General features: G+C 44.1%; 1 protein-coding gene across 2 annotated transcripts; it reads right to left on the bottom strand.

Moving 5' to 3' along the window:
* Window positions 1-4,018: 4,018 nt before the first annotated feature.
* On the bottom strand, window positions 4,019-74,835 carry CABLES1 (Cdk5 and Abl enzyme substrate 1). 2 transcript variants are annotated; one of them, XM_032123492.1, is made up of 10 exons: window positions 73,953-74,835; window positions 40,712-40,783; window positions 38,386-38,478; window positions 31,570-31,647; window positions 21,523-21,622; window positions 19,890-20,046; window positions 18,996-19,099; window positions 9,491-9,597; window positions 8,366-8,573; window positions 4,019-6,788 (listed from the first exon to the last, which is right to left on the bottom strand). In XM_032123492.1, the coding sequence occupies exons 1-10, from the start codon at window positions 74,477-74,479 to the stop codon at window positions 6,648-6,650; spliced, it is 1,587 nt and encodes a 528-aa protein (XP_031979383.1). In that variant the 5' UTR covers window positions 74,480-74,835; the 3' UTR covers window positions 4,019-6,647. The 2 variants fall into 2 exon arrangements, with proteins under 2 accessions (XP_031979383.1, XP_031979393.1); XM_032123502.1 differs by lacking the exon at window positions 73,953-74,835 and adding an exon at window positions 73,461-73,479.
* Window positions 74,836-107,013: the final 32,178 nt, after the last annotated feature.

Genomic DNA, 107,013 nt, shown 5'->3' with positions numbered 1-107,013 from the left:
GGGTGTCACGTGGACAGCTGTGGTGATGACCTCTTGCTTCCCTTCTTGTCAGTGCTGTGGGTTTCCTGCTCAAGGGAAGCTGAATGGGTACGAGTGGGTGCACAGCCAGGTCTTACCACAGCAAGCAACTAAGCAGCAGCCAATGTATCCAGGTGGGAGCCAGGCCCACCATGAGCTCTTGCCCTGCACTGAGGACAGAACCACATCTTTCCCAATTAAAAAGGACTGCATGAGGCAGTTTAACTGACAGGTGTTAATTGCTTCACAGGCTGCGCTCTCACTCACAGATGCAGGGCAATGTGAAGAAGGTGTCTGGGGTTCAGGCTTCTGGTTACGGATGTGCTGGCAAGTGGGGAGGGACTGGGGAAACAGCATGGTCTAGACCATTAATCCAACTCAGATGGTAGCAATTCAGTCATTTCTGCCTGAGTGGGATGAGAAAAAACTTTTTAAAGCTTCATAGCTACTGTTTCTTCATTAGTTTTTTATCTTTTTTAACAAAAATCCCACCCCAATACTCATGCTTCTTTGGTTGCCAACGAAAAAATACTGTGAGAAACCGCAGCCTCCCGTTGTTTTCTGGGTATTTATGATTTTGCAAACCATTCCTCCTTCCCTCATGCAGCCTGTCAGACTGTTCAGCTCTGCAATTCTTCTCAATCTATTCCTGGTGTGTTATCTTCCCTCCCCATCCAGAGTGGCTGCTTAGTTAAGAGCATGTTGAGTTGTGAAGGGCTGGGGGAGGCCGTCATGAGTGTGCTGCTTCCCCAGCCAGGGACTGCCACGAGCATTCCTTGCAAGAAGGGAGAAAACCAGCATGAAAGTCTTGTGCTTAGTGTTTGGTGAGCTTGCTCTTTTCTTAGCACTCTATAAATATGTTGCGATTTGCCACCTCACCTCCTTTTCATTTTAATTTGGATGTATGTGATGATTGGAGAAGTGCGAGATAAGGAGAAAGAGCTGAGACCCATGCACTCCCAGGGGTTCCTGATACACAAACAGATGGGAAGAGATCTAGGGACCAGAACTGGGTTCTTTTAGTCTTCTGGTGTGAGAGACTAAAAGTTGAGGCTATGCCTGTCATTTTTATGCTGCAAAACTCTGCCTTTGTCCTTTGTAAAAACTCAGCAAAGTTCAGCCCTGCGGGCAACATAAGTGCTACAGCAACAGGGGAAGAACAGGTGGCTTGAGTTAGTCTAGATGTCTCCAAACATTTCCTTGCTGGAAGGCTCCAGCCTAAAGAAAAGCTTATCTAAAGCCCAGCCCAGGACTGAAGAGAAAATCCCAATATTCCTGTCCTACATCAATGAACAGGATCCATTCCTGGTAAATCAGTCTTTGTTTTTGAACATGGGTGATTTAATACTGGTTTGCAAATAAACCCATCTGCCTCTTCATCCTTTTGCTCTCCCAGTCAACTCTCAAGTCTCCAGCTGTTGGTGAAGGGAAGCAATGGAGACGAGGGAAACTTGCCCTTTGGGTGAAAGAAGGGATAGAAGGGTAAAAAGGCTAGCTGATGGCTGCCGGTGCATTGAAAATGAGGGAAGTTTAGGTCTCACATCAGTGGTTGTGAAAACCTGACTTGTACAACTTCTTCCCCGGTAGTCACACGCACTGATGTTAAGCAAGACAACATTTCACTACACTTGGAAGCCCCTGGGAGAGGACTGGTTTTCTTGCCTCTACTTTCTCCTTTTAGTGTCTTAACTAAATTCCAGAACTTTGTTAAGGATTACTGCTAAGGAGCACCACACCCCAGAGTTCACTTAGGGGAAAGATTTCAGTTTCAAGTTGGATGAAATACTGACATGAGTTCAAAAAGTTATAAATTGGTCACCAATGAAATTTGACTGCAAACTGGAAGACTTCTTCAGGTTTGAGGAATTAAGTCCTGGAACATCTGTCTAAACAGTGTAACAGAGGCAAGGGTCCTGGCTGGCTTAAGATGGTGTTTAACAAGACTATGGAAAGGGGTGTATCACAGGCTAGATGAACGTGTAGGAAGGGCAATTTATGATAGCAGCCAGTATTTAGGTTTTGTTAAGGGGAGGATGTGATTGCTGCTCAAGTCAGGAGCAACTTCTTGGTCCACCCCAGCCTTGCTCTGAAGACGCACAGGCCATTTTCCAGGATCATAGCTCCTGCTCTTTCCCAGTACCACATAATAAGCACTGCTTCTCCTCTCTCTCTGTTGGTCCTGGTATTTGCTGCTGGGGTCTGGGCAGGGTGTATGTTTGCTGGTTTTTCCAGTGACTGAAGAGCTCTCCTCTGAGCTCACCTGGACCATCAGGTGCCAGGCTGAGGTGGGGGTCTCTGGCTGTTACAGGCTCACATGAAGTCAGTGGGAAGCACCACAGTTTAGGATTTCACAAAGGCCTTTTTGCTCTGCATACAACATTCTGCAAAAGGATGCATCTGATGGCTTTTCCCTTGTTTTTTCTCCCTCTTTGGTACAGAGTTTACAATGGGAGATGAACAAACTAAGTTCAAATCTGCTTCCCACACTCTCCTCCCTTCCCAAAGATGCAACTTGGGACAGATCAGTCTCAGCTAGTGATGTTGGCATTGTTACTCCGATTGCTCAGTCTCTCGCCTCGCTCAACTACTTTTACCTTTTTTGTGTTTTTTTATATGTTTATTGTGGGGCCCAGTGCCAAAATCCTTTAGCATCGTGGGAAGGTGCAATCATCTCTTAGCAAACCACTCCTCACTGCTTCCACAGAACTCTCAGGCTGTGAGTTCTTTATTTTAGGAGGCTGGAGCAATTAGCTTAAATTGTGCCACTTCGTATGTTACAAACTATCCCAAATAAGTCATTGCCATTTAGTAGTAAGTTTAGGAAAATGATTGCCAAGTATTTTTCTGTATATCTGTATGTTCTAGGGTCTGTGTAAATCACGCTAATGTTTTTATTGTCACAAATACGATTTAAAGTTGTGAGTCTCTGCAGTGATGGGTAAAGGGAGGGAGGCAAACCTTTCTCATAGATTAATGTGGAATGAAAATGCAAGTAAATAGGTGTGTTTGATGAGACCACCTAGACAGATGTTGGATTTAGGGGGTGTCATAGGTGTAAAAAAATATAGCTTGAATGCAAACACATGGTGGGCAATTGGGTGTGCAACACATGAATGTCCAAAACACAACTTTCCAAGCTCCAAACAGGAAGCAGCTGCTTGTGAACTACAACTGGCATGTGGGCTGGTTGTCAGTTTTACCATCACCCAGACTAAACCAAAGTAGCATATTCTGAATTCTCCTGTGAACAAGGGGTCATGAGATACAAACAGTGCTGAAGAGCCTGCCTGTGCCTCATCCTTTGGCATATCGACAGCTGAGACTCAGAGAACCTGCTTCTGGCAGTTTCAGGTGCTGCCAAAAAGAAGGGCTTAAAATCCCAAGAATCTCAAAACAATGGTCTGGGAAGGTTATGATCTTGAGCGGAGGGAAGATGTTTGAAGTGAGGGCTCTGCAGGGAGCTGAACGCCAGGAGATGGCCAGGGTCCTCTGGCAATCCCACCACTGGCTTATTAATATGCAGCTCTATGTCCCAGAGGGAGACAAAACCAAACCCCTTTTCACATACAGATGAGAGACAGAACAATTTTACATACTGTCACTGGTGGAAAAGAGTCCGTGTTTTTCAATTTTTTTACAACTTTTATTTATTTTTTTTAGAAAAGGAATAAACTCTGCATGGTAGAGTATACGGTATATAATTTCAAAACAGAACAAGTTATATGGAATGGATTATTTTCCCAAACTATTTAAAGTTGAACCTAAAATCATTTGTAAATCAACACTCATTGCCATGTAAGACAAAGGAAAACAATCAACATGTTTTTTGTTTGGTACAGATTTTCTCTACCTCTTCAGCCTGAATTTTCCCAGGGTTGGGCAGAAAAGGGGGACAGATCCTGCCCATTGTCCTAATCATAATTGTACTGACCAAGCTTTGTGCTCTGAGATCTAGCAACATATGGCTTTATATACGTTCCTAAGTGAACAGTGCAACATCATCACCACCTTAAGTGTTTATTCCACATTCAAACTGTAACTGAACATCACTCTGAACCCCTTTTCTGCCCCCAAAACAACAGCGATAACAACGAAAAGCAGAAAGTCTCCAGCAATCAGATTTCATCCCAGAAATCTGTGTAAACTGTAGGTCAGGGTTGGGTAGCAGCACAGAAGACGAAAGATGTGACAGCATGACTCAACAGCGTCTCTAAAGACTACTGTAAGACTGTCATTCTTTAGTCTGCATCTTGCAATCACAATTTGCTTTTTCCCTGCAATGCTATAAAGCAATATAAGAAAAAAATCAGACTCAAAAGCAAAAGGTAGAAGCCTACACAGAAAGGTAAAGCTTCTGCTCAGCCTTGAGTGGTCACTATTAGAAACAGATCTCTGCAATCAGAAACAAATGTTGAACGTATATACACAATTTGGGTGGAAAGGGATATGACCAAGGGTGGAAGCCCTCCTAGCTGACCCACAAACTGTTTTGGATCGTAGGTCTACACTACACCCACTGCCTTTTGGTCTGAATAAACCAGCAGGCTCTAGGTGTGCTCCAGGCTCTTGGCTCCACTGTTCCTCGGCTGTGAGGGGGCCAGGAGAAGGAGAAGGAGAAGGAGGAGGAGGGAGTAAGAGTTCTGTCAAGGGCCCCCCTCCCCTCACTTTGCAGCTGGCTGAGTGACGCAAGGGTTGCAGTGACATAGTATGTTACACTGGGAAGGTTTAAGTGCACACTTTTCTCTTTACTCCCTCCTCCCCAATCCTGCTGGAATGTATCTATATCAGTAATCAGGTAAGTATTAATAATAACTGTAAGCTAGCATAGTCACCCTCCCCCTTAGAATGGGGGGAGAGCAATAGCATCAAACAAATTCCCATTTGTCCCGACATGTAACCTTTCCAGATCCTGTATAGCAATCGTATGCAGGCTTTTTTCATACTAGAATTTAAAGGAGTCAAAGCTGGTAAAGAAACTGGATGTTTCCTGGCCTAACTGAAGGAAATAATAAAACTGATTAAAGCAAGAGCGAAAGAAAGTAAGCATTAGTGTGTCTGCATCCTCTGATATGTCCCACTTCTCTACGTTCTGCTCACAAGCCCTTTCCATACTCTGAGCAAGCACTCCCAAACTTAGAGAGGTAAGGCTTCAGCTGAAATCTCACAGTTGAGACTATTACTTATTTTGTAATTACCACAAATGTAATAACTTGACTTTAGCGGATCCATGTGGGGCACGTTGAGGGCAAGGCATGTTAAGTGAACCAGCACAAGAGAAGATTGGACAGGGGTGGAATCTCACATGATAACAGCAGTTGAACAATGTCCATCAGCACGGCATTAGCTTAGTGTGGATATAGCATCAGGAGCTTGGATAAAGCCTTTAAGCTTTCTGGGTGTCCAGTCAGAACCAGGGAAGCTGCAAGATATTTTACTGTAAAACTCCAGTACTGCAATGTCTAAAGGAACTGAATCTCAATGGGCACAGATTTTAGGTTTTGCACAGTCAATCCTAATTAAAACCCTAAAACTATAATGGCTGATGCCCCTGCTGTTGGAGCCTGAAGACACCCGTTATACTGCTGAGCCCTACTCTTTTTTTTCTTAATAAAACACTGTTTTAAGATAGAGCACAATAAATGTGCTTATTACGCACTCTAACATAGAGCACAGAAATACAACACTACAGAGTGCAAGTCTAACCATCTCCACAGTGGGAAAAGTGCGAAGGTTAAAAATATGCATGTGGCTTAACACAAGATATTTTTAAAAAACATGACATGGAAATCTTATACTAATGCTTTCATCTCTACCACAAACATGACTGAAAACTTAAGGTCAGTTGCTGATCCTTCTCTCGCAGTAGTAGTAGTGTAATCCTTTCAAAGATACAATGTTGGAAAGATCAGAGAATAAAAAAACCCAGGTGTCCAAAAATGATCCCATTTACCACTTTTCCAGTAGTTATGTTTTTCAAGAAGTAAACGTGTAAGGTCACCTTGATCTTCACCATCAGTAACTGATACACTTGGAAACAGCTAAGCCAACCACCTGGACTAAGATCAGTTCAGTGTCACACACGCACACACACACGGATACACACACAAATACCCCACATGAAAAAGTGCACTTTCAATTGCTGATACAAAAATAGATTGGCACATTCGTTTTGACACAGTGAAGATATCTTCTTTAAAAGCTTTTCCACTTTAAGAAGTCCTCTTGGAATTTGCAGCAGGTCTGTAGAAAAAGCGCTACGAGAATGCACTCAGTGGGCTTCCAGGGTTTGTGTGACGGAGAGAGGGGTGGTCATGGAGGCTGCCCTTCTATTTTCTGCCTACTTTTATAGCTGTAGTCCCTACAGGTAGGGTCAGTTGCCACCCAGTTTCAGCACATGAACTATTTACCAACAGCTTAGTATTCACCTGCTTTGAGAAAGTAATGATACATAAATCCATCAAAGCCGAGAGTCGATGCAGTGTTTCCTGTATGTAGCCAGAAAAACTGTTTTTGGGGGGAGAGAGAGCGCAAAGTGTTAGGAGTCTGATTTTGCATTTCCAGTAGTTACTGTGGCTCGGGAGAGCCAAGCGGGAACAGTCAGGAGCCCCTTCCCTGCAGGGCAGCCAGCGCTAGGAGTTCTGCACCAAGCGTCTGTAGTGCGGCATCACTTCGTGCTCGGGAAGGTGGAGAGCAAACTCCAAGGCCACCAGCACCGGGAACTCGAAGGCGATCAGCTCTCGCCTGTTCAGCCGGAACTTCTCTTCCAGTTTCTGCAACCACAGCCGAGGGGCAAAAAACAAATTAAAAAAAAAAGGAATGAGGGTTTGCCTTTCTAGTGCTTTCCACAAATGACATTATTCAAAACACGCGTGCTGCTGTCATTGAACTTCTGTCCTGATCAACTTGCACAGCCTTAGGTTTAGAAAATCAGAGCTGTGTGAACTGGATGTACCGGATCCTTACTGTGAAGATGAACTCATAAAGCTCAGCCAGCCATGCTATTTCTGACACGTTCGTCATTTCACTCATTCCACTGCCAGCAGATACATCCCACCGATCACAGTGATTACCACTGCAACAACAGGAAATTCCTGGCTTCATGCAAACATCAAAATCACTTGTGTAATGGAAGACACGCATCTTGTAATTGTCCATAAATTTCCTGCACCACTTGAAATCACTAGTTTTCCTCTCAGCATTAGACTGTGCTACAACGCCCTACCGGGGAAATGATTTTTGCCACAATTTGATCTTAACACCTCAGAGGCAGAAGGTGTCATCTGCAGTAACCACAAGAACAGTGAGTAATAGAAACTGCTATCCTCACAGGGGATGAGATGGGTTTTATAGTCGGTTTTGTGCTGTAATGTACTAAACCTCCCACATGCTCTGCTGTTTTCACTGGATTTGGATGCTACAAGTAGGCAACCAGTTGCTCAGGGATATTTCCCCCCTCATCCTCTTCTTAGGATCTCCCTGGCTTGTTACTTCTCTGCCCACTGGGTACTGCAAAGTTCAATGTGTCTTATGGATGGACCGATGTTTCAAGATAGCAAGAGAGGCCAGATCTTCCAATTCCCACTTGGCCGATTTTTTTGGTGGTTATTCAGAGGGCTTTCTAACAAACTGACTGCCAACCCAGCTCTGTGACTGTGGGAGGAGGGCATGAGGCCCATCCTGCCCCCCATCCATGATCCCATGTTTATTCCACGGAGTGAGCTGGTTGTAGCCACATACCCAGATACCAACCTAACCTTCTGCAGCATTAAATCAGATTGGTACCTCGGTGCTTGCAGGGGATTATCTCCTAACACTCCCCCATGTTACCTCTTCCATATGGAGTGGCTGGAGGACCAAACCCCTTACTCCACAAAAAACATCCAGAGTGAGGTGTTCTAATGGGAACACCTCCTTAGGTTTTCTTGCCTAAACACTGAACTTGATAAAAGAAATCCAAATGTCTATTGGACTCCATTTGAAATTAGTATCTATACTTAATTCTCAAAGGAGAATCCTTACTGGAACTCTTGACAACATAATTAAAAGAAAATTAGTTTCCTGAGGGTTCACCTTTTACCTTGTATTGACAGAATGATGGTCAGATACATCTCAAACCTCTCAGTATCTGACACCAGGGCCTTCTATCCCATCAAAAAAGCTTCCCATGCCTCTGGAGTAACACTGATCACTACTACTTCCACCACAGAAATGTGTAACAAAAAAAGATATTTAGCTGGTTGTACATCTGGAAGCCTGAAGGAGAGCATGTCCATTGACAAACAGGCTTGCACAGACCACACACTGGCACTTTATGTAGATGGAACACCGGAAACCTATGGATACGTACATCTATAAGATGCTTCACTTCATGTTTTCTGAGGTCACTGCCAATTTTGGCTGCTAAAAGAACACAAGCTCCAGCACAAAGCTTTCTATTCTGCTTGTTCAGCTTCCCCTTGAGAGCGAGCTTCTCAAAGTAGACAAAGGCCATGGCCACTGTGGGCTCTTCAAAACCACATTCTTCTTGAGCGAGCTTGCGCATTTCTCTCTTCAAGCTGAGTAAAGAGACCAGACAAGTATGCTGTGAGATGAGTTTTAAAGCATTTCTCATTTCACCCCAAGACCCATGCTTTCAGGGATTCCTGCTTAGTCAAATGGAAGGGAAAACATAATTTACTGGGCAGATATCTTTGTGCTGTTTTGGAGGCACATTTCAGAGCACATATTTACATCACCCTTCCCCCCCACTGCCCCCAACAGACAGTTGTGTCAAGCTATAAAAGCAACCAAAAAGGCTCTGACATTTCTAGCAACAATATTTCATCAGAGGTCCTGTGCTGCATACCGTTTGTTTAGAAACAACGTTTTGATTTCTGGTGCTCTGTATGCAGCTTTTGCTGCTGGTTATGGTTGGTCAAATCCAAACTGACAGTTCTGTCCATGTACTGCAGCACTCTCTGGTTACAGAGCAGTGTGGCTCAGTGTCCTTCTGGCCACTAGGGTCAAATGAAATTATCATTACTTCAGTGGAGCAATATGTCTAGCCTGCTACACTGGAAACAGAGATGGAATATTACAACTTTGCTGTGAAGCCAACTCTTTTTTTGCTTCTGGCCAAGGCACAAAAGTCAGCACTTCTCTTTCCTCAGTCTCTTTTTAAGCTAATTGCCAAGAGCTTAGAGACTCTGTTGTGTTGTTTTTCTGGGTATTTTAATAAAGTGCATGCCCAGCTCTCATCCTCATGCCGTTAGATGCTTTGTTTGACACCTGACCAGTGTGTGTTTGCACATTCCTCTATCCTGTTTGCTCATCCCAGTAATCAAAGCAATCATCTGACTTACTCTGCACCTCTGCTGGTCACTGCTCCTGAAAGATCAATCAGTGCTGTGCTTCCCCTCATGTACAGCAGGAATTGCACTGACATGTGAGACAGCTGCATCACATCGCAGCCTTATTGAGCTTTGCAACGTACCTTCTTATTTTACTCAGGGTTAGCTTGATGTGAGGGAACTTCTCCTTAAAGGTCTCATTCATGTCCTTCTTGAGATCAGATGGCTTCACGTAGTCTATGACCGTGGTCTGTAACACATGTCAGGAGAGAATTACTCTCTTAGTTTGTAACGAAGAAGATCACTCGATTCCCAGAAGTAGGGAATGCCAAACAAGTGCCAGTCAGTCCCAATGCTTTCAGCAGACAGGAAAATTAAGTCTGAAATAAGGCATCTATTTATTTGTGACTGACAAAACAAGTGACCTGTTCAGCACAAGCTTTGAACAATACATACCTCATTAGCATCCTCCAAGTATTGTTAAGAGTGAGTTTAAACTATATGTGGCTGGATGAAACCTACCTGAGAAGTCTTGTAAAACAAAAAAAAAAAAATCGTCACAATAACTGATATGATGACCAGATTTTTGGGCATATCTCCATGTGGTTCTGAGACACATTTGTGAGTTTCTCTCAAAGTGATTCTTCAAAGAAACCACTGGTACAAACTCTTGACTGCTGCAGCACACATTTATAATAAGGTAAGTAATTAGCTTATATGGCAGGTCACCCAGTAGAGTGGAAGGCAGTTATGCTGTGCTAAGTTAGGCAGTAAGCGGACAGAAGAGTCAGGACAACATTCAAAGTGCACAGTCTTTTTCCTTTGAGCTTCCTGTTCCTTTTTGTTACAACCTAAGGAATCTCCCCAGGTTGCAGAGGGTTCTCCTGGCCAACACAGCACCTGCATCTGTGGGTGCCTCGCACTTCTCTTGTTCCCTCAGTCTTTGTTCAGGTAGCACTTTGCCCAAATCCTCTGTCACCACTCACCTGGCCAAAATCTACCAGCTCAACAACAAACCAACCTTTATCTTGGAAATGTGTCAATTCCCTTCCATGCTTTGGCAGAAGTGGACAGAAGTGGAGAAGAGCCCAGGCTTGGGCACCTGGGGGACAGCCTAGTCCCCAGGCATCCAGCTCCCTGCCAGCGTCAAGCATGTAAGAGAGCAGCAGTGCATTCTCCTGGCTTGTAAAATAATACTTCCCTTCTAATTTCTGGTTTTGATTAATTTGTATTATGGCAAAGGGCTGTTAACACCAAATACCAGGAGGTGGAAAGAGGCATGCAGAACCCTTGCTGCATGTTAAGCGTTTATAGAAGGTGGAGCTCTGCTGTAACATATCCTCATGGGAATCAAAATCATCCAAAAAGACTGACTGCATATGCTTTCAGGCTTTTTTTCAATCAAAATAATATATGGAAGGGCTTGGGAATACAAAGTGCAATGGCTCTAGAGAGAAAGCAGACAATTCCCTTTATCCAGTCATGTTGTTCTCTGTTTCCAAAATAAGCATGAAGGAGAGTAAAACACACCTAACTTTTCCTGCACTTTATTTAGGAGATACGGTACTGAATTACTAGGAATTATAGGAATTTAAAACAGAGCAGAGCATGTGTTTCCCCTGAATAGTGCCCAGCAGTATTTGAGGCAAACACACTGTAATAGAGAGGAAAACCAAGTTTTTGCCATGGGGTGTTGTTATGGTCATGCACATGTTTTAAAACATGGGCCATTCTGCAGCATCAACACCCTTCAGCCACACCTGCTGCCCTGCATGTGCATGGATGAATCTGACTGCAGGTTCAGGCACACAGTGCAGTGCCCCTGAGGTTAAAAATTCATAAGCTGCCTTGATGCTGAAGCAGGCAAAGTGCTGCCACACCTGAAGAAAAGGAAGAGAGGAAAAGACAGGGAGGAGAAGCCTTGCCCTACCCGGGATAGGTGGGAAAGCCTTCAATGGAATGTGTGGGCCTGCCTGGTTTTAACCCTGCTGAGTTTGGAAGGATGTATGCATGCACTGTGCAGCCCTTCACTGCAGCCAGCCTCTCACACGCTTTGTCTCACCTGGCACGGCTCAGCCCTCTAAAGAAGAAGAATTAAGATCTTAACAACTACTCCTTTCCTTTCTTTCCCTGGAATGTTGCAGCCTGCCTGCCTACTCCTTGGTAGTGTTGCCAAACGATCATCAGCAAGCTGGGTGCTGCTGATGTACAGATATGCTGGGATTTTTATGTGTTAAGAGGCTTCCTCTCAGTACTGCTACAAGAGGACACTAAAACAAGCCACCTCTAATTTAGACCACTGCTGTCTGCTACTCGGGGTACAGAAACATGGGTCCATGCTGCTCTTGCTTACAGAGTCAAGAGACACAAAGCACATACATCCTACTAAATGTAAAGATGATTTTAGTTACTACCAGTATTTTTTGGTTGTCTTGGGTAATCCTAGATATAGTGAGCTCAGTGTTACTGTACAAAGCTACCTGAAACCTTATTTCATATTTAACTACAAACCTAACTGCCTACTGTTTGTTCTTCATTACCACAGAGCTCTTAGTTTTATCTTAATTAACTTGCCTTGAGCTCTCTCCAGGTTATCTTCTTCCCCTGCTTGTGTGCACAACAGAAACCACTTCCCAAGAGAAGGGGAACAGCAGCGGTGGGAGGCCCTGTCCATCCTCCAGCCTGAGCTGAAGGGCTGCACAGAAGTTGTGCCAGACAGCGAGTTTCAGCTGTTTTCACCTCTAACAAGTGAGTATCAGGGTGACCGCAGCTCTGGGGGCCACTGTGCAGAGGGGGAGCGAGTCCTGGGCTCTGCCAGACAGCAGCAGCAGCCCCCTGGGATGCACCTTTCCCCACAGCTGCTCTGCAGGCACCGACTTGTTTTACCTGGGACTCCTCCAGCCTGTGGGAGCTTTGCCAGAATTCAGCTAAATTATTTTTGGAAGGAGAAAAGCTCTTTTTAAAAATTTCATTTAAAGCAAAGCACTCAGAGGCTTGAGACTAAGCAGGCAGCTTAAAACTGAGAACAGTAAAGAGGTATGGTTATTTTTAAACACAGAGATTTGTCAATTTTGTCCTGTTGATAAGAATCTCCCCTTCTCCAACTCTGAATACTGTTGCTTCCTGCGAGACAACAGTCTCTACGATATAAATCACGATAATGAAATCCAGATGAAAGCTGGTGTGTGCTGGTTTTGATTCATGTAACAGGATAACGGCAGCATGTTTGAACACACTGGCTCTAAGGCAGCTGTCTCATCTTGTCAGTGCCATGCTGGAGAGCTCAGCTAACTGCCCTTATTCTCAAGAAAAGGATTTGTGAAAGTTTTTTTTTGTTCCTTGATTTTTTTTCCTTCGTAGCTGCTGTAGAAGCCAGACTTTGAGCAATGGGATGCTGCTTGTCCAGCTGGTACCTACAGAAATGCATCCTGTGCGTGCAGGACCCTGCCCATCTGAGAGGCAGGCAGAAAAAAACCCTAAAGAATATCTGTTGAGAGGTAATTTAAAATCAATGCTGAATTAGCATCTGTTGAGTGATCAATCAGTTACCCTTTCAGATGGTTTCTGACCAGGCACCTGAGTACCCCTCCTGCTGGGGCACAGCACTCATGACACTACAAAGAAATCTTGGTCCCCAACCCTGATCCTGCCCAGGGCACCTCATGCACCCTGCAGACAGCTTGGCACTGAGCAGCAACCCTCACTACTGCCCCTGCCCACGAGTAAAGGAGCAGAGGATAGCTCTGGGGTGGTTCAGCAACCCACAAGAACCAGCTGGGATCTGGCAGGGGAAAGCTTGGACACAATGCCATCCTTCTTGGCCTGCTCCCTGCTCAGCGTTTACACTGCTCTTCTGTTTCAGGCCACCTCATTGCACTTGAATTGCCTGCATGTCCCAAATGAAGCTGCCATGTGAAGAAAAATACACGTCTGTTTGTCCAGGATAATTCTGGTATTGCCTGTGTCAGGGCTCTGATCAATACTGATGCTCCAAATTTTATGAAGGGTTTGCAAATATTTCCCTAAAAGGAGAACAGCTTTTCTCTATCTCCAAACATGCTTTCTTTTACATAATATTATTCCCTACCAGCCAGGCACTCTGTACTCCCAGAGCTGTCAGACACATGAAAAAGGCACTGGGAACTACTAAACTGTCTCTCATACTCTAATCTCCAATGTTTTTAACTTCTGTCATCCAGAACCGTCTGTCTTGTTTCTCACAGCTTATTTGCACGGAACACATTTCAGTTCAGCATTCAGCAATACTCCTTCGTGGGCTCTGTTACGTTCTCTGTATACAAATCTGTGTATGTATATTTTAGTTTGGCCATGGAAGGCACAAGACAAATGAAAGCCTTGATATATGGTAGCTGACAGATGCCTGGACAGCGTGATGAACGCTTCAGCCCAAGTCTCTACTCTGCACACTTTTTGCGTGGCTGGCAGTTTTGAACTTGGAGCTCAGCTCGTGTGTTACTCACAAGCATTTTCAAGCAGCTGCTTTCTCATAGGAAAGCTGTATATATAGTTTCATAAATATGGGAGGAGAGAGGATTCCTGAAATGGTTGGAAAGACTGACAGGATGAAATATTGTTGAAAATAAATCCTACTTTGGCATGCCACCAGTAAAAGATGATCCAGCCTTGGATGCCTCTATCTCTTAGCTTAAGAAGGATAAAATCAGAATAAAATAGGTGAATAAAATGAAAGATATATGATAGGCTCTCTTCAGCTGTTGTTACTGTGTACCCCTGACAAATCTACTCCACAGAGAGCAGATGGAAGACTGATACCTGAAACAGACTTTCAGTAGGTCACTGATAAGTTCTCAGCCACACAAGAAGTGAAAAGAAGTCAATGACTCTGCATTCTCTGACTAATGCATCCCATAAGTGACCAGCTATGTACCTATCAACTGCCAGTAACCTAATTCATATACTTATGGCTTATGATGGATATATATGGGAATTCCTGATAGTGAAGAGACTTTAAACTGTGATGGAAAATGGGAGTGATTCCGAATTATAGTTAAGATTCTAAAAAAGGAAAAGATAGACTAAAATAAGATGTTTCTGTTTTTACGAAGTTATTAACATTCAAGGACCTTAAACTGAAAGATTTTGTATTTCACAAGGCAAATAGTCTCAAAACTGCCTCTTTGAAATTAAATACATGGAAGGACATCAGTTTATTTTATAATGTTAACACTCTGGAATTATTCTCAATTAATACAGTGTGTCATTGTTACAAAATAATTGTTTGTTGGAGTCTCAGCCAAACATAGCATCAAATGTATAGAGCACAGGGTTTAAATACTATTATCTACCACTGCAATCCTCTGCTCCCTGAGACTTTTGGGTACAATGTCAGCAGCTGATAAAAAAGCAGTCTGGAGATACTTAATATACAACTACGGAAGTGGCTCGAAGAACAGGGTGACAGCACTGAAGGACACTGGCTGTAGCAGAGTCTTCCTGACCTTGGTGCTCCTCATGAAAGACAGAATGGGGGAATGAGAGACCAAATGCATTATATCATCATGCAGGGCTTTTGTTAGACCAAAGGGCCAGGGCAGCAAGCAGTTCTAATTTGAAAATCACACTGGAGGACTAATATTAAATAATGCAGCCTGGCTGTGCTCGCTGCTACAGCGGTACCTGGCAAGTGCAGGCTGGCAGACAGGCACTGTAACAGCTCTGCAGACTTTTGTGACATGCTTTTCTTATTAGTGCTGTGGAGATGTCAATTTGTTTTTATATTATTAAACCAACACAGTGACATCGTAGTTCAGTACCCAAACCTAATTCCACATGTATCCCTTGAGAACAGATGGATGGATATTACAGGGATGCAACTACAGGAGGGTCACTCAAAGTCAACGTGCTGCTGATCTGGGCTTTTCTTCTTTTGCTGTAAGTTTTGGCAGCACGCAGTGACCAGCTAACATGCTCCTGTGTTTCTGTGTTACCAACAAAAGCAGGACTGCAGGATCACCTCAAGCCTGTTGTGAATGAGTTTTCTAGTTCAGCACAGAAGGCGTTCCTGCTGGAAAGAATGCAGAGAGACCAGGGGGCATTGATGAGTCCGCACGTATGCTAGTCGACATGGGATTCGAGGAAAGAAATTAATGCTCAGTCGGGTAGATAAAGTTCCTGTTCTAGAGAGATTTAAGAATCTGCACGAATTCCTGTTTCAGCAGTATCAGCCAGGAAGACATCTGTTAAGCATGACATGATGTTTCCCTTCCCCCCCACCTCCCAGCAAGATTTTTTCCTACCTCTTACTGTTTATATTGCAGCAGAGATTGCAGACTCTCCTACAAAGACAACACAAAATGAAATAATTTCTCCAGGGCTGACCAGAGTTTAAATATAACTATTACAATTAATTGAAGCTGTAGAGTTTGTGTTGGGAAAGTATTGAAGAATACTTTCAAAATTGTCCTATGACAGGCAATTTGTGGGTATTACTTTTAGAAACGGGACAGGAAAGTGTATGCTCTTTTAAGCCTGGGACTTCCCTACAGAAAAAAAAAAAAAAGACCAAACCAAAAGCACTTCTTCCCCACAGCTATCTTCAAGGAGGAAGTTCAGCTCCTCCTTGAAAACAGCTGAGGACTTGTAGCTAACACTCCTCACCAAGAGTCAGGGTTAATTCAGCTCAGTTAAATTAAAAGACTATAAAGTCAATGACAGTGATGATAAACTTGGGTTCCACAAAAATTGAGCACATAGAGTGCCAGTTGCATGTATTTCTGAGTAAACTCCAAGCCAGACCACACATTTTGTCTGTCTTATGCCTCAGGATAAAGCCTGCAGTGTTTACTGATGCAGCATTCACACAGACCTCAACAGAGCTTTCCCAGCAGAGAAATCCTGGCCTGCAAAGCACAAGCCAGACTCATGGGAGTAATATCAGTGCATGCAGCTCTATCCCGCAGGCAGTGCCGCAGCCCAGCATCCACTCCTCTTCCACACCTTCCCCCCATTAATTGCTCTGATATCCATAAGGAGGGGTGAGGGGAGTATCTACAAGCTTGCAGCTGTCAAGCATTAATGCTAAATCCTGGCCAAGTAACGAAACTTTAATTACAAGCTGCGGCTCTCCACGCACAACAAAATGCTGGGCGCTGACATCAGAGCCGCTCTCAGCTGCTCTGGCGCTTGCGAGAGGCAGCAATTACAGCCACGTTCCGCCCAGGACCAGCGGCTGCTCCCGGCCTCTGCGGTCATTTGGCAGAGGTCTGGCACTGCTGCAGTGGCTGTGCAGAGTCAGGAAAAGACCACAGTTCTCTCGCTGGCCCCCAGACTGCAATGTGCTTTAATTGTAGTGTGCACTGATTTTTATACTGGGGGGGGGGGAGAAGATGACTTGAAATCATCAGCCTATTATGCTCCTGCTCACACTGATGTGAACTGCAGAGAGAGGGAGAGGGAATGCAGTAGAGTCAGGAAAGTCTAAAACAAATGTGAGTAAAGTCTCCTGCATAGCCAGTATGGCCTTAGATTCACCAGCTGTATGCACAAGCCCTTGCCCAAACTGCAGAACCCTATTTAACCCACAAGCTCCCAGGACACTCCAGCACTACCTTTTTTCCCTTCTTCCAGCTGAAGGAAGCACCAGCACCTTGTCACATCTTTCAGCTGAGCACTGAAGAACAACCACCCGCCCCTCAGTTTCTTGCAAAGCCATGCAGCTCCTGCATGGCATCACAGCTATGCTGCTTTGGCTGCGGGCAGGCAAAACCCCAGCTGAGAGAGACCTTGGCACCTCCCTGTGATTCCCCTCAACAAAAGAAACAGAGCACTTAATGTCCTTCAATGCTTTCTTAGATTAGTACCTGCCTACAGAAAGGGAGACGGGCGTCCCACAGACCCTCAGACAGTGCTGAAAAGGTGATATCTGGAAGGCAAATTCAGGAAAAGACCCCTCAACTGTGAAATAAGACATTATTCCAGACACAGCAGTAATTAATCCCCAGAGAAAATTAAAAAGCAGGGAGATCCCTGTCGATGCAAATATATTCTAGATAAACACTGACACTGATTTTAACAATTGTCTTTGAAGTCCATTTTTCACCTTTAGGGCATCTAGTCATACCCCTGGCAGCTCCTTTTTTTCACAATAGAAGTACAAATACAAGACTTTGAAATGCTGTGGTTAACCAGCATGTGGAGAAGAATGGCACTGAACACCCACTCCTGGGTGGAGAACTCCCTTGCGGGATGCCATCCTGGCTGCCCCTGTTTGACTCATTTAACCATGTCCACGACAACATCAAGTTACAAAGGGATCAAAGATTTCAGGTGATCCATGGGGACCTGTACTGCCTGGCAGACACTCGCAGCCTGAGGAAGGTCAGAAACAGAGCCATGACTGCTAAAGCTATGTTCCCTTTGGATGTTGGCTAATAATGTCTTTCTCCTTGAGGGAAGATAGTTCCCTGTCCAGTAACCATATCAAAACCTGACAAATATTTTCCCACACAGATGTAGCTGCTATAAAAGGTTGCCACTTTGTGGGTTGGCAGCCAAAAAATAACTTGCCAACCCTTAAAGGAAAACTGGCAGCAAGTAAGCAGAGGACATTCTGGACTTCCCATTTGAAAATCTAGCATAAACACAGCCTCAGAACTCAGTTAAGCCTCTGTGTGCAACAGACAGAACATTCCTGCTAGCATGGAGATAATCTTCAACCTACATGAAACACAGAGCTTATTTTGAAGAAGGAGCACCCAAGAGCCAAACTACCCCTGGGGTGGGGGCAGATAAGAACATACCAAGGCTGTATCTTTACATACATCAGCAGTTTCTTAAATCATGTCTTCTGTTCCAAATTAAACAAGAACATGGACAACACTTTAGACCTCAGTGTTTCAAATCCTATCATATCTTTACAGAGAAAAGAGTAGTAGAGGTCACCACTTTGGGGGAAAAAAAAAAGTAGAATCTTTTCTCTACTGCCTACTATTACTCTGGATGTATAATCCAGACAGATACATGCTCACATGTGTATGACTGCCCTGCATCTTGCAACAGTCCTGCCAAAACAGTTTTTGGAGGAACCAAAAAAAAAGGCAACAAAAGTCTGTCACCAAGGAAACATTTAGTCAGAGGACAGACCATGGAACAGTTATGTGTCTGTATCATTATGGGTTTGGATATAGTGAGAAATATACAGACTCTGCTCACAATTGCTGCAATCAAAGGAAGAACTATCCCATGGTGAAATAAATACCTGGGAAACAAAGCTGTTCAGAGAAGTGAATGATTAGCATCAAAACACAGCGTAGCTTCATGACTTCAGAAAAACCCCAGTGGGCATCCTCCTGTTTTGTAATAGATGCCAGTTTGAGGAAGTATATATTTTCCTCTAAATGCCAATGAATGGGTGCATTGTTTGAGCAAGCCTTTCATCTAAAGCATTTATGAAATACAGTGGTAATAAAAGCGTTTGCTTTTGTAATACCTCGATGAGTTTGTTTTAACATGTCTCGAGAAGTAACTGTCATTTAGAACAAAGCATTCTGAACAGCTCTTATTAGTGGATTAAAAATAATAATAGTCTTCTTAAAATATGGCCAAATGAAACCTCAACCTTCAGAATTTTGTTACCAGAATTTCTCTGTCCTACACAGAATCACTTACCATATATGAAGGAAATATTAAAACCCGCTTATGTTTGCCACATGGCCACTGGGGATCATCTAAAAGATTTGGGTCGTATTCAACAAAGTCTCCCAGGTCACTACCTATAAAACAACAGTTTAGATATAGAAGAAATGAATTAATTACATCAAGAAATCTCCGGACTTAACAGAAGTGGCAAGCGAGTTCACAGATAATGCACAATATTATCTCCATTCAAGACTTTTTAAAGACATGAAAAATTGCTCTAAATTTTGACCACTCTAAGCATTTCTATACTAAGGTGATCTGCCAAGATATAGAGGACCTACAGCTCATGAATTACCTGGTAAATGTGAATTTAGGGCTTAGAGAACTGCAGAATTATATAAAGCTCCACAATGACTTTTATTCCCAGCAACAAGTTTTCATCTGTTCAGGCAAATGTTTTGATTAATCTCATTTATCATGCCAAAATATCTTAAGCATATAGTGCTTTGGCTTATGTTTCGTGTCCGGTTTTGTAAACACAGCCCTTTCCAGCCTAACAAAGGTCACAAGTGGAATTTACACCTTCAGCTTATGACTACTGTGTTGCCACTGTAAATTTTCCATAGCAAAGGAAGGTAAGGATAAGCCTGAAGCAGGAGGAACAAACAATGCTGATGACAGGAGGAGGCACGCCGGGTGCCATCGGGGCTGTCAATACAACCAACGTGCTTGTGTATTTAACTTTCCATCCCCCACAAGCAAGCTTTCTAAGCAAATAGGGAATGAACTGTGTTCCACCCACAACACAAGACTATATTTTACTTAGTTTAAGCTAATGGGGGGCTGAAACACATCAGTCCTTTGCAATAACTGCCTACCATCAGGGTACCCAAGGATATTAAAACAAGCCACTTGAGAAGTTACCTGCATCAATGCTTCCCTGGGTGCTGTTAGCTCTTCCCAAAGAAAGGCTACGATGGCTTGCATTGCGGAATTGGGAGAAAGATGAGGTGGAATCTATCGTGTTTCTCCGAGTTCCCAGAGCATTGGTGGGAAATAGGAACTGTGTGTAAGAAACTGTCTAAAAAAAAAAAAAAAAAATGGACAGAGTTACTTTCAGCCCAGCTTGGATGCAGTGGGATGCCTTTGGTGCATTCCAACTGGAATCAAGAGAAGCCAAATTAATGGAGGATTTTCTGGATTTAGTAGTTAGGCACAGATAATAAAAACCAGTCACCTACATTTGCTTCAGTGCAGTCAGTTTATCCATGCAAAAAATGCTTTTGCAAAGGCATTAATTCTTCAGCAAAACAAACACACATACACACAACCTCTAATACACTGGATTTACCAAATCCTACTCAAGGGTCAGATTTAAAAATATGTCAGTTTGGTCAGGCTTTTTCCAGTGGGCCTTCTCTGTACCACATTTCAGCAGCTTCTTCACTGAACTAGCATCATCTGTATAGGTCCCTCAGCACACAGAGGCAAATCACTTAAACATTGCTAAACTGAAGCACTTTCTCTGCTATTTTTCTTCCTTAGGGCTTTGTCTGGCAGAGTCTTATTGATGTAATAAGTGAGCTCCAGTTCACAGCAATGGTTGTGGGGGATCATTTACTACCCCCCAACATGGACTAAGTGTGAATGAGTAACTTGTGACAAAATTATTTTTAGAGTGCAGTGATTCTCTGCTTGTACCCCTGGCCAAGAAAAAGCTATGCCTTGCTTCTTGTTGGCTTATTTTCCAAAAATAACATTGCATTGAAGGAAAAAACCGAGCCTGAGACTCTAGACTGGTTTACAAGGAGGTCAGAACAGGTATCAAATAAAAAATGTGAGCTTTCATTATTTATAGGCAGACAGATTGTCCTCAGGAATTTACAGCCTGTAGTCTGGCCTGACACCTGGTTAGGTGAGCACAACCTGTAGCAGCATTGACCCAGGGCCTTTAAATCCATATATGACAGCAAACTGAACTGTCGAAAGTAAATCAGTTTTCAGGAAGAAACATTTTCTTCCATGATCAAAACTGTCTCTCCTCTACATATTTCCTTAAAATGTATCATTTCCCTAAAGATTCATATTTGCTTATTCTATTCAAGAGAATGAACTCTTGGATTTTGAAAGACTCATCAGATTCGTGCTACTGTCTTCCTGCTCTTTGGAAAAATATATTATTAAGCAAAATGTTATTACATACAATTGAAAGCAAACAGGATTACAGCTACAACTCTCACCAGAAATTATTTTCAAGCTCCTAACAATATACCCTGCAGTGATACCTCCTACTAGAGCCAGGGGAAGGCTGTGTAATTCAGTAACGCTTTACAGACTTGGATATTGCCAGAGGCAAATTTCTTCAAGGATACAGAGTTGTCTGCATTGACAGCTTGGGCAGTCCTCATGAATTTCTGCTAAGCTTATTTACAGTTGCACATACTGTGCTTTAACTACTGGGTTACACTGCGCATTATATTTGCACTTGTTATTAGTTAAGCCATTTTTTCCCCTTACAAAATAAAATGTAAGGGAGTAGGAACTGAAGCATCCCCACCTTCCCATCTGCTCCGAGCTCCACACCTTCAAGACCAATTATGTCTTTCAGACACACTCCAGTAGAATGGCACTGGCGTCCACCATCCAGCTTCATATCCCTGAGAAGCAAAGAAGAGCAGAAAAAGCTCTTAATACATGTGCCCTGTTCACCTCCCACCACCAGTGCTGAAATAAGGTGCAGCATTAATCCAGACATGCCAATGCAAAGCACAGATCAGACAACTCTTCCTATGGGAAGCACTCGTGTTGTGCTTCCCAAAGTGTGTGTTCCAAACACTTAACAGAGAAAACCCCCACTTTGCTCATGGTTGCAGCTCATACCCCACCTACGATGCATAGCAAGGTTCCTCTTCATTGGGTACCTGTGACAGAACCTGGCACTGGGAAGGAACTGGAAGTCATATCCACTTCAGGTGAGACACACCAATCCAGCCTGAACACTTGACTGCCATGTATCTGGCCAGCAGATGTTCCCAGGCCACATACCCATGAAACAGAGGTAATTTCTCATAGAAGATTCCAGGAAGGATTCCTGCTCCTCCAAGAACACAGGAGAGTGGCAAAAGCCCAGTGACTCTGCTGCTGGAGACTGACAGGAGAAACCCAGTTCTCCCTGACCCTGGCATGGAAACTTGGGGATCTACTTTAAAAGGACTGACCCACCTGGCATCTTCCATTTGGAGATAAACGAGATGCCTGAGACAAGCAGACTGTATCCCATGCTTTAGCCTCATGATAAAATGTGAGCAAAGGTAAAAAAGACCAGGAACAAATTTGTGCTTCACTAGTGACAGCTGTACAGAACTCCATAATATTTATCTTGCAGTATTTTCCTGGCTGATTGCTGCCGAGGTCCAAGTTTGTGCTCAAAACTCTGCGTGGGAGAGATGCTGACATGGAGGCCGGGAGAGCCCCGCAGGCTCTTCACCCAGTCGCAGGGCTGGGCTATCTCCTGCTCTGACATACAACACACCCTCTTTCCTTGTCTTTCCTCTCCAACCTATCACACATTTTATTTCTCTGAAGCACTGCTATCCTGAGTCCCCAGTATGTCATGTACCTCACTGCTGGAAAAATCCAAAACATCTATCTGCTGGAAAACATACTTCAGTGACAAAGGAAAAGATTGTATCAAGTTTCTAATCCCAACAAAGTCCTCTTAGTTTCTTGATTGGAGTTCACTTAGCACAGTGTCATATTATCATTCTTGTTTCCTGATATCATGTTACTGAGGGGCTGGACAAATAATTATGTAAAAATAACCCTCTGTCAGAAGCATGGTATTAGCCTCTCTGCTCCTGCGCAGAAAGTGCTTAAGGGAGCTATTTCTCCAAGAGATAAATGCCAAATTGTAACTATTTCAGCAGGTCTTATCTATGAAACAAACACACAATTTGAGGAAGCCTCTGAACCCCAAAATGAAAACAAATATCTGAACCACCTGACACCAGAATAGTGTAGTTTCATTCTACTCAAGACCTTACAGACACAGAGCAATAAATAATGCTGTTACAACTCTAAAAACATGTCATGGAGAAATTTTTCCATGTAATTAACAGACATGGATGGATAACTCTGCCATTCCTCAAATGGAAATCCATCACGCTTTGAAGAGTCAGCACAGCAGCTTTAAAAAATAAAGGCCAGCTCTGGGGACTGGAAAGAAATCAGAGCTTTTGAAGCAGGGAGCATGGTCAGCTGGCAAGTGCAAGCACACACAGGAATGATTCCTGGACATTAGCTGAAGATCGATGGACACTAATGCCTCCATTTCCCCATCTTTTTGATGTTTCCAAAGAGGACTCTCCTTTCAGGACCTTACTGCAACACTGCAGTAATTCTCCCTGTTTTGCAAAGGCCACTTGGGGTGTTCCCCTTCTCTACATATGCTCTGTATTTCTCGATAGTATATGACTGCTTGTGTTGTAAAATGGAGTAATAAAATATTCTGTTTGGAGAGAAAACTGTCCATAAACCAGAGAATTAAACTCTCTCTCTTGAGGAAAATCAGTGCTAAACAATGTGCAGTTTCTTATGAGTGTATAAACGGAAAGGCTCACCCTGGCTTATACACATCCTCCTCTCTCTCATAAAAGATCTTGGTTAACACCTCATAAGGAATTCCTAAGCAACTTTACTGTATCCTTTTTGAGTTCCCTATCAGTATGACCTACAGCAAGCTAATAAAACTTTTGCATGACAAGCCTTTATTTATTTTCCCTCACTCCTATTAAAGACAAAGAGTTCAAGAATCCCCCAGCAAAGCTCTTGCTGGGACAGCAAGCCCAAAGGCTGCCAGCCCACTGCTGGGGGGAGTCTCAGCACAGCTGCTTCCTCCCCACAGCCCCACCATCCCAAGAACAACTAGGAAAGATCTGGGGGATGCTTTCCCTTAGCCCACTCCAAAAGGGTGAGTTGTGCCTGGGGAAGGGTCAGGATGGTTGTTTGCGTAAAGCCACTGCACCAGTGTAGCCATCCACGGCCACCAGATTCTTTAGGACACATGTCCTTGGCACGGCACCACAGCCAAGGGGCTCTGCAAGGCAGAAGCATATGGAGGACAGGCACTTCATATAAAAAACCAAATCAAGCTTTCACTGTGTTTAAGTTATTTAAATTACCAGTGGGACTCAGGAACTGCACAAACCAATATCCAGTAGTAAGCAGTGCTTAGAAAATGCAGAGTAGGAAAGACAGTCCTTGCCAAAGAGGCATTTAAATAAAGAAAACTTCCTACCTCCTCTTCCTCAGTTTTGATTTTCCTGCTTTATTTCCAAAATTGCTGTTTAAGAAACTTCAAGGAATTCAAGCAGACACCCAAAACCAAAAATGAACCATGGGAACTTAATTTTACTACCTTCACCTTATTTGAGCAGGGAAAGCTTGAGAAAATGAGAAGATCAGGGATAACATTTCCTTAGGAGGCAAAAAACTAGATTCCAGTTTCTGACAAAGTTTGGGGAGCTACCCTGGTTTACATCAATGTCAAGCTCTAGTATTCTATTAATGGATACCATTTCTGGAAGGCTGAGCAGCGTTAGAAACTACCCTCAAAACAAAATGTATTGTCTTAGTTACCCATGACTGCAGAATGTTGAGGAATAAATCTGGTCCAAGTAGACAGGCTCACAAGCTGCAGACTGAGATGCAGACTGAAATGCAGACTGAAATGCAGAGCTCCAGGAAGGAGCCTGAGAAGGGAGGCCGTGAACTGCCAGCCTTTGGGATAACAGAGGGCGGGGAGGTGGGTAACACCAGCCAGGTGAATGGACACTGGGAAACACAGCGACATAACAAAGGAGATAAAGGCCATGAGCCAGTGAGGTGGATGGACACAGAGAGCAGGGGGGCAGGAGCCAAAGACTCAGGAGGATGAGGAGACTTCTGGGAGACTGTGAGGGTGTAAAAGCCCAGGGGCTCCTTGGCTGGGGATCCTCCTCAGAGGCACCAGCTTGAGCTGGTTCTGTGTTACTGCACCGTGAGTAAGCGGCTGTATGGAATGAGACATCTGAGTCTTTGCCATGGGAAACCTGGGGTTGAACTGGTGAGGAAATCTGGTCTGAATGGGGTGTGTGAGGAGTCAAGTGGGAACCCATCGGGACACTGGGGCCTCCTGCTGTGAAGGGGTTTCAGTCCCAGCAGTGAAAATCTCTGGCCTTGGGAGTGAGACCAGCAGCCTCCTGAGCAGCCAGACTGGATAGTTTCCTTAGCAAGAAAAAAATGACAGTTTCTCCATCTAACAGAGTTCACAGATTTTCTTGGAACCATACCAGGTAACATGGGATCCCAGATTTGTTGTCAGATGGTGAAAAGTTTTACTGAGCAGATAGATAAGGATCCAAACAAGCAATCTCATCCTGTCTTTTACTAGCCAGGCCAGGATTAAGAGAGTATAAATTGGATGCTGTTACCTTCGGAAGTATAACACTTCTTTAATGAACCAAATGTTATGCTTTGACGTGATCTACAAAGTCTCATGCAACACTCCTGCTGGGCACTTGCTCTTTAAATGACAGCAACAGTTGAGCACTCTAACCTGTGAATAATTTAGGAGTCCATGAAATATTAAACAGACTTCTAGATACATGAAAAAGCCTTCTGCTTATTGCAAAAACGAATCTGATAATTATTGTTTAGAGATGTCAGCCTTCTGTGCCTATATTTTATGCTTAGCTATTCCTGACTGTTAAGATTTATTCTAAAAGCAAAAGAGGTTCATGAGACATCAAGAAAAGATGCCGTTCTCACCCATCAGTGTAAATAATTCCTACTTATCATCTCTGTTTAAGAAGACAAGGACAATGACAGCTCTGGAAAAGCCGCACTGCCAGTCAGTCCAGCAGCAGATCTCCCACTGCCTGAGGCTGCCTGCTATAATTGATCAAGAGCTTTCAGATCCTAATGCCATTAGTGTTGCTAGAACAACTCCAGCTGCAATTTACAGGGAGAAGGAGCAAAAAAACTCCTGGAAAGATGGCTCTAATGGGCCAGCCTCCTTTTTCTCTCTCCAAAGATACTTAGCTGTCAGCATGCCAGCTCTTTTCCTGATGTTTTGCCCAACAGAGAGTTAAAGTTCAAAATTTAAACTTATTAGCTTTTGGAGATTTATTGGTTAATTTCAACCTAAGGGAACAGGGCAACTCACAAGAATGAGCAATGGTGGCTCTATAAAATTCATACATGAAATGATTAGTTTTGAAATGTCCTGTTGTGAGAAAAAAAGCCTCAGATTTGTGCCTTTCTGTAAAGCTAGTATGTGCTTGGTTTCATTTTTTGTTCAATTTGCGAGAAGCAGGGAAAATGGGCGATGGTAAAGAAAAGCAGAGATATTTCAGTTTCCCTGTCACAGGCTAAAAAGAGAGAGTTGTTCTTCCCCAGGCCTACAGAATGATAAATGCTCAGGAAAAGCACTCAAGATTGATGACTTAATCAAAACTGCCTCGCATACAAAATCTGTTGGGGAAGAACAGCAAGGATGTAACAGAGTATCCTGCTTTGCTGTCTGCTTATTGCTACTATCCATATGGCAATTTAGATGCTCTAATTTCTCCTGTAAATATTGCCCCATTTTCTACACTCACTAACCTGCCAAATAACTGACTGCAGCACGACAACCTCACATGAGTCCTTCTTCTCGCCTCATTTTGCATATGACTTTCTTACCCAGTTTAAACACTAAATATGAACAAAGACTGCAGAGTTCAGGTAAAGAAGGCTGTTCGGAATGCCAGGGCTATGGACTAACAGATCATTTTGGTTAGGTATTATCTGGGGTGATGGTATTGAAAACCTCTTGCTCCTGGCATCATTGAACACATTATTGTTCCGGTCAGCATTTAGTTAAATTCCAAGTTAAATTCAGCAGTGATTTATCTTTAGAAACTGGATGAAGCTGGTTTAGTAGCATTTCTGAGAAGGACACACATTCTTTTTATCTAATGACTTGCTGCTTTACCTCAGAAGAACGGTCTGTTTCTTGGGCTTCAATCCATTTGATTACTCATACTGCATTATTTCCTTTAGCTGGAGGCAAGTTTCGTCAGATGAATACCTGTATTTTTGTCAAGACAGGAATATTCAGCAGCTATGCCTGCTGCAGGTAACTTTCTAACCACATAATGAATTCAGTGCCACGAAGAATAAAAGATGAGATGAACTGGCCATTTTTAAAAGGATGTGCACTATCTGATGCTCTGAGTTTTCTGTCCTGTAGCTCATCACCTCCAGCCCTGCTGTCAGGCAGTCACTTGCAAGCCCAGGTCTGAATGTTCCATGTAAGACTAACCAGGCTGCAGTGCTGCATTTGTGTCACACCGCCAGCTCTCCTCCTCCCCCAGATTCTCCAGATTAATCTTCTGGACAGGACTTCACAGGAACTTGAAAGCTCTTAAAAGAGTTCTTACAACATCACAAAATATATAATCAGAATAGGTACGATTTCAATCTGTGAATGCTTTTGCCATTGATAAAAACAAGCCTAAAAAGTCCCTTTTCCAAAACACGTTTTGAAATCATGGAGCATAACGGTGTGTGCCAAAGATAAAAAACAACCCACACAACAGAACTATAAACCCAACTAACCACAATAGCTTTTATTCTTGGGGAGAAAAACAACACGGTACCTTCTTCCTCCTTTATTATACCTCTAACAGTGACAGACATACACCACCATTGTCCTTTTTTGAAATGGCTTAGGCTATACTAATGAGGACTGGATTGTTCTCACTTGGCTGCAAGCATATGCAGAGCATTTTTGCAGGCCACCGTGTCCTGCTGGCCACATGGAGCAACTTTGATGTCTGTGGGCACTGCCAGAGTTGTTTCCTTGGAAGCTGATGGAGAAGTGGTGCCTAGAAAAGCTTCAAGAGCTGGCAAGCAATGGAGAACAGATTCCCTCCTCCCCTGCCCAGGATATCTGCTTTTTCCAGGGTAAGCAGAGTTGAACCTGGTTCTTCTCCATCCTGGCTGGGGCTACACGGTGGGTCCACAGAGTGCCCTTGCACACACCATGCTGGGGAATGGGGCGGGCAGAAATCTGCAGGAACATTCCTGAAGACTGTGGCTGTAATGGTTCCTCTTTGGGGACTCAAGTGTCCAGAGCATGACCTGCCTAATGGCTAAAAGGATAATATCTGCTGTGTCTCATCCCCGTCTCCTGTCTCAAAGGCCTGAAATCCAATTCATCTCAAACCATCTGGAGCCCATCTCCAAGTGAGTAATTCCTTCAAGTCTTATTTAATCCATGGCTTCACTCTTTGGTTTGCCATGACACAAATCCCCTCTGAGGGCCCAGAGCAGGTCAGCATGTGGGTTTATATGCCTGTGCTGAGGGTGTGTGTCGTAGGACAGCTACGTGCTGTAGACCTGAGGCGTGTTCCCCTGCCCTGGAAGTGGAACAGTATCAAGGCTCAACTTTGCTTGCTGTGAGCTTCCACAGTGACAACCAACCTCTGACAGAGGTGTGTGCCACAGCAGCATCAGGGGATGCACAGGGTGCACCTCAGATAAAAATGGGAGGTCAACACCTCCAATTTTCTGCCCATCCATAGAATTAGATGGGGATTAATGCTTATCTGTGGCAAGGAAGATATGAAGTGGATACTGAGGAAGTTTCAACACTGTTCACAAAGTCGATCTTACCTCTTTCAGAATATTATATTTAAAGAAGAAAGAGGAACCCTTTATCCATTAAGGTTTCCAATACATTGAAAAAAGAGACAACTGCACAAACCAAACCTGCAGTACTAGCACTTGCCTGAACCTGTGCATCACACTATGACTTTGTATGTCATAAAGTGTTATGGTTTGACCAATACATAAAGACATCATCAAAGCCAAACACTCAGACAATCTTTCTCTGTGTCTGTTAAATTAAGAACAGAGGCAATAACACTGTTACAAGTCTTTTCACAGGTACAAGACAACCTGCATCACTCCCCTTAGCCACCACTAAACCCTGCCTAGGGTCTGATGACTTTGGGTTGTAACATCAAGAGAAACTGCGGGCCAAGGAATGCCAACAGGCAAGATACTCAGCACCTCCTTCAGCTCCTGACTTGCAATGTAGCTTTCTTTACATTGTTTTCACCCGGCTACGTCTGCTCTCACACTTGCTCTGCTGGTCTAGACAGAGGAAGAAAAGTAAGCAATTAGGAAACTTATTCCAGGGGCACCTCAAACTTATTTTCCTCATGTACTTGTATGGCTCTCCTCCCTGCAATGCCCAGACCTCCATTTGTATTGGTACAACCACTTAAAAACATGGTTTGGAGGTTTTTGAAGAGGGTTCTTGCTGTTGTAGTTTGACCTCTGTATGGAGGGCAGGCAGGCGAGGGCCACAGTTCTACAGTACACTGCTTGCACCTCATTGGTGAGGAGTGTGCTGCCCCATCCACACAGGACAGGTACATAGAGTTGTGACTTCAGAAAGTGCCTTTTACCATGTTTTTATAATGGATCTGCTCCTGCAGACTGTATCTACGAGCATTGGTAGAGTACAGCTCTTCTGTACTGCCTACAGTACAACATGGGCTGGCAGCTTCCACAAAACAGCTGTGCCTGGAGATTTCCTCACTGGCCACAGTGCCTGTGAGTTGGAGCAGAGGTGAAGAAGCAGCAGCAGCCCCACTGTGTGCTCCTCTCACATAGAACAGTTCCTCCTGCCTGCTCATCCATCCTACTCTCCCACTCCTGCCGGGGCTTTCTCCAGTCAAATTTCAGATGTGCCCATGGCTCCCTGCAATGACCTGCTTCTTTTCATTAACTATTCAGCAATGTTTGCAGAACACAAACCAGTTGGGATGTCTTGCCTGGGGACAGACATTAGCAATCCAGAGATCCAGAGAAAACAAAGCTAAAGGATGCTGTCACTACAGTACTTCATAAGAGTATCCAGTGTCTCTCCCCACTCCTATTTCAACATCCAAAATGTGCAAGTAAGCAAGCATTGTGCAGCCTGAACAGAGTGGCCACAGTTTATGCTATACTGCCTCATCTGTTCTTTGCACCAGCTGTTCCTGGAAGGAGGTGCCACTGAATTGTTTCTCTCTTCCTCTGATGCTCTGGAAGAAAGACAGAGGGCATTTTTAAAAAATCTTGGCCTTTTAGCAGAGGGAACAGGGTTGGATTGTTGTGTATTGGCTATTGCTACCTTCTCATCCCATGCCCTTCTTGCTGTGCAAGCACAATACAAGACATGACATGCTGAAATAATATTTAGTTTTGCAGCTGGGCTCATTACTGGTGTAATTTAGAAGGTATAACCAGTCATCAGAATTTCAAAATAATTCAATTTTCAATAAAGAGGCAATTTCCACAGGATGATGACCATAAAAGAATGACAGTATACTCAAGAACAAAGAACAAATCTGCCAGTCTGACAAGGATTTCCCTGATGTGTCATCACAGTTTAATTAAAATTTACTGTAAGAGAGCAGACCAAGTCAACCCTCCAACAAAGGTGCTTCCTCCTTTCCTTTGGGCAATAAAAATAATCTCCCTTTGTTTTAAATTACTGGTGCAGAAAGAGATTGCGACAAATCATTCTCCAGAACTAAATAGATGGCTGAAAAGTATGAGCCAAATTCATCTTTTATACAGTTGATAGATTTGACTCTAGATGATTTGTGGCTCTTTCAAACCCACCTCAGTGTATCAATTGGCTATTTCCCACGAATTTTGTGCTCTGCAGTCACTAAGTCAGCCACAAGGACTTCTCAGGTCTCTGGCAAGTGGCCGTGGTGGCCACGCTTTTCCCCCCTGTCCCAGGGTCACAGAGCAGCTGCCCACCAGCACTGCCCGCCCCAACCTTGCACTGCACCTCTAAAGGCACCCAGCTGACCATCAGAGCCTGTGAGGCCATGTCTTCCAGCCAAAGCCAGTTTCTTCCACTTCTGTGGTTTCACTGAAAGAGCTAAAAGCTTCCTCAGTCTTTGGAGAACTACTTCATTCCGAAGGAACTTTTCTATCAGAGCTACAGTGTCTCAGCATGTCAAGGGATGCAAAGCAGAGCTGCAGGGACAGCTATGAACCTGTAAAATACTATGGCCAAAATAATGTCTTCACTGACTGAACAATCTGACCAGTGACTAAAAGTATTAAATTAAAAAGTATTCTGTTTAAATCCAAATATTTCTTTATAGCTCTAAAAATCTAGATACAGTAGCACCATGTTTGCATGGGAGAATGAGAAAGCTAAGATGGCTTATACAATTAAAGTTGTGCTGTCTAGGGTCTTTGTTTTGTCAAAGATGAGTGAAGTCAGAAGAAACAATAAAAACAGTGCATTTTTCAAGAACATTGATTTCATGGGGATAGTTTTCTCCAGCGTAATAATCAAAGACACCACAACACATATATATAAAGTGGGGACTGAGAGCTGTAGTTTTAACCTGGTAATGGTCCACGAGACAAATACACCTAAGAGCATTTATCTCTTCTCAGAGCAGACATGTAAAAAGCATTAGCCTCCATCATGCTGGTGTCTGTTATCAGGTCTACATGCAGGCCCAGAAAGACTATGCAGTACACGTATAAATATACATACCCGACTTGGGTACAGTCTCGATATGGCAGCACTGAAAATATGCTACAGAAGGATCTTCTGCTGCTGATAAGGACTATTCTAAAATATAAAAGAAAATAAAAGACATCAAAGACTAACATTGAAAAATCCCACCACAATAATCAAAGCAAACAGATGTTACCATTGAGGAATTTGCAATCATAAAACTTCCATAATGGACAATTTCTCCATCCTCTTCCACATCTCACAGACATTGTGCTACGGAGCCTTTACAGAAGTGCTAAAGCCTGTGCCGCAGCAAATCAGCAGTGAACGAGTAGTGGGGTCCCATTCCCTCTAAGGGCTTTCTAGGAAGACTATCTTGAATATGTGACTTGGAATCCAGGATAGGTGCTTTCTTAGGGAAAGGAGTTCCCCCAGAGAGGCATAGGATCATTCTGTCAACTCACTATAATGGCTGAAATTCAACAGACAAATCCAGCAGCAATCCAGGTGATACACACTCTGGCTGCTGGTTGTGACCTCTCTCTGCTAAACCAAAGGACTCCCTTGATAGTCAGCTTTTTGTTCCTGAAATAGGCTTCATCCATCAATCAGGTTTGCGATTATCCTAAGTTTTCAGATCCTTTCACTGTTTTCAAGCTTCCTCCTTGAGTCTTCTCCAGTTTTTCCACATCACCTTTCTTGTCTCCAGACATTATCCCTGACCTCAGCAGTTGCACATCTTCCAGTCTTACCTTTAAGATCAGTGTCTAGCCGTGACACCCTGCCACCCTCTGTGCTCTATAATCACACTAGACCTCTTGGTTATGATGTTGCATTGACACTCAGGCATAACTGATCCCACAGTTCCCTGCCATTTGTCCTCCAGCACTACACGTGTCTTGGTCACTGTCAGGGCTGAATCCCTCCTCCTCTAAGCATGGCTTGCCCTTATTCCTCATAGACAGTTAGCTCAAGATTTGGCTATATGAAAGCATACATTATCTACCTGCAGGAGAGCTTATCTCAGAATCCAGGACACTCTTAGAGCAAATGCCTTGCATTTCTAACCAGTCTCCAAATCTCTGCAACATCTGCAAAGTCACTGTGTGATACTGTCCTGGTTTCAGCTTGGATAGAGTAGATTTTCTTTAAATCCAATAGCTTGGAGTAGCCCACCTGTTACACAGCCACACTGTTGCCTTCAGCCATTGAGCTCTGACATTTCATTAAGGAGCATCAAAACCACCCTGAAGTCAAGACCCACATTCCATAAAACAGAGCGGAATGCCAGCAGCTACACTACTAAAGTTTTGGGAGATGAAGACTTGCAAGAAGCCAAGAGAAGTTTGACCAAGCAGTAAGATATAAAATGCCAATAAGTAACTGCTTACAAATATACCCTTCTTCCTTGTTACCTTCAGGACACCAAGAATTGTACAGTTGTACAACTGACCCTTCTTCCCTTTAAAGGCCAACAGGCTGCACCATGTCAAATTCCTCTAAGACACAGTGGCAGCAATTTGTGCTGTTTCCTGATCTGATTAGTGTTAGAATTCACTGATACCTTACCTTTCTAAAAATCTCCACTTGTGGTGAAAATGCTAGGACCTACTGCTACATTGGTTGTCAGGGCTATTGCACTTCCTTGCTCCGCTCTCCAACGTTGACTTTTCTGACATTGTGTCCCACAGACCTGTATGCGAGGATTTAACCTGAATTTTTTATCCATTGTCCTACACTGGTCAAAGCTGGACAACAAACCCTAGCAAGCACTTTTGCTCTTTGCTGTCCAAAAACCATCACACGCACCTATGAATCTCCCACCAGTTACGCTGCTATTAGAACACTGTCTCCTTAAGGGACCAGCTTAGTCATCGTTCTTGGAAAAGGTTTAGCTCCCCAAGAGAGCTGCACATAATCCTTGGAAAAATGCAGAATGATCGATTTTCCTTCTCCTGGATTACTCTGCTACAGCAATCCTATTTTCTTCCTTAAAAGCCCGTTTAAAAGCAAAGAGGGATTTACCCTTTAATGAAGAAGGGTTTCTAATAATAAATGTGCATACAGCTTTAGATAGTTCTCCTGCAGCAGATGAAGTACATTTCATTGTTGTCTGAATGCTGTAATACTCTTGACCCAAGGGAAATGTCTCAGATCCTACAAGATAGTCTCATGGTGTGGCAGTAAGATATAGAGCAGGCAGGAATAATTTTTCCCATTTGAGAACAGCAATCCACAAGCAAAAAAACCCCAGCATATGATTAATTTTGTGCTTGCTACTGCTTACTGCTGAATGGTTGCTACTCACAACAGCTTGCTTGTTCACTGGGAGCCTTGTTTGCTGATGTATGAAACTTGGCACAGGTTTCGAGGCTGACATCAGAAAGCATCTTTGAATTCGGAAAACCACAGTACCCACTAAGCATATTATCCCCCTCCCTCTGGTTGCTTCTGGAAATACAGCTCTTCCACCAACGCCCTACACCTCCCTAAAAATACCACTCAACTCTTAATACTTAAAAGAAAAACAAACTGGTGCTTCCATGTCCACAAGCAAAGACAACAGTAGGAAGTTACCACAGAACTGTGTGTATCAGAAGGAATCAGACAAGAAAGGAAATAAAAAGCACCAGCCCAGCCTCTATTTTTTTTCAGATTTCTTTCCCTTGGGACCCAAGTATTGCCTCTCTTTCCATAAACCGGCGGACCCTCTTTACACAAAGATCTCCCAGGCAGAGCATGAGAGGAGCTCACAGCCTCCACTGCCAGGATGCCACATAAACCTCATCTGCAAAGCTGCTGAGGGAGGGTGATGCAAAACAGCTTTAGGAGCTGGACTGGAAAGGAAGCAGGGAAATCAGTGGTCAGATCCTCATCATGGAGGGATAAAATGGCATTTTATGTATAGGCCTGATGACTTGCATGGAAGCAAAAAATTTCTGAAGGCCTACAATGGTTTGCTGGGGCAGAAAACCCAGAAGCTTGCCACAAAGCTTGCTTTGGAGAAGAAGTTGTAGTGGAAGTCCATTGCTGTTCAAAAAAAATCAAATTATTGCTTATGGGAGAAAAGTATTTTCCTGGATTTCAACTCTTCAACAAAGAGCATCTAGAATCTTGCACACCTCTGAAGGAGCTATCTCAGAAGCTGTGTGAGAGTGTTTACATGCCTTGATTCCAACTGTGCCACCTAGACATGTTTAAAACCACCTCATAAAAAGGTTTTCACTCTTTAATTCTCCCATTTCTCCGAAAAGTTGTACTAATCACTATGGTTCAGAGCAACCATTATTTTGCAAGAGAGTTTTCACAATGTGCAAAGGCTATAAAAGCTAATCTTCCAATTTCTTTATGAAGTGTATACTGCAAAAAAAACTTAATGAGCACAAAGTTCTCGACAGAATCAGTAATTTGTAAAGACTTGAAGAATAATGTCTGCTTTCCTCAGCATCTGTCTAGGGTGGATTGTGTTGCACCAAAAGGCTGCCATCAGGCAGTGTGATATACATCATATACACCATCCACAGGTGGAAGACTGTAGCCTCTTTCCTCATTCCTGATTGGTGACGTTTGACTGCCAGGGCTCCGCTGCCCTGCACACAAACAATGGATGCTGTCGGGGTAGCAGCCCTCATTTTGGAGTCTCACAAGTTCAAGGGCTGTTAGAAGGTGGCTGAGAGCAATTATGGACTGTGAGGGTGCTGCCAATCATCAGCCTCTTAGTCTGCATGTGTGTGCAATTTAAGAGAGCAGCAAAAGAGACCTTTCATGACGGTGTTTGGTGTTCCCTTAGATGTGTTTGCTAACAAAAAACTGAGAAAGCAGTGGCATGGGGGTGGGAGAGGAACGTTGTTTTACTGCTTTTTATACCTGCTCTGTACAATAACTCTAGTTGTTCCTGTCCCATTCCCAGCAGGAGTTGTTAGTTCAGATGGCTCAGGCTGCCATTTCAGTGGCTCATTTTTGCTGATCTTCTGCTTCAGTGTTTATGGAGGCTATCACCAATAAACCTGCTGAGTAAAGGGGTAAAACCACATGCTGGTGGCTACCTGTGCTAGTTTGTATGTCAGGGTTGACTCGTCTTTGTCTTCAAATTTATTTTGTGCTGTTTTACAAGACTCTTTTGCTAACACAGTCTAGGAACCCTAATTTTCTAACTCCTTTAATAAGCCACGACCTACAAATCCAAAGAAACCGGTTTAACCAGTGAACAGAACTATCAACAGGAAGCTTTTCAAGGACTCGCTGATAAGCTCCAGTCTGTGTATTTTTCTGTAGGAGCTTTTTCTCTGTGCTAAATAGATGAACTCTTACTTTAACCACAGCGGGTCCTGCCTTGCTGCAGGACTGCCAAAGGCTGGACCCAGAGCATTGTTGCTCAACACATGTCATCCCTGAGGCTTAGAGGGAAGAGCTCTCAGTGCCACAGGACAAGGAACACACCACTTTACAGGTTGAGAGATGCAAACAAGGGCAGTTACCTGAGAGAGGAGCCCTGAGCCATCACTCACACTGCAGTTTTCTTTTCTGGGACAGTCACAAGCCAGTGAAACGACTTCTGAAAGTGCTGGCTATTTTAAAGTCCAGTCATCAAATTCACCACCCAACAATATATTCAATGTAGATGTTTTCAAAATTGGGTTCCTCATCTTAAGTAAAAGACTGACATCCTGTGACAGAAGGGTCAGGGGTTTTGGAGGAAGCTCAGAGAGTCTGACTTCAGCCCAGCTCAGTGCCTGCATCCTGCACAACCATGCATGAGCCACCTGGGACAAGGTCTCAGGCATGGAAAGGAGCCCAGGAGGGTTTTCTATCCAACACCTGTGGCTCCTCTGTGTCACAGGGAACTGGGGAGAACACCAGCTTCAAAGGTTTTAAGGTACTCAGAAACACTGTTGATTCTAGGATGAATACATAAAGCAGATCCATCCGTATTTCTAGAGGTCTTTTTCATCCAGAATGCCTATTAACTTCAGTGACTGCATCCAGACCCCTGGGAAAAACAGTCTGCACTCAGATTACTTACTGCTAGACAAAGGGATGACACAAAGCGTTAACTCTGCATTTTATTTTTAGCTAGTATCATTGTGGCTCTATGGCCATAGGATGAAAACTATTTCCAAAACTGTGTCTCTTATTGTATTTATATTCTGGATAAAAATATCTTTATTATGATTGTGGAAATATTCTGGAAAACTCTGTCTGCTGATAAAGATAAGAAGCCAGTTGAATAACAGAAGCTTTCTCACTGCTGTCTTAGCAAGAAAAATACTCAGTTATATTGTCAGGCCTAATGCCTGATCTATGAATTAAGATAAAATGTTGCACATATGCTACAAATACTTTTTTGCAAAACATGGAGAAAAGAGTTTACAAATCAAATATTTATTCATTCTTTTGCAGAACTTGACTTTCTGTCAAGTTTATTTTATATGCACATCTCAGAAATTACTTGTTCTCTGTGCAATTTGTGTAATACCTTGTAAGTATAATTTGCTGAAAGAAATTCCCAGAGAATAGATCTACTTATGCACAAAATGGACTAAAATTAAAGGGCTGCTTTTCAGTGTTTGATTCCACATGTATTTGTGATAAAGACAATAACCAGCGGCTAGTCAGACAACAGTCAAGTCAATAGTTCTGTATGTGTCTGTTTGATACAAAAGCTGGGTCTAAAAGCTGTTTCTAAAATCTCTCAGGGACACCTTCTGCAACATTTATGTTGATTACTACCTTTCACTCCATTTAATTGTATGTATGAGAATAACAGTGAAGAAAATTTTTCTTGAGTCAAGTAACACCTACCAGAACTCAATTCATAAAACCTGTGGTTCAACGCAATGTTAGAATTTCTACTGATGTGGTTCCATGTTTGATGGAAATCAAAGGCTGCGGGCACAAATTGGTCCATCAGAGCATACATGGTTCTCAGCCATGGCAGCTTCATGAGAACAGGCACGTGCAAGGATCAGCTCTCACTGAGATAGTTTAGTCTACAAGCAACCTATTCAGGTGGCCTAGTTCAAACCTATTCAGGTTTGGAAGAAGAATAAAAAAAATATCATGAGGCATACAGAGAAATTGTCTTTGGAAAAATCAGAGAGGATAGGTATCTTCTTTATAAACAGGGAGGAGCTAGTTTAACTTCTGAGCTTGATACCACAAGAGAGAACCCCTTTTGCTGATGGAAACACCTTCAGCTCATGGGAACACCATGCCTTTGCAGTAAGCCAAGCCCCAGCCAATGGCTGCTGTACATGTCCCCCCAGTGCCTATGGCTGCAACCTGGGTAGTCCACATCCCAGTTCAGGGTGTGCTGCAGCCACAGGTGCACCCCTCACACATCCCCTGGAAGGCTCTCTTCCTACATCTGCCACGGAAACCAGGATCCCATGCCTCATTTTGCCATGACCATCCTCGGCTGTGCATTTACCAGCAAGCTGTATCCACTAAAAGATGCTGGAAGTATCCTTGAACCATGGCTAAACTTGGTCCAGGCAGGTTCAGCTATGTGCCCCTCTCACACTTAGAACCTGGCAACACCCTTGAAGAAATGCAACCAGATTATGCCTAGTTTACTCCAACAGCATTACAGATTTTTCTTTTATGCAGGTTATTTGTATTAAGGAGACACAGGTCTTAAAATGTGCGGGCTAGCATTTTCATTGACCGGTACTTCCCTGGGGGACGGAGCATGCACTGCAGCCTGCACCCTCAAAGATTATTTGAAAGGCCATTAGGAGATATGTGGTGAGTGGCAGTGGCTGTGCTCTTGCAGGGGGATGCCAATCCTGCCCCTTCCCTCACACCCCATGGGCTGCCTCTGCAGAAGCAGCCTTTGCATGCACACAGTACCTGCCGTTTCTGGTATCGTGTTGCCGCATGTTCTTGATAAAATGAACCTTCTTAAAGTTCTTTGGTCTGGGTGATCCTGAGAGTGTCCGACATCTGAAAAATAAATCAGTTGCAAGGGAGGGGAGGGAGAAGAAAAAAAAAATTCTCAGTTCCCTGCTGTACCGCCAAGAAGTCTACACAAAAGCAGGAAGGAAAGACGAGACAAATGATTCAAGTCACCCTGTGTTAGGAATCAGCAAGAACAATAAAGACAATAAGTCTGGAAACAGGACAGTTCAAACAAAAAAAAAAATTAAAATAATAATAAGAAAAGGCATCATCCCCCTCCCTTCATGCAAAAAAAAAAATCATAAAAAATCTCAGCGAAGTAAAACTTCCTGTAATCTGCCATGAGAGTTTAGCCCAAGCTTTCAGAAGAAAAAAAATTAAACCAAACCAAAACCGAGTAAGTATGCAATTTTTCCCACTCGCACCAACACCCACGCTTTTGTATGCTCCTCAGCTATTGATAAAGGAGCCATTGAAGGAAGTTCTTTCTTGTTTTAATTTTAGAAAGATTTAAAATCTCCTATTTGGAAGGATAATTCCTATTTGATTTTAACTCTAAAGCTTTTCACATTCCTGACAGTATACAAACCAACTAAAAATAAAATAAACTACTCCAGGAAAAAAAATACAATTCTTCAAAACATTAAGCCTTAAATCTATTTTACATCTGAATGGGCTTTATAAATTGCAGTTACAGAAAGAAATTGCCAAAGGGAGGAGAGATGAGAGCAATATCCTCCCCCCTCCCCCCGCCTTCCACCCTTCCACCCTTGCTCTTTCTAATCAGCTGAAACCACAGTGCATGTGAAAGCGTTCTCTGTCTCATCCAGAGCTGCTTCATTGCGAGGCGAGGCAGAGCTCACAGGCACTGGAGATGAGTCCAGGGCTGCAACCGCGGCTGCTGCATCCTCTGTGGCTCCTCCGGGACCAGCATCCTCTGCTGGTGCACGGGACCAGCACAGTCCCTCTGTGTTAAGCTTCCCTAACCAATTTTCCCATCCTCTCCCCTGCACAGGCAGAATTCTACAGCTTCTCAAGCACAAGAGATCGTTACGTTGGACTGAAAACACAGACCACTGTGCCAGTCCCCACTGCTGTACCCAAACACCATCGGGCTGCACGGGCACACCCCGAGAGGGGCACCCCATCACTCTGCCACTTCTGCCTTCCTCCTGCTGGTAAAGACCTTGAGATTCCCTCACTCTCTGATTGCAATTAGCCTTGTTAGCTTCTTCCCAGGAAAATACCACCAAGAGAGACATTCTACCACCAATTCTGCAAATTAGCAAGTAAAAATACTGCCTGGCAAACCATACTTTGTTTATATCTTTTACCAATTATACATGTTTGAATCACTTATGGGAACAATTCATAACATGCTGGTAAGCAAAGCATGGTAAGCTTTGTAAAAATAATCAAGACTTGGTAATAAGCCAATTGGTACAGCCTCTGCTGTTCTTTGCTTTGAGGTAGGGAGACACAGCCAATCTGCATGCTATAGGCTAAACACCAATATAAACCAGCTGAATTACAGGTCCCAAGATAAAGAGGCAGTCAAACTTAGACTGCTGTCTTGCCAAACAGCTGACCTGGAAGCATTCCATGCACTGGTCAGATTACTGACCAGCCAGTTTCTGAACTGTTAAGCAGTTGCTCCATTTTCCATCACCCCAGAGGATTGCCTAGTGACTAATTACTGTGGTCCCCAGAGAAGGAAGCTGTGGTCTCTTAGATGCAGAAATCAAACTTCACTGAAGCTGGCAATATAACAAGGATGGGGGCAGATTTATTAGTGGGGCAGCAGTCACAAACCTACTAGCCAACACACAGACAGTAATGCTGGTAACCAAAATAAGTTTGAATGTGCTGAGAGAATAAACAGTAAAAATCCATTAAAAATACTAGCCTTCAAAAACTTACTATATTAAACCATCTGTACATACTTTTTAAATGTACCACAGATGTTAGGGTACTATTGACTTGGGGCTCGTCATTCATATAGGTGACAACTACACTTTTCTATTAATCAAATTTGACATTTTAATTCCTGACATTTCATTTAAATACGGCCTTTTTGTTTAATGACCTAAAGTCAGGGAACATGCAATTCACATCAGCCACCACCTTGCAGGACGTGTGAAGTTTCAACACTTTTACTCACTATGAAGAATATCTCAATGTGAAGACCCAGCTACTTTTCAACATGAGGAGGGAGAGCAAGCCTGCCCATGCATGTGCTTTACAGACAAGAAGCCAGAGAGACAGTAAATAAAATGACCTCCGCAGTGGGGCATTTTCCTCGATGTCCTCCAGAGTTTCCAGAGAAGATCGCTGGGAGATCAGCCGACGTCTGCAGAGAAAACAGAACACAATCACTGCTGATTGGAGGGCACGAGAAAGTCCTCAGAGCTGTTATTCAGTAAAGATCACACACTGTCCTTCACTAGCCAAGCCATACCTTTGGATATTAATAAATTTTGTTCCATTCTGCTTATCTTAGTGTATTTGATTCCACCCAGAAGCAAACTTACTCCATGCAGGCTGCTACAGTAAAGCAGAAGTTGCAGCTTCGCAACAGCTCCTCCTCAGTTCATGTTTCCCTTCCTTCAAGGGTTTAACACCCATCTAACACAGTCCCACGCGTGCTGCAGTACAGCTGGCAATGCTACAAGTACAGTGCTTTGACAAAATAATGCAGACATAGATCCACAGAGACTGCCTGTCCTTCACACTGCCACAGGGGACACTTCTCTTTGCCCCTCGCACTTCCTACCAAGTAAGTGCCAATTGTTTCTCCATGATGTCCATCTCATCGCTCCTGTGCGGAGTGTCTGAAGTGAGATGAAAGATGATGGTGCCAGCAACACTGGTAATAAAATAGCAGTTTAAACAGAAGCTCTGACCATCCCTGTGAGCAGCACAGGTGAGCTAGGCTCTGTTTTAAGCCATTTTCCTATGTCTGAGTCACATCCTTCCTCCACCTTCAGAGAAATAATTATGGAAGTCTTAGCATTACATTGGCTGTTGCAGCAGGCAGGGAAGAAGCCCCCATACAGGCTTTGTTTTAGCAGCCACTGCAGCTGCACAACTTCCAAACACCCTGACAGCAACACAAAACAAGGACTGCACCCAGCCCTCCAAAAAGCACCACAAATACCATAAATGAATGTGTAAGATACAGCCCACCCGCAGGGACATAAAGAAGAATCAAGCTGCCAATCATTGAAACTACTCCGTCATCGATGGGTATCAAAACAGCTGCAACAGCCAGCAGAGCCGTGGCACTGTGCCCCAGCACCCAGCTGGCAGGAGCAATGCCAGCACCCATCAATCCCAGGGGCCATGGCTGAGGCACGGAGCACCTCACCAGTGACTTCGGAGTATGAACTTCAGTGATAAAAGTCTTCAAAGACTATCACTATTTCTTGCCCAATTCCCACTGAGCTGCCTTACTCCCTTGATCTTCAAGCAGAATTTCCAGAATGTTATGAGCACTCCTATATGCTTGGAAAGGTGCTCATTAATTTATTCCTGGGCTGTATTTTCACAGTAAATTGTCTACTCTGATGCCAGTGTTAGCAGTTTCTAATCCTTCCTGCAATTCCCTTGCCCCTCCAGTTGTGCTGCTACAACTGTTCCGGCAGCCATGCTGCAAATCTGATTACTGAAATGTTTTTCAGTTCAAAATAACCCTGAGGTTCATTGATTCCATTTGCCATTAATTCAAACATCAGATTTCTATCACTGACCCATAGACAATATATTTCAGGACAATTTGAATGTGCATGCAGCTTTTTCTCACTTAGAAAATCACAGAAAACCCCTCAAACAATTTATAGATCAACTAAGTGTGAAGCATAATCCTCTTAGATAAAATATGCAAACCTAAATCCCCTCAGGCTTTGTCTAAACTAGGATTTTTAGAAGATCTGGTGCAAGATAGGATACACCTTCAAAATGCTATGAAAAAAAAGTCTGCATTTCAGGATGTGCTGGCATAGACAAAGAAGAAGAGACCAAATATCTGTCTCCTGCACCCATGGGTGCTCCCTCAGCTCCATCCACAGTCAGAAAGGACACAGGAATGCTCTTACTGGGAGAAATCCAGATCAGGAGGAGCTCCTCCTCCACTTGCAGTTTCACTGACCCATAAGCAAAAGCTGTAGGTTCCAACTACCAGCACCACTGGCAGATGACGTGGCAGACAACAGCTGCTGGCTTTTTAATACCTCTTCATACATCATTAGCTTAATAACACAAATAAGGGCATGCTCCCATCTTGTAGTGTTACAACACCAAAAGCATACTTGGCATGTTGTTAGTCAAAGAGAGATAAACAGCGGTACAACCTTGCCACCTTCTTCATACTAAATTTATCAAATTAGTCACACTGTATTTCCTGTAGATGCCAGGTGCTTGTACAGCACCAGGCGCATATTCCAGTTGCCACTGAAACCTTTTTCCAAGAGTCTCCTTGCCCAAAGTTATGCACCATCCTCAGCCTCATTGCTGACAGTTTGTCAGACAGGGTTTGAAGATCCTACATGTGTATCTGTCATGAAGGCAGAGGCATGCGGTGGCAGGAACACACCCAACTGCATTTCACCAGCTGCTCATCCAGTTGTTGCCTGCTGGAGTCCTCTGGCTTCCCTCGCTGGTCTCAACTTTTTAAACCCGGCACTGGGGATGCCGCCTCCTGATTTTTGCTTGCTAACCTCAAATGCAACATAGGCTGGATGGGAATTGCTGCCACCTCCTCTTGGCATGAAAGACCTCACACTTGATTTTCACCAGTACTGATTTTGCAGCATTTTGGGTACCTTACATGGCAAGTGAGCCAGCACAAAGGAGTGGGGGAAGCTCTTTGTTCACCCAAACTTGGGAGAGGAACACTGATCCCTGAGCTCCCTTCTCAACTAGGGCATAATACAAGCGTGACTCTGGATAAACCCATCCATCTAGGAAGGAAGAAAGCACGCATAAAAGGTTCTGGCACAAGCAGCAGTGAGAGCAAGGATATCCAGCCCACCCCCCAACCCAGCTGAAAACTGCCACATCTTTCACCTCTCCCCAGAATCATTAGTTTTAATCACTTCAACTCCCAGCACTGTCAAAGGAGCACTGGGGAGGCAGATTTGGATCAACTCTGTTGATATCAGTTCATACTGCCCAGGAATCGCACCCTCTTCTCACTGAGGAAGCTCAGACGCAATGAAGGATGTGCAATTATTCCACTTGATCTTAAATCTTTATTTCAAGGCCTAATTAAGATGACCTAAATACCAGTATTTTATAAGCTTTCCACAGCTGGATATTATACTAGAAATGCCAACTAATGAGCCTACCTGCTGTGAACGAAGTCACATCCTGTACCACACACACGGGACAAAAAACAATTTTGGAAAAGCAAAGCTTTTGAAAGGATCTTCCAGGGAATACAAGCAAAATCAGTTTTTCATTGACTTCATTACGAATTAATCACCTCAACTGGTGCTTAGTATTTAAATTAATCATCTTTCTCTCTTCAGGCAAGCAGCCAGGTCCATACAACTCCTAAAAGGGTTTTTTTTTCAACAATTGATTAGCATGCTATAGCAGCTGGTATATGTAGACACTTGCACTGAAATAACCCAAACTGTTTTATATCACACATCACCATCATTCTGATGTAAAGCTGTGTTGATACCTATTTTGTATTTTAAAATGCTGCCTGTATCTCTGTGGAAGTTTCTTAAAAGCTGAAATGTTCTCTTCGTTTCCCCTCTCCAAAGTCAGATTAATACATGGCTCAGTTGCAAAAATAAAACAAAATACAAGGGAAAAAAAAGAAACTAAATACAAGGAAAAATAAAATAAGGCAGGTCTGTAACCAAAACAGCACATAGCCAAAGCTAGTAGACTACAAATATATTGACCATAACCACCCCATCAATCAGGGGGAAATTATCTTTGCTCTCAGTTGCTGCAAAATACTCAGCTCAGTTATGTTAAACATACAGAATCTTAAGCCACATAGACAGGAGGTGATAAAAAAAAAAAAAAAGGAGCTGCAATCAGAACATTGGATAAATTCATCCAGGAAGGAAGGAAGGCAGGAAAGAAGCCAATGATAATCCAAGAGATAAGGAAAAATAAACCCACGTGTAATGACTTTCTAGCACAGCTACAAAATCAGGAAGAAAAAGATGCATTTTAAATACCACTACTTTCTGTGAATGTTGGGGGTGTAATTTTCCCCCTGCTTCTGTTAAGACCACAAACCTGTAACAGCTGAAGCCAGCATCTAGAGTGCTGCTGGCTCCCAGAACACAAAACATGCCTTCAGGACAAGCTTCTTCACTTTGTCTGAAACAACTGCATCCCCTCAGACGCAGTGACCTGGGACACACGATTGCCAATCATCTGAACACCTGCTGGCTGCATTAACACTCATGGGAGAACTTGGGATGACATAGACATTTCAAGAGCTGAAGACTGTTGGCAGCTCCCACGTCCACTGGGCCACCTCCTCCCTTCAGGTGGGCAGGCAAAATGGGCAAGAACCACAGGGCAGAAATGTCTGTGCCATTACCTTCTGATCACAGCAGTGTTTATAATAATGTGGCTTGGAAGCATCAGAAAAGCACAGGACTGCTTGACACTTTAAAAATGTTGGATTCTTTATTTCCACTGTGCCTTCATCACAAAAGATGTATCCTGCACATAGGAACACTACCCTAGACAGGTGCAGAAGGGGAGTGGAAAGAAAGTAATCATGAAACCTGCAGTGATTGGGAATGAGATCAGGATACCTGTAAGGATACCTCAGGGCCTGCCTAGAGGTGTAAGTGAAGGCTTTCCCTCTGCCATCCATCCACCCTCGGAAAAGTGCCAGCTCCAGACTCAAAGAGGAGGTCTTGCTCAAAAGCCAACCTGTCCTTTGCAAGCATTCCCTGAGGAGCTACCAAGACATACACTGGACTTGTGGCTCCCATGGGTCAAACCAGGCAGAGCATCACTGTGATCCTCTATCGGAACAGCGACACTAGGGCTGTTTTTTTCATTTGGGCTTCATATTGCTCCTTCCAGCACCAAAATGGCTTGAACAGTAGAAGGCAAATAAGGAGAATATTCAATGAGATCTAAGATTAGGCTTCTATGTAGTAGAATGAAAAAAATACTAAAAGTAAATAAATAAATATATACATATATATGTATTTCATATATTACAATAATACGGCTACAAACATATCTTGCAGGCTACTCTGTGTTTTGAGTAAGTTATCATTTGCCATTCTTTTCCCTAACCCCTTTGGAGTTGGATTTGGGTATGAACAGAAGTGCAGATGCTGGCTGTCTCTCCGCCCCCAGGCCCAGGGGAATAGCTATGAGCAGAGTTGCCAGATGCAGGCCATGCCCTGTCCCCAGCAGCTCTGGCCCCTTTCTCACTCCAGGGAAACTTAAATGCCACTTCTCTCCAACCCCTCCTCAGCCTGCCCGCTGCACACCTCTGCCCAAACTCCCAGGCTAAGCTGTGACAATTAATGCATTCTTCTGAAATATTATACAAGACATCAGCTGTGAACGAATCCCCATTCACTTCCTGACCCCTGACTTCATGCCCCAGCATGAACCCAGATGAAAGACCCGCTAATGAGTCACCTCTCACCCTCCCTCTGAAGTTTTTGCTGGGATTCTTATGTCCCAGCTCATTTTCTTCCTATCTTTTGCCAATATTACAGGAAGACAAACACAGGAAAAACAAACCCTGAGACTATTGAAAATTATTAAGGGAAATAGAATTTCCAGGAGCTACCCAAAGTGATATAGAGCCATTTTTAATTGTGTGCTATCATAATTATGCAGCAGAGCCATTATCTGCAAAGAACATCAAACTCCATTTAAGACTTCCAAGCTGAGCAGCTTATTGCCCACAATGGGAGTTAAAAGCATCTGGCACACGCTGAAAATGGGTTATTTTGTTAATTCAGCAGCCCAACCCAAACACACAGAGAACACACCAAGAGCCCTCCATTTAGCTGTCACCTATGTGCAGGCAGGATGCCAATATAGTCTAAGACCACAGCCTGCTGCAGTGGGCTGTGAAGGAAAGTCTTTGAAGCAGAGATCCTGAGCTAGCAGGACCCTTAACAGCCTGCTTTCTTGGGATATGCACTGCAAGGAGACAGACCTTCAAATCTAGTGATAACTAGGAGAATAATGCCATGCCAAATGTCTCCTCAGTCTCCATCAACCTTTTGGGCATAAGCAGGAAGATGGACAGAAACAAAGAGATGATGGAAGAGCAATGGCATGAACACGGCTCCATGTTACACACTCCTCCTAAACCAGGGTACCTCCTGCACTCAATATTCCACCTGTATTGTCATCCAACTCCTCCTGCAAGCCTCATCCTCCCACATTATCCAAGGCAGAAGCTTTGAAATACACAGTACTTCAACTGCTGCCTCCTAACCTGTCTACACCTAACACCTCAACATGAAAAATACCTACACTGCCATCCCAAAGATAAGATGTAAGCAAGAATTAAGTAAGAATGAGGAAAGAAGTTAAGAAACATTGAAGAAAGGAAACATGACAATACTGAAGTATCCCAGTGACCTTTCACAATGCAACACAACACTCTGTTCACAAATTATGTAGCTTTACACAGGTGATCCTTCAAATAGCATACAAAATTCTAGCACAGCCCTGTCCCAATGTCCCAGAGAGATCATCTCGGTCTGGTTACATCAAATATAAAATCAAGAGTACTAGCACTGCAAAGAGACAAGGAGCTTTCACTAGAAGTTCTGAGTAGTAAGCTGTTCACTGTCGAAGTACTTGTCTAGTGTGAATGTGTATATGCAATTGTGCAGAAAAACAGAAGGTATGGTAGAAGAGGAATTTTGGACTTCTGGGCTTTTTTAGCATCTTGCACAATTCAACTTGACACACTATGAGTCTTTCTAGAAGACACGATTTCTAGAAATCTCCAGTGAAGGCAAAAAACTCCCAGGGTTTAGTCTAGGGAGAACAGAAGAGCAATCACCACGTTGTTGACTCCGGGGGACATTTCATTTTCATCTTCCCCAGTAGGATTCCCAATTCGCCAAATATGTATCTTGTTGGAAACCTAACATCATGGTTTAGTGGTGGATTTGGCAGTGCTTGTTAATGGTTGGACACAATGAACTTAAAGGTCAATCTAAAGGATTCCATGATTTAACGATGCTATCTTCCCACTGCAGGCAGCTGCCTCTGCACCCAGTCCTCATTCTGTTGGCTCGCCCAAGCCATAACAGGAGGAGCTACAGCCACGATTCAGTAAGATTAATTTAAACACAGCAGAGCTCTCCGAGATGCCGAAGTGCCAAAAGTCTAAATCCTCTATTATCTTTAACCAATGATTTACAGATTCACTGTCTTCACTTTACTGACTCTGCAGCAGTGTGATAGCTTTCAGAAGGCTTCTGTGCAGTGATTTGTTTTGAGTATGCCCAAACACTGCCACAGCTATATTTTTCAGAACTACCATTACCTTATAACCTAACACATATTATCATGGTAAGACATCAATGGGCATCAGCTTAATTAGAGACACTCAAAACTAGGAAAGAAGTAAATAACAAGATTAATCATCTGACCTTATGAAAACAAGGATGCCTGCCAAAGCAGATACAATAGCACTGTAAAGAACATACAAACTGTCCATCTTTATCTCCTTTTTTCTGCAGTAAAACCTACACCCTAACAGCCTTCATTGGATTAACATGAATCTAACAGATACTTCATCTGACAAAACTTTGTGCATTGCAAAACAATGAATATTTAGCTCTTTTCAAAAGCAGTGTTTCCCCTTAAACATCACATCCCAGGGAAATGAAGAAACATTTAAACCAAGTATCTGAGGAAACCACACACTGCCAGAGTGCAAGTCTTTAAAGTATCAAATCACGAAATGTTGTATTCCACAACACCCAAAGCCCTGTAATTAACTAAGAAACTCGCCTGCACATCAAGGCTTGATGCAGTAGATACCATAACACATGGAAACACAGACATGCACTACTAAGTCACCTGAAAAAAAGACTTTAATTCTAGCCTGCACACATAACCATGCAATTAAGACCCCAGCCCTTTCCTCTTCCATTTAAAATGTTTTTTAGGTTACCTACAGCCCAGCCTCATATCCCTGTCTCACTTCCAGATGCACATGTGCTGTCTGGGAGAACATATTTCACAATCCCACATCTTAACATTCTTAGACTTGGAAGAGAGCTGAACATACAATTAATTGCACTGCTAAAAATATACATCCTAGACACTGTGAATGGTCTCGATAGAGTTCTTGACAGAGAAAGAAAAGCCCCCTGTGTGAGCAGGGCTCAAAGAACAAACTAACAGGAGAAAGCTTAGCATGAGGCATTTCGGGCATGAGATATGAAGGCTGGCACAGGTGGTGGCAATCTGAGTGTTTACTGGTGCATACTGTGCATTTAGTTCTGGCTACACTTGCTACACATACCCTTGGGATCAGGCACTTTTCCCAGCATCCCATTACATACCCAAGAGTCAATGCCCTGCTTTCCCTGGCCATTCATTGCTGAAGACCAAGCCTATGCATATTGTTCAGAGATCAGCTATCATATTGGACAGCTTAGACCTCTAAACTTTTTGAAATCTGTGATAAGGTGAGACAGTCCAGTGCCATAATTCGAAACATTATTACATCCATAGGAATTAATGCCTTGTTGCTTGTTAGTTCATGCACAGTCAGATTCAATGTCAAAGGCCTTTGAGTACAAAAATACATATTTACTTAAAATATTGCATTTGCTTATGCTCTACTAAGAAACACATTTGCAATACAGGAGACATGTTCCAAAAACAGTACCACAAGATCCTTTATTAGGGTAAAGGTAGATCCTTACTCTCCAGCAGAACTGCTTCAATGTACCAGTGAGTTTGTGGAGCTGAGTCTTGCAGGGGGAGAGCTTGGTTCTTCCCTGCTTGTCTCACTAGGGACAGATCCTGGAGCCACTCAGCACTTTTCACTCTGGGAAAAGCAAACATAGTCCTCTTTCCCCCATCCCTGCCACCATGACTGGGCATGGCACCTCCCTGTTACTGGACACTGGGTTTCTGCTGGTAGCAGAGGGTTAGATCATTTTCTTCTCTCTCTGTTGAGGTCCCTTGCTCAGCATAGCTTACAGCAATTGGCTCATTCCCAGTTTGAGGTTACTCTCAATTTAAATGTTTTCAAAACCCAGTTTACTGCATTGTGAACATTTAGGTCTGCATGGTAGAAGACCAGCTACAGACCAAACATCATGGTTCAGCCTATCACAGGTACACAAACAAAGTCTAATCATGGTTTAAAAGGTGACATTTAAGAGACTGGATCTCCATGAGGAATCCTCGCCTCCCCTACTTCCAGTAAGGAAGAATTGCTCTCATAACACTGGTAACATTTGGTTGTGTAGCTGTATCGTTGCTCTGTTTTAAGGCATGGTGGGTACAGTAGGGTCCAATATTGAGAGAAGCTGAGAAGAAGCCTGCCCACCTGTTTTCACAACAGAGTACCCAGCAGTCACCCTAATGAACATTTAATTGACTTGACAAATGCAGCCTACATCTGCAGGCTGGAGAACTGCCTTTCCTGGGATCAATATGCCCCCAAGAGCATACATAGCAATTAGCAGAGGCCAAAGGCACCTCCCAACTCTCTGCTGAAAACAGCCTCTTCCCAAGGCACCATCCCCACTCTCTCAGGGAACACGTGCTGCTCTGCCACCCCACCAACAGCTGGATATGCAGACTCAAAAGGTTCCCAAATTTATGGCCTTTTATTTTCTTACATTCCCCACATACTGTCCCAGTGCTGGGTTATGAAATGTAACCGGAGCAATCTCCTGCTTATGTAATTATTGGAGAACTGAGTTTTTCTGGGTGCCAACAAGTTGGCTGGCTAGCAAATACTCAGCAATGATATATAAGTTTTCAATCAGTTTTTGAGGGGAGAAAACCCAAAAAAACTTCAAGAAATTTGGACAATGCCCTTAACAATACACTGTAACTTTTGGTCAGCTCTGAAGTGGTCAGGCTGTTGGATTAGATGATCCTTGCAGGTCCCTTCCAACTGCAATATTTTATTTTATTCTAAAAGCAGATTCATTAACACACCAAAAGTAAGGAAAACTGCCAGAGCACTCTGTTAGACTGAGTCTACTGATACTTTACATTATCAGAGCAATAAAATAGCATCTCAGTGACCAATCTGGCCAACAAAGACTGCTATTAGGGTGCAGCACGAGACCCAAATATCTCATTTTCCATACTCCCCTGTCTTGGTTCCCTCATGCTGTGCCAGAAGGATCAGATGCAGCAGCTCTGGCAGATGCAAGAGCAGGCAGCCTCTTCAAAGCACCAAATTGCACTGACTGCAGCACTAAATAACCTCAGTGATGATTCCTGACTTGTTCCGTTTCTCCCTAGCACACCCAAAAGATACACTGCATCCATATAATGCAATAAGGAAGAGTAGAGGTTGGCTGATCAACCCCAACATTTGCAGTGATCCACTTCAAATGTGTATTGAGCCCTCAACTTGATCTAGTCTATAGTGCATATAAGCAAACAAGTAGATAAAGCAATCATTAAAGGAAAATAATCAACAATTAACTGTAGTTGCAAACCCATCTCCTGGCAGAGATGATTAATTGACAATGGGTCACACCCTGACTTTACAGGAAGTCTGAAGGATCTGAGTTACCCAGCTCTCCCCACCACAAACAAACAACACAGCATTAAGCTTTGGTGAGTTTATATAACCTGTACATTACTTCAGACATCTATACACACAGGAGGTGGGGGCAAAAAGTCTCAAAATGACAGTAAAGTCTCAGGACAGGCAGCTTGATAGTGCATCTCCCTCCTCCTCTTACGAGGCTCAGGAGAGGCAGGGATGGCTTCCATAATCCCATGATTATGATGAAGAACCTCCCCTTGTTAACAGCTTTACTAAAAAAGCATTTAGAAGGGCATAAAGCACCACTCAACATTACCGAATCTTCCCAGCATTCAAAGCTGGCTGCCCAAGGTCTCTGTCTCCAAGCGTCTGGGAAGCACAGGAGCAAATCGCAGCACCAGGCCTGAAAAGCACCTGGCATGGGAACCTGAGCTGATGCGGTGGCTGGTTCTTTCAAAGCTAAGGTGTGGTAAGCTGACTTAGTCTGAAATGACTTACTCAGAATGATTTCCAGGTCTGGAAGGAGTAGTGTTGTGGCTGTAACTGCAGCCATGCTATGCACAAGCTCAGTCAGACCTCTGGATGGCAAACGCCATGACCGGAGATGCAAGAACACATTTAATTCTTCTTTAGCGGAAACCCTTCTTTTGTGTGGGTTTTTTCTTTTGGGTGTTTAATTTCTTTATATACATGCACTTTTTAAACGGCTTTAGGGAGAAAAAACCCACTAAGCCAATGCAGAAATGTATATATTTGATATTAAAGGCTCTGCCCATCTGTGTGGAACAAATCAATCACATTACCATTTCCCTAGGGTGAGCAGGCATAGGGATAGAACCTATGCGGATGTAAGACTTGTAGTTTTTCTGGTCTCCCCCTTCCTTTCTCTTCTCAAAATCTCTGCACTTCCACCAGCAGCCTTTAGAGACAAAGGGTCTGTGACTTCTTTTTCAGAGTTGCGTTGCTGCCTAGTCCTCCCTCAGTCGGAGGACTTTTCTTGATAACATAAAACAAGGCACTCTGTCATCTGACTCAGTGGCAATTTTAAACCTCTGCAATGAATTGCAATGAATTTGCAGCTCATTAGCAATGAATTAAGTTGATGAAAGGTCACAGGGAACCAAGGACAATTTTTACAAAGCATCTCCGGGCAGTTTTTCCAGACCATCAGCTCTCTTTTCCTAACCCAGGAACACATCTCACACTCTTTACAGAGTCAACCGTCTGTTTCCCCATAAAAAAATCCCAAAGTATTGCCTGATGAAACACACAAAGAGTCCTTCTCATGCTATGGGAACACAATTCAGGATTCTACTCACATGTTTTTCACTCGGGCATGCTTTGATGTAATAGCAGGGGAGAGAAATTTTGAAGGATTTTCAGATTAATCAGCCAGAGCATGGATGTAGGTTAGGACTACGAGAACCGTGCTCCTCTGGGATATTATCTGCAGCTCAACTTACCGCAGATGAAATCAAACGTGCTTTGGGAATGCAAATGAATTAGGATGTCACAAAAAGTAATTCAATTTGCAGCAGTGGGGTTTTGAATTTGGTTAGTTACCTACAAGATCTTTATTTAACTGTAAACCTGGTACAATACTTACCATGATTTCCCATTTGAAATTCATTTTACTACTATTTTAAAAATCAGGCCTGATAACTTCTAACAGATTTTCAGGTCATGTCTCTATTATATGTATATTTATCTCTATGCAATTGCACACTTAGGGATGCTCTGTAACAGATCTGCACAACAGTGGCATCTCTCACAAACATAAAAACAAGGGTAAGACTTTTGTTCATTTCACCACTGTGGAAGAGGTAAGTGGAACAAGACAGCTAATTAGTCATTCTCCATTTCAATCCTCGACAACCACAAAGAGAGCTTGTTTTTTTACTGCAGGCATTGTCTTACATCAAACAATTTGTAGATAAGAAAAACCAGTTCTCTTCCTGAAGGCACATAAGCAAGAATTTTGATAGAAAAGATGAAACAGCATTAGAAATTAACTCTAACACTTCTTCCCTTCCCTAGCCACTAGAGTATGTCCATTAGGACTCGTTGCTAATATACAACTATATTATCCAGACTGACAAATTTTGCGCAGTCTGCTGTTTTGGTACTAGAGAGCACAAGCCATTAATAGCTGACTGCCTCATTCAAATGAAACAAGACAATTATCAGCTGTAACTTACACAATTAATAATACTGCTGCCAGCATTTTCAGCAGAGATTTGATTCTTTTATAGCTCATTTGAAGTCTTTAGGGAACGTGTTATTAGTACATCTGTCCTGCTGTAAACATAATTATCATGCAAAATTCCATTTATCATGCTGATCAGGAAGCACTTTCTATCAGCCTTTCAGCCTGGGAACACTGATAAACAAGCAAGGGAATTTGACTGCCCCAGCTAACTGGGAGCATGCTCACTGCCAGGACTGTTGCCCTTTCCAGCGGAACCTGTGGCAATTTTCTGAATAAGCACGAGATTTGTGCTGACCTCTGACTTTAGGGTACATCGTGTTTGAACTTGGGGTACATCCTACTGGATACTGCTTGTTTGTATCATTAGTTGTAATGCTCTATTCCATGCTCCTTGCTCATCCCCAAGACCACACTTGTAGGTGGTTCAGGCTTATGGGGCTGCTGCAGAGGGAGCGGGAAGCAACTGTATTCACCATGATCATGAGCCTTAACCAGTAGCATAAACCAAGTCCGTTTCACAGACAACAGGCAACATCTACTTCAACAGAGCATCACTTTTAATATACAAACTGGGCTGGGATCAGGTGCAAACAGACATCAGTCAAACAGATGTCAAGAAACACTGTGCTGAACTTTGTCTAAAATGGGTACGAGGTTTTAAAAAGGGAGTATCATCAAGTCTTACCAAACTCTGACACCTTACATGCGGAACAGCCTGCAACTGCAGGCTTGATGTGCAGAGAAACTCTTCATGGACAACTTAACCCTTGGAGATCTACTGACATCAAAGTAAGATTAAATGAAGTAAAGGTCAGCCCCTGCACAGACCTCCTGTGAACTACAGCTTCAAATTGTTTAAAACAGCCTCATTCATACCAATAAGCTGATGCTGTGACCAAAAGGCACCATGCTGCTTCAGCCATCTACCACCCCCTGCATCACATCAGCAGAAAGTCTCCTGCAGCCAGCCAGGTAAGGGAAGCACACAAGTGATTAGTGATCAGCTTCTACTGGGTTTTGTGAGGCAGGAAAAGATCTGCTGTCCTCAATGGGATCAGCCCAAAACAATCTTCAAATCACAAGAAGTGATTAACTGTTCCTGCATACCAGGAAGCTGCTCCCATAGCTGCTGGCTGTCCCCAAGCCTTCCTCCACTGCAGCTACGGGCACCTCCTTCAACTCAGCCAGTGAGCAGCATCTAAAACAGTTACAGGGAATAGGCTGGACTCCTTCAAGCTCAACAGACAGATGCCAAACAGGCCTGTGACTAATATGGATCACATCCAGTCTTTGGAACTTAACAATTTTTCTCTACTGATAGGAACATTCTTTTTTTCCCCAGCATTTAAAAATCGCCTGACAGGACGTAGGGGACCTGCAGATGCCCTGAGGTTGATGGAATCATGCTGCTGCAGCAAAGTGCAAAGGAGGAGGAGACCAACTCCTGATGATATCAGAAAGCAAATGCTGTTTCAAAGAGAAAGTATTTGACTGCTGATAAATATGTGATAAAGTTATGGGGTTTTTTTTTTAAGTGTGGGAGAAATTAATAAATCTAACTCAAGAAAACTGCTGTTGCAGGCTGATATTGGTACATGCAGAACAGCTGCATGACCACAGAAACTCCTAAGTTCACTATGTTAATACATTGAGCCATTATGGATTGTATTTTAAGCAACTAATTCCCAGATGATTCTGATGTTTCATTTAATTGTATTAAGACAGGGTGACTGTGAGAAATGAGTAGCACAGTGGTTACATCAATTGCTCTCTTTAAATTCAAGAATCGTGCATATGCAGATTGCTTAATTTCTCCCATACATCTGCATTTGCATATCTTTCTTCTCTGAAGAGCTTTCAAAAGCTCAAGTTTTAATCAGAGGACTATTTTTGATCCTAATTTTCCAAGCTGCAGTAAAGCTGCTTCATGACCTAATCTGATGGCAAATGTACCATCATTATACAGAGGTTTCTCGCAAGTTGTACAATAACTAGCCATAATGTTTCTTATTTTTAATCACTGATACAGCAGGTGCCTTGTGTCTAATTAGAGCTATCCATCTGCAGACATTGCTTTAACTCAGACCAGCAGATGACTTGTTGGAGCAAGCGCTGGCTGGTGTGAATAAAATACACTGCAGGACAGTGTCTGCACATCAGCCCCCTCAGACACAGCCCAGCACACCAAAACTGTGAGCCAAGGCAGCCCTGCCTCCCTGTACACCCAGGCTCAGACTCTCTGCTTTTATTTTTGACACTATTCTCAGAAAAATTTTAAAATCTCCTATTTCATGGGGGACAGAGCATTTTGATTTGTCCGAAGCCAGTATTTCTCTTTGAATTTTCTTTTTTCTTCTTATATACACACAAGCACACATACTCATCTGTATACATGATGTAAAAGATACATACTCAGGAAAACAAAGGAATGTTTCCCACTGTTTGAACATGCCCCCTTTCTGAAGAATTTTGCTTCCTGAAGAAAAGTTCACAGAGTTTTCTGTGGTTTGGCTTAACAGCTTTAAATGTTGTGCTTCCAGACAGACAGAAAATCTGGCTTACCCACAGCTTCCCCCCTCTGTTCCACATATAACAGGTCACTGTTGTGGCCACAAGAAAGACGGCAACCACTGCTAAAACTTTAATCTCCCCCAAAAGTCGTAATCTTTATATAGCAAATATAATGAGCTTTCTCAGTGACATACTTCAACAATGTTTAACAGGATTGCATAAGCAAAGTTATATTTAAAACCACTGAAAATGCAACCCAATTCTCCACAGTCTGCTCTGGTGATAATTAATGACAGATTTCATTAATATTCACTTATCTCATCTTTTTTCTTGTAGCATTGTGCCCCACTCACACAAGGACAGCAGAGAAGAGTTGTCTTCTATTAAAGAAGCTCTGTTAGGCATCATAGATAACATATGAAGCGTGGCCATGCTGTTCTCTATCCTCTATTACCTTTCAATTTTATTCTCTAGAAATTGTTTCAGCAGTTGATTCCAGGCTGTAAGCAGAGGAGGAGCAGGAGGTATTCTGCCACTGCTATCAGGCAAGCCAGTGGAGGACAGAAAAGGGGAAAAAAAAGGAAAAACTCAAAGTATTTTGCAAAGTAGTCCAAACGGTTGGAGGTGGCAAGGTTTCTCTCCTCTTGCCTGTCTGGTCACAGTGTGATGCCATAACAAAGCATCACTAAACACACATATTTATCCAGAAAGATAAACAAAATGATATTTGAACGGAAAGACTGCAGGTTTAGGTTAGATACTATGAAGACATTCTTCCCTCTGAGGGTGGTGAGGCACTGGAACAGGTTGACCAGAGAAGTTGTGGATGCCCCATATCTGGGAGTGCTCAAGGCCAGGTTGAATGGGACTTTAAGCAACCTGGGCTAGTGGAAGGTGTCCCTGACCATGGAAGGGGAGTTGAAACTGGATAATCTTGAAGGTCCCTTCCAACCCAAGCCATTCTGTGATTCTAGGATCCCATACTACTGTCTATCTCCTGAACTGTCCTACCTCTCCACAAGGAGTCGCTCTGAATTTAGTTCTCCCAGTTATTTGCCATAAGCATTTGGAACAAGAGAGTGATGAAACCAATGGCTAATGGAAACTAATGGTCATTTGAACAATCTGCCTAGTTTCATATGCATCCAAACAAGTGTGCACACCCTTGGTTTTCCACAGATCTGCATGCCAAAGGAGGCACACACTCTCTGAACACCAAATCATCTATCCCATTCTTAAACAAGAATAGTCAAGAGACACTTTTTTATGTCAATGAAATTGCAGTTTCTGAGGGCAACACAAGGATCACATCACAACAGCCTGCCTCTCTAGGGCAGGTTTCAGGAACGTTGCCCCCAGCTCTGCACTTAATGCAAATGTAGGAAAAATCACATGAAGCCATATTCCCCAACCACTCTCACAATCCACATCTCACCACAAACAAGTCTTGAGCCCAAATCTCTGCAGGATTTTGAGATCCTCCCAGCAATGGGGGAGGACAGGGAAGTGAAGAGGAAAGTAGGAGGAAGAAGGAAACAGCTGCTTCCCCTTCCCCATCTGGTATTTCTTCTGAAAGCTTTGATCTCCCCTTTATACATAGAGTATAACAGGAGCTACTTTCTTTCCCTTTGTCCTGGAAAAAGATAGACAAAAAAGCCTTACCCTCCTTTACTCCTGCAAATCTTCTACCCTGTCCCTGCCAGTTTTGCTGGGGAGCTGAAGCAGCATCTTTTGCTGGGCTGCAGAATCCTGTGCAAAGACAACTGTCACTCCCAGCATTTTTTTTTAATTCTCATTTGAAGCCCAGTGAACTACTCCAGAGCACAACAAAATGTCCAATAAGCTTTTCACAGAAACAAGACTTAAATTTCAGAAATATTTATCTTGATCTCAAAGATGCACACTCTAACTTCTGACTCCATGGGCAAATGATTTAACAGACCATACACACATTAAAAAAAATCAGAAACTGAAAGGAAATTCAGTAATACCAACCTCCCAAGCTACAGACTGGGAAGCTGGCCATGGAATTGCCTAATTTCATGAATATTTGGGAGGAGGTACGACTTTTATTTCAATTCACAGACCACAGCAACAACTGGAGAGAAATTCTTTAAAAAAAGGCTCTTAAGTACAAGGGACAGCTGTGTGTCCCATCCCAACATGACACACTGGGACAGTTCTGCAGTGCCACTGCTCAGTTTTCAAGGTGCTTTTACCATTGTCAGTAAATGTGCTATTTCAAAGACTGTTAGGTAACCACAACCCAAGCGAGCAGCTGCAGTGAGCTACTCACAGGCACCGCTGCCAGTATGACCACGAAACAGGTAATTCTGAAAAAGCTCCAAACTCTATTTGAACATCTTAATCCAGAAGGAGATGAGACCCCATCTCATGACAGGTTAACAACCGGTTGGGGATTTAGCATGCCCCAGAGCAGCTGGCTGGTTTCGTTGAGACAGGCAATGGTGCCCCCAGGTTACATCCACAGAATAAAGACTTACTGAAACAGAAGGCAATTGCCTTGCTGAAAAGGAAAAGTAGTAACAAAAAGAAATAAAATCAGAAGCCCCTCCTGACTGACTTCAGTGTCACAAGTTTCTGGGAGAAGAGAACAAAAGGTGTCCACACACTCAGACCCTAACCTCAAATACCAACGGATGGGTGGAGGATGCGAGAACAAAGTCGAGCAGCCAGAAGGATGCACTGTTCCCCTTGCATTTCTCTACACTTCCTCCTATAAACTCAGGAACTACACTGCTGATCATCTGGGTCTGTTGGCTTGTTTTCCAGTTTCACATCTACATTACCCTGGCTCCTGCTATGGGAGATGCCAGTGCAGAGGCAACTCCCAGACAGCCTTCCCTACTCCTGGGGCACACTTTGGTACCTGAGCTGTCCCAGCAGCTGCATCTTCCCGTGACAGCAGGACCAAGGCAGACACTAAAAGCAACACTTTGATGGCCACAGTGGTTACCACCTCCATGGTGATATCCAGCATCTTCCAGAGAGCCTGATCTCCATGGAAAGGTATGGAGAAGAACTCTGCGTTTGCGTGTTCGTATGCTTCATTCAGTATTCATTGCAGATTCTCTGAAAGTGGAAGGCATGAGAGACCGGTGACTGTTTGAACAACAAAAACAAAGCTAAAACATATTAAACATTCATGAATTTCTATGAATCCATAATGAATCTTATTTTCTGCCTTCTGTTATGTAGCTCTTTAGGGCTTTAGCTTTTTAAATCTGGTTTTTTTTGGATCTTGAAAGTCAGAAACTTTGTCAAAAAGGCAGGATGCAAGGGGATTAGACTGAGCATCTCCACCTCTTCCCAACAGCCCATGAACTTTAAAAGCCTCTACCATAGATTGCAAGACTTTAGAGCTGGAAATACTGGAATAACTTCCTCTGCCGAAAAGATGGAGAGGAGACATGGAACCCTTTATCAGGTCATGTGACTCAAATGTTGCTAATGCTTCCAGTTGTAATGAAAAAAACATTAAAATCTTAAAAACAGCTACTAAGAATCTCAAAAACTGCTAAGTCATGGCTCACAGTATTTGTCATTTGCTCTTCCATTTCCCCAAGCCAGGAGTGTGATATGCTTGCATATGCTACCTTCCAAACATGATTGCTGACTTCTGTTGAAGTCACGGGCATATGCAGAAAGAAAAGTAAGTTTGAGTCCCTGAAAATGCATAAAATCGATCTGGCTCTCCTACTCCATTCAATCAATAAAGCTGTGTACTTCTGACAGCTGAAAACCCTAAATGTGGGGTAATACAAGAGCAGAGGCAGCCTTCTTCCCTGGCTTAAACCAGCAGCTACTTGAGTAAGGTGATACTTTGGGTTGTGAAATAAAATCTTGGAATTGTGAACATACTTGCTTCAGTGAGCCTCTGCTTTGGGGCCAGTAATCCCTTTAATTGCCCCAAATCACCTAGAGGCACCTCCAGGCAGAAAAATCTTTGTTCTGTAAGCAGCATTGTGCAGACAACAAAACCCTAAAATGTAAAACCAGCTGAGGAAAAGTTTGACAGCAGCTCATCATGTCTTCTTAGAAGATTAAGTATATTAAAAAGAACATAAAGCACAAATTTGGTGCCTTGAAAAAAAATCTCATTTTGACCCCACTTTGGATGAAAATGATTTTTTGTCACAGACTTCACTGATTTAGTGTCCAGTATTCTCACAGGCTACATTCAGCTTTCAGTATTACAAGAACTAATTGCACACATTCATTTACAAGAACATCTCAAACTTTCCCTCTAAGATTTTAAAATATACCAGCCCAGTAGTGCAAAGGAGTCACTTATACCAATAAATGGATCCAATCCTGTAAAAACTCACGCACTTCAGTACTCTTAACAAAGGTGCTAACTGCATGACTAATGATGCACTTCTGCAGAAACCTCAGCTAATGGGGCCCATGCTCAAATGAAACTACAAAACTACTCATTTTGACTATTTTAGGCAATGTCTTTATGAGCCAAAGGCAACAAGTTACCTGGAAAAGTAAGACTGAACATATCTGCAAGTGTTTGCAGGATCAGGCTTTATTTTCATACAGCCTTTTATCAATGACAAAAGCTAATTTAAAAAATACTTCTTTCCAACTAATTGCCTCTTTCAAGAGATGGCACTAAATATAATGCAAGGAAGATTTACTTTATAGCATCCTTGAAGGTGTGTTAAAACACACAAGAATCTCTTCTTTAAAAAGGATTAAGACATATTTAGATGGCACAGACATGAAATGCAGACCAAACAACTCCAGCACAGATACTAATCACATGAAATGGATAACCTCGTAATATCACACATCTTAGATCATCTGACTTGTGTGTCTGTCTGCATATTCAGCATCACAGCCCCAAGATGAAAAAACACAGACAGAGAAGAAAGAGATTCTTGTTTCCTGGTAAAGCTTCTTGCATTAAAGAACTGAAAGCAGGGCAAAAGGCCCATTCAAAAATGTGCCACAAAACACTTCACCATAGACCTAGGAGCTTTGTTGTGAGAGGAGAAAGGGAAAAAAAAAAAAAAAGGATTTTGAACAACAATATTGACTAATGGGATTACGTGTATACAACAGTTTCCCATTCACAACACCCTCCCGGGGAGCTGAACACAAGCTCAATTTTACCTGCGCCAGTAACAGTCACATCATTTTATGACAGTTATTAAGCCAACAGGGTACAGACCACAAAGCTGCTACCAAAAATACTTAATCTTCCAAGGAGGCTATCAGACAGGCTATTAAAGCAACAATAATCCTCCCCCCAACAGTATGTTTTATCATCTATAAATGTACATCTGTAAATCTCTCTCTGCTTTAAGTAGGAGCTCATGAAACATACACTTTTGTAGCATATTTTTGGTAACTTAAAGCTTTCAGATTACCTGTAATGTAATATCTGGCTAAGTAATACACAGAAAAGAGTATCCTGATGCCAATACAACAACACATGAAGACAAACTGTTTAACATCCTTTTGAACTCGCTTGCATACAAAATCTTCTCTGTATTCATATTAGACAGAAGGGGTATAGAGAAAGAGGCCCTAGGACTGAGTATTCCTTCCCTTCTTTTTAATATATGAACTAATTTTTCACCAAACCACAACATGCATACATGTTTTGAAGGTTTTTAAGAAAAAGAAAGAAAAAAAAACGGAAAACAAATTTGGGAGCAGAACTGCAGCAGTTCTGGACAGGAAAAACTGTTTTAGCAACCAGAAAAACTTATTCCTGCACCTCATAAAGAATAAATACAGCCATGAATACAGAATAAACATCCTTGATTGTACTAATAAGAACAAATATAATGTAGACACACAGCTATTGTTTGAAGAAAAGCACATCCAAAGCCTTCACAGTGACAGCTCCAGCCCCCTGCCACGCTCCAACAGGCGCTGTGCAGCCTTGCAGACTGCCAGGACAATGTCAGCAAGGAAAGGGATGGTCAGGTAATGTGATGGTCACCACCATCTGCCTGTGGTGAAGATTTCCCGGGCAAGAAGGTGTCAGGAGGCTGCAGCAGTGGGGAAGGGAGCAGACATGGGGTTTGCAGACAATGCTGAGGTCCCCTCACAGGCAATGTTGTGGGGCAGTGAGTAGCACTACCAGCAGTGGTAGTTGGAATACTCGATCCTGACACCAGGAAACCATTTCCACAAACTCATCTAGTAAAATGAGGGATGCAAGTGCTAACAGACCAGCATTCATCTACCTGTGACAGACCAACAATGAGAACTGTGAAGATTTCCTCTCCTGGCAGGATCTGCTAACCGCTGTTTGGGAAACAGGAGATTCATATGCTCTTATTTTTCGTTTTGAAGCAGCAGAACCTTAAGAATCTGTCCAGATATGGAACCAAAACAGCACTTCTGTTGCTGTCTCTTCAGCTGCCTGAGAACCCGCAGCATCTTCTCTCCACCCCACAAGTCTCTGCAAAGGAAGAAGGTTGAACAAAGTGCCACTATATGAAGGCCATGGCCCCCACAGCAGCAGGAAAAAAACCGAATTATGCAAAACTTGCACTGTTTTCTTCTGTCCCCTTTGCCTCCTCAGACCTGAACAATAACAAGCTTGTCTAACATGGAGGAAAGAGTGGAATGGCTTCGTGCTTGGACAGGTCAGAACAGATAAATGCAGAAATGTGCTTGCCAAACACCATCTGCATCTGGCTGGGATAAGGGGGAAACACAAAGGTGCTTCTCACAAGGGTGAGAAGCTGCAGACAGCAGTAACAATGGAAGACCACAACCCTCTCCCTCTGTGCAAAACCTTGGTGTGGTTCCCCCTGCCAAATCTCTGGAGGGATCCAACATGAAGGGTCATTTGGTAGCTACTTACATAGAAGTCACAGCCAAAATTTTGCCTTATTGCTTCCACTGAAAATGAAATCAGCTATACTTTGTATAAAAGTGGGGCTTTTTACTTTCTTTTGATTAAACAAATGAGCCCTCCTCACCAGACCACACAAAACAGAAACCACTACTTCCTCAGACACTGCATGTTCACATCTAAAAACAGCCCCGGACAAGGGTAAAACCATACTGGGTATGACATCAGACCTCTATATTGATCAAGCTCACAAACTGCCATCAACATGTGACACACAATTTTGAAATTTTGGTTTTCCTGTTTCACCTTCTCCACTAAACAGACAGGAAAGATGTCTGTTAATGTGAACAACTGAATTAAAAAAAATATAATATCCATTTTTGCAGAATCTACCACATTACAAAATGAAAATCTAGACAGCCCACAACTGACCAGTAAGAAGAAAACAGATCCCTCCCCAGTTCACCAGGGATGTGAAGTCTTCACTACCATAACCCCTCATCTTGGGAAACTGGATGTGAGGGTCAAGAGCCTCTCAAAAGATAGTTTCTTCTAACATATGAAAATGACACAAAAAAAACCCTCCAAACAAACAAACAAACAACCAGACAAGACCATGTTGAAATATTCCTGGGTCATACAAAACAAAGAACTGCAACAACTGCAAGGTAAGTGCCAGTCACACGAAAGACCGCGCCACCCTCAACTGCTGCTATCACATTCATTTATCTAGTAAGATATTCAAGATATGCAATCACTCGACAGGTTGGAAATATTACCTCTGCACTTAAAATAGAAAAGACAGGCCTAATCCTGTTCTCATTTGTACCTGAGCAACCCTGCAATTAATTCAAAGGTTGTTCGTTTTCAGACGCCTTGATCTTTGCAACCAGGCAGTGGCTTACAAGGGCTTTTTCATGCCAGCCTGTTTGCTCTCAGCCCATCCTCCCCAACTGAGAGAATTCCAATTACAACCTACACCCTTCTGCAGTGCCCTACTGCACTCAAGAGGTCACGGGCTTGGGGCTTAGCTCCTAAGGAATATGGAGGAGTAATGGCATTTTGTACAGCACTGAGCACAGCATTGGTACCACACTGTAAAAAAAATCCTCACTCCTGCTGCAACACTACATCTTCCAGGAGAAGGAAGCCTGTGAGCTCACAAACACACTGAGAAAATACACATTTCCATTCACATCATCCATTCAACCTTCCCACAAGAGCGTGAGGACAGCAACAGAAAATACTCAAAATACCCTCAAAGTGCCCATTTAAGGTGCTGGCATATTCATACAATTTGCGTTTTTTATTTTCAAATGCGTCTGCTCGAAGTTTCTCCCTGTTACACCCTAGCACTATCTTTGACTTGAACAGCCTTACATCAATAAGGAAACTAATGAACAAACAAGAAACGAATATTTATAATAATCTCTTTAAAACAAACAGAAGCAAAAAGCCTCGGACAATGAAGTCTGTTCCTTAAAACAAATGTGTGCAGACACTTGCTACTTGTGAGGCTGCTCTCGAGTTCTGCAGTACCTGGAGTGCCTTTTAAAATAGAAGAATATTTTACCCTGAGTCGAGTCATGCACATGGAAAAATACGGATTTTCCAAATAAATCTCAAAGGTCACAGTGGAGGTACTTGACAGTGACACTTTGTGTTCTGCTGTAAATAATTCTGCCTTTTTAAGCAACCACCTCTGAGCTGCCACTTCTTCTGGATTAGCTTATGCTAAAAGATGGGATTCTACAAAGTAGTGAACACCACCAATTAAAAATCAAACCCAGTTTTGCTTTAGGAAAACAGCCTCATAAAATTAAGGAGGTTCCTAAGATACACAATGTGCTGAAGACAGAAGGTTACGTGAACTCAGTTTTTAAAATACAAAGACAACCCTTTGTGCTTTAAAGGTCTCACTTCCAAAGCTATTAATAACAGACAGAGAGCTTTCCACACCTTTTTACATAACCTGATGCAGCACCTGCACGACTCACCTACCGAGGCGATTAAACTGTACTTTGCACTGTAGCATCTGAAAGCTATTTTGATTCTCTTCCTATTACCCAAGAAACATCTACATGTGTTGCAGTCAGAAACAGTATCATTCACTTAACTAAATTCAGGGAACTACCGGGTGTGCTTGTAACTGCCAAACCTCCTCAACGGTGCCCACGTCCCAGGTATCAAGATGGATGTCTTCATTTTAATGTAGCTCTCACCTAACCAGGACTTCACTCCCTGTTGTGCACATCCACCACACCCCATGGACACGTGGGCAATACTTCTGTCACTCTGCATTTGTCTGGGTGTAGCTGATTGCAACCTTGACTGAAAAAGGAGGAAATTCATCTCCTTTTCTGTTGGATCTGTAGGTACTAACACAGGCACAGAAAGCAACAGGAGAATAAAAGTTTGTCTGTGACTGACAAAACACAAGGAATAAAGCTGGCAAGTTAAAAAACCAGAAAGATATTTTCAAGACACATTTCAGACCACAGCTGACATCTAGCTTCTGCTTTATGCTACACCCTTCACACAGGCTGAGTCCAGTGGGGTTGGAAGTGCAGCACATGTCACTGTGAACAGGGAGCAAAGAGAGCTTTGTGAACTGTGGATTTGTGCATACACAAATGTACGTACGTGATTGAAGCAGGCCTGAAGGCAAAGGGCCTTACATGACATTCACCTCCTAGCTCCCCCTTTCTTCATCCCTCCGTGTGCTGGGGGTACTGGATGAAACCAGACAACCCCTCCAGCTGTGGTCCTCCCTGAGTGCCAAAGGCATCCTGTCTCCTTGGGGCAGTGAGGCTCTGCTCCCCCATTCTCCAGCACCATGCACCCAGGAAATTCAGCAGATACTCAGCAGACCGCTTTCTGAAGCAGGCTGGCGAAGCTGTGCTGCTTGCACCCTTCAAAGGGCACACCACCAGGCTGGGGATGGAATCCACTTCTCTGCTAGGAGCTGCAGTGGGCAACAGACTGCTCCAGTGCTGTGAGTTACCTCTGTAAAAAGCAATGGTAATAATACCTGATCTTTCAGTCGTGATGAAACTAAATCCATGCCACCGTGCCAGCATGTACACCTCCTGCCAAAAAGGCAGAGAGCTCAGCTTGGGGTCTCTTGCCTTCTCCTCTCCCCTTTCTGTATATCAACCTCTGTGTCATCCAACCTTGTTGGAGGGCTGGGACATCCCCCTGCACTTCCACCCATGGCAGACCCCCCTGAAACAATGATGCTGGAAATGCTAGAGCCTCCCACATTTGTCCATTCACTTTCCTTACTGGGAACTACTAACCCTGTTAGCCACCTTCAGTGGCTCTTTCTTCATCCTGAAATGGGAAAGGAAACGATGCCCCACAGAGGGGAGAGGATAGAGAGAAACCTGTCACCAGCCTTCCCACACTGCAGAAGACGCAAGCAGCCAGGACAGCAACAGTACTTATGGTCGATACCTACTGAGGCTGCACTGACACCATCACCACATCCCAGTATCACTCCTCTATCCCTTGTGTACACAAAAAAATCTGCAGGTATGACCTGCACAGTCATGGGTGAAGCCACACACAGCAGGCAGCACACGGACAGCTGAAAAAACAGCTTAGTGCAAGCAGGCTGCAAACCCAGTGGCACTGAGGAATTTCTGGTGCTCAGCATCCTACCCAAAGACCAGAGAAAGGGAAAAGCAAGCTCAAGAGCTTCATCCCTGTTTGTTTCATACAGCTCAGTTCCAGCTACATGGCGCAGAAAGAAGTCATCATAATGTCACCTTACAGATTTTTCCTGTTACACAATAAACGGCTATTTTTTTTTTCTTTGCAGGGAAATGTATGCTTCTTTTGAATGCCTTTACCTATAAAATGATGTGTCTATGTCTGATTTGCCTAGACAGCATGCAGATTTGAAAACCTAATCATATTTACCTTGGTAATATGTTTATCTCTAGGAGCACCAAAATGCAATCCATTGTTGACTGAAAAATTATGATAAACTTCTCTAGCTTTCTATTTTTTAATCCCACCAATACTATAGAGTCAAAGCCCTGATATTGCAGAGATTTACTTACTAGCAAAACATCATACACTGGTGCTTGATTTAACTGAGCAATTTTATACATAGGTAAACATACAGCCCAGGGTTTTCAGGATCCCTTGTCAGAGAGCACATACCTTCCTCTGTCATCCAACACAATGAGTGGAAAACACATTTCAATTGTGGTGAGTGAATCTTTCCCCAAACCTCAATTTCACAAAATTGCTAGCCTGATCTGTAACAACACAGGGAAAAACACAACTGCTGCTAAAAACATGCAATTGTGCTTTATATTCATAGGTGAGGTGAAAGGTTATTTTTTAAAAAAAATATTTCTTCTAGAAAAGAAGTGAAGCCTCTGCTTCACTTCTCCATTTTCCATAACAGAAAACCTTCCTTAGGCAAACACCCTGAAACATTGCTTCTAAAAGCAGCGCTGGCTTTGAAATACATCATGAGAACAGAAAATACATTTAGCATTGATGACAGGAAAGCAGTTGCTATGAACATAACACAGTAGCCCTTGTAAAGGAACCTCATGGTTCCTTAAATATGTATCCCCCTAAATCTGCATATTGCACACTGAGAAGCAAATCCCGAGAGTCCTAGAAGTCTCCCACTGGCACATCACGTTTTTTCCAACTACTGTTAAATTTTCTTCTCCTAAATGTTCTACCAGGCTCTCTACCCTACCCTTGCAGCAAAAAAAACAAACAAACAAACAAAACCAAACGAAACTTCTGAAAGCCCTTCTTATGAAAACAAACACCATTCCTTAAATTTCTCAGCATGTTATTTGCAAACGACAGGCCAGCAAGCAGATACTCTCCATATGCCAAATTATGTCATTTCCATTTTCTAGAAAGAATACTTCTCACAGCAAGCTGGCAAGGGTTTTTTCAGTTGGGTTGTGAAAAAGAGCCAGCTCTGTGTCTTGCTGCACCTGCTGCGTTGCTAAGCCTGGTATCTGGTGGCAGCCCCTCAGCCACCCATAGCAATTCTGGGTCCAGAAAAGAGTTTGTCATAAAGGCTGCGTACACCCTCAGAGGTGCTGGCAAATGTTCAGGGGTGAATTCTGTGGATATTCGCATATAGATTTCTGTAGACACCAGCTTGTCCCATTTGCAAACAGAATTTGCTTTCCCACACTTCTCAAGGGACAAGCTGGTGCCTACAGAAGTGTGCCCAAGTCCCAACATATAAAACCAAACTTCTGCGTTTTTAGGTTAAATTATAAAGAGCAGTCTTTTCATTCGTGTAGTGGAGAACTTGCATTACATGAGTAATGCAGCTGAAATCAGAGGGAGAAAAAAATTAAATGAATCAATATTTGGTTCTGCTTCTCATCTTTACCTTCCATTAATACTCACTGCACTACTGAGTCTCCAGACAGCCCACCTGATATTTATTTTTTGAAACAAGGAAATCACAGAATTACTAGAGGATTGGGGTTTTTTTCCTTTCAGAGAGCACACTTGGCAATCTCAGATTTGTGTTTTAGATGTTTTGAACTGTTCCAAGCTAAGCGATATCTTCCGCCAGAAGAGTTCTCAAAGTCATAATAATTGCAGACTAAACCATACTTCATATCCAAAAGCTATCATCAAACTATGATCTGTCATTATCCTATTTATCTACCATGGAACTACATTTTTGTGATGGTCTGGAGGGCTGGTGACTCACATGGTTGCTCCCAATCTTCATCATTTCAAGGTGCTTTTAACAGTATTGTGGTGCAGAGGAAAGCTGTATGGCAAGCTTCTAAGGGAAAGATCCAGTCTGGCTGCCTGCACAGGAGCTTTGCTGGTAAAGAAAAGGGTGAAAAGATAAGATCAAGTAGTGGAAATGCATCCACCACATAAGCAAACCTGCTGAAATTTGCTCCTTCTGCTCTCCCGACAGCTAATGAGGGGTCACTGCACACCAGCCACACACCTGTGTGGTACAACCACGGCACTTCCCACGGCAGGGCTGGACCCAGAAAGCTTTAAATTGGCAGCCAGTGAAGGCAGCCAACACAAACACGACTTCTCATGTGTTATCAGTTAGGTTTCCTCACAGGGGCTAATATGCACCCACCCAGGCAGACCCCTCTCACCTGTCCAGCTCTAAGGCTGCCTTGCTCTGAAACCTGCAGAGTCCTGAGGCTCTGGCAGACACAGCTGCCTCTCAGCATCTGTCCCTCTGTGAAGTTCTCTAATTAATTCCCTAGTATTCATGAACACTATGTTCTGTCCCACTGTTCTACTCCTCAGAACTGAAAGCAAAGGGTTTTTTTTCCTTGTCTGATGAATATCAACATTTTTTTGCCTGACAGAGATGCTTGCTAAATAGTGTAAGAGCCTAAAATATGCCAGAACAAATTTCTGTGGGATCTGTTTTTAAAAGCTTGTATAGTAAGGGAACAAGGCTGCTGCATCTATGGTGTCCATCCATCTGTGTGTCATCATACTCCAATGACTTCTCAACCATTGGTCAACTTCAACTAACAGCTGGAAGATGACCCCATGTCCACCAGTTTGAAAGGAAGGAACAGAGGGAGGCACTAACCTCTGCACCCTGAACAAGGGAAAAGGCTGGCAGAGACCAATGGTGGTGGAAGTCGGTCCGTGTGATGCGGGGCTGGTCATGCTCAGCACATGCACAGCTCAGAAAACCCAGAAGCTTGACTGCCCCTGCACAGCTCGTGGTGAGTGTGAGGACCCAGCCTCTCAGGGTGCTCGTGCTGAAGGACATGGGCGTGCCCAGTGCTCCTTACAGGACTCATGGAAGAACTTGTACACTGTGTGCTACTATTGAAGCAGCCCTTCCTACCTGAGTCTTAACCCTGTTGTTGAACATCTCCCCTTCAGGGTGGCACAGGATGGCCCTTTAGCCTCCTGGAGTGACAGCGGAGGTCAATAAGCATCCCCTTCTTTAGAGGCAGCAGCTATCAGTGGTATACAAAGTCACACACCTAAGAAAAGACTTAGTTTAGCATGTGCACTTCCCATTGACTTCTCAGACCATTAAATCGCTGTTTTCATGCTATGCTTGTATACATCATTCTGAAATTCAGGCTGCCTGAAGGGCCTTAGGTTCAGTGAATAGCAGTGTCCATCACACACAAAAGGGCTGATGTGCTTCCAGCGGCTCACAACCCAGCTCCTGATGCTGGGATGACCCCACAGAGTGGAGGGTGCCCCCAGCTCTTTGTTCTGCTCCCCTTTCAGGACTCTGCCTGTAAGACACTTGTTTCTGAGAGACTCTTCTTTTGTCTCTCTCGTGTTCAGTTTGGAGGCATCTTCTGTTGTGGGCTGAAACTGCACTGCCTGCCCAAGGCCATGGAGAACTGGATTCTGACCTCACAGCCCTCCAACGCAACCACTAAACAGCAGGATTCAGCCCCTCAACAACATCCTGGAGGCTTCCTCCAGCACTAACAACCCATGGAACTTTGCAAGCCCTACAAAAGTCAGGCAAGTCAACCATTCCAGCACCCCCCTTCATTGCATCTCTCCAGAAGATAAATACTGAGGCCAAATGCAGCTCTTTCCTTTCTAATAGGTAGAAATAAATTGAATTTTCACAAGCTTTACTAACTGTAAATTAATTTTAGAATTACTCAGGAAATTAGATTTATTGTAGGTCAGTAAATTCTGAAGAAAAATCTATTTGGACCATGATAACCTCAGCGTCCTTCTGAGTGGACTTCTCCCCAGTGATTACTCAGCAGATATTCTCTCCTTGCTTCCCAGCACCTGCTGCTCCCAGAAGGAATTCTCCTGCCCATCTGCCTTCAAACCTGACACAGCAACAAAGACAAATGCAACTGTTAGCAATGTTTAAACTCCAAACCAAATCACCAAATTGCTTCCTTAGCAAAGCAAGAAAAAAAAACCAAAACCAAACCAAACACCACAAAAAACCCCCATGTGCTTGTTTCTAACCACCTGGCCCACTGGAAAAGGAAACTTCACATATGGAAACAGCAATACTTTTCCCAAAGAAAAGTATGGCAACAAGAATTCTAGGCATACACAAAAACAGGTACCTGGACAATCACCTAATATGCCAGATGTGAAATTATTTTAAACCAGTGCTGCCAAAACCTTGTTTCACAGAGCTCCTCGCTAATTTAAGATCATGCTATTAAAATAAATTATAATTTGACATGAAAGAAACCCCAGCCCTAGTTTCTAGTAAACTCATGTCCTCACCCACCTGTTCACCACAAATTGAAACAAACTCCTTCTACACTAGACAGAAGCCTTTGGCACCAACCAGCCAACTTCTGAACAATCCTAATTTCTGCCACTTACATATAATTACATACTAGCCTCCAAGCAGCTAGAAGCTCCACATTCCTTTTTCTGTATTGTTTGTGTCTTGTGAACACACATAGAGCACAAACCCAAACCACATTAATGATAACCTTGTTAAATATAAACTAGTATGCAATTATACAAACTGCTAACACAAACAAAAAAGGCAGGGAACTCTGATTATATGTTCACAATGGCTTCTGAAAACTAAATAAAGATAACAAAATAAGGCAGCCTGTCTTGCCTGATACTGTAACAGAAAAAGGCTTTCAGAGAAGATAACTTACATGTCTCAGCACAGAGGACTAGTCTGTCAAACAACTCTTCAAACTCAATTTCAAGTTCACTGAAAGGAGAGCAGAAGGGTGGTAGGAAAGGCAGCCAGTGCGCATGTGAACTACCAAAAAAATCTGATTTTCCTCTCTGCATCATCCTGCAGGTGAGCTAATGCCTATCTCTGGGCAGGTGCTGTGACTTTCACCCTGTCGCCCTGAGAAGGGCTGGCTGTGTGCTGGGGATTTGGCTCCTTCCTGTGCATTAAGAGTGCAGCAGAAGGGCTGCTTGAACCCTCTGTTCTTGGGCTTGTGCCAGCCCAGTGCACGCCTGTGATTTATCTTCTGTGCAGCCAAGAGTGAACCCAGCAATCAGAGCTTCTACCACACCTTTTCATTAAGAAGATGAGGCACTAACGTTCTGTGCAACCTCTATGGTTCTTGCCCGTTCCTGACGTTTAAAAATATACCCCTTTTCCAGAACAGAAACAGCTCTATTGAAGGCAGGCCAAAGTCTGCCCCCGACGGCACACGTGCAGCATCACCACAGCCAGCAAAGGCGGGGACATTACCCAGAGCTCTCCTGCACCCGTGTCAGCCTCAAGCAAGTGCTACAACGGAGAGCCTCATACTCATCAGTGGAGCAATGCAAGGTCTTGACCACAGCTAAATCTAGCTCTCAAGAACACAAAACAGCACGAGAAAACCGGCACTTTCCTTGCAGCCCGCATGGCAAGAAAACATACAGCACAAATGATGGCTGCTATAGGACTGGAGGAGCATCCTGGCAAGGTTTCCTTAAGTGACTTCCCTTGCCATGGACTTGGGCTATGCATTCAGTTTGTTTGCGTGCTAGCAGTGCAGCTGAACTTGCAAGACTGAATTTCTAGGTTGTAAACAAGAACAGCAATTACCTTTCCCTCTTAAACTCTACTCTGTTCTCACGTAATTAAAAAAACAAAAAAAAGCATGGGTTGTGGAAGGAAACGTTCAGAAAGTGGCAAACAGGAGCAAAGGAAAAAAATGAGTGGAAGAGGAAGGGCTAAGTGAAGTGATGCCAGTGGGATCTAAGCATCCTTCCCAGAACTGAGCACAGGATCAAAGCATGCAAGAAAGGAAAACCAAGGATGATCCTTGGGAATCCAGAAAAGTAACACTGGAATCTTGCATCAATAATAAACTCACTAAGTAGAAGGTCAAGGAGAATCCAGTCTTTAAATGTTAAGTTCAAGAGTAAAAAAGCAATTCCCGAATCATGGACTGTGGGTCATTTCTCCCCAAGGCTGTGGGCAGAATCACATCACAGACTAAACTGCATGAGTGTGCATGACATAGCTGTGCAGTTGATCCACAGAGCAGTTAGAGGTTGTCACTGCAGAAAATATTTTGAGAGACACATGACTGGGAGAAGAAGGGTGGTAACCCACCAGCAGGCATTTTACTTGGGAAGGTGGGGCTCCCTAGCACAGCACCTGAAAAGGGGCTCAAAAAAGCCACCAATGCAACCTAGATGGAAGGGAAAAGAAAACAACCGACAGTGGGGCATGCAGCTAAGATAACTTTCTCCTGGAATACCTCCAATTCCTCCAAGCTGGTTGGTTTTGAATGGGACTTTTCTACAGCGATCTATGCTCAATTACACTTATAAACCCTTGCAATAACATGTGACTCAAAGTCTACCTATTTGTCCAAGGGAGAAACAAGGAGGGAGTGTGGCAAATGGGGCATGTGGGAGTGGCTGCCGATGAGGGCTTGGGGAGCACAGTCATTTCCTTCAGCTTCTTCCCCGCTTCTTCCCCCCCCTCCGTCTTTGATATCTGAGTATGTTGTTGAGGAAGTGAAGGAAAGTAATTTTGTGTCCACAGGCATTCACACATTTTTACATGATTGCGCCTTCTTAGCCAGAAATCTCAGCTTGAGAGCTGAAGCAGGTAAGGTTGGTCCTTTGGGAATTAAAAGGCAAAAGAGTACCTGGCGGCAAGAAACGACCCAGAGGAACAAAGTGCTTGTAGATAAGGAGCTTATTTAGGGTGGTAGCAAGACGCTTCTTAAACCATGCGCTCGCACCGTAATCCGCGGATTTCGATGCAAAGATTTCCTTCCCTCTTGTGGTCTACAGACCTGGCTACAGCGCACTTGACTCAGGACTGGATTCCAGCTTGCTGTCTATAGGATAGGCAGCACGGCGGGATGAATCCACCACCAGTCGGAAGAGCAGAGTGACAACCTCTCCGCAGCTGGCTGGGCTGCGGCGGGGCACGGCGGCTGTGCAGCCGCACGCCCGCACTGCTGACCGGGAGACAAACTTTCAGGCACTCGTGCCCAGGCGGGGACGACCGACCGACCGGCTGCTGCCGCCCGGGAGGCTCGGGCACCTCCGCTGACCTGCCCCTACACGCTCGCACATCCCCGTCGCTGCCGCTGCTTCCCCGGCCGGGCGGCAGCGGAGCGCCCAGCCGGCCCCGCGGAGGGAGGCGCGGCTATCGGGCCTCCCTCCCCACTGCTTCCCGCGGCCGCCCGGCGGCCGTGCCCGCCCCTCCCGAGCCCATCGCCATCCTGTGCATCCCCCATCCCCGCATCCCGCGCATCCCTCATCCCCGCGGCGCGGCTTACCGGGACCGCTGCAGCTCGAAGGCGGCGGCGAGGCCGGGCTGCCCCAGCTCTCCGCTGCCGCCGGCGCTGCCCTGGGGGCTGGTGCGACCGAAGGGCGCCGGCAGCACCCCCGCCGTGAAGGAGTTGAGGCGGCCGCGGCTGCCCGCCGCCGCGGCGCCCAGGAAGGCGGCGGGCGGCACCTGCACCGCGGCGAAGGCGTCCTCCTCCTCCTCCTCGTCTTCCTCCTCCTCCGGGGGCTCGGCGGGCGCCGCCGGGGGGCTGCCGAGCCGCGGCGGCGGCGGCTGCGCCTGGCGGGGCCGGGCGGCGGGGCCGTCGTTGCCCAGCGGCGGGGGCCGCCCGTCGAGGGAGATGCTGGTGAGGAAGGAGAGCGCGGCCTGCCTGCGGCGGGGGTCGCTGCGCGCCGGCGGCGGCGGCGGCGGCGGCCCCGGCGGCGACTGCGGCGCTTTCCTGGGGCAGGGCTCCGCCGGCGGCGGCAGGGGCCCGGCGGCGGGACTGCCGGGGCTGGCGGCGGTGGCGGCCGCCGCCATTGTCGGCCGGCTCCCCCTCCCCTCGCCGCTGGCCGGGCGCTGCCTCTCGCTGCCGGCCCGTCAGGCGGGCGGGCGGCGGGGCATGGGCGCCGCGGTCCCTCCGGGGTGCATGGGGGTGTCGGGGGGTGCGCTCCGCCCGGCCGCGCCGCGCTGCCCCGGGCCCCCGCCGCCCGCCCGCTCCGTATTTATAGGTGCAGCAGCCGCGCCGCCGAGCGCCCTGTGCAATAACACGGCAATCACGTGTGGGAAACGGGGCGCTGGAGGAAAACAAAAGCCCGGCCAGCAGCCCGGAGGAGGAGGAGGGAGAAGGGTGGGTCTCAGCGAGCTCCCTCCTTTCAACCTCTCTCTTTTTTTTCCTTCCCTTTCACCCCCTTCCCTTCCCTTCCCTCCTCCTCCTCCTCCTCCTCCTCCTCCTCCTCTTTTTCCCTTCCTGGATGCGTGGGGGCGGGCGGGAGCCGGGGAAGGTGGAGTCTGTGCCCGTAGTACACGGCACATGGCCCTCGGAGCCAGGCGCAGGGCGCACCGGACCCGGTGTTGTGGCTCGGCGCGGCCCGTCTGCGGCACCGGGAGCAGCACTGGGAGCGGCACCGGGATGCAGCCGTGCCGTGCTAGCGGCCCTGGCGCTGCCCGCTGGTTTTCCCGGGTGGGGGCTGGTACCTGGGGCAGGCGCTGGCGGTGCCCGATGGGCAGGGAGGAGAGTCGGGGACGGGGGGCAGCCCCCGGCGGTGCGCTTGGATGCTGACGGTGCGGCAAGCCTGAGCTGTCCCGGCCGCTGCTGCCCCTGCTGCAGTCTGAGGCGTGCGAGTGCCTCTGTGCGCGCAAGTAACATCTCACGGGTTCCCTAAACCATTAAAGCAACCTCCTTCCCTCAAGCCTTTCCCTAAACTCCCTCCCCAACGCTTCCCTCTTCCCTGCACCAGAGAAAGCACTTTTGCCCTTTTCCATATAGCCCAAGCCCCAAGTGTCTGTATTCGTGTAGTCCCCAAAGTGATGGCTGTTGAGCAGCCACGCTGCCTCCTTCTGCAGCTGTGGCTTGGGAAGGCGGGCGGCCAGTCCCACGTCAGCATAAAGTTCCTTCATTTCTTCGTTACTTTATTGTGATCAACTCAACTGTGCTATAAGTGTGCTTGTCCTGTGATGATAATTTCATCAAGGGCTTATGTAAGGGTTGGATAACAGATACATACAAACAGTGGAACATATGGTTGTCGCAAGATAGCAACACGCGCTTTCTTCATAAAGCATTACAATAGCTTGTATTACATTCCAGTTATAGCTGGAGGATGATTCACAAGCCGTCCCAAACTGTCACAAAATATTGTAATGTCCCCTACAATTTTATCAAAACCTTGCTAATTTGATGATAAAAAAAAAGGATTGATGAGAAAGGAGAAACTAATCCCATTGTTGGGGGAAGCTGTGGACCCAGGGAGGTGTTCCTCTCAAAAATGATATTTTGAACATTCAAAGATTTTAGAATCCCGCTCTGTGACTTGAATTTATTTCTGAGCCTTCAGCCTCTACTAACACTAGTACCACACACCTTCTTAAGAGAGGTGAGTACTATTTTGAGATGGACATTCTCATTTCAGTCTGCTCTCTTGAGGTTTACATTGATTTTGTCTTTCTTATCAGTGGGTACTTCTATGCCTGTCCCTGTGGCATGTCAAGGATGGATCATTTGGATGGAAAGTGGATAGTCCAGAGTGCTAAACTCTCCTCCCCAGAGAAAAGCCTAACTGACATGTCCCATCTGTTGGAAGGATGCTCTGTACCCCTGTGGTTGCAAAGTGGTTCCTTCAAACTTCTGTTTTGGAGAGGAAGGCTGAGGAATTTCAGGCCTGCCACCTTCCATTGGTGGCAATGCCTATTTCTGACCAAAGATGTTGTTCCTGGAAGACCAGTGAGATATTGGGGCACTGATGCACTTGGCTCCTGTGGAGGAGTTCCAGGTTTCTTTTGAGACTACCACTTTTAAAAGAATTCAGGACTTTTTGGAGTAGGACTCCCAGGTCACAGAAAAATGTCACAGCTCTGTAGCCTGGTAGTTGGTACATTACTGAATGCTGACCCCTGGTCCAAGGACTACTATCAAATGGTAAATAGGTCATGAAACTCAGGCCTCCCATGTTAGAACCAAGATATACACTGGGCTATTTTTTTCTCTTGCATTTCTGAGGGGCAGCAGCAATAGTGTGTATTTTCCTTTGGAGTTCAAAAACTCTGTATGGCAACTGAGTGCTGGTGTGTATCTCCCAAGTTCAGCTTCTCACAATGCACAGGTCAGGGAAAGAGAACCACCACCAAAATGCCAGATGGCATTCCAGAGGTTGGTTTAACTTGGGACATTTTTATGAGTGCAGAAGTGTGCACTCCTTTCACAAAATTACTCTTGTGATGGGATAAGTTGCTATCTGTTGGAAGCATTTTTTTAAGTGAAGCCACAGCCTCTGTTCTAGAGCTCCTCTACAGCTGACCCACAGGGAAATGTTACCCCTTCCCTTGTCCACATGTGCATCCCGATAATTTTGGCACCTGAATTCTACAAAACAATTTTTTACAGTCTCTGCGATCAGGAACACTTAAGTGAATAGCTGAGCCTATCAACCTCCTTGCATGAAAATTAGAGTGGTCAGGATAAATTGTAGGTCTTTCCTGGCCTGGCTCATCCAGCTGAGCTCACTTTGTCGCTTTGCAAAGTGCTTGTCTGTGCTCACCAGCCTAAATACTCCCAGGGACCCAAACAGATGCTCATGGTCTAATATGCACAAGCTGCCTTTGGGGGTACTGCGTGTGTACAGACTGCTTTTTTCAGAAATCACACTGAAGGCTGGTTAAAACATCCCTTCTACTGCAAGTGAAAATGAACCCATTTGAGAAAGCCACGTACAAGAAGAAAGTTACTTTTTCAGTCTGAAGTGACGCTGTTTTTGATAACGAGTGGGGTACCACAGTACAAAGATAATTGGCACGTTAGAAATACCAGGATCTCTAGACCTATTTATACATTTAGTAGCAAATTTAAATTAATGTGCACAACATAATGTGAATTTTTTTTCCAGTTACTTATGTCCTCTTGATCTGTACTTAGCAAAACTTTAGGCGATTGCATGTGTTATAGAAGTCCTGTGTGCTGGAGGATATGTGAAAATGTTAAACAAATTGATTTTGCTGGTTGAAACTTTTTTGTTTGATGGGGAAGCAGTGGTTGACTAGAGGAAATAGCAACGTTGAAAGGAAAACCGAAAAGGCACATTCTGGAAGCTTGCTACTGTGACTGTTTTTTCAATCATTTCCTGCTCCAAGTTCTCTTCCAACCAACCAGTTCTACCCAAGTGCAAGCAAATGTTTTTACTTCGGAGGTCACAAGCTTATGTAAGTGGTTGGATGACAAGTGGTAATGGGAGTGATGGAGCATGATGGCTTTTTCATCCAGTGCACGAAGACCTGCAAGAGAGAATCATCGTTTGTGGGTGTTCAGAGGCAGCATGGAATTTGGGGGACCTGTTAACACAGGTGATTGAGAGGCTTTCTTTATAGAGATTGAAGAGGGTGGAGGGAGTTTGGACAAAAACAAAAGCTCAGCAGTTTACCAGTCTGAGGAATGGGATTGGAGAAACAGTGCCTCTACATACCTGCCCTCAGAGGAAAGTTAACACTTTCCTGTGTAGAATCCTCATGCTGTCTTTAGTTTAGTTTAACTAGTGTGAGTCCTGCTGAAAGGCAAGGGTGTGGCTAGCAGGATGTGAAAAGTCAGCCGGAAGGGCCACAGACTCTGAGCTAAAGTTGGGGTCCTGAGTAGTTTGTCAAGCCAAGCTTAAAAATACCTTTGCAGGTGAGTTGAAAACTTCACCCAAAATCTGAGTTAGAGGCAAGATTTGTGTTACACTGAGAGTTAACTCCGCGGGAATAACCGGTCCTGAGTCACCAGTGTGAGTCACCAGGCTCATTCTTGAGTGGCCTCTGCACAGTGCTTGCCTGCTTTGGTGACAAAAACTAAGTTTCTTATTGTCACTGGTACTTGTTAGAGCTGCGGGACCGAGACAGCTGGGGGAAGAAAGAGTAAATGCAATTGCTTCTTGTAATTTTGACGGTCTCATTTTCTGACTGTCAGGCTCAGTCAGGTAAATCTGTTATGCAAAGCTCAGCAAAGATGTGCTTGATGTGATGATGCTCCTGTAGGTGAGAAGAGAGATCATTATTACCAGTGGTCTTGGGTATCACTATCAGATCCCCATAGCCAGGCAGAGTTCCCATAGCCTGTGAGTACTCTAATCTTGCCTTGCAAGACTTTGGAGAAACAATCAAAATCCAATCTTTATAAACACTTTTTTTTTTTTCTTTACTTTGCAGAAGAGAATTGTACTTCAAAAGGGGAAAGCAGTTGTAAGATTGGAATAAGATTTGGAATGTGAATTTAATAATCCTTCTGTTTAGAAGGAGTGTCTGGCAGGAAAAAAAGTTGGGGGAGTTTAAACAAATTTCACTGAGAGCCATAGTTAAGAATGGAAATTGGATAAAGACAGTACAAATTCTTTACAGAAGACTAATACTGTGTCTGGATAGCAAGATCTGTTTTAGTGCCAGGCCCAAACCTTCAGTCTGTTGTAAATTTAGCCTGATTCCAGAAATGCTAAGTGCTTGTGCTTCTCACTGGTGATTTTTCAGGAGCCTGAGTGTTTTGCTTGTTAAGGGTCACCTTTACTAATTGAAATGTAGAAGTGTGACACTAAGAAGAGTGTCACCTTCTTGGAAAAGCAGCATTCCTTGGATAGGATTGGTCCTCACTTGCCTCTCTGTGAAGGACCTAATTTTGTTTGCATCATTCCGGAGTAGGTGCCAACGTTGCCAAGTTAACGTGAAACCAAATTCAAATACAGTAGTGGGAAAGTGAGAGAAATCTGTGAGCACTAACATCATGGTTGGAGTGGTGTGTGTGACTGTGGGGCAGGACACACAGAGGCAGGTGCCCTCAGCAAAGGTGAAATGGTGTGTCCTCAGATCAGCTGAGGTGTGGATGGTCAGGGCACCCAACCTGCCAATTATTTTGGATGTCAGAGGTGCGGCATGTGTGGTGTTCGTGTTTGTGTTGAAGAGTTCCTGAGATCATCGGTAAGCTGGTAGTGCACACAACAGGTGGTAGAGCCAATTTGATAGTTGTTTGTCTCTTAAAGAATTTAGGGCAATCTAGTTAACTCAAAACTGGCCTCTGTACCATTACTCCAACTTATTGCACCTTCATTAAGAGTACTTAATGTTTTCCCTTGCTAGATCCGTGCTAGATCCAAATCAGGCCAAGCATTTCTTGGAACACTGGTCAAAATGGTTATGTGAGCTCCAAGGGCAAGACCAAGAAAAACACATCGCTTCGCCCACATTAGAAATTCTTATGACCTCTCCTTTGAAATACCCAAGCATCCCCACAGCGAGATAAGAATTCAGGAGGTGGGCTTCTGTCTCTGAGGTGGGGCTGCGGAAGGAGGAGGGGGTGCCCTTCCTGTTGAAATCCACCCACCTTTGTCCAATTTTAAGCCTTTTGAATCACAGCTCACATATGCTAACTAGGGACTTACTGCTGCCTGGCAGCTAAAACTGCCAGTGCCTGTGAGGATATATCTTCATGGAGCGAACTTCAGGCTTCTGCCTCTGCTGAAGGGGCTGGCACAGGCAGTCCCCAGAACTACAGGATCACCGGGAGGGGTGTCCCCAGCTGCTCTGGGGTATGCTGGAGGTGGCTGCTGGACCACGGGTGCAGAGTGGACAAACAGAGTGGAGGAAGGGTCAGGCAGTTCATATGTGGAGAGGGAAGAAGCTGCAGGAGCAAAAAATACCATCCTCAGGTGGGATGCATGCACACGGCAGGGGGGCTGAGGGCTTGCACATCCAGCATGAATTCCTCCTCACTTTTTTCTTGCATCCTTGAGTTTTTAAAGTTCCTCATTCAACTTAAGCTGGCTTTGAGTTTGTTTGTTGTTGCCGCTGTTGTTTTTTCACTGTATATAATATTGGATCCCTTAAAGACCCACACTAAACCGGGAGCTCCATTTTACTGGCTGCTGTTAAAATGCTCTCCCATGCCTCAGTGAGCTTGCAGGATAACTAGACAAAACAAGGAAGGTGGCCATGTCAGAACCGTAACTGGAATGTGGCTGTTGCTGGCTCCTACTGGCTCCTACTGGAGTGATTAAATGGGAACAGGGCCACATAGCTCCTCCCTCCCTTGAAAAACAAAAACTGTGGGCATTTGTACAGAAAACAACCCCTGTTTCTATTTGTCCTTGTCTTCCTGCAGTTTTCTTCTTTGAAATCAGATTTTGGTTTTTGGGTTTTTTTCAGTGTCATAGTCAGTTAACATAGGCGTGAGGTTCAAAATGGTGTCATCTTTATTGAAATGAGGAAGGGGCAAATGTCCTGTCTGCTTAGGCAGTGGTGTAAATAAAAATCAACTTGCAACTGCAGTAGAAAAACATGACTGGTTGCTAAGAAGAGCTGTTTTAAGGTTTTCATTAAGTGACAGCAATGATTTATCCTGTTCTTTACCATTCTGAGGCAATTTGGAATCAAGTACAGAATCACTGGACACTAAGATTTCAGAGGGAAGCCTGGAAGAACATCCGTCTTTGTCACAGTGTCTGTTAATTTTTAATCGCCTCGGGATAGTTTTAAAACAGGCTGCAGGTTTCTGAAACATTCATGTTGGCAAGTCCTTCAGTTTGCTGGCTGCTGAGGGTAAGAAAACCCTCCAGTTCACGGGACAGTCACACCAAGGAGCTGGATGAGAAGGAAAATGCTGTTGACACCTTCTCAGACAGTCTTCAGTGAGTAGAAACACTAAATAAGTAGAATCTGAAGTTCCCAGAGGGACATGCTGGGGGAGTGTTTCAGAGACTCTCCTACAAATTCAACTTGACTGGAAATGTTTAATATCCAAGAAAAAAAACCAAAAAGTTCAAAGGATTTTTTTTTTTTCTCCTCTTGAAAATATTCAAGGAGTGTGACTCCAAGGGGAATGAAGGAATCAAATGGAAAACTTCTGGTGGCAGAAGCTGGGTTTTTGTATTCAGCTTTGTGGCTTTTTTCTGGTCTGCAGGCAGCATGATATCCCATGAGCGCCACACTTGGTTCATTCTGACATTTCAGGGAAGGTTTCAGAGCCATTTTAACTTTGGAAGATCCTCCGTGGGTAGTGCTCATTGCAGGCTGGTGTGGAAAGCTTGCAGCCAGAGGGGAGAAATAAAACCTGTGCCTGCATCCTTGTGGTCTGTCACCTTGGGCCACCGGCATGGGAGTCCCGAGGGTCTGCAGCCACTTTACCTTGCCACCAGGATAGGGCACAGAGCCTGCTGGATCCCTTGAGCAATATTCCAGCTAAATATTTGCCATTGGCAAATTTCCAACATGATAAAACCCAGCCAGGCCAGCTCTGTCTCTGTTCCAGCGTGGTCAGAAAAGCTGGCACAAGTGACCGGGCTCCTGAGAGGGAAGGTGAAATGGCAGTGGCTTTGGTGGCAGGGGAATATGGGTGAGCCTCAGCTGCAGGCTGGGTGGGAGGAGGATGATGGGCAGCTTCTCTCTCCCCAGGCTGTGAGTTGCCAAAGGCTGTGCACCTCTAATCTGGCATGTGCCCGGCTGCTGTTCTCATCACAGCCTGGTCAAGTCACAGGCTTCCCATCACAGCCCTCCAGAGCTCTTCCACTGCTCCCTGCAGCCCTGGGCCATGACTGTGGTGCTCATGTGGGGCTGCTGCCTCCACTTCCCAAATCCTCCTGCCTGCCTTCATGGTGCAAGGGGAGGGAGTCCAGCCACCCGCCGGAGGAACAGCAAATTTACCTCCAGAGGAATGGCCATGGGTGCCCCAGCTGCACAGTGAGGTCTGCCAGGACAGCGGGGCTGCCTGTGGGGTAGGGATGTCTTGCTGCCATGGCAGGTGAAAACAGCAGCTCAATCCTACCCCCAGTAACCACAACTTGCCACATGCATGTTTTATGTAGTCTGATAGCAATTAAAGCTGCTAAAAATGGTCTAAACAGGATACATTTGTGCTCTGAATGTTTTGGCAGGAAATTACATAAACGGAAAGGCAATCCCCTGACAAGACACATACAAAGTCTTCTGCTTTCTCTGCTCAGATTGAATTGCACCTCGGTGTAATAATTTTCATGTAGAGATCAATGAGGCCATTAAATAAATGAAGCATTCAAGTGTAGAAGAAAGTAAGGGAAGAGAGGGATGGCATTCAGCTTGAAAGACTAAAATTCAAGCTTCCTTGAGCCCCAAGGAAAGGATAAATCCAATAAGTTGTAAGAGATAAGAGCTGGAAAGAGTCTGTCAGGTCCATCCTAAAACTTATGATAAAATAAAACTTACTTAGGGGCCAGAAAGGAAACAGAAAGAAATGGCAATGTAGCAGGAGGGTACCACTCTCCTAGCATGGCATTTGGTACGTACTTGTTGCATCTGCAGGTGTCTCTGTTGGGATGTTGGACACACTGGTAGTTCCTTCTTCCAAAGTAATAAAAAAATCAGTTCTAATTTACTGCAATGTCTTTGGAGATGGCTGTTTTTTGGGCCAGTCCCTCAGGAAAAAGAAAATACAAAGGAAATAGTTCAGATACACACCAGAAAGAATAAACAAGATTTTAGTTCTCTGTGTGTGTGTGTTTGTGCATATATATATATATGTATGTGTATATGTATATATATTTCACTTTTCCCCGTGGGCATGTAATTCCAACTAGATACAATAGGACATAATATATGTCCTAAACTAGAGCAGTAGAAGGAATATATAGCAGAATTATTCTTCTGGCTGATTTTGGAAATGTTTTAGCTGTCTCCATGTGGCCAGTGTGACTGTGTTCCTATGGGAACAAGCTCCCTCAAAGCAAGAAGGTTCTATAGCAAGAGTACATAAATCCTGGCTAAAAATTTGGTGCTTAGCACAAAATTCAATATTCTGTAAATATTCTAATATTTACAGTATTCTAATTAAATTCACTCATTTTCAAAACTAATTGAAATAGTTCTTTTCTACTCTGCAAGAAGCAAGAAGCAATCAGTCACATTCAAGCCGTCATTAGGACTAATTAGGAGGTCCTAGGTAGTAACACTTGTTTGCACCTTCCATGCAACCACAGTGTTACTTCTCAGAGCTGCAGCCTGCTGATGCTATCTATTCCCTTTGAGAAACACCTTACTGCAGGAGTAATCCCATAGGCTTTAATGGAACTACTGCTTGATTTAAGTACTGTTCTGTGGGAGGGAGCACACTGGAGTCCGGCTTTATGTTAATGTTTGCCTGAAATGCAGATCTCTGAAAAACAAGGTCTTGTGTTGTATATTGTAAGTGTTTTATGTTGTCCTAATGTTGACTTATAGCAGGAACAGTGCTTATAGAAGCAAACCCTGGAACTTCAAAGCTCTCTTGAATATGACAAACACATCATGTGATGGGTGAGCAGCGGGCTCATGGGTTGGGTGCAAAGGGTTGCAGTGAGTGGGGTGACATCAGACTGGGCAATCCCCAACTCTGTGGAGTTTAACAAGGGCAAGTGCTGGATTTTGCACCTGGGACAGGGATGGATGTGTGTATAGACAGGAATGAAACTCTGCAGAGTGGCACCGGGGAAAGGGACATTAAGGTCCTGGTTGATGGCAAGTTGAATATGAGGCAGCCAGGAGGGCCGACTGTGTCCTGGGGGGCACCAGGCACAGCATGGCCAGCCAGGCAAGGACTGTCCTGCTCTGCTCTGCCCTGCACTGGGGCAGCCTTACCACAAGCCCTCTGTGGGCACCACAACGTATGAAAGATACAAAGCTATTAGAGAACATCCAAATGAGGCTCCAAGGGAAAGGACCTAGAGTGGAAGCTGTACGAGGAGTGGCTGAGGTCACTTGGCTTATTCAGCCTGGAGAAGAGAGAGACTGAGGGGAGACCTCATAGCAGTCTACAGCTTCCTCACAAGGGAAAATGGAGGGGCAGGTGCTGACCTTCCCTCTGGTGACCAGGACCCAAGGGAATGGCATGAAGCTGTGTCAGGGGAGGTTTAGGTTAGGTATTTGAATAAAGTTTTTCACCCAGACGTTGGAACAGGCTCCCCAGGAAGTGGTCACAGCACCCAACCTGCCAGAGCTGAAGAAGCATTTGGACAATGCTCTAAGGCACATGGTGTGATTCTTGGTATGTCCTGTGTGGGGCCAGGAGTTGTACTTCAATGATCCTTGTGGGTCCCTTCCAACTTGGGATATTCTGCAATTCTATGATATGCCTTGAAAAGAAGGGGTTCTGGGGAAGAAAAGCATTCCTCTGACCAGCTGGTCAGAGACTGGAGCGATTGCTGCAGCTAGCTAAATACTTATTTGAACCTATATTCTGAGTGCTCGTTCCCTGATCTGAAGCTGATCAAATGTATCTGTGCTTTACTTTTAACTCCAAGCTGCTAAAATTGCCAGCAAAGTAGTTTTTATGTCTCTAAGTGATATGAGGGAAACAGAATTTCACCTGCAGTTCTTTGCCAGCAGGTAATGAATGAATGGACTGGAAGTTAGAGGGAGGCTGGAACTCAGATTTCAAGGCAAGATTGTAAGTTGGGGGAAATACAGTTAAATGGAGTCAGAAGTCCTGTACATCAAGAGTAGATCTGTAAATGAAACCCCAGGTGTGGTCTCATTATGTTCCATCGGGTAGTAGGAGTGCAGAAATACCAGTTTTCTAATGGAAAGAAATAAAGCAAGGATGTCAGAATTGTGTCTTCCAGTTGGGATCTTATCCCTCCTGTAACCACTGCTCAGATATTTTCTCTAGCTCTGTTCTTAGTCCTGGTTCATCTCTATCTGCTGACATAGTCCTGGTTTCCCTCGCTGCTGCTCTTACATCAATATGACTTCTCTTGCACCTCACTCTAGTTTCTGAGGGGCCAGGGTGAGACATCAACGTGCTGCGGGGATGGGGACCATTTGTGAGTGCCATTTCCCCTGTCACCCTTAGGGAAGATGGTGGTGAGGAGGCCCTAAGAAGAAAATCCTAAAGGTGCCTAAGAAACCTTTGTGTTTAAGGCACCAGTAAAAGCCTCCAAGGAACATTTTTCATCATGATGTGGTAGGATTGACACTTGGTGTTGAGAAACTTGAAGCACATTTCAGGAGCTGTCTTCACTGATTTATGTGGTATAGGTGTTTTGGGCCACCTCAGCAGCTCACGAGTGGCCATGAGGTGCCACCTCCCTGTACAGTTTCATCCGAGTGATTGTTTATTTTGGGAGGTATAAGCATATTTGTGAGAAAAAAGTGAAGAGGAGCAAGCTATAGAGAAATGTTAAAAAATGGCAGAACTTCAATTAGTGTTGAAATTCCTCTTTCTAGTATCAAGACATTTCCTGGTTTAAATTTCACGGTGCTCTAAACAATAATGACATGTTGTCACCCCTCCCTATTTTTGTTCTTAGGAATGTTTAGGAATTTTAAACTGTCTGACACCTAATAAGCATTTCGGTGGACCAAATGCAATATTTGATACTATATCATGAGGCATACTCTTCCCTTGGAAAAAACATTTTGCAGTTTCTGTCTTCAGAACAGCCCTTACAGCTCACAGGAGAGCCGCACAGTGAAAACCTGGGTGTGTCAACCCTTTCTAGGCTCGATAAGACCTGAATTTGTTTGAACAGCCATCTGCTGGTCTTGAGCCTTTAGTATTTGCTTGCCAACCAGAACAAGACAGGTGAGGGATATGTTGTTTTTATTGCTCTGTACAAAGCATACCTGGACTGCAGAGACAAGCAGGAGGATGATGGCCCATAAAGGTAAGAGGAAGACAAACATGTGTAGGGTAATTGGTCCCAGAACTCCAAATGCTCAAATTCAGCTTGCAATTGTTTCTGAAGTGGACCTTTCTAAAGGGCATCAAGCCAAGTAATTTTAGGCCAAATCTGTGGTTATTTAAGGAAATACATTACAGAACATTGGGTGACTCCCATGAAACATCATTTTGATTGTGCCTGAATCTGTGCAGTTTTGCCCCAATGCAGAGCCGGAGAACCAGTGAGGCAGGACACTGTAGTGCTCAGTGCCAAACAGAGCGAGAGCCAAAGCTCTGAGAATCACAAACCACATTCACCGGCGATCTTTCTTTTCCCTCTCTGCTTTGAATATTCCCTTACAAGTGTTACGAAATACAAATTCAATAGCCTCGTGTTGGTGAAACCTAGAAAGAGCAATCCCCATGTGAAACCTGCCAGCCCATTTGCAGGATAAACCCTCTTTTGTGCCAGGGTGCCCGCTTTTAAATAGGGAGCTTCCTCTCCGCACACGCCACCAGCGCGGGTCATCAGCGCTGCCCTGAGGGTGTTTGTAGAGGGGAGGAGGTGCACACGTGAAGAAAAATGGTTTGCAAGAGAAGCAGGACGTGGTCCCTGACCTGGGCATTGCTCCCCGCTCGGGCCCTGCCCTCCTGCAGCATCTCCTCTGGCAGCAGAGTGGCACTGCGTGCGCAGCAGATGATTTCAGCAGGCTGTTTGAAGTCCATCAGAGCGATCCTTTGCGCAGTGTGACCAACTCGTGGCTTTTGCTCTTTTGCATTAGCTGCATGAGGAAGAAAGCACAGGCACTGGATGCAGAACGTGGCAACGCTTTGTCCTGTGCTGCAGCACGGGAGCTTCATCAGACTGCCAGAGGAACACAATCCCTGCCCTCGCGCTCTTCCTGACCAGGGCCGATGGAGCTGTTTCCCAGGTGAATTTCCAGCTAGGATACGAAAATAAACTTCTGCTTGAAAGCTTCTGCCTTGAAGCAGCCACCCTGTATTTGCCTTTATTCTGTAACTCTCTGTGCTGTTCACTGGGGCTCTCCTCTCCTAGGCTATCCCCTGTGCAGCTGAAATGAACCCCTATGCAATCTTAGAGAGCACGAATATCTCACTTCAGACGCACAAAGACACTATTTGAAGGACTTAGGGGCATCCTGCCTCTGTGATAGTCATCTGAATGCCACCCATCAGGTATATCACAACCTGAACTGGATGTTGTGCTGCGCCTCCCAAATCTTTTGTCATTAAGTCACTAGGTAAGAGAGTTGGGTTTTGTCTGTTTTTGTTTTGCTTTGTTTGTGTTTTAATCATCATTATTTGCACCCAAATTCTAAAGTCCATGGTTAGGGCAGCTACAGTCAAATTTCCTTTAACTCTTGCTGAGGGGAGAAAATTGAGTCACGGCCTTATGATCTGAATATAAGCAAACAATCTGTTGTGACAAACTTGCAGGAGGATAAAAAAATATGATGATTCAAGGCAACAATATCATCAACCTGAGATCATCATTTTCACAAAGGCAGGGGGTAACAGCTGCCTGTTCATCAGAGGATTATATCTTCCCGCTGTTACTGCTGTGACCCTAAATAAAACCTCTAATGCCAGCACAGCAGCATGGCTGAAGAACACAGTGATGGCAGGAATAAGTCCCTCCCTTCTGCTTTGGGGACGTTTTTGTGGACAGTGTTGTCTTTCTGGAGCCTTAACTGAATTGTTTTTCCTGTTAGTTCCAGAACTTGGAGATTCAAATAATCTCCCTCCTACTACAGATCCCTTTCTAAAATTGTAAGTGAGGGGTTCCTGTCCTGCTGAAAACGTACTTGAAAGTCATATACAAATGTAGCATTTAATTCCAAGATTTTCCTGTATTTTGATTAAAAACCTCCTGGATTCTAAAGCTGAGGTTGTGCTAGATATAAAAACACATGTTCATCCAAGAGCACAACATGAATGAATGCGAGCATTAAATTCTGCTGACCATTCACTTGAAATTTTTTCCACCGCATGTGATTCCAGGACAAATATTGATTGAATAACCTCTGTGTGTGTGTGAAGTGTGGTCTAACACCCAGAGCGACCTTTCTCTTCCGTGTCTAATCACCAGCGATAGCTGTAAGCTTCCTTTTGTATCAAAAATCTTGTTTCATAACCCAGCTCCCCTGCTCTTTGGAACCTGAGTTTCTCCATTTGTTTGTTCAGCCAGTTGAGGTCTGCTGGGGTATTTCTCTGTTTGATTTGCTTGTTAGCTTTGTTGCTGGCTGAAATGGCCCGGGATGGTTTGTTCAAGGCTTTTGTTTTCTTTTCTGGAAGAGTTTGTGGAGGGTTTTGTTCTGCACAAGTCAGGCAGCATCGCCACATGTGAGGTTTGCCCCGCTGCGCGCTGCACACTCACCCGCGCAGGTGGCACCGTGTCCGTGCACACACGTGGGCTCCGAGCGTCGGCCTGGCCTCTGAGGGGGGTTATCCTCTGGCTCTTGCCCTTTATTTATAAAAGCACTGGCTGATGTTTTGACATGCTGATTTTTTGGGCCACGGCATCTTTCCTCACAGAGGGGCTGAGCCCCTGGGGCAGATGGAAAGAGAAGCAAGGTCAGGGCTGGTGTTTGCTGGGACCGGCTCAACCAAAGCTGGGGAAATATGGGTGCAGCACAACAAAGGAATTTGAGTGAGATACCTGCTTGCTCTCTCTGTCTCTTAAAGATGCTCCTTATTACAGGGAAAGGAGACAAATGTGGTTATTGTCCTTATAATCACTTTTCACATGCACAGAGTGCAGTGTACAAGGTCTTTATAGAGCACATGGCTCCCCTGAAGGCTTCTCATGGGAAACTTGGGGAAGCACTGTGGCACCTACTCATGCTTCTCCATGTCTTCAGGACATGAGCTATGGTGGTGGCAACTGTAGCCTGGATTTAGTTGTCTTTCATTCCAGCCATTACCAAAACTACAATAGTTCAGGCCTCCAGTTCCCACCAGGGATGCGTGCATTTGTGTGCACACATTGCTCCCTTCCAGCCTAAGAAACAGTATTATTTATTCTCATGTTAACTAAAAATACTCGGTTTTCCCTGAGATACCGATTCTTACTTCTGTACATAAATAGATATAAATAAATATGCACTGAATATATATAAGTAAATATATACATCTATATATACACACACACACACACACACACATATTCCTTCCCTCCCCTTTCCTTCTCACAGTCTGAGCAGTCCCAGTGAGAGGACAGTAACTTTCCATCACAAATGCTTTTCCTGTGACTGTTTTTGTTTTCTAAGCCTACCACATGAAAATAGACATAATATTTTCATTTTGGTTGTCTGTAAATAAATAGAAATTTGACTTCCAGAATGTGTTCCTAGAGCAAATCACGTTGCTCTAGGATCACTCCGTTTCTAAATAATACTTACAATTTATGTGCAGATAACCCCCTAATTTAAAAGTACCATGATGATGAACCGAAATCTCTGTTACACGGTGGTTAATTACAACAGTTTCAGTTTTGGTTGGTATTTGCTCCATTAGTTATTCATACTGCAAACAAATATGCTCACAACTTTTTGTTATATTCTCTTAGAGACGTGACTAAAACCAAATCTTAGCCTTCGCAGATCCAAGCCTGTGTCTGGAGCCATGCACGTGCCAAAATGAGGAGACAAAGGGCTGTAGGAAATCCTCTTCCTCCCCTGCCTGTCCCAATCCAGCTGGTAAAGTCTGCTGGACAGATTTCAGCTGCCAGCAGGGCTTCTCTGGGGATTGTATCCTCCTCCTCCTCAGCATAATGGCAAGAGATCGCTTTCCCTGAGGATTTCTCAAGGAAACAGTCTGTACTTTTAACATTAGCTCAGCTGGTGGAAAGCAGCAGTGCCCCATGATGGCACTGCGGTTGGCGGGGAGAAAAGTACCTCTCTGTGACTGAACATTGTTCTTCCTGGGATCTTCCTGGGACCTCCAGGTGGGTCACAAGTCATTGCGACACTGCCAGCTTCTGCTGGCTGGCCTGCTCCCTCTCCTTGGCTTGAAGTTGCTGCTGGGCTACAGCTCATCCCCTCTGCTTGAGGATCCTAAAGCAGGACCTAGGAGGGACTTCACATCATCGGAGACTTGGATTTTTTCTGCTGTGAGCAAGCATTACCAAGTCAGACCCACAGCAGAGACAATCTCAACACAGTCTGAAAGGAAAATGTGGGAATATTTCCTTTAACGTGTAGCATAGGAATCCTGCTATTGGCTGACAGCTTTAGCTCGCTCCAAGCTGGACAAGCATTTGTCAGGGTGGCAGGTGTTGGGGAAGATGAAACAGGAAAGCCTTATAAATATGATTGCCTGACAAAAGATTTTGGGAATATGAAAAATACAGGCGACATCGAAATGAAAGCCACTTTTGAAATACCAAATCTTAGTTACTGAACAACTGGAAAACAATGGTATGGCCGACTGAAGGTAATCCCCTCTTGATTGAACAATACCCTCTGCTTGCAGGCAGGTCCAAGGCTCAGAGCAGACCCTACTAGCTCAGCAGAAGGGGTCCAAAGAGTAGTTTTTAGAAGTTAAGATGTAACACTCTATGGTAATATAAGAACTCTTATAGGCTGTATGTAAATGCTATAGGATTTGTATCTTGTATTAGATTGGTTAGTGACAATTAGAATATTCAGTACAGAAGATGATTTATTGTATTGTAACCAGGACTTCACCATTCCATTCTATTCTCATCACTTCTTCTTCACTCTCATTCCTCTCGCTCTCTCTCTCTTTCTTTACTTACCTGCTTACTCTCTTGCTCTCTTGGGCCTGCTCAGAGCTGCCAGCTGCAGCTCTAAGCAGTGCCCCTATACCCCCGCCCTTTGCAATAAACCGCATGTTCCAAGATCTGACTTCAGAGATCTCTCGTCACCGTCCGTCTACGCCCTGTCCAGACTGAACCCACCAAAGCCCCCGCATTTGTCCTCATCCTCTCTTCTTAAAGATTGATCTACACTTTGAAATCAATGAAATCCTTTCACTATGAAAGTTTTCAACCAGGAATGTGTAGCTATTTTTTTCCTCATATGAATTGGGGAGAAGTGATCAGAACTAGCTGAAAGCTTCTCAACAGCTTAAGAACACTGTTTCCTGGGAATTATTGGGAAAGCAAAATTCAGTAGCGTGGCAGTGACTTCAAAGCAGTTAACCTCAGACTCCATCTGTCCTGGGTGACTCAGGGTTTCACTCCTGACCACACTGCTGGCCCTGCCACCTCCTTCTCGGGCCTGCTGAGCCTCTGTCATTACTGTCTCCCCTGCTGATACTTGTGTATACTGCCCTGCTCTGGGAATAGAACCCCTGTCTGGCAGGGGGAGAAGTGAAAGAGAACTTGGTATTATCATTCTGGGGAGTTTAGGGGGAAGGAGAGACCCATCCCTGCTGCAGGTCTCCCTTGCTCCGTAAGGACATGGCTGTAGCTGCATCTGTGACCTGCTGATCTTTGTGCCCAAAGCAGCCCCAGCTCTTGGCTCCTGTAGGCTTAGGACCTGGCCTATGTACATGCAGTGCATATATTAGCAAGCCTCTGCACCCCTGCACTCACTGTTATGATCTGAGACTGCTCTTGAAGTGTTTGGAAGAAACTCTCTTCACTCCTCTTTTCCACTTCTGTGTGGGAGGAATAGATGAACTCTCCTTTGTAAGAGAAGAGAAAGGAACAGAATACAGGTGACCTAGCAGGAGATCTCAAGCTTTGTATGCTGTGATGAGTGACTGAGGGGGTAATGCACACCACGAAACTCCTCTGCACTTTGTGCCAAGGTTCTTTTCTGTGCTGTTAATGTGTGGAACATTTGATTTGGTTTTTCATTCGTCAGCAAGGAAATTTGCTTTCTCTTCTCCGTCTTTTCCCAGCATCTTAGCTGTAGCTTGATGGAGGAACTATCTGCAGAGTGTTCAAGAGTTTTCAGCTGGCCAAACCTGAACAGTTCTTACCGTAGCAACTCATTTATGCTTTGCCATCTATAGACAGGAGGAAAAGAGCTGCATCCTTGCATGTCCATGGGATGAGTTCTCTTTGGAGCTCTAGTATATGATTATCTTCACTGCGGACTAGAAACATTATTCATTCACTGCATTCTCTGCAGACACCAGTGTGGGGCAAAAGGCAATCATATTTATAAGGCTTTCCTGTTTCATCTTCCCCAACAGGCAGGATGCTCCCGAACCTTGGTGTTGGGACATACGAGATGGCACAGTCCCATGGAGACGTTTTGTCCACATCCACTGCGATATCTGTTTATTTCACATGGGAGCAAGCCTCCCTCCTCCGTGGAGGGTGGGAGCAAGCTGCGTATTCAGATAATGCTCCAGTGAATAACCTCTGGTGCAGGAAATCCCTGAACTTCAGGAAGCTGGGATGCTGTGGTGCAGGAAGAACAGCTTGCTACACTTTACCTGTGTCTTTTTCTAGACTCTTTCTTTAAGTCACAGCGGTGGTTTAGTGGAGCTGCTCTTCCTACTGCTACCTTTAAACATATGGACCAAACCTTGAAGCTGCCTTCCATTCTTAACATTTCAGCCCAGGTGAAAGGGGAGGTTTGTCAGGGTCTGTCTCTGGGTGAGGAGGACTGTTCCTGCAGCATGCATGAATGCTCGGTGCGCTGGCGTGGAACAGATCGTGCCAGACCATTTTGCATTTGGGTCACTGTATTGACTGCTTACTTTGACCTGTGTGATCCACTGTCCATCTCCCTGGCACATGTTTTAGAAATCCCTGCTCCAGAAATATTTACCTGCTGAGGGAGCCGGCTGAATATTGGGTGGAGGCTAGAGAGATCCTTCTTCCTTGTCTTATGGCATGCGTGGTCAGAAGCTGTGGTGTGTTGACCCTGGCTGGATGCCAGGTGCTCATCAAAGATGCTCTATCACCCCTCCTCAGCTGGACAGCAGAGATAAAATGTAACAAAATATATAGAAAAGCTCATGGGTCAAAATAAGCACAGGGAGAGATCACGCACCAAATACTATCACAGACAAAATAGATTTCACTCCAGGAAATTAATTTATTACCAATTAAGTCAGAGTAAGGTAATGAGAAATAAAATCCAAGTCTTAGAAAACCTTCCTCCCATCCCTCCCCTCTTCCTGGGCTTAACTTCACTCCCAGTTTGTCTCCTTCTTTCCCCAAGTGGCACAGGAGGATGGAGAAGGGGATCTGTGGGTGGTTCATCACGCAGTCTGTGCTGCTTCATTCTCCTGTGTTGGTCTCCTTGGAAGCTACAAGTGCCCATCTGTGCAGCACCTTCCTCCCCTCCCTCCCCTGTCTCTTGTCACTCACTGACCCCATGTGCATGGCTGCTCTGCTGTCTCAAGGAACTAAACTAAGAAGAGGAAACTGCTTATCTAAGCATGGGGAGAGATGGAGGACCATAGGTCTTTCTCCTTTTCCAGTCTCAGGGAAGAGAGTTCAGGCAAGGAAGAAATGCTCTGGCTTTAGAGAGGAGAATGGGGATACAGGCACAAGCCAGGGAGATGGGTGTCTTGTAAAAACAGGGACCAGTCTGAGGTGTGCAAAGTTCTGCAGAGTGGGACAAAAGACTTGCAAGGAAAATCACATGGTGGTATTGGGCACTGGCAGTGTTGTTGTGGGCTCCATGTTACTCCATGCAGCTGGTGCATTATCCCCAGTTTCTGTGTTATGACTTTTAAATTACTATGCTCCTCCACGTTTTAATTTTTTTCTTATCATGAGGCTGTTGGGTGGAATTAAATCCTAACTCACATCCATCTGGGAGCTGAAAATGTCAGTGGGGGCTGAAAATTGGTGTCTGCTGAGGGACCATCATGTTGAGATGTACCCCACACTCCTGCTGGTACAGCTGTTGGAGGCAGAGGATGTTCCTGCTTTGTTGTAGCGTGGTCATAACTGCATGTGGGAGGTGGATGTCAGCACAGTGCGATGCAGATGGGGACAGATGCCTGTCCCCATCCTGCAGGCAGGACTCTGAGTGAGCTTTCTGCCTACCAAAGCACCTGCAGAAGCACAGCTCCAGCAGAAGCTAACAGGAGATGACAATACAGAGAAAAAGAGGAGGCCAAATGATGTTGTATGCCCAACTTGCAAACATCATCAGGTAAACCCAAGCTTGCCCCCAGGACACCTTCAAAACAGCCCTATGGAACTGACATGTTTATTGCCACTTTTTTTTTTCCTGTTGGTTTTTTTGGGGGGAGAGGGTGTTTTTTGTATGTGTGTGTGTTTTTCCGTTGATTGGTTGGTTTGGTTTGGGGTTTTTTTTGTTTGCTATTGCCTCTTTCATGGCAAGCATTAGAAATCAGGAATCAGTGCTTCTTTTTTTACCCTTTTTTTTCAACCTAGGGCTGCAGTTGAAGCCTCCAACACAGGACCACATCACAGCCCCAGCTGTGCATTTATCTCCTTTGATAGGAGTGCCCTGTGTCAATGCATGGCTTAAAAAAGATTACTTAAAAAATCTGCTTTGTATGGGAACGTGAGAGTGTGGACCAGCTACTCACACTTAGCAATGCTTGCAGAGAGAAGCTGTCTCACTTGGGACCAAGAGGCAGACAAGGAGATAAGGCTGACCTGCTTCCACTGTGTCCTTTGTTATCCTGGTGGGAGGACATGAGGCATCAATGTACAATTTCCTGTCTCCGCTCAGTTGGGCAGTGGGTCAGGTGTTCTGAGCAGCATCACAGCCAACCCAGCCTGTTCATCCTAGCGAGTGCTGAGGTGATATTTCTGCTTGATACCACGACTCAGGAATCTGAAAGGGAACTTTAAAGGATTTCAGGGATTTTAAAGGTTTTGAAAGCTTTCCATCACTCTGTTTTCAGAAGAAGGGTTTTGCTGAGCTTATTCATGGTTTTGATGCTCAGAGCAAACAGATGCTTGTTTAGAATTAGGTCAGAATTCCCAGGCTCGTAGGAAATACTCTCTGCTTTATTTTGCACTGTTTAGTACTCAAAGCTAACCATGCACACTGTCCCTGTGAAAAGCCTGAGGTGTTCCCTCACCCAGGGCTCTCCTTGCTCATGCTGAGAGCTCTCCCAGAGTGTAAGCAGTCAGAGACCATCTGTGCATGGGCTGGGGAAACTTATGTAAATATTGCTGCTTTGGGGCTGGTATTTAGAAGGTGCTGGGCTAAATGATTTATTAGTGTGCTCAGCGCTGACGCTGAGAGGGTTCTTCTCAGGTTGGCTTTTATCACTGACACCTCCTTATGGGGTCTCACTTACTGGAAAATTCCTAGTAACTGGATAGTGGGAGGGACCTGCAGCCCCAGGTCATGTAGCTTATGATCTTGTGCTGGAAGCTGTGCAATCCCTCGCAGCATGAGATAATGAAACCCACATGCATGGCCATCCTGGAGGCACGGCCTTGCACTAGTTAAATTTGATGGGAGAACCTGCAACCTCTGCACTAGTGGCAGCTAAAAGTTTCTCCCTCCATAATCTATTTCTCTTATTTTTGCACGGGGGCTGTGCAGCAGTCAGAAATTACTTTCCCCTGTACAGATCTTGAGCAGCCACTGTCAGAGACTGGATGGACCCTATGTGTCTGTAAGCCTTCCCTGTATAACAAAAAATCCTTCATTTAGAAACCCCAGTAGTCTAAAACTCAGTAAACATCAGACTCTAGGTCACTTACTCATCCTCTCTGCATTCAGCAGAGCAGAGCCCTGGACATGTGGGATTGGAGGCTGCTGGATTCAGCAGCCCAGTGGCTAAAAGTGGTCTGTAGCCAGGTTGAGCATGAATTCCAAATTGGCACACACACAAACCCTGTATACATGTGGCCACACACCAGAACCCAGTGTTGTTGTTTAAGCCCAGCTGGCAGCTCAGCTGCTCACTCACTCCTACATGGTGGGATGGGGCAGAGAATCTGAAGGCTAAAAGCAGAAAACCCATGTGTTGAGATAAAAACAGTTTTGTAGGGAAAGCAAAAGCCACTCACATGGCCAAGGCACCACAAGGAATTCATTCACCACTTCCCATTGGCAGGCAGGTGTTCAGTCACCTCCAGGAAAGCCAGACTCCATCACACCTGATGGTGACTTGGGAAGACGAACTGCATCACTCTGAACATCCCTCACTTCCTCCTTCTTCTCCCAGCTCTATATGCTGAGCATGTGTACAGTATGGTATATATGGTATGGAATATACCCTTGGTGAGCTGGGGCCCCTCCCAACTCCTGTGCACTCCCAGCCTCCTGGCTGGCATGGTGCAATGAGGAGCACAGAAGGCCTTGACTCCGTGTAAGCGCTGCTCAGCCAGAACAAAAACATCCCTGTGTTTTCAACAGTCCTCTCAACACAAATCCAAAACACAGCCCCACACCAGCTATACTGGAAAAATCAACTCTATCCCAGTCAAAACCAGCACAGCCAGAAAACACTGCACTTGCACAAGCAGCACAAACAGTTTTAGTCCTGTCCCCCTCTGTGTCTGATCAACACGAAGGCCTGTGTGTTGGAGATACATACAGACACACCATGTGGGCAGGAACTACCCTCTTACAGCCAATCTATCCAGTATCTGGGGGGCACCTGGGGGGCACACAAGTCCCCCAAGACTCCAGTCCCACTCATTTGCAGGCACACAAATCCCTTTTGTGTGTACATGCACACACACACAAGGCTATGGACCCCTCCTGTAACCAGTCATGGACACCCAGCCTAGCTGGCAGCTGGCCCTGGATGCTCTCATCAACTTTTGCACACACACACACACACACATGCAGGCAGGTCTCAGAGTGAACCCCAGACCTCACACTCTCCCCTGTGCTTCTCTGGACCAGTACCCAATCCCTCTGGCTGTCTCACAGGTAGGGATGGAGAAACATCTGGCCCAGGCTATTTCTGCTTCAGTGTCTGGCTCCCAAGCCACCTGTTCCATTTGCTTGCCAGCAACAGCAGGCACTCTCTACCCGGGGGTATAGCTGGACACAGTTTAATGAGCAGACATGACAGATGGCAGCAATGAGGTGCAGGGCATGGCCAGACAAGGGTACTGACTGGCCATGTGTGCACTGGCCTCTTATATGCCTTAACTCCCCCCTACTCATTATTCTCCAAACCACCATGATCCCTCCCTTTTGCCACTTTTGATTCCTCCTAATAACATCCTTTAAGTTTGTTCCATCCCTAGACATTGTTCCCCTGCACCCCATAATGTGCCAAACCCCTCAGGTGGGCCTCTCCCCTTCTCTCACCCCAATGGATGTCACCCTTGGCGCATGGGGCTAAGGGTTCTCTGGGACAGTCCTGCAAAGAACAGGGAGGGATCATGTCCCCAGTAAGGCTATTAGGGTTTCTGTGCCTTTTGTCATATAACAGCACTAGACATATGAAAAACTTTCTGCCCTCTCAGGTTACTTTGAAAGCTTTGCCTAAGTGAAAGCATAAATTTATACAATCCTTGGATTTTAGGGGCTGCAGCTTTGTTAATACAACAACTGTGGGCTTGGTGGTGAGATCGGGACCCTCAAAAGCAGTGCAGCAATGAAAATGGGAAAGGGGAACGGTCTGAAAACACAACCAAAGTACCTAATTACACACATGTAAGTAGTGAAAGGAGAAGATCTCAGAAGTTCTGTCTGTAGGCCAGGAAAATACTGGAATTTCACATGTTGAAAATTCATCAAACCTCCTTGATATAAAGTTACATGCAGGCCACTTCTGAGCAGTAAATGAGTCTGTATTACCCCAAAGCCTTAAAAAATTGAATAGGCTTGTGAGTGGGAGCTCGGAAATCCTCCCTGAAAAATTCTTCCCTTTGGCTTCCTTGGCCATGACCAAAGAATAGCAGGTCTTTTATGTTGTAGATTTTTTTACCTTTCAAAAAATGAGAGGTGCAGAGCAGCAGATATTCTGCTTGAGGACTGCAGAGGCAGCAACCATACACATAATCACATTATTTTATTTTTCTACACTCTGTCCTTGATATTTTTCCACTTGCATGATTTATTCTTGGCCATTATATAACATAAATCTCTAAAAAAGATGCAGTTCCCTTTGTCTGAGTGCTAAAAAAACACAGAAAAAGAGGCAATGGGATTTAAAATGCAGTAAGCCAATTTGAAGTATTTGATTCAACAGCCGCCAGTTGCGCGATGGCACAAGAAAAGCCACAGAAGTAGGTTAATACAGATGGGTGAGTTTTGAAAGTGGCTGTAGAGCAGGCCAGGATCTGACAAAATAGTCTTGGACTGTCCTAATGTTAACATGCTTCTTTGAGAAAATGGAATATTTTCACACAAAACTTCCTCCACCTGAGTTGTCCTCTGCCAGTGCCCCAATCTATATCCAAGCTTTCTGCAATGGGATGTGAATTACAGCACCTTGCTTTCTGATTGCTGAACTCCATCACATTTTAGAGCATCTTGAGTCTCTTGCCCTTTGAAATAAGATCCCCTTTTCAAAACATTTCAAGTTAGTCTGAACCGAAGCCTGAATCCAGAACTGTGAGAGAGATGGAGAGTTGCAGGGGAAAATATTTTACCACCAGCAATGTGGGTGATGGCCCTTGGCAGGCAAGCATCAGTTTTGTTCCTGGAAAGGGATGTACATCTAGAACTTGTAAGAGTTGAGCAAATTAAAGCAGGGTGCTGCTTCTAGATAGCAAATTAGAGTGGCAGAAAGAAGAGATGTTTGGTTTTAGGAGTCTCCTGTGAGTCTCATAACTGCATGTTGAAGGCAGTTCCCTCTAGAATGACTCAGGGTGTGCTACAGCTCATGGGTGTCTTTGCTGGGTGTAAAAGAGCTGCCTTGGGTTTTGGGGACATGGCTGAGAGCCCCCAGAACAGGTCATTTCAAGACTACAGACCCATTTGGAATATTAATTTGTAGTCTCTCTGAGCAACAAATGCCTTAAACGTTGCTGTTCCTATTCTCATGTCCTTCCCAGGTCAGTCCTAGGGTAAGCAGATTCTGCAGAAGTTTTCTTCTGAGAAAGCTATTTTTATATATACTGAATAGGAAATTGTTGACATCGCAAAAGGAAATATATTTTGATAGCAATTGTTTCAGTGCCAGTTCACATTTGTGTTAACATCAATGCCTTTTTATAAATGATCCCAGTTCTTTGAGAAGATCATACATGCAGTAACTTTAAAGAGCTGGCACAGCCTGGAGACCACCAGTGCCCACAGCACATACCTGTCTTCTTTTAGAAGAAGTATTGATCACATTTTATGACTTACGAAAGAAGTCATAGATTTCCATATATATTTCCACAATGCTATATCAGAACAACGTGGTCATTTAATGTCTTGACAATATTTTCACAAAAGCCTCCTTTGCTTATCCTTAGGGTGGAGAAGAGCCTTAACAAAGTCTTGGTGAGTGCAGTTGTGGAGGGCCTTTACCAGTAAGTACCACTGATCCCAGACCTCCCTGGCTCGATGCTCTCCATTAACCACAGCAGAAGATGGAGCAGATGAGATATAAATGCAATTCCTTTCTGGGGAATGCATAATACTTTTCAAGCACTGCTAAGAAAATATTCTCTGTCAATACTCAGAGGCTGAGGAATAAAAAAGACTTTCTGACACCCCCCTAAACAGTTAACTCTTCCAACACAGGTTTGAGAAGAAGAGAATCATATTTCCAATGATTTCATGTGCTTCTCTATTACCGACCAAAAAAGAAGTAGAGGGAAGTATGGCTAAAAAAAATATCCTTTGCAACTTTTTACATTTCTTTTTTTCCTTGCTTAAGTGTCAAATTATTAGGATTAAACTTCAAAAGTCCCATTGGTTTCTCTGAATGACTTGCCAAGCATTTAATGATCTATTAGCAATTAATAGAGTGTGCTTGGCAGGCTAGCAAGCTGGAAAGTATTCATTTCATACCCAGCAAGCAAAACACTTTAGAAACACATATAAAGAGCACAATGACTTCAGAGAGGGTTGTCATGATGAGTTTGAGTTTCTTGCCTGCTTCTATTAATTTGACAGTAATGATATAAGCTCAATTGCTAGGGCAGAGTGAAATACTTCAAGAAGTCTAATATTTCAGACCCAATTATTTTAGATTTAATTTAATGGAAAATTTTGCTGTTTTGTTCCAAAGTGGAAGACTAGTGCAATCTGAGATGCAGGATATTTCCATGGAATATAAATAAGAAATTAGATTTTCTGATTTGCAGCTATTAGTGTCTTGGTTGTAATTATATTCATCCTTACATTTGTGTGAGAGAGTACCTGTATTTTTGCAAACTGGCTTAAGTAAAAGAAAATTTGAATTAAAATAATTGCCTCTTCTAGGACATCTGTTCAACATTAAAGGAGTATCAACTCATTATCTGATACACATTATCCAAGATATAATGTTAGGTTTTTTTTCATTTTATGCTTCTTTTCAACTGCAGCTTAAATTCCCAAGCTTTCTGAAATGGTGAGTCATTAGGAATGTAATTTCAGAGACTGTATTTAATCTCTTTATCTTTTCCCACAACTGATTTACCCAAGGGCACAAGTAAAGCACACAAAACGTATTCCTAAAGGCCCCTAAACTGTTATTTCTTTCTTATCTAGCCTTATTTTATTCTCACTTTATTTAAAACTGCTCTAAATAGACTCATAGAGTTGGTAATTTTAACTTTGAGGAAATTTGAGCAGCTTTTATCACCATATGGATTTGAGCTGATGACTAGATCTGAATTTTGTCTCTTCTGCTTCTTGTTTGATGGGTACCTAATCCACAGCACTGTCTCCTGTCTATTCCTACTAGGTTTGGAATACAGGCATATAAAGGTTTTGTCCTTTCTATCACTAACATTTTCTTCTTAAAGCATTCTCCACATGAAATTGTTGTCTTAAGTAGGAACCATGCCAGGTAAGGTATTAAGTAACTGAAAATAAACTAATTCAAAGCAGTTATTAAAGTTAATGACTGTCAAAAATGAAAAAAACTAACCAAAACAAAAATCTAACTGATCTCTACTTTGGTGTTTAAAGCCCTGGGTAGACCACTCAGAAATAAGAAAGGGGGGAAAAGGGAGATCATCTCTATTTCCAAATTGTTGTTAATATTATATTTATTCTGGTAACCTGAAATATATTAATATGCATCATCACCACATGGGTGTAATATCTTCATAGAAGAAATGTGTGGAATAGAGGTAGACATGGAACTCTTCCTACAATTATTTCTGGGGATATTTTCCTCACTTTTCTTGTCTGAATATGTCATGTATGTCACCAGTTTGTGCTTAAAACTTTGTTGGTGCACTGGTTAGCTCCAAGTGTAGTCACCAGTGTAGAAAGTATGTACCAAATGTTACTGTCCTGATTTGGTAACATATTCCCATTGGAAGATGCCTTCCCAATAAATACATGCTTTTAGCTTAAATCAGCTTTCCCATCTGTAATGAAAAAACGTGGCTTCCATGTTGACCTTAAGCTCCAACTAATTTTCCTAACAAGATGCTAAACAGGAGGCTTGGCTATAAATGAGACTGATAAGCCTTCTTCGTGGCTGCAGCTGGAATGCAGACAAAAGCCACCCAAGGACAAGCTGTCTTCAGATGTCCTTCTCAAAGTTCCTGCTGGGCAGGGTTATCGCCCAGCATTGCTAAGTGTGGGAGACAGACGTCACTGCCCTTGACTGGAGGCTCCCAGTGCCTCTCTTCACAATGAACGTGACACAGTAACTTCTCCCAGACCCCTGGAAGTCCATGTGGCTCTGCAGTGATGATGCTTGCACTTCAGGCACTGCGCCCAGGACGCCAAATGTCTAGCCACATATGTATCCTAAGAAATATTCTAAAGAGGAAAAGTAGCTTTTGAAAGAGTGGGAGACAGAAGACAATTGTAATTAAAAAAAAAAAATCTCATATTAATGTGATCATTGAGGGGAGATTTGTGTATACTGAAAGGAATCATAATTTCAAACTTGATGATCAAAATGAATTGTGTGTTTTTATAGCACATCCTTGTTCTAAGACCCAACAACCTGTGCTGACCCATCCCTTTGTAACCTGTAAAATAATTCACAGAGGACAACGCAGTTTTTATCATCTACAGCACAGAATTTTTTGACCTGGTGACATACAGGAATACAGTTTGCAATGCACAGACTAAAGAAGCAAGATGAATTCTGAGGAAAACACTCTACATTTCAGTCTTTATCCAAAGAAAGTAAGCCTAAAGTAAGCATGGTCCATCTTCCAATGAGCTAAACCTTGGGCTTATTTCTGCAGTGTCTTGCTCCCTTCATAGTTAGGTGTTCATACCTGTACACAGAGAACACTCCTGGAAACTTAATGCTCTGTCCAGGAACACAGCAAAGACAGACTACATTGAGACTGAGCAGTCTTTCTACGCTACAACATGTGAGACAAAGGAAGCACCAGCTCTTTCTTCCAAGTGCTCCACAACTGATTTATTTGAACACAGCAAACCCCTTCCCTTGAGGATCGGGGCTCATGTTTATTATTTCTAAAAACAAGAGTCCACTGGTACCTGTCACAGGTTAGCAAGCGTAGTCCCGGAAGGGATGCCCTTGCTAAGGGGTGTTTACAGCTTCCTCTGTGAGCTGACAGAACCTATCACCTGGCCAGTTTGAATATGGACAATTCTCTAAGCCACTTAAAGTTGTGACCACCTCTGTGATCCACATTTAAGAATAGGCAAACTCCCCCCCAAGCTCTCTCTCGTTTCTGGCACTGGGACAGGCGGCTGCAGGGCCTGAGCAGGGCCCAGTGGGCCCGGCCCCTGCTCGGGCCAGGCCAGGCCCGGCCACGGCTCCAGGATGACCCCCCCAGCAGGGCTGTGGGCAGCCAGAGCAGCTCGGAACGCACCCCCCCTCTCCACTGCGGCCAAGATTTCAGCAAAAGCGGCACCGCTGTCCGGCAGAGGTCGGGTGACCAACAGTGATAAGCCACACAGCTGCAAGGCCAAGGTGAGATTATCCCTTTTAGTGCTGTGAAGAGCTGAAAACCTGAGGGAAGAGAAAGAGGAGATGCTTAAAGCTGAAATTCTGTTGTGAAGCTATGATGTATCAGAGTATCCCATTGTAATTTCATGAAGATATGGGGAGTGGAGTGTTCAACTCGTAAGCAAAAGCACTTGCGCTGAGATAGGCAGATGCTGACACAGCTGTTATTTCATGAGAAGTTTGGACAGGGAGAGATGGAAGTGATGAGGACTTTTGCTCCACACGGGAAAGGAGAAGCCTCAGTTCCTAGAGATGCTCCCAGAGATAGTCCTAAAGATGAAGAGGAGGAAGACCCTTTGCTCCCAGGGAAGGAGGAGGGCCTCTGTTCTTAGAGAGGAAATGCTCCCAGAGATGGGTGAAGAGAACTTTTGTTTCTGAACGGCTCAACCTTAAAATTCTACCCCAAAAACCTTCAAGAGTGGACCCTCGAAAGCAGTTGCAGGAAAAGCTGCAAGTCGGGGGAAGGGACTCACATTGCGAGCAGAGAGACTCCTCTTCCTAAATGGACTGAACAATATTTGGAAGTGGGCGGCTGTCTCGTTGTGATAATGTTTTCATAGCACGAGCAAGAAGAGACTTCTCTTTCTAAATGGACTGAACAAGGTTATTATGGAAGTGATAAACAGACTGAACATCTTAAGGGTTGTCTTTTTACATTGTCAGTGGGAGAAGGGAGGAAGGTGGGGGGATGAGGAGAGTTCTGAAGGTATGGTATAATTTTTTTTCCCTTCTTTTAGGTCTGTTAATAAACTTCTTTATATTCTTGCAAGTTTGGTGCCTGCTTTGCATTTCTCCTAATTCTTATCTCACAGAAGATAAACAGTAATGAGTATTTTGGACCAAACCACTACACTAAATTGGTGTTTCCGCCTGGTTACAAACCCAACCCGCTACAGTACCCCATGAAGTACCACCAACAAGCACCTCAGCACACTTCTGCTCGCTCCTGTTCTTCCCTGGCCTATGATTTTTCTGGTCTTGTACTGTTTCTCTTTTTTCCTTTTGACAGGAGTTTCTAATTATCAGCAAACAGACAGTTTTCCTCCTGCTTCATTAGAGACAAGGCATTCATCCTTTCTACAAGAGAAAGGCAAAGTTCAAAAGCACAACTAATTAAAAGCAACTAACAACCAAACTGGTCTCATAGGCAGTGGAGGAAACACAGCTTGCCTGTGGACATTTTACCAACAGTCTGACTTCTGTGCTCCAAGCAGCCTGAAAACCCTTTTTTTTTGATCAAAGGCTTCCTTTTCTGGCTGAGATTGTTTGCAGAGTGGACAGATAACACTCTGGAAGTGCTAAAGCCATGACTTTGCCATCTTTATGTTTAGATTGGGAAGGACACTAAGCCACCAACTTGAAGTTGTACAATTATTGGGTCCACAGCAGTGTCTGAATGTCACAGGCTGGAATATATGCTAAGAATCACTAGGAATGTGCTGTACTCGAGCAGGCCAGAAGGAGCTGAAACCTGAGAGGTTTACCTTGATCTGAGTTCAGAAAAACTGACTTTCAGAAGCCCATTCCAGTTTTCAACCCAGTCCAGTAAGGGTTGTTTCTGATGATGTCGAATGGATGAGTTCCTAGATATTACTGTTTCTTTGGGGGTTCTTATTACATGAATGTCCAATCTTCAAGCTCTTCCAGTCATGACTAATGTTATATCAGTATTTATTTACACAACTGCAAGATGCACAAATCCTAGCATCAGTTACTAAGTTTCCCCCTTATCTCATAAAATGAGAAGAGGCAGCATGAACATTAAGATGTGGTCACAGACAAGGACAGGAAGCTAGAAGACAGCTGCAGCTATTTCTGGCTGTTCTGCCAGGTGGTGGATACATGACCCAACAGGCACTGCCATTCAGAGATTCCCATTTGGATGCTCATGCTTCAATACATCTGAAGAGATTTCTCCCACTCTCTCAACTTCTGAGTAATGCCTTAGCGTAAGAAGCCATTGAATATTTGGCTCACAAACATTGGTTTTAGTCAATTGCCCCAATCTCCTCCAAAGACAGAAACCTACTTCAACTTATGGGTTTTATCCAAGCTTTTTTTCCACTGCCAACAGATGTGGAAAACCCCACAAATCTCAAAGAAGAGAGTCCACTCCTCTGACAGTGCAGCTGACTGCAATTACAATGTGCTGCCATGCCATAAAGAGGACAAATATAGCCAATATGTATAAATGTAACAATATTTAAAGTTAATTTTTTAGCAGACTTTCTTTCCTTGCTAGGTCTGATTGGCTCAGTTTTTTCTTCCATTCCTTCTGGGCAAAAGATATATATTATTCCAAGAGTGTGCTAAAAATACAGGTAAACCATAATGGAAACTTCTGTAAATAGAAATATTTAACGAAATTTTAAAAATTTATAAATCTCAATAATCTTTTTGGTACACAAACGTTGCTTAGACTTCTGGTATTTCTTTATTCTTATTTTTGGAGGGGAAATCATAGTCTGTTTCTATTCTTGTTCCTCGATTTTTACAACTGATCTCGTGCTTTTCAAGATGAAGCAAAATAGTTTTTCTGGCATTAGAAGAGCTAGACAAGAGATCTACAATTTTAAAATCAATTGAAATCTTATAAAATTGGGCCAACTATCCAAGGGTAAGAAAAGGTAACTCTTACACTGTTTTAAGCTCAAAGGCAGTTCCTTACTGTCCTCTAGTGGAGTAGTGATATCCTCACAGACACTATCCACTCCTTTCTTCTTGTAACTAAACCTGCTGCCCTTGGAGAGCAACCCTTGCTATTCACTCTTTCCACATTTCATGACTTTATCAGCATCCATCACATCCCTTCTTGTGTGTGAAGGGGTTCTAGTCTGCAAATTCCCCCCTCTTCTATCCCAGTTCCACTTGCTCAGTGAATAATTTAAGATTTTTCCCTCCACCCTTTCTCAGAACACAAATAGGCTGAATAAAATGGGACCTAGCAGAACCCCACTGTAATTTCTTAGGTACCTTTAAACAGGCATCCTCTAGGAGAGAACTACTTCTGCACCATGACAAGTTGATTCTACTGTGAGCTGTCAGATAAATCATACTTTGACACCTTCAAAATGTTTAAAAGAACGGCACCTTTAAAAGGTGTCATCTGTTCACATTGTATTTATCCAAAGGTCTGAAAATCTTGCTCGTTACAATCCTATCAATGAGCCCAATTCCCATGACTCCATAAAACTCACCAGGCTGCAGCCCCACTGACCTCCTTGGAGTCTTTTTTTAAAGCCTGAAGGCAGAATTGTTCCTTTGTTCTCCTTGACCCACCACAGCTTGCTTTGAGTGTCCTGTTCCATGCTATAGTGAGGGATTCAGCAGTTTCTTCTCTCACCTTCCAATCCATGGGATCAGGCTCCAATGCTGTCTGCTTGCCAGCACCCATGTCATTGACCTTTTCTGTCATTTCAGTTCCCAACAGTTCTGCCCACCCACCCTGCAGAGAAAGGTTCCCAGGCACTTCCATAATGAACATGGCTGTAAAAATCCCAATTTTTCCTGTCATCCTAACTTAAATGTTCCCGTTATTGTTTGAACTTTTACTTTACCTTTCACTTTTACTGATAAAATTTGTTATGATAGTTCTTAAAATAGGACTTATAGTTATTTCTTTCAGAAACTTTCTCAAACTGCCTATTTCACAGCAAAATTTACATTTGGTAAGTTACAACGTGCTTCCACTTTTCTCTTTGTGGACAGAGCTTCTACTGTGTAAAGGTTCTCCCTAGTTAAAAGCAGTCTCCTACCCTACTCTTCTTGTTAAAAACTTCTTTTTTAATGG

This window comes from Corvus moneduloides, chromosome 1 (genome assembly GCF_009650955.1).
Source record: "Corvus moneduloides isolate bCorMon1 chromosome 1, bCorMon1.pri, whole genome shotgun sequence".
Classification (NCBI taxonomy): domain Eukaryota; kingdom Metazoa; phylum Chordata; class Aves; order Passeriformes; family Corvidae; genus Corvus; species Corvus moneduloides.
This window is presented reverse-complemented; position numbering and strand designations above follow the sequence as displayed.

What these genes read in the sequence shown, in the direction of transcription:
- CABLES1 (XM_032123492.1), bottom strand. Translation starts at nt 74,479, where the DNA reads ATGGCGGCGGCCGCCACCGCCGCCAGCCCCGGCAGTCCCGCCGCCGGG. An exon ending in AGCTCGGAGCAGATGGGAAG is followed by an intron (nt 20,047 to 21,522) that starts GTGGGGATGCTT and finishes TTTTTTTTTTAG; the next exon opens with ACAGTTTCTTACACACAGTT. An exon ending in ACCCTGAGTAAAATAAGAAG is followed by an intron (nt 8,574 to 9,490) that starts GTACGTTGCAAA and finishes CTCTTTACTCAG; the next exon opens with CTTGAAGAGAGAAATGCGCA.